General features: G+C 53.0%; 2 protein-coding genes across 3 annotated transcripts; both read right to left on the reverse strand.

Annotated features, from left to right (window-relative positions):
* Window positions 1–2010: 2010 nt before the first annotated feature.
* On the reverse strand, window positions 2011–6403 carry CHMP6 (charged multivesicular body protein 6). Its single transcript, XM_063175763.1, has 8 exons — window positions 6320–6403; window positions 5875–5984; window positions 5200–5287; window positions 4095–4181; window positions 3942–4007; window positions 3773–3853; window positions 3486–3540; window positions 2011–2325 (listed from the first exon to the last, which is right to left on the reverse strand). Exons 1-8 carry the CDS (start codon window positions 6380–6382, stop codon window positions 2273–2275), a joined length of 603 nt encoding a protein of 200 aa, XP_063031833.1. The 5' UTR covers window positions 6383–6403; the 3' UTR covers window positions 2011–2272.
* A 1251-nt stretch (window positions 6404–7654) lies between these two features.
* On the reverse strand, window positions 7655–109962 carry RPTOR (regulatory associated protein of MTOR complex 1). 2 transcript variants are annotated; one of them, XM_063176017.1, is made up of 36 exons: window positions 109735–109962; window positions 98735–98837; window positions 96675–96757; window positions 82514–82672; window positions 79459–79605; window positions 77149–77324; window positions 72796–72855; window positions 69882–69982; window positions 68846–68990; window positions 62131–62206; window positions 60392–60493; window positions 56768–56851; window positions 55751–55861; window positions 53765–53839; window positions 53270–53335; window positions 52517–52708; window positions 50936–51076; window positions 49548–49665; window positions 49112–49252; window positions 48098–48256; window positions 42444–42562; window positions 42081–42149; window positions 38607–38710; window positions 37652–37826; window positions 36764–36874; window positions 31803–31908; window positions 29769–29883; window positions 29233–29357; window positions 28061–28165; window positions 25963–26010; window positions 17432–17538; window positions 14668–14795; window positions 13936–14022; window positions 11899–12015; window positions 11555–11684; window positions 7655–10353 (listed from the first exon to the last, which is right to left on the reverse strand). In XM_063176017.1, the coding sequence occupies exons 1-36, from the start codon at window positions 109894–109896 to the stop codon at window positions 10285–10287; spliced, it is 4116 nt and encodes a 1371-aa protein (XP_063032087.1). In that variant the 5' UTR covers window positions 109897–109962; the 3' UTR covers window positions 7655–10284. The 2 variants fall into 2 exon arrangements, with proteins under 2 accessions (XP_063032087.1, XP_063032088.1); XM_063176018.1 differs by lacking the exon at window positions 42081–42149 and having other exon boundaries at window positions 109735–109961.
* Between the last annotated feature and the right edge of the window lie 6253 nt (window positions 109963–116215).

The following is a 116215-nucleotide window of genomic DNA, read 5'->3' on the forward strand; positions in this document are numbered from 1 at the left end:
AGGGCTGTGCCAGGACTGTCCCAGCACTGTCACCTCCCGGGGCCATCCAGGCAAACAGGGCCAAGCAGGGCCAAACAAACAGGGCCAAGCAGGGCTGTTTGTGTCACACACGGAGCCTGCTCCGAAATCCCCTGCCCACATCTCTCCCAGGAGCAGGGAGGAGCGAGGCAGCTCCTGCTCATCCACGACACTCCCTGTGCAAACACGAGGCTGCAGAGGAGTCACTGGAGCCACTGGAGCCAGTTTATTGTCACAGCACAGCCCAGAGGTCACAGCCCATCCTGGCCCCTCCTCCGGGAGACCCAGGAGCTGTGGGGATAGCATTGGCACAGGGAGCTGTGGCCAATCTGCTCCAAACCCTCCTGCTGGATCCGTAAATGGCCTCTCCACTGTGGCAACGAGCAATGGAGGGAGCTGCATTAACCCCTTCAGCACCAGCCCTGCTCCCTCCTCATACCCAGGAGGAGTGCAGTGCAGCCACCAGGACCTGGCCTGGCCTTGGCACAGCATCTCTGGGAGGGCTGGATCCTCTCTCTGCTGCTGCCAGGACATTCACCAGAGACAAACCCAGAGCAGGGGGATGCAGCACACCCTCCTCAGGCCTCTCCCGTGGCCGTGCCAACCCCAGGGAACAGGGACTCCCCAAAGCACCAGCAGTGGAAGTAATGATCCCTGCAGGTGGAGCAGGGCCACCTTGGACAGCCCAGCACCCGCTGAAGGAGCCCTGGAGGAGGAGAATTGCTCCTGGCAGCAGGGCTCTGGTGAAGCCAAGGCTCTCTCTGCTGGGAACGGGCTGCGTTGCAGCTCAGCCGGGACTGAGCAGAGAATGAACAGAATGACCTGTCCTGTCCTGTCCTGGCAGGGCTGGCTGTCCCCACAGGGCTGGGCTGAGCAGGGACACGGCCCTGGGATCATCCAGTGCAGCTCCAGAGGCTCTGCCAGCACCGTGCTGGTGTCAAACACAGGGCCAGGGACTGGGGGCTGCTATGGAGCATTACTGAGGACACAGCGGTGGGAATGGGGTGGCTCCAAGGCACTCACTGCCTTGGGGACACACGAGGAGGATGAGGATGCCCTGGCCAGTCTGTGGAACACAACAGAGAGGACATGGAGAGCACAGCTCCACCCAGAGCTGCTGCTGGCCCAGCACCACGGGCAGCACCCCAGTCCCTGGGGTCACTTCTCGTCTAGCACCAGATCCCACAACCCCCATAACAGCCCCACAGAGTCTCCAAGGACCCTCCAGTCATTCTGCTGTCACAGAAACGCAGATGAAGGGCTGTGGCTTCAAGAACATCATAAATAAAGATCTGCAGTGTCCTGAAGAGCATCTGCAAGCTGGCAGGTGAGCTCGTTCCCAGAGCAGCCAGATCTGCCAGCACCTGGCTGCCAGCAGCGTTCCAGAGCCTTCAGCATCCCCCGAGTCCTCAGCGGGTTGGGGCTCCCTGCAGGGCTCCCAGGGCACTCTGCAGTGGTGATTCCTGCAGCTTCAGCGTCCACAGCAGCACAAGGAAACGCGTCCAGTCCCCGAGGAAACATCAGCAGGAGCAGCAGAGTCTGTGCATCCATCACCCATCCTGAGGAATCCTGGCTCCTGATGGCTCCTGGCACTGGCAGGAGCTCCAGGCTGGCACTGGGGGAGATTTCTGCCACCCAGGGCTGCCCAGCTCCGTGCCCAGGGCTGAGCCCTGCCCGGCCCCTCAGCTCCCAGCAGGTCACAGCTGCTGCAGCAGGAGCAGGGCCGAGCACCCAGGCTGGGCCCACAGCAAAGCCCAGCCTGGGGCTGGTGCTGTGAGAGCCAGGGGGGTCCAGGGGCAGCAGGACAGGGCCAGGGCCAGCCCTGCACAGATGGACACAGGACAGAGCAGGGACACAGGGACACGGACACCAGAGTGCTCCACAGGCTGGTGCTCACCCAGCCCATGGTCACTCTCATTTCCTGGGGTCTGGCCAGAGCAAAGGCAGACTGACCACCAGAATCAAACCTACAGAGAAAAATTTGGCTTTGGATGATTTGGAGTTGCTGTTTAATCCCGAGACAGCGCAGCTGAGTGAGTCTGGAGTTTAAGTTACAAAAAAAGAAAGCACTAGAAAATAATCTTGATACAAGAGCGGTAATCAGCTGAGGTTCCCCACCCCGCGCAGGGAATCCTGCTCCACAATCCACCCAGCACAGCTGGGAAGCTGCCAAGGCATTGCCTGCTCCCAGCACGCTCTGGGAGGGCAAACTGTCCAGGGGGAGAGTCTGGAGGGGGACCCCCAGCACTGGGAGTTAAGATGCTGCCACCAGCTCTGCCTTTGGCCTGTTCTTGATGGGTGACACTTCTGTGGAAGGAAAAGAAACTCGTTACAGAAGCAGGGAATGCAGATACCCTGCAGCCATCTCCTGAGGGGGATCCAGGGCTCAGAGTCCCCTGTGCACAGCACCTGGACTGAGAGAAATTGGTTATAAATAATCCCACATTCCCACGTGCAAATGCCCCTTTTTCACAGCACTGAAGAATTACAGCCTCTCAGAGCATGTCCAGCCCAGGGACAGACCCTGGGCAGGAGGAGGAGCAGGAGCAGGGCCAGCCCTGCCCTCACCCCTGGGCTGTTTTGTTTGGCCTCAGTGCTGACACCTGAGCCCTGTTTAGGAGAAAACAAGCTCCAAGGAAACCACCCCATTCCCCTCATGCCAGATTGCTCCTGGGCAGATTCCACAGAGGGAAATGGCTCCTTCCAGCTCCTCTTTGCACCAGCAGGGAGGTCCAGCTCCTGTGAGCGACAGCCCAGGGCTCTGCTGTCCCAGGAGAAGTCTTCACTGAGTATGAGCTCCTCAGCACAGACACCTGATGAATCCCAGTGGGCTCCTTCCCCGCCAGGCAGGGCCACCAGGGCCTGTTTGGTGACTTTCTCAGTGAGCTCTCCCATTTCCCAGCTTCATTCCCACACAAATCCATCCACTGAGGCTTCGGATCGCTCAGGAACACTCAGGGACCATCAGCTGTGAGCTCTGTCAATCCTGGAACTGTGGGACCCCAGTGATCCTCATCCAGCTGCTTCCACAGCACTGGGAAGGGAGGTGGGAAGAGCTCCGAGTCCTGCCAGGCCTCAGGGAAATGCAGGGTTGTGCAGGGTGACTCCAGCATGCACAAATACCCCGAGCTGCAGGATGGGCCTGGCCCAGGGCTGTGGGAGGAAGCCTTGGCTGGCTCAGGGAAGGAAGGACTCCTGATGGAGCTCCTGATGGAATGAGGTGTCTCAGGGCAGGAGGGGCCCCAGAGCCGGTGCAGGATGTGACAGGGACAGCAGTGCCACCCAGGGAGCTGCCCAAGGCAATGCCAGATGCTGATGGGACAGCGAGTGCAGCCTGGGGTGCTCCTGCAGCGAGGGCTCAGCTGGGCCTGTCCCACCCCAGGAGCTGCTGTCCCCTCCCTTTCCCAACACACTGACACTGCAGGGACAGCAGCACCAGAAGCCACAGCTGTGCAAGGAGAACATACCTGGGATCTTCTCTGAGAGTGGCTCTGAAGGAACTTCTGGGAGCTCCAACTGTTCCTGTGAGGACATTACAGACAACGTGTCACACATGTCACAGCTGTGGGCAAGCATGGGGGGACAATGTCCCACATTCCCCCCAGACTAACCTCTGAGAGTAGCAAAAAGGGGGCACAATGGCCCCAGACATTTCCCCCAGATCAGCTCTGAGAGTAGCAAAAAGGAACTTTAACTGCTGCTAAAAACAGCTTCCTGAAAATGGGGATTTTAACCACAGAAACATCAACCCCACCTGAGTAATGGCATTTAATTCTTCTAGAATGGCATCTTCATCCTCCTCAGTCAGGCTGCCAGCCAGGAGCTCGTCTATTTGCTGTGGGGACAGGGAAGGACATCAATCCCAGCCTGGTGGGGCAGAGCCCAGCCCAGCAGCTCTGAGCTCCCAGGGCCCCTGCACTCACCCTCTGGTACTCCACAGCATCCTGGGTCTCTCCTATTATCCTCTCCACCTCCTCTATGGACATCACCTGGAGGGCAGAGCCAGAATGCAGGTGAGGGAGGGCCCAGCAGGGAGGCAGCCCCAGCCAGCCCCCCTGAAGTGCCCCAGCCTGTACCTGGTGCATTTTGTTCAGACACTCGTTGCCTATCTTCAGGCCCTCGATGACCTTCATCTCAATCTGGGTGAATTCAATGTCCTGGACCTGCAGTGGGGAGGAGAAAGGGAAGAGGAGCCTGTCACACCTTGGCATGGCATGGCATGGCATGGCATGGCGTGGCACAGGCTGCCCTGGGAGCCCTGCAGGGATTAACAGATATGGTTTGGTGGTGTTCACAGGGGTCTGAGGGTGAGGGAGGAGATGAGGATCTGACTCCATGTTTCAGAAGGCTTGATTTATTATTCCATGATATATTAAAATTATACTAAAGGAATAGAAGAAAGGGTTTCATCAGAAGGCTGGCTAAGAATAGAAAAAGAAGGAATGATAACAAAGGCTTGTGGCTTGGCTGTCTGTCCAAGCCAGCTGACTGTGATTGGCCATTAATTAGAGACAACCTCATGAGACCAATCCCAGATGCACCTGTTGCATCCCACAGCAGCAGACAATCAATGTTTACATTTTGTTCCTGAGCCCTCTCAGCTCCTCGGGAGGAAACATCCCAAGGAAAGGATTTTCCATAAAAGATGCCTGTGACAGACATGGGGACGTGGCAGCTGGGGACAGAGGTGGCCCTGGCAGAGCTCAGGGGGCTCTTCCCACCTAAATGATGCCACGGGTGCCATTCTTGGGCACACACGGGCTGCCAGGAGGAACCAGGGGAGCCCTTCCAGCGCTGTCAGCAGCACCAGCAGCAGGAAACATCCACACCAGCAGGTCCAACAGCCCTTGAGGTGATTTCGCTGGATTTTCCAGCTGCCAGCCCCAGCTGAGACCTCCCCAAACCCAAACACATGCAGCTCTGAAATGACAGGGCTGACACGAGGCAGGAAGGCCCAGTGCAGCCATCCCCCTGTGAGTAACGTTTCAGCAATCTCCAGACCTCGCATTTAGCAGGGCACCTGCAGTTTTAAACACACCACTCTGTGTCTGCAGGGAAAATCGTGGCTCACGCACAATTCTGGAGACATTTGCCCTTGGACAGAGGCTGGACCTCTGCCAGCTGCAATGGAGTGGAATTCCAGGGGATCCCCACCCCAGGAGAGCCCCAGGGCTGGCTCACCATCCGCTCCAGGTTGCTGATCTGGTTCTCTGTTTTGTCCAGCAGCTGCTCCTGGTACCGTTTCTTCTTCAGCAGGAGCATGGCCTTCCTGAGGGACACAGAGGGAGGGGACACACAGAGGGGTGAAGCAGCTGGAGCCCAAAGGAGCCCACCACAGCCACGAATCTCGTTCTGGCCTTCTGCTAAAAGGGGACAACTTGTGTGCAGCTCGGCGGGGCAGCCTGCAGCGGCTCCTGTGAGCAGCAAGGAGGAGCAAACTGGGTATGGGGAATAAATCCTGCCCTGGGAGGATGGGCAGGCCCTGGCACAGGGGCACAGAGCAGCTCCTGCATCCCTGGCAGTGCCCAAGGCCAGGCTGGATGAGGATGGGAACACCCTGGGACAGGGGAAGGTGTCCCTGCCATGGCAGGGTGGCACTGGGTGGGGTTTAATGTCCCTGCCATGGCAGGGTGGCACTGGGTGGGCATTGGGGTCCCTCCCAACCCAAACCCTTCCACATCCCAATTCCCCCAGCGCAGCGGGAATGGGAATGAAAATATCGGGAATGGGAATTAATGAAAATATCAGGAATGGGAATCAATGAAAATATCGGGCACGGGGATAAATGTCCCCTCCCGGTGTCACCCACCCCGGCGGTGGCACTGTCCCCCTGGCCCCGCTGTCCCTGTCCCTCACTCTTTCTTGCCGTCCCGGAGCAGCTGCCGGGCCAGCGCCCGCTCCCGCTCCAGCCCCAGGCTCAGCCGCTTCTGGTACTGCCGGAGCTTGTCCCGCTGCTGCTTCAGTTGCTGCGGGACAGACGGACAGGGGGACGGACAGAGAGATGGACATGGGGACGGACAAGGGACGGACAGGGGTCACAGCTCAGCCCTGACAGCTCCACGCCCCCTCCAGCAGCGCCGCTCCCCTGCCCGGTCTGTCCCCACCGGGTCAGTGACAGCACCGGGGGTCGCTCAGCCCCAGCCGGTCCATCCCTCCGCATACCGGCCCGGCCCGCTCCGTCCCGCTCTCCCCTCGTTCCCCAGCCCGGCCCGGTTTGCCCCGCTCTCCCCCCATCCCCCGGTTTGTCCCGCTCTCCCCAGCCCGGCCCGGCCCGGTCCGTCCCGGTCCACCCCCCCCTCACCAGCACGGCCCGGTCCTGCTCCGTGACGCGGCTCCGCCGTTTCCGCCCGAACAGGTTCCCCATGGCCGCTCCTGCCCGGCCCGGCCCGGCCCGGCCCGCCCCCGACGGCGGCCGCGAGGGGCCCGGCCCCGCACAACGCGCAGCGAGAGCGGCAGCGGCGGGAGCGAACCGCTGGGGGGCGCGCTGGGGACGGGAATACCGGGAATGGGAAATGTTCAAATAATACCGGGAATGGGGGTAAAAATATTGGGAACGGGAATTAATTAAAATAATACAGGGAATGGGAATTGTTAAAATAATATCGGGAATGGGGGTAAAAATATCGGGAATGGGAATTATTAAAATAATACCGGGAATGGGAATTATTAAAATAATATCGGGAATGGGGGTAAAAATATCGGGAATGGGAATTAATTAAAATAATACCGGGAATGGGAATTGTTAAAATAATATCGGGAATGGGGGTAAAAATATCGGGAATGGGAATTAATTAAAATAATACCGGGAATGGGAATTGTTAAAATAATATCGGGAATGGGGGTAAAAATATCGGGAATGGGAATTAATTAAAGTAATACCGGGAATGGGAATTGTTAAAATAATATCGGGAATGGGGGTAAAAATATCGGGAATGGGAATTATTAAAATAATACCGGGAATGGGAATGATTAAAATAATATAGGGAATGGGAATTAAAATATCGGGAATGGGAATTAATTAAAATAATACCAGGAATGGGAATTGTTAAAATAATAACAGGAATGGGAATTGTTAAAATAATATCGGGAATGGGAATTAATTACAATAATATCGGGAATGGGGATAAAAATACCGGGAATGAGGATAATAATAATAATAATAATAATAATAATAATAATAATAATAATAATAATAATAATAATAATAATAATAATAATATCAGGAATGAGGATAATAATACAGGGAGTGGGATGGAAGGCTGTAGGGATGGGATTACAGGGACAACACTGATTCATTCCCAAGTGATGGAATTGTTTGGGGCAGAAGAGACCCCGAGCCCATTGAGCCCATGGTGTCCCTGGCAGTGCCAGGATCCACAGATCCCTCGGGTTGCAGCCAGTGCCCAGAGCTGCATTGGCACCCTGGCACTGCCATTCCTGCTGCTGCACCAGGCTGGCACACACAGCTGCATTGGCACCCTGGCACTGCCATTCCTGCTGCTGCACCAGGCTGGCACACACATCTGTCACCAACACCCCCCTGGCACCAGCCAGACCCTGAGCCCTGCACCCAAAATCCCACCTGGCTCCTCCCGGGCCTCCCCCGGCCCCACAGAAGGATCCTCACACCAGCAAGTGTTTCTGCATTTATTTTTTATTAACCATTTATTTGTCTGTAATTGTTTTTACTCTCACATTACAATCGTGTGGGGGTTTTTATATATTTTTTTTTAAACTTTATTTTTGTAAAATAAATAGAGATAAGTGAACTTTTAAGGTAGGACGCTCTCCAGCCCCTTGGTTAAACTCTGTGATCCCATGATTGAATCTCTGCATCAGACCTGTGGAAGCACAGCCCACACACGCTCAGGTAAAAGCCCAAAAATTCCTTAAAATTCCCCATCCTGGGCGCGGGGCTGCACCAGAGCCAGGCAGGAGCAGCAGCTCCCACTGCCAGGAATGTCCTGTTCCTTTCACAAACACACTGATACGAGTTAAAAATCCATTTTTTCTGAAGCTGTGAGTGTTAAGGGTTAGGTGAGATCCCAAACTCTGCTCCCACCCCCGCGGGCAGCCCGGGACGAGGCACAGCTCTGTTAGACCATAATTAACTCTGGGTAACTTACAGGGGGGGGGGTTTAGGTAGTTTTGGGGTTTAAAGCCTTTGATTGGTTATCCTGGGATGTGACCCCTGGCGGGGATGGTGCTCAGGGCACCCAACCTATGCTTGGGGACCTCTCCAGGCAGAGCCCCCTGGGCCTGGGGGCACACAGGGACACACAGGGACACACAGGGCACACAGGGACACGGTGCCAGGGCCAGCAGCGGCACGGGGGGCACGGGGCAGGCATGGCCAGCACAGGGGCACAGGGCTCCGAGCCCTTCTCTCAATGCATTCCCCCTGCACAGGGACAAAGGGCTCTGAGCCTTCCTTCACTGCATTCCCCCTGCACAGGGACAAAGGGCTCTGAGCCTTCCTTCACTGCATTCCCTCTGCACAGCTGGCAGTTCACAAAGTTCTGAGCCTTCCATCACTGCATTCCCTCTGCACAGCTGGCAGAGAGTTCTGAGCCTTCCATCACTGCATTCCCTCTGCACAGCTGGCAGAGTTCTGAGCCCTTCCATCACTGCATTCCCCCTGCACAGCTGGCAGAGTTCTGAGCCTTCCTTCACTGCATTCCCCCTGCACAGCTGGCAGTTCAGAAGGTTTTGAGCCCTTCCTTTCACTGCATCCTCTCAGTTCACTGACAGAAGGTTCTGAGCCTTCCCTCACTGCATTTCTCCTGCACAGCTGGCAGTTTGCTGGCAGTTCAGAGGGGTTCTGAGCCTTTCCTTCACTGCATTCCCTCAGTTCACTCACAGAAAATTCTGAGCCCTTCCCTCACTGCATCCTCCCCTCTGCACACCTGGCAGCAAGTTCTGGGCCTTCCCTCATTGTGTCCCCCTCAGTTCACTCACAGGAGGTTGTGAGCCTTCTCTCACTGCGTTCCCCCTGCACACCTGGCAGTTCAGAGGAGTTCTGAGCCCTTCCCTCACTGCATCCCCTCAGTTCACTGACAGAGGGGTTCTGAGCCCTTCCCTGACCCGGCTGGATCCTGCAGCTCCCGTGGCACTGCTGGGGGAACACTGGCAATTCCCTCAGTGAGTTCTGCCCCTCCGCAAGGAAACCTGTCCCCTGGCTGTGCTCTGCCTTCCCACACCACGCCCAGCCCCAGAAGGGATCCCAGGGCACAAAACATTCATTATTCACACGTGGAAGGTGCAGAGATGGAGCAGGCCTTGCCTGGACAGCTGGGACGGGGGAGCTCGGAGCTGCCTTCCTCCTCCTCCTCCTCCTCCTCACCATTCTCCACGCTCAGGTGCTCCCATTCCTGTTCCCACAGGGCCAGGTGAGCCCCAGCCATGGTGTGCAGCTCCAGGTGCCCAGTCCTGGCCTCTCCTGGTGCCCACAGCCCCGGGTAGCACACAGAGCCCAGGATGGGCACGGTGGCTGTGCACGTGGCACAGGGACAGTGGCAGCAGTGCCCCAGGTGCCCCCAGCTCCCCACGGGCACCCTGGGCCTGGTGGAAGCTGGTGACACCACTGATGTGCTCCAGGCTCGTTGGGACGTTGGAGATCTTCGCTCCCTTTCTGCCCTCCTCTTCCTCACATGCAGCTTTAGGGTGTGGGACATCCAGCCCTGCTCCAGCCACCTCCCTGAGCCCCCTCCTGCAGGACCCCTGCCTGCCCAGGCCACCAGGCCCCCTCTGTCCTTGCATTCTGTGAGAGCAGGGGCAGGCAGGGAGGAGGAGGAGGAGGCTCATGCTGCCCTGCCTCCCTGGCAGCTCATCCCACGCTGGGGTGGCTGCCCTGGCCCAGCAGTGGGTTTGGCACAGGGCTGGCAGCAGCTGGAGGGTCCTGTGGAGCTGCAGTGAGTCCTGAAAGTCCTTGAAGAACCCACACTGCAGCCAGACAAGGAACAGAGACTAAAACGAGACCCTTCTCAAGGCCATTGCCTCATCCGAGTCCTCTGGAGCTCAGGAGCCGTGTTCTGACAGAGCAGCCAACCTCTGGAAACAAAAATAAATGTTCCTTTTCTGTAGCTTTGAGAGGATATAGCTGGGAAACAAAACAAAACAAAACCAGGAGATTGTCTCTTCCCCTTGTCAAACCCATCAGTAGCTAAGTCAGAAGAACAAATGTTCAAGTTATGGGGTGCAGCAGCAGCCAACACGAAACATTCAAGTCGATGATTTCTCTATGTACAGGAGCCCCCCCTGAGGCCGTCATCTGATCCTCTTCTCCACCGAGTACACCGAGATGTAGAAGTCATTGCTGCCGACGGCCAGGTGGGGCTGCGGGAGAGACGGACAGACGGACACGGTCAGCTGGGACAGAGGGACAGAGGGACATGGTCACCGCTGGGACAGAGGGACAGACGGACACGGTCAGCTGGGACAGACGGACACGGTCACGGCCAGCCCAGAGGGACAGACAGACATGGTCACCGCTGGGACAGACGGACACGGTCAGCTGGGACAGAGGGACAGAGGGACACGGTCACCGCTGGGACAGAGGGACAGACAGACATGGTGACACCCTGCCCAGAGGGACAGACGAAGAGCCCACAGTGACCTGCCCAGGACATCCATCCTGTGCTGGGTGCCACATCCCCTCCCTGGGTGTGCTGGGGCACCTGCAGGGATGGGCACTCCAACCTCCCTGGGCAGTGCCAACGATGCCAACCCTCCCTGGGCAGTGCCAATGATCCCCTTTCCATGGGCAGTGCCGATGATGCCAACCCTCCCTGGGCAGTTCCTTGAGCCCCTTTCCATGGGGAAATCGCTCCTGGTGCCCACCCTGAGCTGCCCTGGCCCAGCCTGAGCTGCTCCCTCTGCTCCTGTCCCTGTTCCATGGGAGTGCAGCCCAGCCTGGGGCTGTCCCCTCCTGTCAGGAGCTGTGCAGAGCCACAAGGTCCCCCCGAGCCTCCTTTGCTCCAGGCTGAGCCCCTGCCCAGCTCCCTCAGCCCCTCCTGTGCTCCATTCCCTCCCCAGCTCCCCCCTGTGACCCACTCCAAGGTCCAGGTGTGAGCAGTGCCAGGCACAGGTGACAGTGACCCGGCTGCTCCACAGCTCTGCAGGAGTTATGGGCCCATTTCAGCCACAGGGAGAAATTATGGGCACTGTTAGTTGCCAACTGCCAACATAATTTCTCTAAATGATTGCAAATGTGCTCGTTAGGAGCCGTGGCTGGGCTGAAAATGAGAATTTCCTGCAGTGAGGGGACCTGGCCCCTCCGGACAGGGCTTTGCTTTGCTTGTTTAAAGAGCAAACTGCTCTTCCCTTTACATATTAAATATTTGTGAGCTGATCTGCGCGTTTCTAAAATAACTCTTGTTATTTAAATGGATTTTTTCCCCATCCATTCGTTGTTTTCTCAGGTTTTCCAGCTCCCTCACCCCGGAGCTGCTGGAACCTGCAGGGCTGGGTTGGGACAGCTCCCCTCACCCCAGGAGGGTCCCTGTGCCACCCCCCCATGGCAGCAGCAGGTACAGACCCAGTGAGGGTGGAAGGCCAGGCAGCTGATGGCTCCCACTCTCTGGCCCATGAAGCCATCGTAGTACTTGATGTTGTTGATGAGCTCCCCGTTGCCGTTGTAGATGGCAGTGAACTGGTTCATGGAGCCACTGGAAGGGAAGGACACAACTGGAGTCACTGGGAGTGCTGGGAGGGGACAGAACTGCTGCTGCAGAACGGCTGAGCTGCGGGCCAGGCCATGTCCCCAGGTGGGACAGCACTGACTGCTGGCCAGAACCACAGCGGGCAGGAAAACACAGCTCCCTCCCTGTGACCACCCTGCATCACCCCGGGCTCCCTCAGGGCTCCCCGAGCTGCACTCACCAAGCAAACAGGTTGGCCTGGGGGTGGATGTCCAGAGCCGTGAGCCCCTTGACAATCTGCAGCACCTTCATGGACTCGGGCATGCGGGGGTCGAAGAAACGCACGTCCCCGTTGACACTGCAACACACACAGAGCCGGGCTGGGACACGGGAACAGAGCCACCAGAGACCCCAGAGCCAGGCTGGGACACGGGAACAGAGCCACCAGAGACCCCCAGAGCCACCAGAGCCAGGCTGGGACACAGCAACAGAGCCACCAGAGCCACCAGAGACCCCAGAGCCAGGCTGGGACACAGCAACAGAGCCACCAGAGCCACCAGAGATCCCAGAGCCAGGCTGGGACACAGCAACAGAGCCACCAGAGCCACCAGAGATCCCAGAGCCAGGCTGGGACACAGCAACAGAGCCACCAGAGCCAGGCTGGGACACAGCAACAGAGCCACCAGAGCCACCAGAGACCCCAGAGCCAGGCTGGACAGGGCCACAGAGACCCCAGAGCCCCAGGGCATGCAGCTGTGGGACTGGCCATGGGCCAAACCCTCCACGGGGCACTGGGACAGGGAACAGACAGGGCTGGGTTCCACCAGGGCAGGATCTGATCCCACCCACAGCACGTTCTGTGCGGAGGGAACAGCTGGGAGTGACCCCAAACTGCTGATCCCACACTGCCGATCCCAAACTGATGGTCCCAAACTGCTTATCAATCATTGCTGATCACACAGTGCTGATCTACACTGCTGATCCCAAATTCCTGATCCCTCACTGCTCATCCCACACTGATCCCTCATTGCTGACCCCACACTGATCCCTCACTGCCTCTCTCAGTCCCAGCCCATTGCTGAGTGTGCCCTCCCTGCCCTGGCACACCCAGCACACCCAGCCCCCAGTTCCCACTGCTTTGCCCAGCAGGAAATTGCCTTGGGAAGCTGCAGGCAGAGGGGATGTGCTGGTGCCACCCTTCACCCCAGAAGTGTCTGGACACCAGGATCTCACCAGGTCCTGCCATTTTTCCCTGGGATTTTGCTGCCAGCTGAAGCAGGGGGAACTGGGAGCAGGCTCAGCCCCACAGCCTGAGCTCCTGTGACCTTCTGGAGCCCAGCATTCCCTCCCAGCCCTGCAGCCCCAGGAGCAGCTCCCAGGCTGGAAGGGCTCTGGGGAGAGGGCACTGCCAGCCCTGGGCACAGGGACTGACCCTGGAGCTGCTGCAGGAGCTTATGGAGAGCAAGATTAAAAACTCCAATATGGGAGCTTGACAAATCTGGCAGCTGCATCACATAATCCCCTGTTTGAAAATCTTAATACATTTTTGCTGGCCCATCCCCCTGCCTCAGGAATGTTCTGAAGCCCAGAAAATTATGTTTTGTTTCCATTTTCTAATCAAGAGAAACAGGCTCTTTGTGTGCAAACGGTGGCTTTGTGACAATAAATTCTGTTCTGCTGCTCCTTAATGGCCAAATCAGTACCTGCTGCTCTGGCTGCAGTATTTACCAGGCAGCAGGGATGGATTTAGGGAATTGCACAGGAATCCTGCCCAGGAATGTGCCTGCCTCATGCACCATTCACCTTGTTCTCTCCCAGATGTCCCCACGGAGGTGCTGGCAGTGAAGCCCCCTCACCACAAGATATTCACACCCAGCTCCTGCTCCCTCCCTTCCCCATCACACCCCCGGTGATTCCAGCTCCTGTTCACCCCCAAACCCCCCCAGCAGAGCCCCACATCCCTCCTGCCTCCCTCCACCCAGTCTGGAGCAGGAGGTGATCACTGCAGCATGAGTCAGACCCCAGAGCTTCACCCTGCCAGCTGCTGGGCACCAGGGCCAGAACTGAGGGGAAAACCAAAGTGTGAGTGTGGGAAAGAGCCCAGGAGAAACCAAACTGTGAATGTGGCAAAGCAACCCCAGGAGAAAACCAAAAAACCAAACTGTATGGCAAAGAGCCCCAGGAGAAAACCAAACTGCGAGAGTGGCAAAGAGCCCCAGGAGAAAACCAAAAACCCAAAGTGTGAGTGTGCAAAGAGCCCCAGGAGAGCTCCCTGTACCTGACACTCATGATGTTGCCCTCGGGGTGCTTCTGCAGGTAAGCCTTCACCACCCAGGCTGTGTGCTCACGGTACGTCATGACACGGCTGGGGACAAAGGGACACGTGAGAGGGGAGAGGGGAAAAAGGGGGAATGGAAAAAGGGAAAGGAAAAGGGGGAAGGGGAAAAAGGGAAAGGGGAAAGGAAAAAGGGGGAAAGGAAAAAGGGGGAAAGGAAAAAGGGGGAAAGGGAAAGGGAAAGGGAAAGGAAAAGGAAAAGGAAAAGGAAAAGGAAAAGGAAAAGGAAAAGGAAAAGGAAAAGGAAAAGGAAAAGGAAAAGGAAAAGGAAAAGGAAAAGGAAAAGGAAAAGGAAAAGGAAAAGGAAAAGGAAAAGGAAAAGGAAAAGGGGAAAGGAAAAAGGGGAAAGGAAAAAGGGGAAAGGAAATTTCAAGGAAATTTCAAGGAAAGGAAAGGAAACTTCAAGGAAAGGAAATTTCAAGTAAATTTCAAGGAAAGGAAATTTCAAGGAAAGGAAATTTCAAGGAAATTTCAAGGAAAGGAAACTTCAAGGAAAGGAAATTTCAAGTAAATTTCAAGGAAAGGAAATTTCAAGGAAAGGAAACTTCAAGGAAAGGAAACTTCAAGGAAAGGAAACTTCAAGGAAAGGAAACTTCAAGGAAAGGAAAGGAAATTTCAAGGAAAGCAGAGGAGGCAGGGAGGCCCCGGGCCCGGGCAGGAAGGGGTTACCGGTACCATTCGCTCAGGGCCATCCTCCTGTCGAACACTCGGATGGAGCCGTCGCCCAGCCCGGCCACGATCAGCGAGCGGTGCGAGTCACAGGACAGGCTGGTGACACAGCTGTCAGCGCCCGTGGGGATGTCCTGCCACAGACAGACACACAGACACACCACGGTGTCGGTCACACAGCCGGACATGGGGATGCCAGGGACAGACAAACGGCAAAGCGGCTCTGGGAACTCTCAGGGAGCTGCAAGGATGGGATCACTCGTTAAGTGCAAACAATCTGCTGGGGTGATTCTCTGCTTTGTCTCTCCGTTCTTCTCAAGGACGGTGTGTGAGGAAGGTGGCTCTGTTACTAATCAAACAGAATGTGCGGTGTGACTCTATATAAACCACGCAGTTCTCTTGAATAAAGCCTTTGCACTTTCTACAATCCTGCCTCCTGTGCCATTCTCAGCGCAGGAGGGACTTGGGCACACTGAGCTTAGGTGACAGCAGCCAATGCTCATTGATGGACACTCTTTTATAAAGGATTCAAAGTTCTGGTGCTTGGACCCTTGGTTGCTTGGGTTCCTAACACAGCCCGGCTCACTGGCTGGGGGATGTCTGCCTGCAGGATGGAATGGAATTTCTGGTTTAAGTTCCAATCTGACCCATCATTGTCTCACCTGGGGACTCGTCTACTTCCATTTTTTACCAAACCAGGCTGGGAGCTGGGGTTTGCCATGGCCAATTGTATCTGTTCTGCTGTAGCTGTGACACACAGCTTCACTCAGCCCCTGAACCAAGGTCCTGCCCCATCCTCCTCCTCCTCAGCCTCACACCGAGCAGGGTGGGGCAGCTCTGGTGCCCCAAAGGGACACTGTGGCCCCTGGCACAGCCCCAGAGCAATCCAGGCAGTGCTGTGCCTCCTGTCCCTGCTGTGACACGTGTGACAGGGACCCCCAGAGCATCTCACCAGAGACCTGTGCTGGGAAAGGGACCTGGCAAAGGCAGCTGGAGCTGCAGGGACAGCTCTGCAGGGAGCACCCACACTGCCACTCCCCCCCTTTTCACTTCTGGAGGCCAAAGAATTGCTCAGAATAATCCCTGTGCCTGTTGAGAGGGAAAACACTTTGTTAAAACCAGCAAAAAATGCTGAGCAGCACTGCAAAAGCAGGAATGACAAGGATGGAATGGGCTGCGTTGGGAGGGACAGGTTGGGAGGGACCTTAGAGCCCTTCAGCACTGCAAAAGCAGGAACGAACCATGGAATGGGCTGGGTTGGGAGGAACCCTAAAGCCCCTGTCACCCCAGCCCTGCCAGGGCGCAGCTTCCTCAGCCCAGGCTGCTCCAGAAGCTGCAGGAGCTCATCCCAACCTCACTCCTGGTTCCACCTTTGTGCAGGTTCAGCCCCGGGGCCGCTTCTCCATCCCGGGAGAGGCACCGGGGCCGGGGCTGCTGCAGCCTCTGCGCACCCCCAGCTCCCCCTTTGAAGCAGCAGAAGTGCAAATGAAGCACTTGTTCCTCCAGAGGTGTGGGTTTGTGTAGTTCAAAGAGGGAGGCGCCTTTATCTGCCTCGATTATCGCTGCTCTTTGTGCTGATTCGCACTTTCCCAGGCACTGAGTCAGGAAGTTCCAATCACTCCAATTTCAACACCCGATCTTTGCAATTAAAAAAAGAAACAACGTGTTTTTTTAGATACTTTCGGCGCAATCATTAATCATCATCATTTAAAAGATTTTCGCCTCCTGGATTTTGCCGCTCCCTAATTTGCATAGAGAAAAATAATATGTGAAAGTAATTAAGATGAACAGAGGCTTAATTATCCTGCATCGCAGGGTCAAAGTGTCGCAATTAATGTTCATCCAAGGGTAATTAATTTCGAGAAGCTTTGAAAACTCCACTTCCCTTTCATTGCAGCATGGTGCCTCCGTTCTCACCGACCACCTGCTTCTCCTCGGGATTTCTGAGAAACTCCCACGTGTGGTGGCTGCCAGGGGCTCTGCAGGGCCTTTCCCTGTTCTGTGGCACAGGGGGTGTGTGTGTGTGTGTGCCTTCACAGAGTGCTACACTACTGCAGTTACCTGTTCTGTGAAATCCAACTGCATCCCAGAGCCCGCTTCTGCATCCCAGAGGCTGATTCTGCATCCCAGAGCCTCATTTCACATCCCAGAGGCTGGTTCTGCATCTCAGTGCCCTCCTCTGCATCCCAGAGGCTGATTCTGCATCCCAGAGGCTGCATTCACATCTCAGTGCCCTTCTCTGCATCCCAGAGCCTGATTCTGCTCCCAAATCCCTCCTCTGCATCCCAGTGCCCTTCTTTGCATCCCAGAGCCTGATTTCACATCCCAAAGCCTGATTCTGCATCTCAGTGCCTTCCTCTGCATCCCAGAGCCTGCTTCTGCATCCCAGAGGCTGGTTCTGCATCCCAGTGCCCTCCTCTCTATCCCAGCGCCTGCCTTCACATCCCAGAGCCCTTCTGTGCATCCCAGAGGCTGATTCTGCATCCCAGAGCCCTTCCCTGCATCCCAGAGCCTCCCTTCACATCCCAGGGCCCTCCTGTGCATTGCAGAGCTTTCCCCAGGCACTGCTGCCCACCCAGAAGAGCAGAGCAGCTTGCAGGAGAGCCCTGACACAGTCCCTAAGCATCTGTGGGGTTTTATTGACCTGGGAACGGGACCTGGGGCAGGGAGGCAGGGAGGCAGGGAGGCAGGGGCTGCAGGAGCTCCTCACAGAGCACTCCCAGCAGCTCGTGGCTGGGAGGGGCTGCACAAGCAGGCAGGTGTGCGTTACCTGGACTTTCATCTCGCGGTCCGTGTCCCAGATGCGGATGATCCTCACGTCCCCAGAGGTCATCAGCAGCCCGGTCTCCTGCTCCCAGTCCACCACCATCCCTGCTCCTGGCACACAGCAAGGCAGGGGCACTCAGTGCAGGGCACCAGGGTGCGCCGGGCACTGCCAGCGCCAGAGGAATGCACAATTACACACACACACCTCACACACATACATACACACCTCACACAGAATTACACACACACAGACACACACAGAATTACACACACACCTCTCACATACACACAGAGACACACAGATACAGAATTACACACATACACATACAGAATTACACACACACACCTCTCACAGAGAATCACACACACACCTCACACACACACACACATACACACCTCACACAGAATTACACACACACAGACACACACAGAATTACACACACACACCTCTCACACACACACAGAGACACACAGATACAGATTCACACACACACACATACAGAATTACACACACACACAGACACAGAATTACACACACACCACAAAGACACAGAGACAGACACACAGAGACACACACAGCCCACACAAAGAATTACACACACACACAGAGAATTACACACACACCCCACACAGAATTACACACACACACCCCCCACACAGCTCCAGCTGAGACTCAAACAGCTGCTCCTGTGTCACAGACATCTTTTTATGAAAATCCTTTCCTTAGGATTTTTTTCCTCCTGAGAAGCTGAGAGGCCTCGGGAACAAAATGTTCAGCACCAGGTCCCATCCACACTGCGTTAGAAACGCAAACAAAACCCCGGGAGCACCACAGGAGGGAACCAGAGAAGAACTCCAGGACTGGTGTCTGTGTCCAGCCCCTGTGAGGCAGAATTCCTGCCTCACACAACAGCATCATCCCAGCCTCATACAGAATCATTCCTGTCCCTCAGAGCACCATTCCTTCTTCTCAGAGCAGCATTCCTGCTTCTCAAAGCAGGAATTTCTGTCTCCTAGAGGAGCATCCCAGCTTCTCAGAGCAGAATTCCAGCTTAGAGCATCATCCCAGTGTCTCAGAACAGCATCCCTGCCCCTCAGAGCAGCCTCCCAGAGCAGCATCCCAGCCCCTCAGACCAGAATTCCTGCCTCTAAGAATCATCCCAGTCTCTCAGAGCATCATCCCTGCCTCTCAGAGCAGAATTCCTGCCTCAGAGCAGCATTCCTGCCCCTCAGAACATCATTCCTGCCCCTGAGCATCATCCCTGCCTCTCAGAGCATCACCCCAGGCTCCCAGAGCAGCATCCCAGCCTCCCCTCGATGCCAGCCCTGGTCTGTGGTGCTGAGCAGTGTTTCATAAGCACCCAGAGCTGGAGGCAGAGCCCTCTGCAATGCAGGGCTGCAGCTCCTGCCCCAGCACCCTCAGTGCCTCCATCCCTGGGTCTCACCCCACAATGAGCTGTTCCACGAGGCACAAACGTGCTTTGTCTGGGTCTGCTGCAGGAACCATCCCCACAGGACACCAGGCTGCCCCAAGGGGCTCCTTTGTCACCACGGGGACACCACCAGTGTACCAGGACATCCAGAGCACAAAGGGAACTGCAGCTCATCCTCTGAACACGCAGTTCTGCTCCAGGTGATGCAATGACCTCGTTCTGCAGCTCCACAGAAACACTGCCCCTGTCTCCTCCCTGAACACCACATCTGGGTGGATTCCTGCTCCTGCCCCATCCAGGGGGTCACTGATGGGTGCTGGCAGGAGGTTATTTACAGACATGAATGAGATGGGGCTGCTGAGGAACCTGCCTTGAGCTGTTTTATTTTCCAGCATCAGTCTCATTACATGATTATGACAATGGGAAGATGCCAGCAGCTCACAATCTAGGCAAAAAACTTAATGTTACAACTCACTTGATAAGCTTCTTGCCCAATCACACACAGCAAAAGCACATTGACAGCAGTTCTATCCAACCACTATAAGCACAGGTACCTTTGGTTAAACAATGCTTGCTTATTTCAAATACAATACCTGCTTGTGAGCCTTAAAACACAACGCACAGAGCCCCATTATCAAGCTTCAACCTTCCTAATATCTTGCTAGATAAACCTTCTGCAGCTTAGAGAGCTATTCAGACAAGCGTTAACACACAGGCCATTGTTCCGTTTGCCTTTGCTTTTTCTACAGTTTAAATAATTTTTCTGCTGACCAGTCTCATGGCTGCTGCTTAGCTCTAACCACAGGTCTGCTGTATCTGAGGGCCTGCTTTCTGCAGCTTTCCCAAAACCCTCTGATTTTGTGGAGTCCCACAAGTGATGTTCACTGGGAGCCCCTCACCTCACTGCAGGGATGTGGGCTGACCTGGGAGCCTGGGCCTCCATCCCAGCCCCAGGGATTGTTCTGGGAGCCTGGGCCTCTATCCCAGCCCCAGGGACTGTTCTGGGAGCCTGGACCTCTATCCCAGCCCCAGGGACTGTTCTGGGAGCCTGGGCCTCTATCCCAGCCCCAGGGATTGTGCTGGCAGCCTGGACCTCTATCCCAGCCCCAGGGATTGTTCTGGCAGCCTGGACCTCTATCCCAGCCCCAGGGATTGTGCTGGGAGCCTGCACCTCTATCCCAGCCCCAGGGACTGTTCTGGGAGCCTGGACCTCTATCCCAGCCCCAGGGACTGTTCTGGGAGCCTGGGCCTCTATCCCAGCCCCATGGATTGTTCTGGCAGCCTGGACCTCTATCCCAGCCCCAGGGACTGTTCTGGGAGCCTGGACCTCTATCCCAGCCCCAGGGACTGTTCTGGGAGCCTGGGCCTCTATCCCAGCCCCAGGGATTGTGCTGGCAGCCTGGACCTCTATCCCAGCCCCAGGGATTGTTCTGGCAGCCTGGACCTCTATCCCAGCCCCAGGGATTGTGCTGGGAGCCTGCACCTCTATCCCAGCCCCAGGGACTGTTCTGGGAGCCTGGACCTCTATCCCAGCCCCAGGGACTGTTCTGGGAGCCTGGGCCTCTATCCCAGCCCCATGGATTGTTCTGGCAGCCTGGACCTCTATCCCAGCCCCAGGGACTGTTCTGGGACCCTGGGCCTCCATCCCAGCCCCAGGGATTGTGCTGGCAGCCTGGGCCTCTATCCCAGCCCCAGGGACTGTTCTGGGAGCCTGGGCCTCCATCCCAGCCCCAGGGATTGTGCTGGCAGCTGGCAGGGCTGCAGAGGCAGCAGAACAGGCAGGCAGTGCTGGGGATGATGAACACCCTGAAGGGTTTGCATTTGTCACCTGCTCAGGGCCCATGTGACAGCAGAAACGTGGAGCTGAGATGGATCTGGCCATGCCCATCCCTGGGGAGCTGTGGAGCTCCCAGGAACATTTCCCAGCTTGAGGAAAAGGTTTCCTTGTGAGCAGCACCAGGTCCTGCCCAGCTGCGCTGCCAGGGGCTGCTCTGGGCAGGGGCACAGGGAAGGGGAGCAGAGTTGGCATTTTTGGGGACAGAATTACCATTTTTGGGGGCAGAGCTGCCATCTCTGGTGCCTCTCTCGCTGTGCCTGTCAGGATTTGTCCCTGAGGATACCCAGCAAGGAAGGACACACAGATGGGCAGGGAAGGTCTCACTGAGGGAAGAGGCTCCACAGGGATTACACCAAGGTTGCCATGAGAGACAAGCAGATGGAAAGGACAAGGCTGGAATAAAAGGAGGGAGATGATTGTGGAATCCTGGAATGGTTTGGGCTGGAAGGGGCCTTCACAACCACCTCAATCCACCTCATACCATGGCACCACTTCCCCAGGGTGCTCCAGCCTGGCCAGGGACACTTCAGGGATGGAGCTGCCTATGGTGTGCCTGGAGACCCTGCATTTCCTGCCTTCCTTATTAAAACTTAAACAGTTCAGCTCAGTTTGTGGCCCCTGGAAGAGGCAGGAGCAGGATTTGGATCACCCAAAGCAAGGATGGAGGTGGTGGGTGCTGGCCTGGCCTGGGGGCTCTGCTCCTGGTGCTCCCCAGTGTGCCCTGGCCAAAATGGGATGAACTGGGAGTGCTGAAGCACAACTCCAGGCTGTGTGAGGAGCAGAAAAGCCCTCGCACAGAAATGTCAGTCACTTGGAAGTGTGTGAGGGGAAGGAAAGCTTCCTCTGACTGTGAAATGTTCCATCCAGAGCTGGCACTCACAGTATGGAGTGGGACAGAAATAGCTGAACTATTTCTATGTACAAGCATGGCAGAGATGATCCAGGATTGGCTCATGTTTCCATGCTCAATTCAGAGCACTTTGGGATGAGGAGGGAACGTGGGACTGAATACTAATGATCATTTCCTTTTTAATTAACAGAGGTCCTACTCCAGGATGCTACAACTGAGCCTGCAGCCCACCCACAGGGCTCTGGCTGCTGGGCTTGGCACCTGAGCTGCTCCTCACTGAGATCCTCCTGTATCACTGAACACCTGAGCTGCTGCTCACTGAGATGCTCCTGTATCCCTGAACACCTGAGCTGCTGCTCACTGAGATCCTCCTGCACCTGAACACCTGAGCTGCTGCTCACTGAGCTCCTCCTGTATCCCTGAACACCTGAGCTGCTCCTCCCCAGCTCCTCCTGCACCTGCCCAGCCCCAGATCTGGCTCTGCCTGCCCTGCCACTGTCCCAGCTGCTGAGAGCAGCACACAGGGCAGAGCTGGCACAGGGCAGAGCTGGCACAGCCCCTGGCACGGGACAGTGCTGCTGGAATGCTGCTGCTCCCAGCCCTGCACTGCTGCAATGCATCAGCAGCTCAGAGCACAGCTTTCCCCTAAGGGATATTTTGTTCTTAGATAATGAGCAGCAAATCCTCCACAGCTCAGGGAAAGGAGTTTTTAAATGGCTGTGGTGGAAGTGTTGGTGTTTTTTGGTTTGGGTTTTTGTTTGTTTGTTTGTTTTTGAGCCTTTTAAAGGCAGTTTTGTATGGCTGAGTTTATCCACACCAGCAGTTGCTCCTGCAGGTAGAACTGCCCTTGGCTGTAAATGCAGGTAGAACTGCCCTTGGCTGTACATGCAGGTAGAACTGCCCTTGGCTGTAAATGCAGGTAGAACTGCCCTTGGCTGTACATGCAGGTAGAACTGCCCTTGGCTGTAAATGCAGGTAGAACTGCCCTTGGCTGTAAATGCAGGTAGAACTGCCCTTGGCTGTACATGCAGGTAGAACTGCCCTTGGCTGTAAATGCAGGTAGAACTGCCCTTGGCTGTAAATGCAGGTAGAACTGCCCTTGGCTGTAAATGCAGGTAGAACTGCCCTTGGCTGTAAATGCAGGTAGAACTGCCCTTGGCTGTACATGCAGGTAGAACTGCCCTTGGCTGCAAATGCAGGTAGAACTGCCCTTGGCTGCTCCCTCAGCACTGTCCCTGAGCCAGAGATGTTTGCCTGGATGGGACAATTCCATGGATACCCTCCAGTACCGTGTGGCGAGAGCAGCTGCATTCCCAACATCTGCACTGCCCTGGATGCCAGGGAGCGTGGCCAGGCTGCCCTTGGCATTTCAGAGGAGTCAGGAATATCCATGGAACACCACACAAAGCATCCCGGGCTCCGAGTGATCACTTTTAATCACGGCCCCTCCTGGCTGAGCAGTGAAGCACATCCCTGCTTCAATTTCCAGGAAGCAGTGGGAGGCTTGGATGACCTCACTCCTCATTAATTTCTACAACATCCTCTCAAAAAGTGTCCCCCTCCTCCTGCCAAGGCTCTGCAGCGAGGGACAGCAGGAGCTGGGATGCTGGGAATTCAATTAAGAGAACACAAACCCCTGGAGCTGCCATTTCTCCAGGGAATTTATTGCCATCAAACAATCCGACCAGAGCTGTGCCAGCCCTCCCTGCTGATGGGGGCTCCTGCTGCTCTCTCTGCCCCCTGCTCTCAGGATGAGCCTGAGCCTGATGCCTTGACCAGCTCCTGCAGCAGGCTGCAGCTGTCCCCCTGTCCTTCCTGTCCCCCTGTCCCTCATCCAGCCCGGCCTGGGGCACTTCCAGGGCTGGGGCAGGACCCAAGCATTGCTGATGCTGCCAGGAGAGCACCAATTCCACACATTTTTATTACTTTGCTGCCAAGAGAGCACCAATTCCACACATTTTCACAGCTCTCCAGAGGGAAGGGGGAATGCTGGGGCTGCCCTTGTCACCAGGAGGGCAGAGGCAGCTGCAGAAGGGTTTCATGGCCCTGCCCTGCCCTGAGCAGGGGCTGCCCTGGCCCTGCAGCAGCTGCATGGATTGCTCTGGAATTCCCTGAACCTGCTCCTGCCCAGGGATTCCTGAACCTGCTCCTGCCCAGGGATTCCTGAACCTGCTCCTGCCCAGGGATTCCTGAACCTGCCCAGGGATTCCCTGAACCTGCTCCTGCCCAGGGATTCCTGAACCTGCCCAGGGATTCCCTGAACCTGCTCCTGCCCAGGGATTCCTGAACCTGCCCAGGGATTCCTGAACCTGAACCTGCCCAGGGATTCCTGAACCTGCCCAGGGATTCCTGAACCTGCTCCTGCTCTGGAATTCCCTGCTCCTGCTCCTGCCCAGGGATTCCTGAACCTGAACCTGCCCAGGGATTCCTGAACCTGCTCCTGCCCAGGGATTCCCTGAACCTGCTCCTGCCCAGGGATTCCTGAACCTGCTCCTGCTCTGGAATTCCCTGCTCCTGCTCCTGCCCAGGGATTCCCTGCAGCCAAGCCCTGCTAATTTTAGCCTTGCCTGGGCGATTCCAGCGCCAGGCACAGCAGCAGCAGCAGCCACACATCAGCTCTGCCCAGCTCTGCCCCAGCTCCCAGAGCACAGGGATGTGCTGAAGTGCACTGAGGAGCTCTGAATCAGCCCCTGGCAGGGGCCTGGCTGATGAATCAGTGCAGACACAGCCAGCCCTGATCAGTCAGCAAAGATCAATCATTGATGAGCATCCTGAGGTGACACCCCCGGCACCAGGGATGCCCTGACACATCCACCATCTGCTGCCCACCCCCGTGGGACCCAGCCAGCAGCCAGAGCCTCACAGAGCCTGCAGATCCTGTGGGACAAGGCTGGGGGCTCCCCCACCTTCCCTCCGTGCAGCAGAGTGGGGTTTGTGACATTTGTCACAGTCCCAGAATCCCAGAAGGATTGGGGCTGGGCACAGGACCTTCACGAATAAACCCCAGCACCTCCTTTACACAGGACCTTCACAAATAAACCCCAGCCAGCCTTTCCACAGGACCTTCACGGATAAACCCCAGCATCTCCTTTCCACAGGACCCTCACAAATAAACCCCAGCACCTCCTTTCCATGGGATCCTCACAAATAAACCCCAGCATCTCCTTTCCACAGGACCCTCACAAATAAACCCCAGCATCTCCTTTCCATGGGATCCTCACAAATAAACCCCAGCCAGCCTTTCCACAGGACCCTCACAAATAAACCCCAGCCAGCCTTTCCACAGGACCTTCACGGATAAACCCCAGCACCTCCTTTCCACAGGACCTTCACGAATAAACCCCAGCACCTCCTTTCCACAGGACCTTCACAAATAAACCCCAGCACCTCCTTTCCACAGGACCTTCACGGATAAACCCCAGCATCTCCTTTCCACAGGACCCTCACAAATAAACCCCAGCACCTCCTTTCCATGGGATCCTCACAAATAAACCCCAGCATCTCCTTTCCACAGGACCCTCACAAATAAACCCCAGCATCTCCTTTCCATGGGATCCTCACAAATAAACCCCAGCCAGCCTTTCCACAGGACCCTCACAAATAAACCCCAGCCAGCCTTTCCACAGGACCTTCACGGATAAACCCCAGCACCTCCTTTCCACAGGACCTTCACGAATAAACCCCAGCACCTCCTTTCCACAGGACCTTCACAAATAAACCCCAGCACCTCCTTTCCACAGGACCTTCACGGATAAACCCCAGCACCTCCTTTCCACAGGACCTTCACAAATAAACCCCAGCACCTCCTTTCCACAGGACCTTCACAAATAAACCCCAGCACCTCCTTTCCACAGGACCTTCACGGATAAACCCCAGCACCTCCTTTCCACAGGACCTTCACAAATAAACCCCAGCACCTCCTTTCCACAGGACCTTCACGGATAAACCCCAGCCAGCCTTTCCACAGGACCTTCACAAATAAACCCCAGCACCTCCTTTCCACAGGACCTTCACAAATAAACCCCAGCACCTCCTTTCCACAGGACCTTCACGGATAAACCCCAGCCAGCCCCACAGCAGCTCCATTTGGAGCCTCCCTCCCAGACCCTTCTGCCCAGGGATGCTTTGGATGTCCCTGGAGAACAGAGATTCCCACATCCCCCCCACCTCCTGTGGCTGAGGGGGCTCAGAGAGGCTGACAGGACTCTGAGGAAGGTTCCCCTGCCCCAGCAGGGCTGTGCCTGCCCTGGGAGCACAGATCCTGCATCCCCATGGGCACAGGCACAGGGCGGGGCAAGACACAGGTGGCACCAAAGCCACAGGAACCCAGAGACCCCTCAAAGCACAGCAAATCCCACCCAGCTACCCCAGAGAGCTCTGTCCACCCCATGAGCACAGGGAACAGCAGCACTCACCTCCCTGCTTGCTTCTGTCCAGGTAGATGGACACCCTGCGGGCCAGACCTGTGGAGACAGACAGACAGACAGACAGACAGACAGACAGGGTCAGGGGCGCTGCTCAGGGCCAGCCAGAGCAGAGCCCAGCCCCAAACAGGGACCAGAAACAGCAGCTCCAATGGAGGAACGTGAAAGAGAAGCAGCAGCAGCAGCCAGAGCAGCCCATGGCTCCCTCCCTCCCTGCAGCACAGCAATTTTGGGAGGGCAGCAGAGGCACACAGCAAGGAGCCCTGCAGGGCCTGGGGCTGCTCCCAGCAGGGCCAGGACAGACAGACAGACAGACAGGGAGATCCTGGGAGCTCGGGGCTGCTGGATGGCTCAGGGTTTGTGTGCCCAGAGCTGGGAGGGCAGCAGGGAAGCAGCTGTGCCAGCCCAGCTCTGCCCTCCCAGAGGAGATGGATATGCCAGTTCTGTGCCTGCCTGTGCCAGTTCTGTGCCTGGATGTGCCAGTTCTGTGCCTGCCTGTGCCAGCTCTGTGCCAGTTCTGTGCCTGGATGTGCCAGTTCTGTGCCTGCCCTGGGCTGCTGCCCCTCCCAGAAGATGAATTCAGGTTTTACACATTCCCCTCTCCTTCTCTGAGAGTGGAAATGGCCCCAAAGTCCAGTTCTGGCTGTTCCAAAGTGCAGCTCAGAGGTGAGTGTGACATTGTGGCACAGGGGAGAAGCTGGGAGAGGAGGGAGGAAATCAATAGTGGAGCAAACAAACTCCAGTGAAACTCCTGAGCTGTGCAGCTCCAAAATGCATCCTGAGTTCTGTGAGGCAGAGCTGGACCAGCTGTGGGCTTGGCACAGATGACTCTGAGGGCTCTCATCCATCTCCACAGGGACCTGCTCCACTTTGGCTCTTTTGAAGTGGCTGCATTTATTTCTCTCTCCACAAACAGATCTGTCCTGCTCTGCTGCCCAATGTGCTGGGAAGGTGCAAGGCAAAGAAAACAGGCCCCAGACTGCTTCAGTCCACAAAGGAAAGAAAAGCCAAGGGGAAAAACCCAATCCTAAAGAGAAGAGATTGAAAAGTTTCCCCAGCCCTGTTCTGGCAGATGGAAGCAGGCAGCTCCCAGAGCTCTCTCAGCAGAGAAATGCACTGAAGAGCTGGAAGGGCTGGGTCAGGCTCCTGGCATGAACACATCAGCTCAGAAATGAGAACTGTCAGCGTTTAAGGTCAGGATGAATGATGGTGGTCATCCCATGTGACCTCCTGCACAGCATGGGCCTCCTCAGCACCTCCTCATCAATCCCTGATTGAGCCACAGCACAGCCAGGGAAAGCTGCAGCCTTGATTAGAAATGCTCAAGTGACAGAGAATTGCAGCATTAGCACCTGGTGGGGTCTGGGAAGGAGGAACACCCGCTCCTGGAATGCTGCAAAACCTCCTTTAATGTCCTAAAACCTCCTTTAATATCCCAGAACCTCCTTTAATATCCTAAACCTCCCTTAATATCCCAGAACCTCCTTTAACATCCTAAACCTCCTTTAATATCCCAAAACCTCCTTTAATATCCTAAACCTCCCTTAATATCCCAAAACCTCCTTTAATATCCTAAACCTCCCTTAATATCCCAAAACCTCCTTTAATATCCTAAACCTCCCTTAATATCCCAGAACCTCCTTTAATATCCCAGAACCTCCTTTAACATCCTAAACCTCCCTTAATATCCCAAAACATCCTTTAACATCCTAAAACCTCCTTTAACATCCTAGAACCTCCTTTAATATCCTAAAACCTCCTGAAATGTCCTAAAACAGATTTCAGGGTTACACCAACTGTTTTTCTGGCTTCATCCCACGTGTGGCTGGATGCCAGTGCTCCTTTTTACACCCTTTTGTGCCCAGCTTTCCTGGCACTCCAAGCAGGCCAATGTCTCACTGTGCTGTCCTTCTGCACGTGCCAGATTTAGAGCACACGTCCCTCTGCCCCCTCCTGACCCACAATAACCAGGGGAGAACAGGAGCCAGAATGGGAGCTGGGGCTAAAGGAGGTCACAGGTGCCACCCACGAAGCTGCACCGAGGATGATTTTCAGCTTTTCCCCCCACAGAAAGCTCAGTGGCACCCACCTCGTGTGGTTGGCAGCATGTCTGACAGCCCCTGCCAGGCTGTCACCATCTCTGGGTTCTTCTCCAGGTCTGCAAAGTTCTTCCACACCCTGATGGCACCATCGTCTGGGGGAGCACAGGGAAAGAACACAAAGCAAAGTCACTGCTGGTGCTGCAGCCCCTTGTGCTCCAGGAAGGAGAGCAGAAGCAGAGCTGAAGTCACACAGACCCCAAAGCCCAGAGTGTCACTTGAACACTTTCTGTTGGGGTTGTTTTCCCTCTCTAATTTACATCCACAGAACCTCAGGCTTTGTTCTGCTGGAGCTGTTCTGGAAGAGCTTTTCTCCTCCCTTGAACAACACCTGACATTCAGAGTCCCTCCATTTCCTTGACATTCATTTTCTGCAGGATTCATCTCTGGATTGGTGCCGAGGGCCACACAAGTACCCACTCAACACAGAACAGCCCCACAGAGGCAGCAGCATCAAGGCCCAGCCCATCAGCAGCAAATCTTTCAAGAACATTGTGTATTTTTTTCAATTTGCTCCCCATCTGTGAAACTTTTGTGCTAAGAATCAATAAATTGAAAGAAATATGTCCTGAAAGCTCTCTCAGCTCCCCTTCCCCCTCCCTTAATTCCACCCAACCTGTGCAGCTGAGCAGGAGGAGCTGCTGAAAACACTCTGAGTGCCAGGTTGGAATGGTTCCTTGGGAGAGGAGCAGATCTGACTCACAGCTCTGCAGAGCCTCTGGCCAACATCTCCTCCTGCAGCCCCTGCCCAGGTGAGACAGGGACTGGAGGGAGACCCAGAACCACCCGGGGGCTTTGGTGCTGAGGCTGAGCCCTGCCTGCTCAAGGAACAGAACCGCAGCTCCTGTGCTTTGCTGCTGCATTTTCAGCTCTAGGCAGCAGCTTTATCCAGTGAAATCACCTTCATCCAGCTGAAATTACCTTTATCCAGCTGAAACCACCTTTCCCCAGCTGAAACCACCTTTCCCCAGGTGTGCCACAGCAGGGGTGAGCACAGCCTTGCAGTGACAGGCAAGAGACTCAGGTGGGAATGGCTTCAGCAAGTGTTGGACTGGTCAGTCCTTGGAAACTCTGCTTGAGAGGTTTTCAGCACTGCCAGGAAGATCCTGCAGTGTCCCCAGCCCCCCGTGGGACACCGTGTGCTGTACAGAGTGTCCCTCACCTGTGGCAGTGAGCAGCAGGGAGCAGTCCTGCCCGTTCAGGTACTCCATGGCCGTGATCCGCGTGTACCGGGGGTTCCCGTTGTGGAAGTAATCCAGCTTCTCCCCTTTCTCCCAGTCCCAGAAGCTGTGGGAGGAACAAACACTAAGCTTCCAGTTCTCTGTGCCAGCTGTAGAGATGCACTCCTTACCCAGTCTGGGATGTCTCCTTTGCAGTTTGGCATGGTTGGATTAATAACACATCACAGAATCATGGAATGGTTTGGATTGGAATGACCTCAAAGCCCACCCAGTGTCACCCCTGCCATGGCAGGGACACCCCAACTGTCCCAGGGTGTCCAATCCCCAGTGTCCAGCCTGGCCTTGGGCACTGCCAGGGATCCAGGGGCAGCTCTGGGCACCTGTGCCAGGGCCTGCCCACCCTGCCAGGGCAGGATCTCAACACCTCCAGCTGCTGAGAGAGCCAGGACAGGGGCACAGCTGTCCCTGCTGTGACTCCCAGCCCTCAGAGCTGCTGTCCCACGTCCCCAGCCCTCACCAGATGCTGTCCTTGTCAGCCACGGCGATGCAGGGGGTGAAGGGGTGGAATTTCACCACGGAGGGCACGCCTGGGTTCCTGTTGAGGAAGATCTGATCGTCCAGCCGGGAGATGCCTGAGGGACAGCAGCAGCTCAGCTCACACCAGGAATGCTCTGCAGAGCCCCAGCTCCCAGTGCCACCAGGAACTCACCCCAGTTCCCACCAGGAACCCTCCCCAGCCCTCCCAGGGGTTCCTCAGACCCCAAATTGTCTCAGCCCTTGAGGCATAAACCAAGAACTGTGGTGACAGACCCTTCATCCTTCAAAGAGGGTTTGTCACACGCTGCAAGCAAAGAGAAAAGCCCAGCCACACCCAGGGAAATGCCAGTTTGTGTGCAGGGAAAAACCAACACCATTTACCTAAAATACAAACTAAATGCCTTTTTTTTTTTTTTTTTTTTTTCAGTTTAAGATACAGCATTTCACTGTAGCTTGTGGATTATTTATTTAACCTTCCATTTGAGTCCCCTTAAATTTTAGGTTAATTTGCAAATGAAAAATGTATTTTCCATGGAGACCTTAAAATGATGGGTAAAGACTTTTCCTATCTTGTCTTCAGAGCAGTTTGCTATTCACGAACAGTGCAGGGACCCCAGCACTGCTGGGTTCTGGCACTCTCTGAATTCATCACACAAACCCCTAAACCCAGGAGACATCCATTCAACCCGAGTTTGTTTTAGAATGCATCCATTGAATCTAATTTTCATTAAAAGCTTGTGAGTCTATTTTAATTCTTTTTAATATTTCACGTTTTCATTATTTTTTTAATGAATAGTGGCATTTCAGGCACTCAGGTCAAGCAACCAAATATGAACACTGTCTAGAAAGAGATTTAACTTCTCCAGGCAAGCATGAAAAATCCCCTTCTTTGTATTCCATCAGATCTCCCAGGCCATCTCCTGGGCTCTGGGATCATTGCTGCATTTCTCTGGCTGATGATATTCTGCAGATTCCTGGTGTGAAGCTCCACACTGCACTCCCAGGAGCAGCCCCCAGTGACAGGGCTGAGCCCTGGGCCCTTTCCCCTGAGCACACTGGGGTTTGCAGCCCTGTGTGCCTCCAGGAGCATCCCTGGGAGGAGCAGCCCCCAGCCCTGCTCTGGGAATGCCCTGGGGAGGCACCAGGAGCTGCTGGAACTGAGGCTCCCCAGCCTCTGCTGCTCAGGGCAGGGGAAATCTGAGCAATGCAAATTCCTCAGGAAGCCTCATTAGGCTCCACTTTACTCGAATAAATTCCTGTGCTGAGAGGATTCCAGCCCAAAGCTGCCTCAGAGAGCCCCAGAGATTCAGCCCCAGGTTCCTGGGGAGCTCCTGCTGATGCAGCACAGACCTGGGGCACGTTGGGAGCAGCACACACACAAATACCCCAAATAAAATGGGGTGCAAGGGGCAAACCAGCACTCACAGAGCTCAGCAGAGCAGGGAAGGCGAGAGACATCCCTGAGGTGTCTCCTGACCATGTCTGTCCCACAAACCCTGAGCCTGCAGCTCTGGATTTCACCCTCCAGCATTGCACCCTCCATCCCCTTAAAAGCAGAGGCTGAGCTGGTGACCAAAGCCAGCAGCTGAGAGCAGAGAGGTGGGGCAGCAAATGGAAACATCTGCAGAGCAGGGAAACACCTGCAGAAGGTGGGAAACACCTACAGAAGGTGGGAAACACCTGCAGAAGGTGGGAAACACCTGCAGGAGCAGGGAACACCTGCAGGAGATGGGAACACCTGCAGCAGCAGCAGCTGGGAACACCTGCAGGAGGTGGGAAACACCTGCAGGAGGTGGGAAACACCTGCAGGAGCACCAGGGGAACACCTGCAGCAGGAGGAGCTGGGACACACCTGCAGGAGCAGAACACCTGCAGCAGCAGCAGGGAACACCTGCAGCAGGTAAGAAACACCTGCAGCAGCAGCATCTGCCTTGCTCTCACCAGCTGAGGGGCTGCAGGGGGCCATCCCCAATTGGGCCCAGGGCTGACTGGGGCTCCCAGCCCCAGCACTCACCCTTCTGGATGATCTTCTGCGCCTGTTTCCTGACGCGCGCGTTGCGCAGGAAGCGCCACTCCCGCTCCTTGCGGATCTGGCTCTCCAGGTCGTGCTCCTCGGGGATCTGCAGCACAGGGACACACACACACAGGAGCTGTGACCCTCCAGGAGCTGGCTGGGTGATGGCACCGTCCCTCCTGTCCCCTCTGAGCGCTGTGGGTCTGGTCTGGGTACAGCACAGATTCCTCTCCCCGCACTCCTCAGCATCACGCAGCAAGCCGAGATCAAAGAGGGAGCCCAGCCCTGTGCAGCCAGCTCAGAACACACTGAAATTTTTCTTTTCCTGCTAATCAAGGGCTGCTGGCCGAGCAGGGCATGGCCACACTCCCAAATCCCCGGGACGTTCAGGTTCCCACCACCATTTAGCAGGAACAGCCCTGTTCTGGTTCCCTGGTCTGAAAACGATGCCCCTGTGTCACCTGGCTTTGGTTATACACAAAACTCCCCCTGAAACTGGAGAGTGGCCCTGCAGTCACAGCCACCCTGAGCCATTTGATGATATTTATCCACACCCACAGCTCCAGGTTTCAGCACTCCATGGCTCCCCTACAAAACCTGTGCTCCAGGCACGGGGCCAGCCCCAGTGCAGCTCCCACCATGGCTATTCCCACCTTATTCAGGAATCAGCTCCTGAGATCTCACCCCAAACCATGGCAGGAGCTATGTATGAGGTGTTTTTCATACTTTAAAAATTATCCAAGATTCCCTTCTCCAGAACCATCCTTGGATCAATTAAGGAGCTGAGCCACAGGGTTCTGATCCAGCTTCCTTTGGTGCTGGCTGCTCCAAAGGAGTAACTCTTGGAGAAGGAAGACAAATTCCCCACAAAAAACCCTGTAAGAAAGTCCTTAAATCATCTGTCACTATTACAAACACTGCCTTCAAACAATGCTATCCTTTGGAAAACTACTGCTACTGAGTTGGACTTCTGCTTCTGTAAAATAAATAAAAAATAAGAAGCCCACCCTCCACTTTTCCTCCTGGCAAAGAAAAAAGCACTTCATTTCAGCACAACACCTATTAGACAAGCAATGACAAACGACCCCTAATGAAAAGCAATAAACAAACCTGAGCTAAAATACATCAAAGGAATTTGAGAGGGGAGAGATGACACCTACACCTTAATGAAAACCCAGCTTCTCTGGGAATAAATTAAAGCAAGCCCAAGAAAGAGCCTTGGCACAGCAGGGCAGGCTAAGAGCGGGCAGGTGAGGGCTGTCCTGGCCCCCACACCCACCCACCTGTATGGCTCTGGGGACAATCCTGCCAGGAGGGAGGGAGGATCCATGGGAACACCAAGGCCAGCTCTGGCCACGCTCCAGCCGCAGGATGGGGACCATGGCTGATCCTTCCCCCATGCAGGGAGCAGCTGCTGCACCCTCCCGGCAGAGGTTTCCCTCTCTGAGCTCGGTGGGAGCCAGGAGGGGAGCAGGGGGCCCTTGGCACGAGCCCCAGAGGTCAGTGCAGCTCTCCCTGGCCCCCATCCCTGCAGCAGGGCAGGATCCCCCTCCTCTCCCAGCACCCAGGGCCAAGGCAGAGTGCAGCAGCCCCGGCAGGACTGAGCAGGGAGGGCTGCTTATGTAATTCTCACCTTCCAGGATCCTTCCCAGCTCCTGCCTGCATGTTCTGCCAGCCCTGCAAACAACAGATGCTGGCTCTGCTCTCCCTGCCTCGGGACTTCCTGACAGCTGGCACCGAGGCTTTCCTGCACCCCGTGGCTCCCAGCACAGCCCTGAGCCACCAGGGGCTGCAGGAAGAGCAAAAGCTTCTGCAGAAACCAGAGCTGGGCAGGGACCTGCTCCTCCTGGCACAGGGAGCATTTCCAGTGCAGCTTTTCCTCCCTCCGTTCATTTGATTAGATAATCAATAAATCAAACCTGGAGTGATGGCTTGAAACAGGGCCCCTGATTTACACTGGAAATTAATCCCTCAGTCTTTCCAGTGAGAGCATTCTCAGGGCAAGGTCCATGAAGCAAAACTAAATTCATCAATTAAATATGACTAAAGATGCACTCACAGTCATTTTATGTTTATTCATTACAGGAACAGTTGTCTTGTCTTTCCCTGTTTATGAAGGCAGGCAGCAGCTCCAAAGGAACGGCTGGAATGAAGCATCAATGTCATTTCTCCATCAGCACTTGGTGCTCTTCTCTCTCTGCCTTTTTCCTGAGGCTGAAGCTCCCAAAAGGCAGCAGCCACCAGGCAGGACTGTTCCCTGTTGCTGCAGGAACAGGGACTCCATGGAAACTCAGGCACACCCGAGCTGTCACTCCTGACTTCCAGCCAAGAAACCCCAGGGAAAGTTCTCAGAGAGAAACTCTGCAGTGCCTGCACACAGAGCAGCCAGCCCAGCCCCAAAATCAGCCACAATCCCCTGTCAGGACAGGGAACACCTGCAGGAAACTCCCTCTCCTTGGCCTTCCAACACTGTAGAAGCAACAGGGAGATCAATGCTCTCCCTTGTGTCATTAGAAAACACAAATTTTGTGCTCTCCAAGCTTCACCCAGAACTCACCAGCTGGAATTCCCAGCTCAGGAGCTCCTCCAGAGCCAGGGCTGTGCCCTGCTCCCCTCCCTGGGACACACAGAGCAGAAATTCCCCTTCCCATGCCTCTCCTCTCCCTGGCTGCTGTGAATTAGTACAGGAATGCTCCACGTTCTTTATTGCCTCCCCCGAAGCAATTTAGTCTATTTAATGTGCAGGAAGCAGTAGTAAAGCCACTCCTCCACAGAGCTCCCCATGTCCCCACTGCCCCTGCCCGTGCCTGGCTGCCTAATCTGATTTATTCTATTAATAAAGACCCCCCTCTTCCCTGGGAAGAGGTTTCTTAGGGAGCAGACAAATGGTTTTAATAAGAACTAAGAGCTCAGACATCATCTTCCTCCTCCTGTGCCCTGGTCTGGGTTGAATCAAGGCTCTGAAGCTCATCTTGGGGAGAAGATGCCCTGGTGGAAGCTCGGCCAGGCAGCCCAGCCCCACGGCCCAGATGTGCCCTGAGGAATTACCGGGTGGCTCAGCAGAGAGAGAATTTCAGAATTTCACAGGGGAGAAGAAGCCCAGGTGGAAGCTTGGCCAGCTCAGCCCCACAGCCTAGATGTGCCCTGAGGAATTCCCGGGTGGTTTCAGCAGAGAGGGAATTTCAGAACTGGGAATTTCAGAATTCCCCAGCAGCTCAGGAAGTGTCAGGCAGCGCTTCCCTGGCGATTCCCTCTGGAAATCCAGAGCCTGCCCTGCTCTGACAGCCCTAAACCCGGGCAATTATCGCAGGCCAGCAGCTGAAGCTCTGCGGCGATGGCTCAGCCCCCCAGAGCAGGCAGCACTAAAACCATTTCCCCATTATCTCAGCAGCACTGCCGGGACACAAACACCCTGCGAGGGCACTGATGGAGCCTGGCACCGGCCCTGCCCACGGCAACCCCTCCATGCCAGAGATGCAGCGCCAAGCCCTGACACCTCTGGGCTCCCTGGGACTCCCAGAGCACCTGGAAGCTGCCTTTAATGAGGGAGATTTACTGCTCCTTCTGTTTCATACTTGAACCTGAAACCTGAGCTCTGGCTGAATGAGACATTCTGGGAATTTAGCAGCTAAAACATTCTGGGAATTTAACAGCTTCTCCTTCCAGTCACTGATATCTTTGCCCATCTCTTAAGAGCTCTGGTTTGAGTTTTTCCTGGAACAAGGTTTCAGTTTCTCTCTCACTTCACACAGAGAGAATTTAGTTACCCAAACAAATCACTTCTAAAGAGACCTGGATGTAAATTTGTCATTATCACCCTTATTCTTTGCTTTAACACAAATTCTTACATTATTTTAGACTTGAAACCCCAACAATAATGCACCCCAAGCCTCCCCAGGCACTCTGGGCATGCAGCCGTTCTCATTTTCTCCTGTGTGAGTTAAAGGTGTCAATGTTGGAGCAGAGCACAGCTCCCAAACCCCACCCGAGGGGGGCAGAGGGTCTGTCCTGCCCCAGGGCAGCCTCCCCACCACTGCTCTGCCTCTTCTACCACAGCCAGCTCAGAGAGAAAACAGCATCTCTCACTGTCCTGCCTCTCGCTGCCCTTCCTGGGAAATAGGGCCTTCATTATTCCATTTATTTACTTTAAAAACCAATTCATTTTAGCCATAATGCAATGTTCTATACGCAGAGAAGCACAGCATTTCAGATTAACAACTCTGCAGTGCAGCCATGCAAAGCTGGGGGTCTGACACAGAACCTCTCCTCATTCCTTTGGTTTTTGTGGGCTGTGCTCCATGGGGAGCTGAGTTTTCCCCCCCATGGGCTCTACCTGTCCCACCCTCAGCGACCCTTGTGCTCCCTCTTGAGAGGAATGGCATATTTGTCTTTACAAACATAGATAAAACCAGCACTGGGAGATAAAAGAAACAGTGGGAAGGATCCCACTGATTGATGAATGGAAAAAGGTATTTGCTTGTACAAATAAACTTTAGGGTTGCTGATAAATGAAATTAGGCATTGAAAGATGAAAGAAACAATGGGGAATAAAAAACCCTGAATTCCACAAGAATTAAAAATTAAAAGGGAAGGTTGTACATTAGAGGGGAATCTTTGGTGTGAGGTGTTTTGGGAAGTCTGAACCTCTCAAGCATCTCAGAAATGGGGAAAGAAAGAAGGGAAATGTGGTTGGGAAATTGGGCTAAAAAGGAGGCTGCGTGCTCCAAAAATTGGAGAGACCCCAGGGGAAAGGCCCCATGGCCTTTCCCTTTATTGGAATAAAGTCAAAGGACTCCTCTGTCTCCTTTTGGACATAAACCTCTGCTGTTTGTGGATTAACTTTCCTGACACTCTGCTCACTGTCACTGACAGGAGCAGCAGGATGGAAGGAGATCCACTCCTCTGCCTCCCCAGGAAGGGAAGGGAGGCAGGGCAGGGCTGGCAGGGCTCAGCAGGGTTACCTTCATCACGGGCTGGGCGAAGTACTTGGCGCTCCAGTCGCAGAACCCCGTCTGCACCGCGGCCGAGATGAAGCTCTTGTGTCCCACGGCATCATCAGCATCATCAGCTGTCTGTGGGGAGGGGACAGGGCTCAGCCCCTGCAGGGACACCCCAGGGACACCCCCTGCCCCAGACAGGCACCAAGCCCTCAAACACACTGCCCAGGACAGGGAACTGTGCACACCCAGCTCTGGGACTGGGGTTATGGTCACTCTGCACATCTGGTCAGGGTTATGGTCACTCCTTGCAAAGGTGCACGCTCCCTCAGCTGCAGGATCTGGGCTGGAGCAGCCCCATGGCACCTCAGGCAGGTCCCAGCAGCAGTTCTGTCCCAGGGACGGGGTGTGGGAAGCAGTGAGGATGACTCAGGATCCAGACACAGCTGGTGCCAAGGTGGATGAGTGTCTGTCTCACAGCACAGGACACCCCAAGGGAAAAGGGAAAAGCTGCTCCTCTCCCTCAGGTTTCAGCTTTCAGAAATACAATCCTGGTGCTGCCAAAGCCCAGAGAAGGAAGGTGTTGCTGCTGCTGGGGCTGGAGAGCCCTGAGGGCAGGGATCTGCCTCTGGGGTGTCACTCAGGCACACGAATGTTTACAGAGCACTAAGCCATGGACTCTGATTACACACACTGCTTAGTGGCAGAAGTGAATAATGCCCTATCAAAAGCTGTTAAACACAATTTATCCTGAAGAAAATAAATTAATCAATTTTTATTTGGCTGCTTAGAGGCAGCCAACCTGGATTAGCAGCAGCTGGAAGCAAACGAGGGATGCACAGAAATAAACCACAACAAGCAGAAAGTGGGACAAACCCCAGTGGGGAGAGGCTGTCAGAGCAGCCTCCTTACCTGCTCTGGGCCTTTGTCGAACATTTTCCTTGTCCTGGGGAACTGGTGGGAGTGGGGGGTGTATTGGACGCCCACGTTGGTGACGCTGGGGCGCTGCAGCTCCCGGCTCACCGCCGGCTTGGGCACCTCGTTGGTCAGGCTGGAGCTGCTGGTGCTCGTGGTGGGAGGGGACCCTCTGAGGACAGAGCAGGGACAGGCTTTGGGTATCGCTGCGCATGAGATTTGCTGTGCATTATGTCATTTTCACTTTGTTTCCTCCTCACAAGGTTTGTGTTTCGCTGCGGTGCCTCCTCTGCAGAAACATCACAGCTCCAAAGGCCAAACCCACCCCAAACCAAGAGAGAACTCTGTCTGTGCCAGCTGCACCCTGAGGGGATGAACCTCAATGTTCTGGGAATCTGTGATGCCTGACCTAAGTCACCCTGACCAGGGACTGAATTCAAAACCATTCGAAACCATTTGAATTTAAGCTGGGCCCTCTGTTGGCATCTCACTGGTGCACACTGGGTATGGAACCAGCAGATCTAACGTGTGCTGTTTTCTCTTGGAGAGGTGTTTTGGGCAATATTCCCATTCTCAGCCCCCACTTTGCCCCCAGCACTCTCTGTTTCCCTGCAGCTCAGGCAGGTGATTTGTCCATCAGTTAACCCCAGCTTTTATCAGCTCCAAGTGCAGCAGGCACAGCTCAGACGTCACTGGGAATTTGGGCACCACAGCTCAGGGAAGGTGAAAGCAGCCAAGCAGCAGCTCCTCCTTTCAGTTCAGCTGGTACCCAGTGGGCTTGTTACTCTTTGCCCTAAAGGAAAACAGGCAGAAACTCCCCCCTTTTCCCAGAGCTTTCCCTCCTGGACACCTCATTCCCAATTCCCAGTCCCGGGGCAGCTCCCGGGATGGGGCAGGGCAGGGAGCACCCAGCCCAGCCCCAGAAGGTGCTGGAAGGCCGGGCTGCACTTACCCCACTTGGTGGATGTGCATGCCCTTGTTGGTGGGGCTGGCAGGGGCCGACTGGGTCAGCGAGGAGGTGTCCAGGATGCGCTGGGGGCGAGCGTTCACCGTGGCCTGGGGAGAACACAGGGGGCCTGAGCAGCTGGCACGGCCCGGCACGGCCCTGGTACAGCCCTGGCACACCCAGGGCAGGGAGGGAGCTCCCTATGGCCGGGGGGCGGAACAAAGCCCCCAGGCTGCCCCCAGCACCAGCTGCTCCCACTGCTGGCTCGGGCAGGAGCATTAGCCCAGAGTGCCTCTGGCTGCAGCCAGGACCTGCCCTGCACCCCAAACACAGGGCAGGGGCACAGCCTGGGCCCCCTCAGTGCCCCCACAGCCACCAGGCTGGCCCTCACACCGTGACCATTAATCATAAAGCACGTTCTGAGCCTGGAGGAAAGGAGGCTCAGGGGGATCTGGCTCTGCACAATGCCCTGACAGGAGAGGGCAGCTGGGCTCTGCTCCCAGGGGACAACAGGGCAAGAGGAAACGGCCTCAAGTTGTGCTAGGGGAGGGTCAGGTTGGACATTGGGCAAGATTCCTTCCCTGGAAGGGCTCTCCAGCCCAGGGCAGTGCTGGAGTCCCCACCCCTGGAGGGATTTAACAGGGATGTGGCACTTGGGGACATGGTCATGGTGGCCCTGGCAGTGCTGAGGGAATGCTTGGACTGGATGGGCTCAGAGGGCTTTTCCAGCCTAAATGATTCTGTGATTCAGCCTCAAGCTTTCCATTAAAAACACCTGGACAGAGCAGCCTGGGCTGAAGCAAACCTTCCTCTTACTATTTTTTGATTTCAGCAAGTCTCTGGAGGCCCACACTGAGGCCTGGGCCCTTGCTGTTTGTTTCGGTGCTCACAAAAGCAGGGCTGGGCGTTTTCCAAGGCTCAGGCCGGGAAGGGGGGCTGCTCCATTCCCATGTGCACCATCACCACCAAAGGCAGGGCAGCACAGGCTGGGAGGGGCCCAGCAGTGCCTAATGAGGCCGGGGAACAGAGCAGCAGCAGCTCCTGCAGGAAGGCTGCACGCCCGGGCTGCCCACACACCGGCTGCTCACACCCAGCACAGCCCTGAGCCCTTCTGGAGGAACAGACCCACAGCCCTGTTTCCAGGAAAATCCTGAGCAGGACACGCTGCTCTCCTTTGAGAACTGCAATCACACAATCACAGAGCACTGGGCCCGGGAGGGACCTCTGCACATCACCCAGGTCACACCCCTGCCAGGGCAGGGCCAGCTGGAGCAGGTGACACAGCAAAGTGTCACTTTGGATGTCTGCAGAGGGGCTGGGATGGGACAGTCAGGAGAAACTCTGTCCTGGGAGGGTGGGCAGGCCCTGGCACAGGTGCCCAGAGCAGCTGGGGCTGCCCCTGGATCCCTGGCAGTGCCCAAGGCCAGGCTGGACAGGGCTGGGAGCACCCTGGGACAGCGGGGGTGTCCCTGCCCTAGGATGGGCTTTAAGGTCCCTTCCCACCAAACCATTCCATGGCTCTGCAATCTTCAGTCCCCCAGCACTCTCCAGATGTGGAACCCCACGAAGAGTTTGCCACTGAAGCCCCCAGCCCCAGCCAGGCCCCCCAGACCTGAGCTGGGCTCTGCTCAGCTCTGCCAATGGAAGAAAACCTGAGCTGGCCCAGCTCCAAAATAAAGCCCCTCCTTCCCTGAATTTTACAGTAATTAAACCAAAATATGAAACCCCTGGAACATTCAAGTGTTTTACATCACCTGAGGCAGTATTTTTGTTTAAGCAAGGAAAACAATTTTTGTTTGCATTCACTGGTAAAATTCAGCCCCTGAGTGGGCAGCAATGCACACACCGGGGAGGAGCAGTGCCCACGTCCAGAGCTCCCTTCCACATCCAGCAAGCTCCAGCAGCACGAAGGAGAGGTCTCAGGACACACTTAGCAAGGATTTAATTGTCACTGATTTGCAGCAGACACTGGCCAGCTCCTGCCTGAGCTCCCACAGAGCCTCGAGCTCTCGCGCTCCCGCAGCACTGCTCATGGCATGGCCAGAATGGGACTGGGAACAGCCAGGGCAGGGTCTGAGCCTCACAGCCCCCTGTGCTGAGCAGCTCACAGCCTGTTTGTTGTATTTGGGGGTTTCTTTTCATCACAAAGCCTCGTTAGAAGCTCCCACAGAGCCTCGAGCTCTCGAGGTCCCACGGCACTGCTCACTGCACAGAACAGCACCAGGAATGGCCAGGGCAGGGTCTGAGCCTCACAGCCCCCTGTGCTGTGGATGCCCACAGCTCACAGCATGTTTGCTGTGTTTGGGGGTCTGGTTCCATCACAAAGCCTCGTTAGAAGCCACCCAAGGCGGGTGGTGCTGGCCAAAGCAAAGCCCCCACATGCACAGCACGACCCAGGAGCGACGCTGTCCTTAGGGCACTTGGGGCTAAGGCAAAGGAGAACAAACACTTTTGTTCCCTGAAGCATCCCCAGATCCAGCCCTTGTCAGTGGGAATGCTTCCTGTTTTCCAAGGCTGCTGGAAGAGCTGTTGCCTTAGGAAGCAGGGGCAGAGCAGCTGGCCCAGCCGTGCAGGGTGAGATGCAGAGCCCCAGAGCTCTGGGTTTGGGTCAGCACAGCACAGCCAGGCCCTCCCGTGCCAGAGCCAGCACAGAACCCTCCCCAGGGATGTGACAGCACAATGGTCACAGCTCCTGCTGGCACAGCAGCGTGGACACCAGTGCTGACACTGACCCACCCCTCCACTGGCCAGGGAGCAACTCCTGAGAACGCATTTGGGTCAAGAAAAGCAGATCTGCTTCCTCTTTATGTCCCTTTTAACAGCAGGAGCAACATCTCATATTGCAGAGAGCCTTCCAAACACAGAACTTAAACAGTTTCATGCATCTAGAGCAGAGTGAGGGAAATTTTCCACCCTTTCCTTTCCTTCTTGCCCTCGTTTGGCACCTCCAGCCTGTCATTTGTTGTACCCCTGTCTCTCCAGGGAAGGGCTGAGCTTGCTGCCCCCACTGCCAAGAGAATCCTGTCCCAAACCCAGCCCTTACCACTCACTGGCACGAACAAACCAGAGTCCAAGTCAGTAACTACTGTCTCAAGAGATAAAGTGGTTTCCGAGCAGAGATCTCTGAGGCATTAGGATGGCAGTGCACAATGCTGGCATCTCTTACTGCAGCCCTGGGCTGAGGATCTGGGCTCATTCCCTGGAAAGGCCCAGTAAGAGAGCTCCCATTGCAATGGCTCATGGTCTGGATGCTTGAGAGGCCAGAAAGGGTCCTACAGAGCTTTCTGTGCCCAGCCAGGGGAGGCACAGGGTGAGAGGATGTCCTGGGGCGGCCTGGCCCGGGCAGGGAGCAGCTCTGCCCCAGGGTGGCACCTCCAGGGACATCTTGGCACCCCCAGGATGAGATGGGATGAGGATGGAGGTTTAGGCACCCAGCCTGGGCTGGGGTGAGGAGGGGCAGGGGTCTGCATGCTGACTCACATGTACTAGTTCACCTGGGTTGGAGAGCCGTTGTGGCTTCAGTCTGCAGGCCAGTCCCACTTGCATTATCTAAATCAGTTTGCAAAGGGATAATTTAATGAAGGATTCTTAAGGTTTATCCCAGGGACTGATCTAGACCTCATTTATACCCTAAAACAAGCCCGGGCCCTCCCCCATTTGTTCATTTTACCTGATCAGAGTTCAGAGCAGAGTTTATCAGGGTGAAGCAATAAAAGCTCCTTCTGTAAAAGGCAGAGCCCTCCAACAGACCCATCCAGGTCAGCCTGCCTAAGCCTTGCCTGAGCATGAGAAAATCCACATCCAAAGAGCCGGCAGGCACAGGTGAGCAGGGCAGGCACTCACCTTGTAGGCAATGCTGTTGAGAACCTTCATGGCCAGGTCGGACACGTCGGGATAGGGGTCAGCAGCCAAGTGAAGCAGCACTCTCCAAATTTGGGTATAAACACTGTTGAAACTCACACCTAGGAAAACAAAAACCACAACAAACCCCAAAGCCCTGCAGCACATGACAATCCATCAGCTCCAGTTCTTTGATCTGATGTGAGAAAATTCATTAGAACTCGGAACAACCTGATGGCATCTCGGGGAACATCAAGAGAGGAGCTCACAAACATCCCACATGGGCATTCTGCCTCCCTTTTGCCTGGCTGTGAACTCTGCAAGGGCTTGTGAAATCAAAGTGGGAGGAAGCAAAATAAATTAAAGACTCCCTAAATCATCTCCAGTCAAACTCCTGCTTTTCCAGGCTCCTGAAGCAAATCACCTGGAAAGGCCAAGTGGAAAATGTCTGAAATACTGAATGGGGTAAACCCACAGTTACTGCCCTATACTGTGGTGAGATTTTTATTGAATTCTCCGGGGGTTTGCACACTCTACAAGTTTAGTAAGTGTTTAAAGCAAAGCTTTAGGAGTGGAGCCCTCAGGAAGCAGCGAGTCCAGCTCAGTCTTTCCTACTGACATTTGTATCAATTCCTCCAATTTGTTATTTAATGAGCCCATCAGCTGTTCGGTATTTCGGCAGAAGGGACTGACAGATTCAAAGTACAAATCAAATTAATAAGCACTTGCAACAACTGACAAATTCCTGTGAACATTTTATTTTGCTGCTTTTGGGGGAGAATTTGTTGTTCTGCCTCCGACCCTGCCGGTGCCTGATCGTGCAACGCCCCGGCTGGGAGTGCAGCCATTTGGACAATGTTAAAGTGGTTGCACTAACAACAAAAAAGAGCTAAAATAGAGATTTCAGATGAGTCACAATCGGTGCTAAATGACAGATCAAGCTGTTACTGCTTTTCCTCTCGTGTTTCTGGAGGCATCTAAATATAAAGTTGGGAGGAGAGGGCCCCTTGGTCACCAGGCAGCTCCTCACCTGGCACAGCCACACCTGGTCCCTGCAGCAGCACAGCAGGCTGGGGCACAGCAGGTCTGAGCTCCAGGGGGCTGCAGGCTGCCCTTGGGCTGAAGGGGGAACCCTGCTCTGCCCCAGGTGCCCAGAGTGGGACAGACCACTGCAAAGGGCCAAGGCAGCCCCCAGACCCAGCTCCTCCCTCTCAGCCCCTGCAGAGGGGCTCTGTCCCACCCAAAGGATGCTCCAAGTGATGTCTGCTGACATTTGCACCTGGGAATCTCACAAGGGAGCACCTGGACCGTGCTGTTTGTGTGCTGGGGGTGACCATGCAGAGCCTGCAGCTGATCCCAACCTTCCCAGGGACAAACCAGAGAATCCTACAGAGCTTGGGCTGGGGGGGACCCCAAAGCCTGTTCCACACCTTCCACCATCCCAGGTTACTCCAGCCTAGCCTTGGGCACTGCCAGGGATCCAGGGGCACCCACAGCTTCTCTGTGGGAAGGATTTCTCCCCAATACCCCATGTAACCCTTCCCTCTGGCCATGGAAACCATTCCCCCTTTTCCTGGCACTCCAGGCCCTTGTAGAAATCCCCTCCCCGGCTCTCCTGGAGCCCCTTCAGGCACTGGCAAGGCTGTAAAACCTCTAACAATGTAAATTGTTATAAGGCTGTAAATTGTAAGGGCCATAAACATATATTTATGTAATATTGTATAATATTTATATAATACAGTAAAATTGCAAAGGCTGTAAATGTATAACAATGTTAAATCCTGGAAGCTTCTATTACCAAGCAAAGAAAAACTGGAGGGGGAAGGATGAAGCACAAGAAGGGAGAGAGGCAAAGTGCTACAAGGTGTGGGAGGAAGAAAGGCTCAGCTCGTGAAGCAGCAGCCAGGTAATGTCTGAGGTGTGCCCAGAGCTGTGCCCAGAGCTCTGCCTCCCACACTCCAGCCTCTTACATAAGGGCCACTGGGAAATCTGGATGCCTTCAATTCTTTAAAGCCCTTGAAAAGAGAGTAAAAGCAAAGGGAGAGGGGGAAGAGTGAGGGGGGCGCCCAGCTGATTTCCCAGGGGCCCTGGTAAGCACCTCGATCACAGAGCAAGAAACCCAGCGGCACTTTTTATACATCTGAGTGTCAGGGAAAAAGCAGACTTTCAGCAGAACTGTGCCAGTGCAATTCCCCCTTCACCTGGCAGCCTTTGAGGAGAACACAGGGAATTTCTCCAAAGGCACCCGGGGCTCAGGGCTGCTGCTCTTTCCTGCTGCCATCAGCCCACTGCCAGAGCAGGAGTGACACTTGTGACACTGCTCCCTGCCAGATCCTGAGCTCCAGTCCCTGGGAAAGGCAGCAGCAGGAGGAACAGCAGCTCCATCTCACCTCCAGGGCCCCAGTGCCCAAAGTGTCCCCGAGATGCAAACCAGGAGCTGAGCAGGGCTGGCACTGACGGAAGCAGACAGCTCTGTAATTAGTCACTGACTCCCAGCCAGCTCAGTGCACCTTGCAGGTGGACTCGTGTTTACAAAACCATCCTTCTCTGCTAAGAATGGCAAAAATAAACTGCCTGCCTTTCCCTGAGCTGGATTTTCCCTGCACACGTGGGGTCCAGCTCACCTGTGAGCCCTGAGGCCAGGCTGGGCTCCAGCAGCTCCAGGGAGAGCACAGTGCCTGCAAACCCCACCGCTTTACTGTGTCTTTATTTATTCCCTTTGCTTTGCCAGCCTGGGACAGAGCTTCTTTCCAAGCCCCTGTAAAAATCTCTGCAGCGGTTTGAAGCCCCACAGATGGGGCAGCAAAGCCAGACCAAGGCTGCTCCCTGCTCCCAGCTCAGCTCCTGGGCAGGGAGCAGAATGAAACCCTCACACAGCACACAGGTAATGCTGTGCAGGGAAATGCAGCTGAAATATTCCAGGCTGAACAGCCCTGAGGATGTGGGGAGCTGCTTCTCCTCAGTGCCAACCACAGGTGCTCAGTGTGCGTGCCATGAACCCCTCCTGCCAGGAGGGACCCCAGGTGAAGGGGACAGGAGCAGCTCCACAGGAGCCAGGAGCAGCTCAGCAGAAGGAATTCCCCAGGGCAGGCACCAGCAGCAGGGACACAGCCCCCTCTGAGCAGCCCCAAACTGAGCAGCAGTTCCCATTTTCAAACCCCACCCAAATGCCTGGGTTTTGCTGCTGTGCCTGTTCCCGCTGCACACGCTGCTGGCTGACCAGCTCCTCCTCATTAACACAGAGCAGGAGGCTCCCCTGCCCCAGTTCTCTCTGTTTCCTGCACCTCAGTGTCCACATCCCCCTCTGCCCTCCTCATCCTCGCTGCAGCCACCTCCGCCGTCTCTGAGGCACGCCCTGGCAAGTGGCAAACAGCTCTCCACCCCCAGCCTCTGCTGCTGGAGCCGACAACAATTCCCCAGCATTCCATGGCTCCCAGATTTACTTTCCTCTTTCTTTGATCACTCCTTAAGATAATCTTTCCAGCCAAGCTCTCTGTGGGACAAAGGCTTTCATGGAGCAGTTTGGATATGAATAATCAGCCCCGAGGTATGCAAACCCCCATCTTAATTCCATCCCTTTTTCTATCTTAAAGCTGAACATTTCCAGGACACCAAGATTAATGAGTGGCTGTATGGAAAAGCAGCAAGGCTCAGCTTCCCTTCCAAAATGATGTCTTTGTTGACTAACCACAAACTGCCTCTTGCCAGCTGGAAAAGTGGGCCAGAAATAAATGTCTCTCCTGGTGCTGGCCTGTCTGGCCAAGGAGCAGCTGCCAGAGAACACAGAGCTCGGCTCAGAGCCTGTGTGGTGGCATTTGGGGAGCCACAACGGGCACATTTGGCCCACAGCTAGCCAAGGAACTGCTTGTAAATTGGGACAAGGAGGAATGGAGAGGTTCTCCTCAAGTTTTTGGGAAGAAGTCCATTGTATGGTGCCTCAGTGCCAGTGAAGAGGCTGATCCAGAACAATCTCTCACATGCCAGGTTCCTAAAGCTGCCAGAGGAGGTTGTGGTTGCCCCTGGATCCCTGGAAGGGTCCAAGACCAGCCTGGACAGGGCTTGGGGCACAGTGGAAGGTGTCCCTGCCATGGCAGGGGTGGCACTGGGTGGGCTTTGGGGTCCCTCCCAACCCAAACCATTCTGGAATAACCTAAACCATCCTGGAATTCTGTGATCAGTGAATCAGCCTAGGACAGGAATGCAGAGCACAGAACACAAACTGGGGCTGAAAAATTCTCCTTTCCCTTTTGCACACCAGATTTCTGCTCCACTTGGAGTCTCCCCACGTGCCCCAAATACCTTTCCCATTGCTCTGGCCATCTCAGATGCCTTACTGCAGAGCCAGAGCCCCATTTTCCCTCTCAGAAGACAAGAGCAGAGCACTGCACTCCCTGGCAGAGGCATTTCTGCAGAGCCACAGCCCCATTTTCCCTCTCAGAGGGCAAGAGCAGAGCACAGCACTCCCTGGCAGAGGCATTTCTGCAGAGCCACAGCCCCATTTTCCCTCTCAGAAGACAAGAGCAGAGCACAGCACTCCCTGGCAGAGGCATTTCTGCAGAGCCAGAGCCCCATTTTCTCTCTCAGAAGACAAGAGCAGAGCACAGCACTCCCTCAGGCCCAGGTGTCTGCTCCCCTGCAGCAGCTCAAGGCACATTAAGGAGCAGGGCCAGCCCGGGCTGCAGAGCTGAGGGGGTGGCTGGGGCTGGTGGCACCTCTCCTGGGGGAGCAGGAGACAGGGCTGGAGGATGGTGATGCCTCAGAAGGAATGAGAAAAGCCTGGCTTGCAGCAGGCAAATGGGGAGGTAATGGGATTCTGTGAGAGTCATGAATTTTAAACACTTCTCCAAGCTCCAGCTGGGCCTGAGCTCTTTGATGGATCAGGAATGAGGGAGGCCTTGGAGAGCTGCTCTCTCTTTCCAAAGTTCCCCTCACCACCTCCAGCTCCCCTCCAGAGCCCTTTCCAGCTGTGCTGCACAGCTCTGGTGAGACACACACCAGCCATCACTGGAAATGGGAAAACTCCAGTCCTAGCTCAAGATGGAGAGAAATTTCCTAACATCCCTGCCATGCTTCAGAAGATCCAATGTCATTACTGATAATCAAAAGCAAATTAACTGATCAAGTTCCTAATGAACTCATGATTTTAAACTGCCACAGGGGCTCAGCAATTACAATCCCTGAATCTTTCAGCCGGGGAGGGCCAAATCACAATTAATTCTCCCAGAAAACAGAGCAGGGAAAATGTTTCTTTGGTCAAGGCAAAGGTGATTTCTCCCTGAGTTACTCTCTTTGCACTGATTTGTGAAATATGGGCCCATTTAGTGATTAGAGAGGGAACACAGAGCCTTCCCCCAGCATTTCCCTGTGCATGCTGCTTTCCCTGGAAGGAGGCCATTCCAAAAGCCAGGTCCTTCTGCATGGTGCCTGTGGTGCTGTGCCAGAATGGCTCAGACTGTTTGAAAAGCTACAGGTGCTTCAAAGCCAAGCTGTTGTGGCCCCCACATTTTTGGTGCCTGAATTCCCAACGGGATTTCACAGCAGCTCAGACCCGGAGCCAGCAGCTCCCAGTGCCACCCCTGTGCTGGGTGACCCGGGCACACAGGGCAGGGAGGGGAATGTCCTGGAGCCCCAGGGCAGGGCAGGGAGGTTTTGCTCACCGATGAGGGAGTTGAGGGACGAGTAGGAGCTGACTCTTCTCATCTTGTCGATGGTCTCGAAGGACAGGATGTACTCCTCGTTCTCAGGGCTGCCCAGCGTGCTGCTGGCACTGCTGCTCGTGCTCAGGTTCCCAGGGGAAAAGGCCACGGAGCTCCCAGCTGCCAGGACACAACAGCAGGTGCTGGAACCAGGACTGGCAGGAGAACCATTCTCACCCAGACAAAATAGCCCTTCCCTAAATCCTGCCACGCTCAGGGAAGGAGACCCCTCACCCAGGGGGCAAAGCCACAATTCCCCTTTTTCATACTGAAGGATTAAACACAGAACGGGCAAAAGATTGAGTTAAAAATCCACTTATGCCTGGAAGCCAGAAGGCACATTTTCAGTCCCCAAACACTCAGAAAATCAATGCTAAGGACCAGAAAATTGCAACTAATTATGAGGGAGCTCCTCATCCAGGTTGTGGGAGCTGGACAATTCGGGATGAAGCGCCAGCTGCAGCCTGGGCTGTGCACGGGGGCATGGGAGGTTCCCTGGCTGGCACAGGGGAGGTTCCCTGGCTGGCACAGGGGGCACAGGGGAGGTTCCCTGGCTGTGCACTGGGGCATAGGACGTTCCCTGGCTGGCACAGGGGGCAGGGGGAGTGCCCTGGCTGGGACAGGGGAGGTTCCCTGGCTGGCACAGGGGGCACAGGGGAGGTGCCCTGGCTGTGCACAGGGACATGGGACGTTCCCTGGCTGGCACAGGGGGCATAGGGAAGGTGCCCTGGCTGTGCACAGGGACATAGGACATTCCCTGGCTGTGCACAGGGAGCACAGGGGAGGTTCCCTGGCTGGCACAGGGACATGGGACGTTCCCTGGCTGGCCCAGGGGGCACAGGGGAGGTGCCCTGGCTGGCACAGGGACACAGGACATTCCCTGTCTGGCCCAGGGAGCACAGGGGAGGTGCCCTGTCTGGCACAGGGACACAGGACATTCCCTGGCTGGCACAGGGACACAGGGAGCTGCCTTACTCTCCTCGGTGAGGCTGAGGTTCTGCAGGCTCTTGTTGAGGCTCCTGGCGCTGGTGACGGCGCGGATGTTGCCGTAGGAGCTGACGGAGCGCAGCCGCGGCGTGCAGGGCCCGTCCCGCACCGGGGTCAGGCTCCCGCCCTCTGCAAGGCAAGGCAAGGGCAGCCTTGAGCAGCCTCTCTCTGAATGGGCAGGGGCTCCTGGTGAGCTGCAGCCAAGGCTGAGGTGGGGACTCAGTGCAGGATGGATTTCCCCAGTGTAACATCTCACAGGGCTCAACAGACACCAGGTGTCCCCTCCTTGTCCCCAGCATGGCACAACAGGGCTCTTTAATAAACCCCCACCCACAAGAAGCTCACTGTGTTGGGCAAACTCCTTAAATAATCCCCAAGTATTTCCAGGCCCTGGATCTCCTGGCCAGCCAAAGCCCAGCCCCACCTGGAGCAGCTGGAGAAGGGAGAGGGTAATTCTTCTCCTCCTCTATGAACTGCAAGGCCACGGTGCAGAAATTGCTCTCGTACTGAACCACCAGGTGACTCAGGGCCACCACCAGCTCCTGGGGAAAGAGCACAAGAAACATCTCATGAGAAACAAGGCACTGAGGGCAAACACTGACCAACACCGCTAGTGTGACTGGGTGGCCATCCAGGGGGGAAATTCTCCCTCAGTTCAAGGGCTGAGCTGCAGAAAGGCAGAGGGCTGTGTCTCACACCTGATTCCTCACAGCCTTTCCTGCCTGGCTCCCTCCCTTTGGAGCAACTGCCCTAGGGGAGCTGTCCCTGCCCAGGACAGCAGGGCTTGGCATGAGAGGAGCTTTAGGGTCCCTTCCAGCCCAAACCACCCTGGGGTTTGTGGCTGATTCTGACAGTCTGTCAGACTGATAAAATGCCACTGACCTGGCCCAGCCCACGGGGTGTGTGTGGCTCCCTCAGAGCCAGGGCTGTGCCAGGGCTGGGGGCACTGAGCCCCCATGGCACTGCCCAGCCCCTCCTGCCCAGCCCCTGGGAACAGCAGGCAGGAGACAGAGCTGCCTTTGGCTGCTGTCTCTGCTCAGGGACTGATCTCTCAAGGAGAGATTTATGAATCTCCCAGAGCATTCCGTGTGACACGCAGCTCCCTCCTGAATTAAACTGATTAAATGCTGGAACGAGACAACAGAAATGAATCTTTGCAATGCTGCTGACAACTGCCAGGGTGTTGATGTTCCACTAAAGTAAACACAAACATTAGGACACTTCAGAACAGCCCTCAAAAACAATCCAGAATGTCAAAAACCATTTAATGTACTATTGATGTACGATGGTGCCTCAGAAACTGTAGCTCTCCCAAAGCTGGGGAGGGTGGCAGCAGCTCTCTGGCCACAGAGAGCAGGCACAGACTTTCCCAGAAAAATCCTGGGAAGCTGGCTAAAAGCTGAGAGAAACTTAGAGGAAAAGAATTCAAACAATTATTATCTCTCTTTCTGCAACCACTGTTTATAGATATGGTTCTCTAGAGTGTGTTATTGATAGCCACCTATAGTGTGTGAAAAATTTTCACTTTGAGACCAACCAGGTCTTAGTTCCACCACTGTTTCTAGAAGAACCGTAGATTGCTAACAATAAAGTGTCTTTCATGCCTTCTGGACGATGGAGTCAATAATTATTACCTGGCTGGGGGTTTGCTACCACAGGAGAGCCACTGTGAGGGGTTTCAAGGCAGGGAGGCTTTTCCCTGGCCAGAGCTCCCTCATTCCCTGCACAGGCCGTGCCTCAGGGAGCAGGGGCAGCCCCAGAGCACAATCCCAGCACAGTTCCCAGCTGAAGGAGAGCTGTGGATCCCCTCACCTTGCGCACCATGGGGCTGCCATCGTTGATGAGCTGGGCCAGCATCATGGCCACGTTGTGGTCGATGGTGGTCGAGTGGTCCGTGCGCTCTGCCGAGTTCCCCACGAAGGTGCCCAGGGCAAAAACTGCAGCACAGCGAACCTGGGGGCACAAAGAACAGCCCTGCCTGTCCCCTCTGGGCCTCAGTTATCCCCACACACAGCAGCACTGCAAACCTGAGCTGCTGGGTCTGTGCTCAAACCTGAGCTGCTGGGTCAGGGCTGCAAACCTGAGTTTCATAAAACACGTTTTATGAAAAATCTTTTCTTTAAGATTTCTTCTCGTGAGAAGCTGAGAGGCCTCAGGAGCAAAATGTAAACATTGATTATCTGCTGCTGTGGAATGCGACAGATGCATCTGTGATTGGTCTCATGTGGTTGTTTCTAATTAATGGCCAATAACAGTCAGCTGTCCGTACTGTCTCGGTCAGTCCCAAGCCTTTGTTATTCATTCCTTTTCTACTCTCAGCCAGCCTTCTTGATTAAATCCTTTCTGCTATTCTTTTAGTATAGTTTGAATATAATATATAACACAAAATAATAAATCAAGCCTTCTGAAACATGGAGTCAGATCCTCATCTCTTCCCTTGTCCTGGGACCCCTGTGAACACCGTCACACCTGAGCTGCTGGGTCAGGGGAGGCCCTGGGGAGCAGCAGCCCCAGCAGCCTCAGCAAACTCAGTTTTAAGCATCCACAGATGCAGGATATGGTTAACTTCCCAGAATACTCAGTGACCTTCCCATGGGTGGCTCTTCCACTTGGTGCTGCCTTGAATATTAATTAACAGGAATTAGGTACACACAGCCCCTGTTGGGATGTGGATCTTTTACAGGAGTGCTGACTACAGTCTTCAGTTATGGGCTTAGATGATGGAAAAATGGAGAAAAATCAGGGAGAGTTTTGGAAAGCCACCTCACCTGTGCAGAAACAGTGCTCTGAAAGTGGGGAGGACGGGGCCAGGGACAAGAAGAGGAGGAGGATGACAGAGCTGGATGTGGAGGGGATCTCATCCCCAATCCCTGCACGTTACCAGAGCTGTCTGTCTCAGCTCCCTTCTCCCAGGGTGTGCTGGGTGTGCTGGGCTCTGTCAGTCACTGCCAGGCCCTGCACAATCCCTCCTCTCCTGGGAGTGCCACAGAGGTAAACCACAGCCAATTAAAGATGCATTTCCACAATGAGCAGGGGAGAATAGTTTTCTTACTTGGACAAAAAGACCAGAGGGATTTTTGCAAAACTCCCAGTGAGTTCTGGGACCACATTTTTAACAGCTTCTGATGCAAGGAAGCAAACACCATGGCACTGCAGTGCCCAGGTCCCGGGGGTTTGGGGCTCTGTGAACTCCCTCCACAGTTCCTTGGGAGCTCCTTTCCTAGGGTGATAAATTTTGATTTTTGGGCTTGTTTGATTTGCATCACCTTGCAGAAACAGCAGCAAGCTCCTTCTCTGAACCAGACACACAAACCCAAAGCTCAGAGCGCCCTGCTCTGCAGAACTCCAGCCCTGCCAGCTCCAGTGGGGCTCACAGGAGAGCTGGAGCTTTACCTCTGGGATTGGGTCCGACAGGAGGCTGTAGAGCTTCTCATGGGCGCTGTCTCTCACTCCACACCACCTGGCTGAGTCGAAGTTCTGCCAGATCCTGCCCAGACAAATGGCCACCCACTGCCTGAGGAGCGGGTGGGGATCGTTCAGCTGCTCCAGGCAGATCGCTATCAGGTTCCCCTGCAGGCACGCCTCCTGCAACACAAACCGAGCCTTTTGTTTGGGATGACAGCTTCCCACCCCGTCCCCGCACAACGAGACTGTTTCTGAAGGAGTCAGGAAGCCAAGAGAAAATAATCGTTGAGTGGTTCCAGACTGATTTTGTTACAGACACCAGCAGCACGAAGGGAAAGGCAGCTAGAGCTGGTTAGATAGCTGAGCATTAAAATGCTTTCTGCAATGCATAAAGCTTGGTTTTTCCTCTTTGGAAACGTTCCTTGCACCTGTGAGAGCCCCGGGGTTTATGGCTCAATGCACAGAGCATTCCCAGCCATCAGGACAGCACCAGAACCCTTCCTGTGCCAGTGGCTGTGCAGGGACCCTGTCCTTGTCCCCCACTGCCAGGTGCTGGGTACAGAATGCCTGTCACATCTCCAGGCCAATTCTTCTCTTCATCCACACAGAAATAACAAAAACCAACGTCCCAGTTCTGTTTCCAAGCTCAGGTTTAGTGCAAGCCAGGACAGCTGCACAAATCCAGGCACGAGGCACAGAGAGGTGGCAGAGGATGATGAGGGGAAGGGCTCTGGGACTCACCTGCCCTGTGTTGTAGTTGTTGACAATCACAGCCAGGATGAACGCTGTCATGGTCCTGTGCTCAGCCTGAAAACAGCACAGAGTGAGCTGAGCTGGGGGCAGAACAGCCACAGTCCACCCTCCAACAGGGCATCAGCCCCAGAGCAGGTTGTGCCATGGGAAAGAATGAGAAAATCCCAGCTTTCCTTCCCATTTCTAGGCCCTGTTACACCCCAGCATGCTCCCAGCCAGCTCTGGGGAGACCCCAAACACCCTTATGGGAACCCAGCTGCTGCAGAGGGAATTGCCAGAGCTGTGGGGCAGTTCCCTGCTCCAGCAGGCACCTGGAGCCCCAGCTGCAACCCCCTGCTTTGAGAAGCCCAGAGCAGTTTGTACAGCCCAGCTCTGGGTGCCACTGCAGGGGAGGCAGCCCCACATGGCACCAGAACTGCAGAACACCAGCTAAAACAGGCAAGGAAATGCCAAAGAGCCTGAATAAATGTGACTTGTCCTTACTGGCATGTAGGGGTCTGCCAGGACTGAGAGGAAATACTTGTGCCCATTGTCCTTCACCAGGTCAGCCTGGCACGACTGAAAGAGAGACAAGGAAAGCACAGTGAGAACCACAACACACACATTCCTTCCTCCAATGACCCACAAACCTTCCATTTCTCATTTTTCTCCCACCTTGTTTCCATTTGAGAAGCCAGATGAAGCTCAAGCCCTTCCTGTGGGCTGCACCAGACAAGGGGCAGGGCAGGGAAGCCTCTGGCACTGCCAGAGTGCCACAGACAGCAGGAAATGGGAGCCCTGTGTGGGCAGGAGCCAGAGCAGCCACGTCTGGGGCACGCTGAACCTCCCCAGGAATTTGTGTGTCCCACCAGAGGCAGCGCAGCCCCTGGGGGCACAGGGGGAACTCATGGCTGGGCTGACACACCAGTTCAGGCTCCACTTCTGGGGTCACTCTGAGAGGATCCACGTGCAGAAAGTGAAAATGGAAAGGAGGAAACCCTGACTTGGCACAGCTCCCCGTGGCACGGGACAGGATCATGCATTTTTCATCAGGAGGAGAAGGGGAAGGAGGGAACTGATTGCTGAAAGGGGAGGGGGGTGGCAAGGCAGAGATGCAAGGGAATATTTTAGTGCTGAGGAGAGGGAAGCTGCTGGTTTGGCAGAGGCAGGAGCAGAGGGCCTGGACTGCTGCCAGGCTGCAGCTACAGGAGAGGCTTCCCCGAGCCCTGCTCAGCCCAGGCTGCTCTCAGAGCCTGCCAGGGTCAGCACCGTGTGCTCCTCACACAGAAACAGCTCCTGGGCAGGCAGAGGCTCAGCAGGAGTACGAAAACATGGGCTTGGATTATCACTACTGCTACCTCGAGGCTAGTTAGTAAGCTGAGAACTAGTAAGGTTAGGGGTGAAACTGCTGGCACTGTGGGGAACAAGGCTGCTGTGGGTGCAGAGATGAGCTGGATGGGAAGGTGGCCTGCAGTGAGCTTGGCTGTCAGGCATTCCCCCAGTGCTAATGGGAGAATGAGCAGGCTTGTTGTCTCCATTAGAATAAGGGCAGGCATTAGTGGGGTGGGGGTGCCTTCCCCCTGGACAGCAGCACAGGGAGCTGCCCAGGCCACCCTGCTGCCCTGGGGCTCAGGAGGGAGCAGGAACACACCTGAACCCCTCCATGCTGGCAACACAGGGCAGCCCAGCAGCACTGACACCTCCTCCTGCTCCTGCTGAGGGAATAAACAGCTCCTGTGGCAGTGGGAGCACAGCCTGACCCAGCCAGGCTCACAGCACATATTCTGCTTGCAGGGAGCTGCTGCCTGTGCCCCCCCAGCAGCATCCTCAGCACCTCCTCCTGCTCCCTCCCACTCCCACCATGTGCTGCTGGAATGGGGGAGTGAAACAGCACAAAGAAACCCAAACCCACCCGTTCAGAGTGGTGTTTTGGTGTGTTTTGCTGTAAAGCTCAGCCTACTAACAAGTGAGGCAGTGCCAGAGCATGGGAGGGAAGGTGTGAGGGGCAGGACAGCACATGGGAATCACACCTGAGCCCTGCACACACCTGGGGCTGAGGCACCACGAATGAGCTTTCCAGAAGAGCTCTGAGATGAATAGTTCTCATTTTCTTTGCTTTCCCAAATCCTCTTAGGATGTTAATGAAAATATTGTTATAAAACTAAACCTGACAATGCTGGATCAACAGCAGGAAAACCTTCACGAATTCAGTGCTGTGCTCCATACTGAAGTGCAGGAGAGACACAAAAATAACCCCCAAAGAGGAGAGATCCAACATCCACAGCAGTTCAGACATTCTACGTGGACTTCCAATTGTGCCTGAACGAACGTGAGCACCTCTCCTAACAATTGTACAGTGCTCCACTAATTGCACCCCCAAACCACTGAGTCAGAGACAGCACTCCACAAATTCACCTGCAGTCACTCACCAGCTGCACTGTTCATGTGCAAGCCCAGCAGCAGAGCTGTGCCTGGGGCAGGAATACTCACACTGTCCACTGCCAGGATCTTGGCCCAGATGAACACCAGGAGAGGCCTCAGCTCACGGGCTGAGCTCTGCAGCAGCTTCAGCACATAGGGGAAGATGCCAACAGAGAGGGCCTGGAGGGAGAGAGCAAATCCCTGTCAGTAAAACCCAAATCCCTCAGCAGGGCCCAGGGTGCAGCATTGTTACAGACACAGCTGAGAAACCTGCTAGGAAATAATTCCCCAAAAAGAGGGGATCCCCAGTGTTTGTCTGTTGTTATTTTCACCCTGAATGGCAGCAGGTACTTCCAGACTCGTTTGGTCCATGGAGACCCTGAGTTAACCCAGCCCAGCCTCCTCTCCTCACACCTGGGCTGTTTCGTGCTCCTCATCCTCACCTCCCTCAGCCCTGCTGCCTCTCCCAACTCAACACAGAGTTCAGGAATCCCAGCCTTCCCTCTGGGAATTACCAGGTCTCTCCAGGAGGAGGTAAAGCCCAGCACTACAAAGTGCCATCACTGAGCTGCTCCAGGACCAGCTGCTGCTTCATCTTCATCACTTTTATCATCAAACAGCTCCATTTACGAGAGTGCTTTAAACTGCTCCTGTTTAATTCTTATTTATGCTCCACACTGTGCTGCCACTTTGCAAACTGCAGAATGCAGCTGCTGCCTGCTCACAAGAGCTTGTAAAACCCAGACACCAAACAGATCAAGGAGGAGAAGAAAATGATGCAGCCAGTAAGCCGAAAGAACACATAATAAACGCATGTGCTTTTGTTGGCTATTTATTTTATATATTTCCTCCTGGTTTGTCCCTGACGTTATTTCCCACTCAGCTGCTCCCTGGGAGCTCCCCTGGCTGCACTGGGCAGGGTGTGATGAAGACGAGCCCGTGTGACACTGTGACACCTCTCCCTTTCCCAGCTCACTGTCAGGGCTGTGCTGTGCTGCCCAGCTCCCTGCCCTCAGGCAGCAGGCACCCATCACCCTGCAGGGCACAGGGAGGGAGGGATGGAGCCCACGGGCAGCCCCCACGCACCAGACTGACAGCCCAGGGCCCCAGGTCCAGGAACCTGCCCAGCAGATCCAGCGCTCGCAGCCGGTGCACCTGGCTCAGCAGCACCTGCAGGGACAGCAAGGGACAAGGGGTCACTGCTGGGGGGACAGCAAACAGGACAGCCCTACCAACATGATTGCATGGGAAAAGATTTTGGGAATATGAAACTGTGAGTGAGACTGAACTGAAAGCAAGCTTTGAGATCCCTCAGTTACTGAACAACTGGAAAGCAATGGTGTGGCCAGCTGAAGGTGATCCCCTTTTGATGGAACAACACCCTCTGCTTGCAGAGAGGCCCAAGGGTCAGAGCAGACCCTACAGCTTGGCAGAAGGGCCCAAAGAGGAGTTTTTAGGGTTTAAAATGTAACACAGTGTCGTAATGTAATGATTCTTATAGGCTGTGTGTAAATGCTATAGGATTTGTATTTTGTATTGGATTGGTTAGTGAGAATCAGAATATTCAGCACAGAAGATTTACTGTAACAGGAACCCCTCATTCTCTCTTTTACTCTTTCGTCTTCTCTCTTACTCCTTTACTCTTCCTCTCCTCCTTTTTACCACATTCTTGCCTTCTCTCTCTTTACCACTCTCTTTACTTCTCTTGGGCCTCTGACAGCCTGGCACCCTGCAATGCCCCTGTGCAGGGTCTCTGGCACCCTGCAATGCCCCTGTGCAGGATCTCTGACAGCCTGGCACCCTGCAATGCCCCTGTGCAGGGTCTCTGACAGCCTGGCACCCTGCAATGCCCCTGTGCAGGATCTCTGGCACCCTGCAATGCCCCTGTGCAGGGTCTCTGACAGCCTGGCACCCTGCAATGCCCCTGTGCAGGGTCTCTGACAGCCTGGCACCCTGCAATGCCCCTGTGCAGGATCTCTGGCACTCTGGCACCCAGCAATGTCCCTGGTGCAGCAATCCCTGAGGGTCCCAGCTGCCTTTCCCTGGTGGTTCCTGCAGCAGGAGCCAAGGGACAGCTCAGCCCAGGCTCCCTCTGCTCCCCAGGCTCAGGAGCACAGGGAGAGGCTTTGCTTTCCTTGGCAAATCAATAGCACAGACTTAAGAGGGAGCAAAAGGTCATGTTGGTCGTTAATAAAAATCTCATTAAAATGGAGTCTGACAACGCTAATGAGGTGGTGCTTTGCTGGCTTATACCTACCCTGGTGTGAAATATTAACAGATAGACTTGCAGTTCTTAATCTCCTTAACAGATGTAAGATATTGGAATGCAACGTTTAATCCTCAGTTTAAATTGAGGAACATCCTTCAGCATGGATCTCAGGGAAAGAGGCTCCTTGATTTACCTCCCCAATTCCATCCCCTCCTCAGTGTGTTTGCATGCTGCATATTGAAATGAGATTATTTTTCATGTTTAATACTGAAGAATAACTAAATTGCTTGGCTCACATCTCACACTCTGGGTGACTGGTACTGGGCACTGAGGTGGTGCAGGAAAAGTCCAGAAGGGAGCAGGGGGATGTGATAACTGCTGCTGTGGGCTCACTGAATATCAGAGCTCAGATCCCAGGACAGGTGACAGGAGAGAGGACTTTGGCCATCCTGCCCTGGCTGGCACCAGCCTATCCCATCAGGCAGCCCAGCAGTAACAGGGGCAGCACTGGGGATTGCAGCAGGAGCAGAGAGCAGGGGAGGCTGGGACAGGGCTGGGGCAGCAGCAGGAGCTGGCAGGGGGCACAGACATGGCACAGCTGGCACCCTGCAGCCTGCAGAGAAACTAAGGGACCCAAACTCTGTCAGGAAAGGGAACTGACTGCAAAGGATGCCTGGGGGAACCCCAGCTCCACACTCTGCCCTCTCAGCACATCCCCCCAGAGCACTCTGGGACTCACTGGGAAAGGCTCTGGTTTGCCACTGTCACCCCAAACAAAGCCCTGGCCTCGCAGGATTTCCCATTCCCAGCTCCCCAGTGGCTCTGCACAACACCCTGAGCCCAGGCTGAGACATTGCAGAGCCTGGGGGCAGCATGGGGGACATCTCTTTCATTCCATTATTCCTCCTGGTGGATGCTGGAGGTGCTGCTGTGCCACCCCCCACACCAGCCCTGCAGCACCAGGCAGAAATGGGGAGTTAATTCCACCCAACACCCAAATTAGGGACCAGCCAGGACACAGGGCCTCAGGGCCATGGCACAGGCTGTGTTTGAGCAGGCAGCTCCTCACAGAGGCAGGATGGAGTCAGGCCTGCAGTGTCTGTGCACAGGAGATGCCACAGAGTGAATCCCACAGGGATCAAAGCTGGCCAGGCTGTGTGTGCTGCTGCTGCTGCTCCCTCTCCCCGGGGTCTGAAACTCCCTCCCTTCCTGCCCTGGATCAGCTGGGTTTGGGTTCTCAGGATGCTCAGACCTGTTACCAGCCCATCTCATTGCGCTGCACAATTAACGTGCTATAATTATCACAACAATTACACTGTCCCGGCTCAGACTGCTCCAGGCAGGAACACAGGTTCCTTTGCCAGGTGACCTCTCAGTTCCACTGCAGTCACGCTCCTGCAGAGCCTGCTGGTGCCAAACAATCCCTTGGAAAGCAGCAAAGTTGGAGCTGGAGCACAATCCTGTCTGCCTCCATGGCAGTGACAGAGACAAACCACACATCTGCTTATCCACCTCATCTCCCAAGGCTTGGGAGACTCAGGAAATTAAAATCTGGTCCTGCAGAGATGGATGGTGCTGTCAGTCACAGGCCCAGCTGACAGGGAAGGGGACTGTCCTCCCAGATCCCTGGACAAGGAACATTCCTTTAAGAGAAAAGCTTTAAATTGTGCTGCCCACAGGTGCCTGGCTGGGATCTGTATTATTTCTGTCAGCACAAACTGCAGGGGAGGGGAGCCCAGAGCAGGCTGCAGATGACAGCTGCAATCCTGGCCCTGCCATGGAACGTCACCTCAAACACTGAGTTCTGCTTCCCCTGGATTTCCTCTCCTCCCAACACGAGAGCTCTGCCTCATCTGAGCAGTGTCCCCCACCCTGCAGCTGTGCAGAGCTGGGTGCTCCTGCAGCAGGGCTCCAGCCCCACAGCAAAGGGAGCTCCAGCCCCATAGCAGAGCTGGGTGCTCCTGCAGCAAGGCTCCAGCCCCACAGCAAAGGGAGCACTCCCCAGGCTGTACCAGAGGGATAAAAGACATTTCCAAACGATTTATGCTGCAGTAACTTCCACTTTCTGCGAATGGCAAGATAAAAGTCTCTGCCTGACAGAGCTGGGACACAGAGGAGGTGCCAGAGGAGGGACAAGGAAGATGTGCTGCTCTCAGAGAGGCAGCAGAGCCAGACATGGAGAGGCAGGGACACCCCTGGCATGGGCAGGGAGTGACAGGGACACCCTTGGGACAGGCAGGGACACCCCTGGCATGGACAGGAGGAGACAGGGACACCCCTGGCATGGACAGGAACACCCTTGGCATGGGCAGGGAGAGGCAGGGATCCCTCTGGCATGGGCAGGGAGTGACAGGGACACCCCTGGTACGGACAGGGAAAGGCAGGGACACCCGTGGCATGGGCAGGGACCCCCCTGGGACAGACAGGGAGAGGCAGGGACACTCCTGGCACAGACAGGACGCCCCTGCACAGACAGGGCCCCCCCCAGGCCCAGCACTGACCTGCAGCACGATGGGCAGCTGCTCCGGGGGGTTGCGGTTCTCCACGCCCATGGTCAGCCACACCTGGAATGCCGTGAGCTGCTCGGCGAAGAAGGGGCTGTGCTGGGGGAGCAGACAGGGACAGCAGCCTGGGTTAAACACCAGGGAGGGCAGGCAGGAGCTCTGACACCCCTGGCCCTCACTGTTTCCCAGGTTTGTGCTTCGGAGCTGACTCGTGTTTGCTCGGGCTTTCTAAAGGCGCAAAACCTCCCCAAAGACTGAGCAGACACACGTCCCTTAAATGTGGTGGGGAGAAGGAGGGAAGGGGAGAGAAAGGGGAAAAGTGAGCACAAAGGTCCTGGGGAAGCTGGCTGCTCTCCCCAGAGCAGCAGATGGAGCAGCAGAGGATTTATCTGCTCTGCAGAGGCCGTTTCACTCCTGCAGCAGCACTCAGAGCTGCCTCTGCCCCAGCCAGGGAGGCACAGCCCAGGTGCAATGAGAACAAATTCCTCATCCATCCATCCATCCATCCATCCATCCATCCATCCATCCATCCATCCATCCATCCATCCATCCATCCATCCATCCATCCATCCATCCATCCATCCATCCATCCATCCATCCATCCATCCATCCATCCATCCATCCCCCTGAGGATGTGCTGCAAACCCGGGGTGACAATGCACTGACCAAAGCACTCAGCAGGAACCCACAGAGAAACAGGACTCAGTGGGGAAGGAGGGAGAGAAACCCAGCCCAGACCCATCCCTATGGGAGCACTGGGAGCCCCCAGCCCCTTCCCCACCAGGTTATTGTGTTTGCCAGCTCTGAGCAGGCAGGAACAGCCTGGAATGGCCAGGAGAGGTTTGAGATGTGCTGCTGATGCACCCCAGCCCCGAGGCTGTGCCAGGCCAGGCTGCACTGGCAGCCCCCAGCAGGTCCCTGTGCCTCCCCCAGCTGCTGCCCAGCCCTGCCAGTGGCCACAGTGACCACGGGCACTGTCCCTGCCCTGCTCCTGGCCAGCACCACGCGGGCTGGACCTGGCTGCTCTCTGAGGCTGAGCCTGCCTCCACTCCAGCCCAAATCCACACCAAACCCCATTTGTCAGGCCCGAAAAGCAGCCTGGAAATTGCTCCCAGCCCACCCTGAATCGATGTCCAGCTGAGAATGGCCACTCTTGTCCGTGACCTCCTGCCTGATCCCAGCCAGTCTCTGCCTCTTCCCACCCCAGAACACTCAGAAATCTCCTGAATTGACAGAGAATGCCCAGCTGAGGGTTAACACTAATAAAAAAGGCCTCCAATGGCATTGTTAGAGACTGAAAGTAAAAATGAACGTAAGCCAGGAGAGGAAAAATAGTATTTTCTACGTTGTAAAGCAGAGCACAGAGTGAGGAAGGAAGGGTGGGAGGATAAAGGCCTCAGGGCATCCTCATCAGCCCCCAGCCTGGCAGGAGCCCACAGTTCTCCTGCTGCAATTACAGCCAGAAAACCTGGGGAAGTTTGGGAATATAAATAAACTGCAAAAATGCTGCTGAAAATTAGAGAGACATCAGGGTGGAGCAGGGACCTGAGCTTGTACAGCAATTATTACTTGAAGTTTCACTTCATGGAATGTCAAAGGAATATCAGGAAAAATCCATTCTGAATAAAGGAATTTAAACTAAATAGAATATTAAAAATTTTTGTTTTCTGAGATTAAATAAAGCAGAAAAACCCCCAGTGACTCCTGTTAACAACCCTGGGACAGTGCCCACTCACCCTGAAGGCAGTTCCCTCCTCGATGATGGTGGGCAGCTGGGAGAGGCAAATGTCCACAGCAAGGTCCCAGGCTTGCCTGCAGGGAGAGAGGGAATCACAGGTTATCCTCAGGAACAGCAAGGGAAACTGGAATTGTGACCATCCAGGAAAGTGGGCAGTGTTATCTGGCTCAGGAGTGCTCAATATTCCCTGTTTCCAGGGAGAAATGGGAAAAGCACCTGAAGGAGTTTCTGCAGCACTGGAGAGTGTCAGCCCACAGGGCCTTTGAGGTGTTTTACTATGCAGGAGAATGGTTCAGGGAGCAGAGACAACTGCTCTGATTTTGGCTGCCCACAGATGGATGCTGAGGGTCACTCCCTGCAGCAGCACACACAGAAGATGCTGAGCTCCTCACAGTGATTTTAGCTAAGCAGCACTAATACTGCTACAGAAGTGCCCAAAGCAGCCCTGTGAGGTCAGATCTCAAAGGCTTTAAGTGTTATCAGAAAGAACAAACAAAAAATTTGAAAAGAGATTGGAGTAGATTAAAATGAAATCTCTTTTTGATGCTTCTAAAATCAGGCTGCTGGAAAGAGCCACAGAGCCAACACCACCCAAACCATCCAAAGCTCTGCCAACCTTCCCAAACAAAAACCACAACGCGAAACCTCAACCCTCCTGCTCTCCACAAGCAAGGGCTGTTGATTAATGGCAGCTGTGGAAGAGGCTCTGCTCAAGCCAAATGCTTCAAATGCTTCTCCAGCCACTCCAGAGCAGCCCTGAAATGATTCCCCAACCCTTCCAAACCACCCAAAGCGCTGCTCCTGTTCTGTCTGTGCAAAACACAAATCCTCCCAGCCCATGGGACATCAGCAACCAAAGTAAAACTTCTCTGCTTCCAACCAGTGCAACAGCTGCTCCCTCCTCAGAGCCCCAGGGTTACACACAGGTTACTCACTGTGCTGGCTGCACAGACAATGGCATTAAACTCCTGTTACAATAATTGCAGGATTCAAAGCAAGCCACAAACGAATGGGAAAGGGATAAACCCTGGAGGGTGGGGAGAGCTCTGGCACAGGGCTGGGGACAGGGATGGCTGGGAGGAGGAGGAGGATGAGGAGCAGTGTTTGGCAGCTTTAATATCCCGGAGGGAACAGGAAAGGCGGGCACACCGTGGACGTGCTGCCCAAATCCCATCACACAAACAAGAGATAAATTTGGGAGCACAGGGAGCCAGGATGGGAGGAGCTGCATCCCAGCCGTGATTTATGAAAGGCAGAGATCAGAGCACCCCCTCAGCAGAGATGCTGCCTGCAAAGCGCTCTGCAAGATTTGTTCTCACTGCATTTGGGACACATCTTTCTTTGCTCCCTCCTCACTGCTCTCCCCAGTAACTCCAGGCCCTCCACCCTGACAGTGACACACTGATGGATCCATGGGGTGACAACCCTGTAAACACCCAGGCCTTCCACTGAGTTATGCTATCAAAGAAGGTGTTAAAGAGGATTATTTTTAATATCACCTTGCAGTAATTGCACAAAGTTGAAAGCTCTCCTTAGCAGGAAGACTGACTCAGTTAAAAAAAGGGATTTTGCTTATCCCAAAGCCAAGGCAGCACCACGGCAGGAATGGTGTGTGGAGGGACCCCACCTCAGCCCAGCACCCTTTCACTGCACCAGGACTGTCTGAATGTTCAATAATTTAACACAAACTCATCAGCTGCCTCCTTGTTTCCCAGAAGTGCTGCAAAGTTTGGACTTAAGCAAAGAACAGAAGGCAGAGTCCCAGCCCTGCTCAGGCACTGTTCACTGCCCAAACCCACCCTGAGCCAGGCAGTGGGACCCCAGGAACAGAGAGAGCACAAACCCAGCCCTGCTCAGGGACTGCTCACTGCCCAAACCCAGTGCCATTTCTGAGAGCAGAGTCCCAGCCCAGTCAGAGCTGTCTGCCTGCACCCACGGGTACCCATTAGCTGGCAGCTCCTGGGGGCTGATTTTCTTACACTCAAATTTTTGGGCTGACTCAATATCTAATGCTTTTAACTCCGCTCTTTTTTTAATAATGTATTCTTGACGTCTTTTAACGCTCTCTTTTCCCCTGGGAGCGGTGGGTATTACCTGGCACCACCCAGGTACCAGGAACAGGAGGTTCCCTGCCTGGAGGAGCAGCTGGAGGGAGGCTGAAGCCACCCCTCAGCCCTGGGGCAGCTCCTCCTTCTGAGCCCCATTTCTGGAGCCATTAAATATTTCCCAGCCCACTGGGTCTGTTGGGCAAGACATTCCCCATCAGTTCTGGAGCCCAGTGCCAGCCATGCCCTGTGTGACACCCCGCAGGTGCCAGCCCAGTGCCACCCATGCCCTGTGACACAGCCCAGCTCACCTGTGTGGCAGCCACCCTGTCACCTCCCTAAGCTGCTTTAGGGCACAGCTGGAAGCTGCTCAGACACAGCTATTTTTATAAACTGGTTATTGCTGTGAATATCTGGCACAATCTGAAATCCTTTTCTTCCCCCAGCACATCCCCCTGCTCCAGCCACCACTTAGGGCACAGGCTTTGCTATTTCTGTGCCACAGCAAAGTGTCCTAGTCTGATAATGGGGCTTGGAGATGGTAAGACTAACACAGAGACACAAAAAATATCAGGTTGCAGTGTAATCTGAACTAATCTAATCCTTCAGCAGCTCCAAATGCCTCTCCCAACAATCACCTTCCTCCTGCAGAGCCCTGAGTGCTCGGGTGCAGCTCCAGCTCCTCATTTCCCTGAGGGATGGCTGGGCAGCCCTGATCCATCCTGCTCCACCTGCAATTGCCTTGCTGCATTATGGTTTTGTTTCCAGCCCCAATCTCCAGCTCCCTGGATTTGCAGTACATTATGGCTCCTTTCAACCCAAATTTCATGGCCTGCAAACACACCACGGTGTTTCTGTTAGGGATGGGTTGTAGCTCTTCCAAAGCATAATTAAGGCACTTGGGGTTTAATATATGACCTGTGTTAGGAAATATTTCCAAACACATTATTAGGTCTTTTCAGAGGCCGTGAATAAAAGCAGCTGGCAGCAGCAGTAATGCACAAAGCCTCATCCATCACAGCACAGATCAAGGTGCTGCCAGAGCTCTGTGCTCAGGCACCACAGACAGAGCCACTCTCGGCTGCACAGCACAGCCAATCAATGGATATTAATATTCATGTTAATATTAATCCTGCATTAGGGCCCTGCAGTGAGGGCAGCACACAGACACAGCCCCAGGGGAAGGGGCTGAGAGGCACAACTCAAGCCAAGAAAAGCAGGAAAACCAGAAATAACAGGTCAGATTGTGTCCAAGGGGCACAGCCACAGAGATCAGCTCTCCTGACCCAAAGCCCACTGCCCTGCTTGGTGAAGGGAGGAGTCAGACAGCTCCTGGGTCAAATACCCCCTCAAAAAAGGGAAATTCTCACTTCTCCTCAAGTTCCAGCTCAAAAAGATACTGTGGATACAAATGAATTGGCCAGAACCAACTTGAAGGGTTGAGTTTTGAAAAGGCAGAGCAGCTCCCAGCAGCTGTGTCACAGCTGTGCCAGATGCCAGCTCAGAGCCAGCCCAGCTCACCTGGGGAACCCTGCACAGCAGAGATGGGCTAAGCAAAGGAGACAGAGCACAAAGGTTGATTTGGTGCCAGAAGGGGCATTGCAATCATCCAGGAGGTGAAAATTGAAGCTCAAGGGTGGGACAGTTTGCAGGCTGCTCCCACCACGTGCAGACTTTATCACAGCAGCCAGACTTGCTCCCCAGAATAATGCCTAGGGATTGAAAATCTGGGAAAAGTCTGGATAAAACACCCATCAGAAAACTCTGCTGGATCTGAGCCACAGACCTTGGTTGCACAGGAGCCCCACAATGCCTGGGCTGGAGTTTCATCCTTTCCAGCACCTGTGGCCAACTCCCCTGCCCTCCTCCATCACCCAGCTCATCCCATCTGTAAAATGGGTCTGCAGCTTTCAGATCAGGCATCCATTACAAATTCCTGAGTGAAAGGTGATAGACAAGTAATTATTTTTAGAAAATATTTCAAGGAGCCCTAAATTAGTTTCTAAATCTGTCCTTACTAAAAGTTCCTAATAACCAGTGAGCCACCTCGGCCAAAGTGGAATTTTCCTCTTTGCTGGATTTGCTGCAAACTGCACGTTTTTTGGAGGGCACTGAATAAAGTGTGCCAGTTCCCTGCTCCCTTGCTCTCTACCTCACCAATGTTCAGGATTCACGTGGAAAAGAGCTCTTTGTGTCCTGTTCTTATGGAATTTCTTCTGGTAAATCCTAAAAAGCAGCAGCAGAGGTGATGTGCTCTGAGGGGCTTCACAAAGGTGTCCCCAGCACCATCCTGCAGCTTCCCAAAGGAATTTCCACCACCACTCTGCTCCAGAATCACACTATGAGCCAAGAAAATGTGTTTGCAGACCACACTGTGCTGCCATGTGAGTCTGAGAGAGATGAAAGTGGGATCCAGGAGCTCCCAGTTTCATTCCTGTGGTTCATGGATGGCAACACCAACTCCAAGTCAAGCCATATTCCCACAGGAAACCAGAAACACAAGCTTTTAATAGGCTGGCAATAAGAATGAATTATGTCCCTATAAGGAACAGAAAATATAGATTTTTAATATGCTGGCAAAAAAGCAAGCCATAAATAACTCCAGAAATTTACTGGTTTAATTTTGAAACTCCTGCAGCAGCGAGTCCTACCCTGCTGCACTTGCAGAGTGCAGCTGATGGCTGGAGCCCTGCCACGTCCAGCAGCAGCTCAGGGTCCCCAGGGTGGCTTTTCCTGCCCTGTCCCCACTGTCCCAGCCCTGGTGACACTGGGAGAACAGCCCATCCCAGTCATGAGTGCCCAAAGCAGTTTTGCTCAGGAGCTGCTGACCCAAAGCACTCAGGGTTCATTGTCTGCACGTCCCAGCACTCAGAATGTTCAGTTCCTGGCAGCTCCAGGCAAAGGCTCCCCAGCTTCCTCCAGGATTTTAATATTTAAAGCAGCTCTGTGGGACCTGCAAATGCCTCCTCAGTGTTTGCTGCACCTGCACAGGCTCCTGGGGCTCCCTGCTGCCAGCCTGGCCCCATTCCCTGCAGGAGCCATGGAATGTTTGGGTTGGAAGGGACCTGAAGGCTCAGCTGCCACTGTCCCCAGCTGCCCTGAGGATCTGAGCTCCTCAGAGCTGCTGTCAGTGCTGCACTCATTCATCACCACTCTCTGTGCTCACCTTCCTGCACGTTTGTATGGAGCAAACCCCTTAAAAAGCTCCTGGAAGTGCTGAGCCCCCTCAGTGCCTTTACCCGTCACTTTGGCAAGGAGCCCCCCAGTGCCACTGCCCCCCTCTGCACCTGGTGCTGCTCTATTCATTACAGTGAGCAAGAAAATAAAAGCCAGAATTTTGGTTATTACTGTTGCTATTATTATTATTTTTACTATAATTGTTGTGGGACATTGGTTTGACATGCAGAACTGCATTTAAGAGCTTTCTGATAACTGTACCACCTCCATTTCCATTAATCACCTTAAAAGCAACAGTAAAAGCAGAGGAACTCCACAGCAGGAATTTCTCCTACTGCAGCAACAAAAGCTAAGGATCCTGCCCACCCCACACAATCCCTGGGGAGAACAAAGGCAGAGGATGAGCCATTTCTGTGGGGTTTGAGTGAGAGCTGCCAGGGCTGGGGGGCAGCTCCTGCAGCACAGAGTTACAGGAACATTGTGCAGAATTACAGCATCCCAGGGCAGGAGCAGCTTCAGCTGCCAAGGCTGTCCCACCCTGATCCACTCACTGACCTGGCACATCCACATTTTCTGTGGATTTTGCCCAGGATTTTTCTCCTGGGAAGCTGAGAAGCTGCAGAGGAAAATGAAAACAATTCTTATCTCCTTTGCTTCTCCTGTGTTTTGCTGGTCTGGAATGTGTTTGGAGACTGCTTACCCACAGGTGATTGTTTCATTGGATTCTGCTGTGAGTTGTTGTCACTCTTTGGCCAATCAGGGCCAAGCTGTGTCAGGACTCTGGAGAGACTCATGAGTTTTCATTATTATCTTTTTAGCCTTCTGTCTGTATCCTTTCTGTATTCTTTAGTAAAGTTCATTTTATTTTATTTATTATTTTATGATACTATATTAAAGAATAGTATTCTTTAACGTAATATAGTATATTATATTAAAGAATAGTATTCTTTAATATAGTATAGTATCATAAAATAATATGATTCTTTAAATAGTATCATTCTATATATAGTATATATATGTTATTCTTTAATATAATATAACATAATAAAATATGATTCTTTAATATAATATAGTATCATCATATATACAGTATATATATAGTATTCTTTAATATAATATAGTACCATGATATATATAGTGTATATATATATTATTCTTTAATATAATATAGTATCATTATATATATAGTGTGTGTGGATATATATATATGTATGTATATATATATATATGTATGGTATTCTTTAATATAATATAGTATAATAAAATAACAAATGAGCCTTCTGAGCACATGGAGTCAGAGTCACCATTCCTTCCTTGCTCAGGGTGGAACCCAAACACAATCCTGCCCCAGGGAAGCCCTGCACAGACCCAGGTGGAACCTTGGCACGGTCTGGGCAGGAGGGGACCCCGGAGTGCCACCACCCACCGTGGGCAGGACACCCACCAGCACCCCAGGGTGCTCCTGCAGGCCCATGGGAGCCCAGCACTCACCACATGGCGTGCATGTAGGTGGGGGGCAGCCTGGGGCTGCTCACGGGGGTGCAGTTGTAGGACCTCATGATCCTCTCTGCCAGCAGAAAGTTCCGGAACAAGCTGGCCACCAGCAGGTCCTGCCGGAAGAGCTTCTGGAAGAGATCTGAGAGAGGTGGCAGGGTCAGCACAGGCACCTCGCAGCACCTCAGGTGTGATGTAAAAAGGGTTCAGGACATCAAACCACGATAACATTTTGCTCCAGTAAGGAGGAACCCCCAGCAGCTCTGCAGGGATGAGATGACAACCAGGAAAGGGAAATTGTGCCTGCAGAGCTCCCTCAGACACCATACATCCATCCTCCACTAACTCAGTCAAACACTTCCTACCATGGGCTCCTTTTGCCTTTTCTGGATCAAATTCCCATTTTGGTGTCTCATCTCAGCTCATCCTGACTAAGTTTTTGGAAAATTACTGAGGGCGAACAGGACCTCTGTGTACTGTTTAATCAAGAACTATCCATCTGTTAACTGGCAGTGTGATGTGCTCATGAGAAGCCAAAATGAATCCTAAAAGATAGCAAATGTGCTCTCTTCTACAGGGCAGAGAAGAATTGATGCTGTGTGAGCATTAGGAAGAGCAGGGTTGGAGAAGTGTTTACAAATTTGGCTGCTTGTGCTCCAGAAGTACCAATTCAGAGCACAACAGGGGTGGAGAAATGAGGGATGAAGTTACTCATGGGAAACAAAACTGCCTTACCAGCAAAGAGGGGGAAAAAAGCCTTTATTCATGCTATTAACCAAGGCTGGAAGAAAACAGATTGCTCTGTACAGATTCAGTAAGAAAGAGAATTATTCAAGCTACAACAATTGTGTTAGCACAGAAAAACCCTTTCTGCGTTCTAATCATCAGGTCTCTGCAATGCTCTGGTAAAAAGAGCAAATAAAAAACAAACTAGCTTTCAGCTCCATCCTGATCTGCTCTTCCAGTTTAATTTTCTGCTCATTTCAGCCCCTCATGGATGCGACTCCTCATCCCCCTCCCTGGCCAGCCTCACCTCGGGGCAGCACGTTCCAGGCAATGGTGTCAGTGATGGCTGTGAAGATCCAGTTCAGCTCCCCCAGGGGGGTTCTCCTGTCGTTCAGCCTCCCAGGAATCCTAAAGTGGGGAACAAAACCCTTCATGAGACCCCTGTGACTGTGCCTTTCTCCTCATGAGGAGGTACCAGCAACAGGATGAGGAAGTTTCAAAAACATGCAGCAACCTGCAGAGACATCTGTGGATTTATTCCTAATTTAACCCAATTGCCTTTCTGTGACAGCTTTTAAATATCAGAAGTATCAGCACCAACACAGGAAGCCTTTCTATGGCCACTCACTCCTCTGACACATGCAGCAGCACCATCCCCATGTACAAACACAGTTCTAAACCAGCCAGAAATTACCATCTTACAAAAAATTCCTGTCTGTGTGGGTAGCAGAGGAGCAGCACAGATCTGTGTGCAGTGTTTGCTGATGGAGCCCCTGCAGCGAGCACGGGGAACACGAGGCCACAGAGGCTCTGCTGAGGATTCCCTGTCAATATTTGCATTGCAGAACAGCCTCTGCAGCAGATCCAGGGGGGAGAATCCCTGCTCAGCCTCCCTGGATCCAAGGGGATCCCTGCTGAGCCCCCCTGGGATCCCTGGGACACAGAAACCACCCCTGGGGGACAGAAACCCCCTCTGACACCTTCCACTGAGATCTCCACAAGGGGCTGGAACTGCCAAAGCCAGGTGGCAAAGGCAAACCATGAATTATCACCTTCCACTATAAATAATAAACAGACATTAAAACACGAGCAATTTCCAGCCCCTGACATTTGATAATGCTTCAAGTGGAAGCAAACATTAATTTCAGTCTCACGTTTGTTATTTGTGGTGACTTTTATGGATGGGGTGCTGGTGCACCACAGCCTGGAGCAGGCTCAGCCACAGCAGGACCTTCCCCGTGTGGTGACATCCCCAGGGGCCCTTTGTCACCAGCCCCAGCACAAGGGACCCAGCTCCTCTGCAGGGACAGGGACCTGAGCTGGGGCCCAGCACAGCCACAGACTCTCCTGAGCAGCCCCATAGCAGAAGGTTTCCTGGCAGAAACCTTTACTGAAAGAGGATTTAAGCTCCAAGTGCTCTGTGAGGCCGAGTCAGAGCTGCCTCAGACCTCCAGTGACCTCACCACGTCTCTGATTAGCAGTTGTAAATTCATTAACACACCCCAGCCATTGTTTGCTTTCCCCTTCTCGAGGATTTTTGTTCAGAATTCCCTCCTTCTGCACAATGGACCCAAGCTGAAAATGCCAGGAGTGCCACAGACCATTCCCGGTGCCCTGAGAGGGGATTTGGGGAGAGGGAGCCCAGTGCAGCAACAGAGATTAAAGCATCCTTGTACATCCCAATCCCTGGCATCCAGCTTTGGATTCCCATTACCAGGGATTTATTCCCATAACCATTCCTTAGGTTTTTCCCAAGCTTTCTGACAGCAGCACAAAGCCCAGCTCACTCAGCAGCCACACCTCCAGCACAGATGATCTAAGGCCTTGGGATCAAAGAGAAAAGTGCCCCCAAGGCAGGAGGAACATGGACAGAGATGCTGCCAACAAAAGTCTCATCAGGTGGCAGCCAGAAGTTCCCAAATTCCCAACACTCCACCAAAATTCCTTTGTATTCTGCTGTCTGGCTCCAGCAAAGATTTTTATTTCTAAGCTGAGGCATTGTTTGGCTTCATCTCAGAAGATGTGTGATGGAAATGCACATCAGGACCCACCCCACGTTCCCTCATCAGGACATGGGCTGAGCCTGGATAATTGGAAATTGGAGCCCTTCAGAGAAGGTGCAGCTTCATTTAGCCTCAAAGTCTGCAGCTTAATTGCAATATCAACTCCTTCCCCAGCTTTAAAGACAACTGAATTATAAATTACAATATACACATAGGCAATCCAGGAATTATTCCAGCTCTGTCTCCAGACTGCAATAAAAATCTGTGTTTTCCATAACTGATACAAGAAGCAGAGGAAGATGATGAGGTTTAAATATTTGATATCCACAGGAAGCTGCTGCTGGCACACACATGAGCTGTGGCACAGACAGACAGAGAGCCTGAACAAAAACCCATTTCTGCCAGGAAACCTTTATTGAAAGAGGATTTAAGCTGCAAGTGCTCTGTGAGGCTGAGTCAGAGCTGCCTCAGCCCTCCAGTGACCTCACCACGTCTCTGATTAGAGACTCTTGTAGCAATTGTAAATTCATTAACTTGCCACAGCCATTGTTTATGCAGTGGCCTGAGGTGGCCTGAGCCTCCTCCTCACCCCCAAAGCTGTGCACCTCTCTGGCACTCAGCCCCAGGGAGGTTTCATTCCTGCTTTCCATCTCCTCGAGGCCACGAGAAACCCAAAACCCAGCACATTTTCCCCAGAGCTTTCAGAGGCAGCAACACCCAAGAATGGTGAATCCTCTCCCTGAAAACCTCTCTGACACCTCCTCTGAGAGACAGGGCTTGTCTCTGCTCTGTCAGTTGTAAAGTGTATTTTTATTTTGGTCCAGTGAGTGTCCCTGAAATGCAGCTTTATACAGATTATCACTCACTCTCCCCAGCTGAGAGGAGATATTCAATTTTTCCCATATAAAATTAACACAATTAAAACCCTCAACCCTGCTGATGAACCTGGCTAACCCAGCACACCTCTGTGAAGGGCTGGCAGCACTGAGAGGCTTTTTGAACCCCAGCTGATGGCAAACATGCCAAAATGGCTGAGGGAATGGGAGCTGCTGTGATCTCACCCCATTACTGCTCAGGACCCTTGGCAGCTCCATTCCCCCTCACTGAGCACCTGGGAGCTCTGGGATCACCTTTCTGCTCAGAATTTACACTTACACCCAGATTTCTGCTCTCCTGACCCCTCCTAGGACACAGCAGTACAGTTAAAGCTTGACTTACTTCTCTATTAAATCCAGCGTGACTCCTGGCACCAGCCTGACACTCTTCTGCATGCAGAACCTGGGGAGAGACAGTAAAACACAGCTCACTAATTGAGTGCTTAATGACCGGGCTCTGTGGGGAGGAGGCAGGAGGAGGGCTCTTCACTGCCCTGCTCCTGCCTTTAAAATGCTCTTTGGGCAGGGAACTTCAGCAGGGTGTGATCAGAGCCAAGCCAGGCGCTCAGTTTGTCACCCATTTGTCACCCTGGTGCTTCTGGGGCCGTTTCCATCGCCAGGTGTCACAGCTGGGCCACTGCAGCTGTCAGGGTGACAAGTGTTCCAGCACACCAGGGAGGGGGAAAAGGGCTCATAGCATCCAGCACAGCCCCTGGGAGAGCAGGACAGAGCAGGGAGGTCGTGGTTGTGCTGCTGGAATAGTCCTTAGCCTTGCCTGGCCTTCCCTGGATTAGGGCAAGGCGGGCAGAGGCGAGAGGAACACGCCAGGTTCAGACACCTCTGTTATTTCATTAAAAAACCTGCTGACTCCATTTCCTCAGCCTTACAAGTCCCACTACTCCAGGAACAGCAGCCCTGGAAATGCAGCCCTGTCAGCAGTGCCTGGAAAATCCCCAGACTGCTCGAGCAGAGTGTGTGGGCAGGGGGGAGCTGCCTCCTCCTGCAGCCCCTCTGGGAGCACAGGGCAGCACTGGGAACGCAGCTCCAGGATGGAAATCCTGCAATTCCAGCTTGGAATGGCTTCCCTGACAGCTCCAGGATGGAATTCCTGCAATTCCAGCTTGGAATGGCTTCCCGACAGCTCCAGGATGGAATTCCTGCAATTCCAGCTTGGAATGGCTTCCCTGACAGCTCCAGGATGGAATTCCTGCAATTCCAGCTTGGAATGGCTTCCCTGACAGCTCCAGGATGGAAACCCTGCAATTCCAGCTTGGAATGGCTTCCCTGACAGCTCCAGGATGGAATTCCTGCAATTCCAGCTTGGAATGGCTTCCCTGACAGCTCCAGGATGGAATTCCTGCAATTCCAGCTTGGAATGGCTGCCCCTGACAGCTCCAGGATGGAAACCCTGCAATTCCAGCTTGGAATGGCTGCCCCTGACAGCTCCAGGATGGAAATCCTGCAATTCCAGCTTGGAATGGCTGCCCCTGACAGCTCCACATCCCCAGCCCAGTGCCCCAGCCCCTCAGGAACCCCCTCACTGCTCTTTGAGGAGGAATTTGCCCCTCTGTGCATCTCATTTCCCCCTCTCTGGGACACCAAGGGCTCAGCTGCCCAGCAGTCCCATCTCCCCCATCTCACCAGAGCCACATTATCCATATCCAAAGGGTTTCTCCCCAGATGAAGGGGAGAACAATTACTTATTAAAAACAGGACATGCAGAGCTCATTTCTGAGATCCTGAGCACCTCTCCAGTTCCCCTGCCTGAGGAGCATCCACTGCAGCCCAGGACTGGGACAGGCTCTGGAAGCTCGTGGTCCCCAGGCTGCTCTCCTGATGTGTGTGTCATCCAGCACAAAGAAAAGCCATAAAGATCCCAGGAACCTGCAGTGGGATCCCTGTGCAATCTGCTGAAATATAAAACTCTTATGACAGTGCATTACAGAGCCATGCAGGGAAATTCCCTCCCAAACAGCCCCAGGCAGACTCAGGCTGGCAGAGCCAGGTCTCTGGATGAGGCTGGAGAGTTTAATCCTTCTGGGGGTGCCTGGAAGGAACAGGAGAGCAGCACAGCTCTGCAGGGTGACATCTGCTGCCCCCAAAGCAGGGTGGTGGCCCTGGAGTGCCCCAGGCCAGCTTGGGGCAGCCTGGGACAGTGGAAGGTGCTGATAGTCCCAGATTAGAGAAGATAAACCTCAAACTCCAGGTTAGACAGACTTGGACACCCTGGGACAGTGGGAAGTGTCTCTGTCCATGGCAGGGGGTGGCACTGGATGGGCTTTCAGGTCCCTCCCAGCCCAAACCCAGAAATGCAGGAAACAGTGCTCAGTATCATGCGAATGGTTTGAAACCCAGTGTAGTTTGTCTAAACCAAATGTGGGACACAGGATTGGCTGAGCTGACCCCAAAATCTCAAGCAGAAATGCACAATGAATGCATTAGGGAAAACTCCACAAAACACCTTAAACAGGGCAGCAGCAGGCACAGCTCTGGTCCCATTCCCTTCCCATGCTGGCTGTGCCTTCTGCAGGACACAGTGCCCATCTCCACCTCCCCGTGGCTCTGCTCTTTGGGGCTTTTCCAGCCCTTTGCAGGACCCCACTCCTCAGTATGGACAGGATCTCACAGCCCCCAGGCCCTGAGGGCACTGAGTGTGTGGCTCAGCTCGCTGTCACCTTCCAGGAGCGCTGGCACATGAGTCAGCCCTGAGCTGTGCCTGCAGGGGAGCTGCACAGCCAGATCCCTCAGGATTAACAATCCCTGCAGTGAAGCAGAGCTCCACAGCTGCTCAGCAGCCCTGCCCGCCTCAGGATTAACAATCCCTGCAGCTTAGCCCCCAGCCTGCCTCGCCCACAGCTTTATATAGCTGCAGATCTGCGTGCACCACGTCAGCAGCCACCACACACACAAGGACAGCGAGCATCCACACGGGCAGGGCACCCTCCAGGCTCCTGGAACTGCAGCTGGCACCAGTGCAGCTCCCGGCCCCACATCCCAGGGCCTGGCTGGCCTGTGCTCCTCCTCCCAGCAGCAGATTCACTTCCCTGGAATCACACAGGAGTGGCTGCAGCTGCAGCCCCAGCTGATGAGGGATTTTGTCCTTCAGTGACTTTGCTACAGAGAACAACATGGGATGGATAAACGTTTATCCGAGCTTCCACTTGCCCATAAATTCCCTGTGTGAAACCTCATTAGAGGGCCAGTCTGGAGCTGCACAAATGTTGCATCTCAAAGGCAGTTCCACAGGGTTCTGGGTCAGCTTCAGGACAAGGGCTGAGATGAAGGAAAAGGGAAGTTTTAATGGCAAAGGTCTCTGTGTTGATTTTTGGTTAACCACAGCTTGGCTCAAACCCTCAGACTGCAGCAGAGGGTCTGTTTTTGCATTTGCTGTGTTTAACATCAGTAAAAACCAATGATCCACAGCAGCACTTATTATTTACAGGATTGCATGGATAAAACCACACCTGCAACAATGCCAATCACCTGGGAGCACAAAGGAGCATAACCTTCATCAGAGAACAAAATTCCTGAGAGTGCAGTGAACACCACACTACCACTGCATTGGAAATGGGAGGAAATTCCTCACTACCCAGGAGCTCCCTTGGCACCTTCCAGCTGAGGCTGAGGTGTTTAAACCCTTCCCTGAGCAGTTTTACAAACACCTTTCCTGTCAAACAGCTCAGAGGGTCTCCCATGCAGGTGTGGCCTGTGCAGAACCTGCCTTGCTCAGCCCCTCAGCCACGTTCCCATGGAGATGAGGAACAGGAAATTCCTGAGCAGATCACAGCATCCCAAAAAAACCTTTCTCAGCATATCTAACAAACAAAACCCACCAGAAAACCTCTCCTACAGCACTTCACACACCCAAACCTGAGCCTGGCCACAGGAACTCGCTCGGTTTGCTGCTGCTGGGAAACAGAATTGTGATTAATTACAAATATCCCCAAAGGGCAGTGAGTAACTCTTGGAGCTGTGGTGACAGTTCCTCACCACCACCTGCAGTGTCTGTGGGCTTCTGCCTGTTCAAACCTCATCCAGCAAATGCCCTGATGTTTTTCCAGTCTGGACCAGGCACAAACTTGAGAGGAGCAGCTGGAAGGGCCTTTGGGAATGGAGCCTCTGGGAATGGAGCCTCTGAGCTCAGGTCCCTGGTGCTGGGTGAGCTCTGCTCTCGGAAAGCTCCTGCCCTCTGGAGCAGCCTTTTCTACCTTCCTGCCTAATTAACTTGGGCTGTCATTCCAGAACATCTTTCCCTGGTTTATCACTCCCTTCCTCTCACTCCAGCACTGTTTAGAGCTACTGCATTATTTACAGCAACTGCAATATTTGGAATGTGATTTGTGCAAAGGACACTTTGCAGAGAGCTGTATTGCACTGTGTACCATCCCTGCTCTCTGAGGAAGCAGATATTTAATTCCCAGATCAGTAACCCCCTTAATCTGAGCAAACCTAGATATTGAGCTGGAAACTAAAACACAATAAGTAGAAGATAACAATATTTTCACCTTTCTAGCTCTCATTAATAAGCCTCTGTCCCCAGTGCCCTGTTCAAACCCTGCTGTTCAATATTGCAGGGTTGCTCTGGGTCAGGAGCAGCTTTTGTACCCCAGGCAGGGGCAGGGGGAGCTTTTAGGAGCAGATTTTGTGTTCCCCAAGCCCAGGCAGGGGACAGGGGGCTCGGGGGGTCCCCACTCACCAGCGCAGAGCAATCTTGATGGGGGTGGTGAGGCAGGAGGTGAACAGGTCTGCAGGCAGGTCTGGGATCATGGGCAGCAGCTCGTTGGCCTCACAGGCTGCCAGCTGGATGCAGTTCTTCATGGAGGGGGGCAGAGGCATCTGGGCAAGGGGGTGGTTGGGGTTGATGGCAGCCACCTGTGGAGAACAAGGCAATTCCCCAGGGAGAGTCAGGGAGGGATGCCAGTGTGGCTGCACCAGCACAGCTTTAACTCATATCCCATTAACAGCATTCAAAGTCCAAAGTCAGTCCAGAAATACCCCATAGATCAAACCTCAGTCTATAAAAATGCCCTACAGACCAACATTCCCATTCTCCAAAAGCACAGGGATTCTCCTGTTTAAGATTTTGACTAAGATCTTTGAGACTAATAATTATTATTGAGACTAATAATTATTGTTGAGACTAATAATTCAGGGTGAGAAAACATCAATAATCTTCCCAGCACCTTTGTGAACCAGGTAAACAAAGTGAATTTCAGCCACCAAAGTTTCTTTCCAACATTTTGCATTTCTTTCATTAGGGCAAGACATGGAATCAGGAGGTGAGAATCCCTCTGGCAGATTAAAGGAAGAGCAAACTCCTCTGATCTGCTTGCAGGGAAATGGGGAACAATTATCCTGATCACTCTGGCAGCCCCTCTGGAGCATGAGTTGCAGCTTTGCTTCACTCTTCATGAATCTGAACAATTGGATAATTTATAATTTTCCAAATGAATTCCCCTGCACGCTCTCGTGCTGCTGTGAGCAGGGCTCTGCTCCCTGTTCCCCACGAGCAGCAGCCTCAGCCAGGCACCAGGAGTTAATGAAAGCTAAGGACAGAATGAAAAGCAGACACATAACCCTGGAAGTATTTACATCACCAGATTAACTGGCAGTGTTAACCTGTGCTGCAGCACTAAAGCAGCTGCCCCACGGAGCCTCACAGCATGATAAATCCCAGGGAAGATGGAATGGAATGTTTGTTGGAACAAAGGCTTTGTCACTCGTGCTCATCCTCCTACCCTGGCTGGATTTGCAGAGGTTTCCCTGCACAAACTCCACCTGAGCCCTGGATCTGCCTCTCAGAGGGGTCCCTGGGGCCGCTGCCCCCTCAGCAGCCTCCAAGTCCTCTGGAGCTCAGCACCGGCCAAGGGCAAAAGGAATTTGGTGAAGACAGCAGGGAAAGGGAGGGTGAAGTCAGACCTGCTCAGCCTGCTGGGGAACAGAATGAGAAACCAACCCCACAGTGCTGGAGAGAGCTTTGTATCCACAAAGGAGAAAGGCCCCAAAATATCCCAGTGGAGCCCCAGGCTGATGGGGAAACCTGGGGAAGGACATTCAGACCCCCTTCTCTGACTCCTGCTCCAATTCTATTGATCCTGTCTGGCAGCTCCACGTTCTTCCCAAGCCACAGACCACGGGAAGCTTCCCATTGTTACAAAATATGGAATTATTTTATGGAGAGAAGGAATAATTAAATTATCTGTATATCCCAGACTATCAGGCTGTGTTCTTCAGTACATTGGAATTTCCACCTGCCAAAAAGCCCCCACTAAAGCATCTCCAAAATCTGGAATTCCAAAGGAAAGGGCTGACAGGCAGGGACACCTAACATCTGTTTGGAGGTTATTTGTGACACTCAGTTGCCTGATTAATTAATATTCCTTCCTTGAAGCTTTGGGGTTTCTAATCCAGTGTCCTAGAAGTGTGAGAAGTGAATCTTTACAAATGGGAGCTTCAGGCAGCAGGGGGGAGGCTGCACAGAACATTCCAACTTCTTCCCTTTCACTTTGCATTTCAGATTTGCTTCAATAAATTTATTACTAATTCCATTTGCAACCAAAGACAGCTTTTCATTGGGAACACATTCCACACTCTGCAGAACTGGAACCACCAGGACAATCCCAGTGTGGATCAAGTTTTTGTTCTTCCACATTTTTGCATTCACTTCAACAGCACAAAACCACAACTGCATCAAAATACAGCCCCAGATCCCAGAGTTTTGCAACCAAAAAAATTATGTCTTGTTCACCTCGGCATTCATCTCAGCAGAAAAGACCATTAGGGCCCAAATTGATTCTATTAACATTAACATTTAATTAGTGCTTGTATTAAAAATCATTCCAAGTTTAATGGGATAGCAAACTGAACCAGAAAGATCAGAGTGGCAAAGCTATTTGCAAATTAATTTGCCTTCCAACAGGGTTTTAAACACATTTTTCAGTGTACACAGCAAAGCAAGCTTGAACTCCATTTGTGCTCAGTGAAGGGCAGCAGGCTGAGCTCTCACCTCCAGCTCCTGCTCTCTCTGTAGTGCAAACTGCTTGAAGGACTTGACAATGAGGCCGGCGTTGGAGCAGTCGTAGACGAAGATGGAAGGGCTCCCCATCCAGGTCTGCAGGTCGTAGATGGACAGGGGGATGTACTGGGTGTAGTTCTGCAGGGGGAGAGGAGAGGAAAGCACCACTGCAGTCACCAGGGAAGGAGCAGGGCCTGCACTGGGTCCACAAAACCCAACACTGGGCCCACAAAACCCAACTCTGAAAGTCCTAAATAAATCCTAGATTGGAATTATTGATGAATACAAACCTCAGTCAGGATCTGCCAATAGTGAGGATGTGAGCCCAAGTCAACACAAGCAACAAGCAGCTTTAATTGTGGCATTATTTGAAACAACCAACTCTTACAAAAAAAGAAAAAAAAAAAGCCCAAAACTTTGCCAAGAGTTTTCAGTATCAGATATTTAGAGCTCTGATATGTGCTAACAACTCCAAACAGCATTTAATAGTCCAATTTTATCCCAAATTTCTGCAACACTGATAAAGGATGCAAACCAGCTGTCTTTAATTTAACATCAAACATCTTAAACTGAAAACCCCATCAATAAATCAGGATGGCTAATTAAGCCCCTGCAGCCCATCAGCACTACCCCGCCTGAGCCTAACGAGATGCTTCATAATTTTATTACAGCTTTAGCTTCTGTGCAACTTTCCAAATTATCCATTAAAATTAAAACCAACAAAGCTGCCTTCAACAGAGTGAGGTGCCCACAGTTCCCTTTCTGGAAATAAGGAGGATCTTGTTCCTTGTCTTCCATCTTAATGAACGCCCCCAAATAACTGGAGGCAAGAGGATAAAAATCAGCCACTTAAAACCAGTTCTGAGGAGCCAATCCTGGACCAAGTGAGCTGAAAATATAAACCACAGATTCCTGCCTGCAAAGAGTTAGCACCAAACAGCCAGTGGCTGCCAGCAGGATCCTTTTCAGCTGCAGGCAGAGAGTAACCTGGTGTTCCTCCAAGCCTGAGCTCAGCCCAAAATCCTCAGGAAAAGCTGTGATGTTCCTATTAACATCAGCAGGATGATGGATGGGATCATAACTCTCATTTAAATTCAAGAGACTTAAAATAGCTGTAATAAAACCGGTAAACTTTTTACAAAAATCAAATTTTCAAGGGCACGTATCAGCGTCGGTAAAGACAGGAGGTACCATAAACCATGTGTTATGCAAGGCAGGGAGGGGAAAGGCATTTCCAAATCCCAGCTTTGCCCATATATAACAGTTTGGGTTGGTTCATTAACATGAATAGGGAAATTTGTTGATAAAAGCAGAAGTTTTAGGGAGCTGGAGCTCTGCAAATCACTGTGGGGTGGGATGAGGAATGAACTATCTGTCCTCAGCACAGCCTTTCTTAAGGTCACCCCTCACGTGCAGCACACGCCAAGCCCAGGAAGTTCCACATAAAAACCTGCTCTGACACATCCCATCAAGGACATTTTATGGGCAGGCATTGTTTTACCTTTACATTTCCAAGGCATCTTGCTCCAGCTATGATCAGATTATAGCTCTGATTAATACTGTGGTATTTCCAAGCAGAAGAATTTTATGTTCCAACTCCACTGTGGGGGTCACATAAACCATCCAATTTGCTAATGATATGTAAATGAGGCCATTTGAAGCAAGAAGGGGTGTTAAAGCAGAGTGGAAGGGTGATGCTTTGGTGCTGCTGCCACCCTGGGCTGGACACAGAGTTTGTTCCCTAGAGGAGAAGTCCCTGCTCCAGCACGGCTCCACCATCCCTCTGTGCCCCTTCCCAAAACCACAGCTCAGCTGAAAACTGCTGATGAACAGATTCTATCCCCAGTTGTTTAGTGAACAATCAGAGATATTGAAAATGTGCAGAGAAGCTCCTCAAAATGTCAGAATAAACATGTCTGAAGTAGGGGCAGGTTGATTTTTCTCCTTTTGAAGCCATGTTGAGATTTGCACAGGAGACAGCAACTAAACTAGAACATTAGTCCTTACTGATACAACAACACCTGCAAAACCAAGAAATCTGCCCCATAAGAATCTGTGAAGAAAATATGTAAACACATCTAGAAAGAGAAAATTTTATAGACATGTACAATAGCCCTTACCAACCAATAAACTGAGTCTCACTGTACTGCTCACCAATGAAGTTTAACAGGGTACCTTCTCAAATTTCCTATAAATTCATTACAGCTTTAGCTTCTGTGCAACTTTCCAAATGATCCATTAAAATGAAAACCAAGGGAGCTGCCTTCAACAGAGTGAAGTGCCCACAGCTCCTCTTTCTGGAAATAAGAAAGGAATCATCTTATTTACAGATGGAACCATTGTTCCACGTGTTGCTCCATCTTAACGAACACTCCCAAATAACTTATAAATATAAACAACGTAAATACAGAATGGGCTTTTCCTTCATGAAGAAGCTGAGTCCTGTCTGGTTATTGTACAAGTGAGGGTGGGCAGGCCCTGGCACAGGTACCCAGATCTGCTGTGGCTGCCCCTGGATCCCTGGCAGTGCCCAGGTGCAGGTTGGGCATTGTGGCTTGGACACCCTGGGACACTGGGAGGTGGCACTGGGCAGACTTTAGGCTCCCCCCATGCCACAGCAGTGCGGGTGCAGGAGTCCCAGGCAGCTGTGCCCTGTGCAGTCTGCAGGGCTGGCACACCCACCTTGTTGAAGACCCCGATGTCCCCGTGCAGGCCGCAGGGCTGGCACACCCACCTTGTTGAAGACCCAGATGTCCCCGTGCAGGCCGCAGGGCTGGCACATCCACCTTGTTGAAGCCCCACATGTCCCTGTGCAGGCCGCAGGGCTGGCACACCCACCTTGTTGAAGACCCAGATGTCCCTGTGCAGGCCGCAGGGCTGGCACACCCACCTTGTTGAAGCCCCAGATGTCCCCGTGCAGGCCGCAGGGCTGGCACACCCACCTTGTTGAAGACCCAGATGTCCCCGTGCAGGCCGCAGGGCTGGCACACCCACCTTGTTGAAGACCCCGATGTCCCCGTGCAGGCCGCAGGGCTGGCACACCCACCTTGTTGAAGACCCAGATCTCGCCGTTGACGGTGGGCCGGGGCACGCCGTGCCCGTTGTAGTGGAACAGCACGCGCTCCTCCTTGGCGTTGCGCCGCAGCGACGTGCACAGCTTCTTCACCTCGTCCACCGTGGGGTCCAGGCTCTGCTTGTACCTGGCCTGGGACAGCAGGGACACGGTCACTGCTCACAGCCCCTGCCAACGGGGCCTCAGCTTTGAGCTGTTGTATTCCCACAGCCTGCACTGCATTGGTAAATAACTCTGAATTTCACATGAAGTGTCAGCAGTTCTCCTCACAGCTCAGTCACTCAAACCAATCCTTTTCCAGCCCCAGAACCAAGGACACCACTGCAGCTTCGGTACAAAAAGTGTAAACAACAAAAAGGCCCAAAATGCCCCAAAAAGTGCAAACAACAGAGAATTGAGGAGAGCAAACTGAGAGGACAGGACTGCAAAACCTGGAGCTGTAATGGGACAATGCACCCCAATATGGAAATGGAGCAAAACTTATAAAAATGTGAAAACTTCCGACCCGTCATCCATCTTGGGTGTAGCCTTGGCTGGGCTCTTGTGCTGCCCAAGGTGGATCCTTTGAGGCATTTCAATAAATCCCTGCTTTATTCTTTAACTCTGTCCAGCCTCTGCTGCAGGTACCCCACACTGCCAATGTTGTGTGTTTCCTTTCCCAAAGCAGTGTGGATAGGAACTGGCTGCTTTGGGAAAGCAAACACAGAACTTTCACAGTGGGGCTGGATAAACAAAGTGTGTCTGCTGCTGTGGGACCCACACACACCAACAGCACGGGCTGGAGGGAGCTCAGCACAGCTCCCAGTCCCACCCAGCCCACTCACTTTTCAATTATTAACATTCAGAAAGCTGTAGGAAGGGGAAATCTGCATTAGCCACTCTCACAAGTAACCCCTGACCTAATCCTCCAATTCAGACCCTCTCTACACCTCCAACTGAACAAATTCCCTCTTGGAGAGAGAAAATTGTATAGGTTGGCACCATTCTTGAGACAAAAGGACACAAAAGGCCCAGGAATTTGACATTTCACACAGCCAGGTAAGAAGGGAGAAAAGTGATGGAGAGCCCTTGGAAACTGCCCTTTGCCTTGGGAAAAACTGCTGTATTCCCCCAGCTGTGCCTGTGGACACCCTGCTACTGCTCCTGTGAGCACTGAACTCAGGGCACTTTGGAGGATGGAGGGAAAATCAAACTGGCAAAAACCCCAATGCTTCAAACCCCTCTTAGCTTGGCTCAGTTCAAGACACCCAGGTAGGAGCTGGTTTGTCACGCTCAAAAGAGCATTTTTTTGAAGTAAGGCCAAATAATAACAGAAAGTCTTTCAACTGTCCTTTGAAAGACAAAAACCTGGTTCTTTCTGTCTTCTTTCAGTCTCTGCAGAGACTGAAACCCCAGAACCACAATAAAAACCTTCAATCTGATGTAGTGAAATAAAGACCCAAGTTTAAGAGCAGGACAAACACACCTCTCCAAGAGCTGCCATTGGGAGCCTGTTTATAAACCAAAACTGCAGAAATCTGGGCTTTTTAGGTTTTTCTCTGCAACAGCCAAAGATGAGAAAATGTTAAAATGTCACAGGAAAAGAGGATGAAGGACTTGAATTGTTTATCTGAGAAGCCTGAAGAGCAGATACAGCGCTGCTCAATTAACAGTCAGAGTCTCCAGGCAGCAGGGGAGAGGGAACAATGAATGGCAGCATTTAATGATGGCAACACCCAAGAAAAGCAAGCAAAAGGAGGAAAAATATGAAGCAAGAAGCAGTGATGTGACACCCTCATCCTTTCTGGGAACCTCAGCACTCAGGAAAGCCCAGAGGCTGCATTAATCTTCCCACCTCCTCCTCTCTGCACTCAGAGCAGTGATGGAGACACTGATTTGCAAAAATGTGCCCCTTAAATCCCAGCCTGGCTGCTGGCAGCTTCAGCAGGCACCCAAAGCACAGTGCTGGGGAATTTCAGCTTTTTCCCCTCAGGAGAACAGGCTCATTCCATCCCTCCTCACGTCCCTGGAGCATCAATATTAAACACAGCTCGCAGTTAATGGAGGTGGATTCAGACTCCAAAACTAAAGTCTGTAGATCTCAATTTCCACACTGCAAACAGATCGTTTGGGCCTGGAGAAACACGAGGAGGAGGGAATGGAAAGGAGGGAGGGAGCTGTGAATAAGCACAGTCTGAGCCCTGGTGCCAGCTCAGGACTCAGGTGGGAGTTTTAGCCACGACAAGAACCAGGTATGTGAGTAACACACCAGCCCAGGTGCTGCCTTTTTTGGCTTTTTCTTTCCCCCATCATTATTCCTCTTCCTTCCGTGTCAAGGTGCTGATTCCTTCCCCTCCAGCTCCCAGCAGGAGCTTTCCAGCACTAATGAGGGCAAAAGGTAACAGAGCCCAAAGCTCTGTGGGGCTTCACCCCAGCAGCTCCTGCAGGTGCCACAGCCCAGACTTGGGGCTGTTCTCCCCTCTTTTCGTGATCCAACGCCCTGAACAGCAGGCTGCCCTCGTGCCACCCTCAGGTGCTGCTGACAGGTATTTGCTGCAGCTTGGCAAGGAGCTCCCTGGTGCCATTACAGACAGGACACTGCCCTCCTCACCCTCACCTGGAGCAGCAGAGCTGTCCAGAGCACCCTGGTGGGGATGGCAGCTGCTCCTCTGTGGGACTGTGAGCTCCTCATCACCTCCTGCCCCACTGGAGAGCTCGTGTCCAAGGCAATAACCTGGTGGCCTGATCAGGAGATTCTCATTATTCTGCTCACACAGCAAAGTCAAAAGTTCTGCTTGTGTATTGTCACATTTCTGTGAAACATTCTGGTTTATCCAGCCTTGTCCCTGTTAACTTGAGACAGTTAGAATGCCAGTTTTTAAAACATTTCACCTCTCAGTGTTGGAACTTCAGGACTGATAAAACACTGTACTGATTTGCAGGAAATGGGAGGAGTTTCAACAGAAAGGAGTTCTGGCACCCAAAGCAGGAAAAGAAACCAGTCTGGGGGTTTCTTTTCCTGCTTTGGGTGCCAAAACTCCCAAGTGGTTTTCCTGTGGACATTTCCCATGTGTAATGCTGAAATGGGAAGGGAGATGGTGACACTCTGAAGCATGGTGTCAATCATGCCCTGACATCCCCACAGAATGACCTCCCAAATTACTGCCTGTTTGTTTCACAAGGGATTTACCTCTTTCAAAGGGAAAACAAACCTGCCAGGTGTTACTGCCTAGCAGGGCACAGCAGTGACCTCTCCAACACAGAGGGGAAAATCCCCTTCAGTGGATCCATCAGCTCCACTGGAATGTCAGGATGCACTGGCTGCTGAAATTCCCACAGCCCTCTGCATTTTGAGCTTAAATTACTGGCTCTGCTTTGGACACTTCACCCAGTGACAGGTTTGCCTTTAATTTTCAATGGACAAGACACCGAGGAGGAGCCCCAGGCAGAGCCCCCTTTCCTGAGAGCCAGGGCTGCAGCAGCCCCGTGGCTGTGCCAAAGGGCTTGGCTGTCACCTGAGCCACCAGAAGTGGCTCCTCAGCACCTGTCCAGCCCAGCTCTGCTCACCCTGCCAGCTGCTGAGGCCAGGGACAGCTCAGGATCAGGGCCCTGAGGAGGAACGGATGCAGAGTGCCAGAGGTGACACAACAGGGGACTGAAGCTGCTGATGTTGCTCAAGTCTCAGTGGCAGTGGAAAGTTCTGGCAGCCAGGCCAGGTTCCATCACCTCTGGCACTGCCCAGCCCAGCAGGCACTGCTGGAGCCCCACAGCTCTGTCAGCAGGGAGATGGACACTTTCCCCTTAAGAAAACATCAGGATAAACCTATTTTCTCATCAAAGCTATAAAATTCAAGTTTCCCCTTTCATTCTGCAGCCCAAGAGCTCAGTCTTTGTTGCAGAAGGACTCAGACCACAGCCTGTGTGTGATCCCACGCCAAAACCCCAACCCTGGCCCAGCAGACACAAAGCGTATGAAAAATGCATGACAAATGTCTCTGCTGGCATCCAGAGCCTCTGCTCTTCACAAGCTCTAACATCATCCATCCTCTTCTCATTCAGCAGAACAAATCCTGAAGTCACTCCCCTTTTATCCCCAAGATACCTTACTGAATGTGTTCCAAATTTATCCACAGAAGCAACTACTCCAACATTCAGTATTTTATACTGGAACTGCCTTTTACACCTCCTTGCAGAAGAAGGATGCTCCTACCCAGAATCCATAATGAGATATAAAAGCTTTATTTGGCTGGAGATGGAGTTTTTTTTAAACAGCTTCTGGGTGACAAAGAATCCCAAATGCAAGTGGCACACACAAGGCACTGCATGTGGTGAGTGAAAGAAATAAAGCAGAGGCAGTTCAGCTGCAGGGTTTGAGGTTCCAATGCTCCTCCTGAACTGCTGCTCTGGGGGGTCTGTAGGGTCCCCTCCAAGGCAATTCCATGATTCCACACCTGCAGGACATGGACAACCCTGGGATGGAAGGTTTCCTTTCCTGCTGGGTGGGATTTCCTGGAGGAACCAGTCCTACCCAGTCATCCCAGTGCAGAACCATCACCTGCACACTGGGCTGCCAGCAAAGCCTCCCCAAGGTGGATCCCACACTCTGAGATGCAGCTTTCCCTCATCCTCAGCAGTGCTTCCTCCTAATCCAGATCCCCAGGAGCAGCCCAGGGTGCAGCTGCCTCTTGGAGCAGATCTGCAGCCCAGTTTCCAAAAGCAGAGAGAACATTAAACCTGTGACTCTGCCATGCACACAGCCAGCCTACTCCACATGATTTAATTAAAAGGAATCAAAGCAAGCTAATTATTCCAAGAGAGGGGTTTTGGAACAATGCCCAACTTGGAAAAACTCCACTATAGGAAGCCTCCCAAAGAAGTAAGAGACTGAAACCCAAGAGGAATGGCACCAGCAGCTTCCAGGGCAAGGTGGGCAGGTTGCACACAGCTCTCCTGGCTGAGTTACAAACCCATCCCTGCTGCTCAGGGCTCCATCCTGGATCAGCATCCCTGCTCTTCCCTGGGAATTCAGCCACACTAAGGCAAATATCTCACTCTAAGACAAAGGATAAAACACCCCAGACAGAGATGCTTGAAGACCTGTTAAAGATGAACACTAAAAATCCTGGATTAAGTTTTCTTTTAAGTGAAGAGCATAAAATTGAATTAATTCATACTCCACTTTCCATGAGGCAGCTGCCAGTTTGATGCAACGTGTTCCTGAGAGTGTCTGGAACAAAGTGGGGCTCAGACACATAAAACAGGCACATATATGTCAGAAATTCACAGCCAGGATGAACATGTGGTGAACAGAGCAGAGCAGCACCATTATATTTTACTTTTGAAATCTCCTGGACACATTGGAGCATCTAAGCAGCGAACAGGAACACGACAAAAAAAGAAAAAAAGGAAAATTCAAGATAGACCAGACAATTTCAGCAAGCTGAGAAGCCCAGAGCTGGTGCAGCCATCCCCAAACACTGCGGGTGACACAGTGAGACCCCCCAGATCCAACACCCCCATCCCATCTCCAGGAACCAAAAAGTATAAACTGAGTTATCTCAATTATTGAATTACTGAGCATCTCCTGGAGATGGTAAAATCCCTCTGAAAGCACCTGGGTACCAGGAAAGGGGAAAGCAGGAAGAATGACATCAGTGTCCAAAGGAATCCAGAGGAAATCCAGGCTGAGCTCTGAGCTGGGCACGTTGGTGGAATAATAATAAATAAACAGAGCCATGAACAAACACTTTGGGGAAGAGCCCATTCAGCATCCCTAATGAGAAGCCAGACTTTCCAAATCAAACTCTTATCTTGTAGAGTCTCCTGAAGAAATCAAAGAGCACAGAGATGAGAGGAAGCATCTTTTTGATATAAACCCATTTGGATTCCCAGAGGATATTTAACAAGATCTCAACACAGATTTGGAGGAAAGTCCATATATAAAGCCTTGCTGATAAAACAGGCAGGTGGGGGAGAATCCCTAATTTTGTCCGTGGAGGGAAGGCTCTGGGAAGCTCCAAGATGTGTTTGTAAGCTGACTCATGCAGCACAGCCCAGCCATGCCTGGCAGCAGCAGTGCCTGCTACGGACAGGGCTCAGCAGGGCTGTGCAGGAGGATCTGCACTCACCCATTTCCCTTCCCACTCCATTACTCCAGGCTTTGTCTCCATGTGCTGCCAGGCTGGCCTGCTGCCAGGCCTGCTGAGGGGGAAGCTGCTCTAGTGAAAAACTACAGGCTCCACTCCCAAACAAAAATACTCTGTTCTTTGGTTCATCCAGAACGGTGATTAACAACGCAGCCCTGCACCTCCCCCTGATCTCACTTCAGTACTGACTGAAGCACAGCTCTTCTGCATCAAAGCAAGGCTTGGGATCCTGCATTTACACTGGCTTTGGAGACACAGCAGAGGACAGATGAATTTACAGCTGCTCACGAACACTTTTGGGTTTGCAGTTCCACAATAAACATCCCAGGGTGGGACCTAGGGCAGGATCCCAGGGCAGGACCCAGCAGTGCCAGGGCAGGATCCCAACAGTACCAGGGCAGGATCCCAGCCCAGGATCTCAGGGCAGCATCCCAGCAGTGCCAGAGCAGGATCCCAGCCCAGGATCCCAGGGCAGGACCCAACAGTGCCAGGGCAGAATTCCAGCCCAGGATCTCAGGGCAGGACCCAGCAGTGCCAGGGCAGGATCCCAACAGTACCAGGGCAGGACCCAACAGTACCAGGGCAGCATCCCAGCAGTGCCAGGGCAGGATCCCAGCCCAGGACCCAGCAGGATCCCAGGGCAGCCTGCAGAGCCCATGGGGCAGACACACCCCGAGCCTGTTGTGTGATAAGCTCAGAGATAACTCAGCCCTGTAAGAAGTGACTGCAGCTCATCCCTGCTGCCCATCAATCACAAACCCAATCACCTCAAGCCCACGCTGATATGGCCACAATAACTCCTGGGTTGGACACATCATGCAAATGCAAATTATTCTGAACCATATCCACTGACTCCAAGCTTCTTAATTTTATATTAAAAAAAAAAAAAAAACAAAAAAAAAACACCACCTCCTTCAAGGTGTTTTAATTTTAGGCTGTGGGCACATAAAATTACCCTGATGCAAATTCATGAGGATTAGGCCAAGATAATAAAAACTGCATATTTAAGTACAAGGGAGTGTGCTGGAAATCCCAAATTGACGTTACAGGCAGCAGCTTAACCTGGTTAACACAGGCCAGGAGAAAACATTACTGATAAAATTATTAGTCATTGCTAACTTGAAAAATATTCATTACGGTGAGAACAAACTATAACTTTGAGATGCTTTAATTAAATACTAAACTAAGGCAAAGGGAGACTCCTGCCAGTCTGAGGCAATCCTCTGCAGATATCTGGGTGCATTTCAAGCCCCTCTCCATCTCCCCTGTGCTGACTCCCTCTGGAGCTGCTGGTGCCAGCACAGGAAGGTGGCAGGAGCCAGCTCTGAGCCTGGCACGTCCCCTCCTGTGCCTGCAGCCAGCAGTGGGGACTTTACCTTCCCTCTGCAGTCTCTGACCTTGCTTTCAAGTCCAATGTGAAATGAATTCCAAAGTACCTAATCCTCACTGTGCAGCTCAGGATCCAATAACACTTCCAAAAAAAACGCCTCGGAGCAGTTTGTTCATGAGAACTGATGTTGACAGGGAAGACAAAAATCAGGACAACCAACCTTGACTTGCTGCTACAATACATCCACAAGACAGGTGTGTTCCTCAGCAGTTACAAGCTGCTTCACACTGCAGGTTTGTGCCAAAGTTCACAGAAATTCCACCCACCAGCCTTCCTGTGTTTGGTACAAATCCTTCCCTCTCTGCTCAAAAACTATTCTGAGAGGGCTGTGTAAATAATTGCTTGCTTTTAAACAGAGGGGATGGTAAAAGAACTCAAATTTGCTTCTCATATGGCAGATCTGCACCCTCAGCCTGGTGACAGCTCGATGGGTCACATCACAGGGTGCCCTAACTGGATTTTAGGAACACCCCAGGCCACATCTTTCAAACCTGCTTAGTCAAACAACCTAACTCCTAAGCAGCAGTGTCAGCTCCATTCCTTCTCTAGAACCTCAGTTTTATGAACTCTTTAAAGGCTCTGCACCTTCCTGGTTGTTAAACAGAAACCTGGACCTTACTGGGAGCCCAGTTCAGGCTGCAGCAGTACAAACTGGTAACCAGTTTGGTTCTGGACCAGTACAAACCGGTAAATTCTCACACTGGCTGTCCTTACACCCTGGCCTGACTGCATTGTGTTCCAGGGAGGAGCTGCAAGGCTGGAGCCCTGCAGGGCAAGAACTTCATCTTCTCAATCCTAAATAATTGTTTAGTAATTTCAGTGCTCCTCTGATTGCAAAGTAATTGCTTAATGAAGCAATTTTCTGATTAAAAACACCTTAATGAGTCAGGAGAAGGCAAGCCAATCATTCCAAGGCTTATGCCTTGTTAATCTCCACAGGAAAGGAGTTCAAACCAAAGCACTCAGGATTTCCTCATTCTGCCTTAGAGAGGAGCAGCAATATAAATAAAAATGTGAATAATTTCCTCTTTATCTCTGAGTTTTGCACAGAACTGGTGGTGTTTGTTAGCAGGGAGCTCCCAGCGCCTGTGCCAGTGTCCAGCCCTGCATCCTGCCCAGGGGATCCAGGTGCATTTACTGGGCACAGAGCCCCAGGGTGCTGCCAGGGGATCTGCAGGGGGCTCCTCCCTGGCCCCCATCCCTGGCATTCTGCACTCCCCCCAGCACAAAGCCAAGGTGCTTTTAAATAGGTCACCCAGAGCTGGGTGGTAATTACAGAAACACGTTAATCAGCTTTGCCAGGCAGAGCTGCTTTGCTCTCCAAGAGCCTTTTCCTGTCAGCTCTTTCTTCCCATCTCTGACAAGCTGACATCAATGGCCACAGAAAGCACCCTCAAAAGCACAAACCTTCCTCCCTGGCAATTCTGGCCCCATTCTGATAGCAGAGCACAAACCAAAACAGACCTGAAGGACGAAACGTGGGAAATGAAGTTATTGCCAGAAGTGTGGAGGGGAAGGCAAGGGCCTTGAGAGGAGTTCAGATGCTGGGTGATCTCCTCCTTCCAGCACATGCTGCCCACAGAGCTCCAGCCTGCAGCAGGTGCAGAGACCCACAGGATTTCAGACTTCCCCACTCAAGTGACTTTGCAAGTTTGCTGACTTGGCTGCAGAGTGGCTGCAGTGCACGGCCAGCTCAGCTCCCAGAACAGCCCAGTGCCACTGCCTGCTCTCTGCAGCTTCGGGACACACTCCCCACAGCACTCCCTGCCTCCAACTACTTCTTTCCTTTTTGTGACTCATTTTTCCAGGAGAATCTCTGAAAAATCAGTATTAAGTACACCACTGCTGCAAATTCACAGTTTCCACTTTCAGTGGTGTGTTAAAGATTTATCAGTTTGGGGGTTTTTTTCTCACTATCAAAAGCATTCAAACATGAGCTGTAGCCAGAGCTGCAGCAGGGAGCTCCTCCCTGGCACAGCCAATTCCCAAATCCTCACTTATCCCTGCTCCAGGGGCCCTGCCAGGTACAGCTGCTCCCAGAGCAGGCAGGAGGAGCCCCAGGTGAGGACTCATTCCTCCTCATTTTCCCCATATTCCCAAGGCATTAAAGAGTGGGTTCATCCCTTGGAACCTGAAATCTGTGCTTCCCTGGCCCAGTGCTTCCAGAGGGGTTTTCAGTGAGGCAGTGACACTCTGACCACGACAGGTTTTCAGACAGAAGGACAGCAATAATTGGGTTTCACAATTAGACAATTAGACTTGTTGACTCCACTTCTGTGGCAGACTATTTTTTTTTCCCTGAATAAAAGCCCTGCTGGTTTATGCTGAAGACAGTTGATCTTTAACAAGACAGCAAAGGATTGATACAGCAGAATTTTGCAGAGCCTGATATAGCTGCCAAATTCAAGAGGCTGTTGGGAAATAAAAACCAACAAATATAGTCCTCTAAGGAAAACCTGGGTTTGTTAAACAAGGTCACACTGTCTTTTTGGTTTTTTCCTTCCTATTCATTTTCTTCTTGCATGTTCCTACATCTGCAGATATCTCCTACTGGAGACCAAGCACCAGTTTTTCCATGCTCCCCTTTGGAAATCTACAGTATTTCTTCTGCATGAGCAATTAGTATTTGCTGTTGTTTTAAAAGAAAAACTCCACAGAAATAAAGGAAAAGTATGACTCACTGAGAGACCAATAATTAGGTCATGTGTTCAATTAGTTTTCATGCTTAAGTAGTTACTCTTTAGGAAATGCTCCCCCTTTGATGTGCAGCAGCAACTTCCCAATTAATTAGGCAGAAAAAAGCAATGAAGGAATGAAACCTCAGACACCGAATCAAAGCCCAGAGATCTCTAATGAGGGGAACAACAGCATCAACAACAGACAACATGCACTAAAAGGTAGAGCCTTTCAATGATCCACTTCAAGTATCTCAGCTGTACTTCCTTTGAAATGAAAACTGTTGGGAAGCAGACTAGAAGAGAGGGAGAAGCAGCCTGTTTGATCAGAAAATCACTGTTTCCTTGAAGGCCTGCCACAAAAGAGATAATTTATCCATATTGTGGGAGATGTGCCTTCAGAGACCATCACTCCCTGGTGCAGACAGGAGGCAGCACACAACGGGTGAGACTGGATCAGACAGCAATGGGAAAGCCCTTTCCTCACAAGCTGCCCAAGGAGCCACGTTCCAGCTGCAGGCATTCCCAAACACCAGCTCTTGCTTTCAACCACCCTTCCCAAAGGCTTCCTAAAAGTTTATTTAATCTTGTCTTCTAGATTTCCCCAGTCCCTTCCCCATGCAGGATTTCCATCCCCCTTCATGGCTCAGAGATCTCCCTCACCCCAGGGATGCCCATTCAGGTATAATCCATTCAGCTCTAATGAAATCAGCTCCTTCCAGGAGAGAATTAACACAGCCCCAACGACTCTCTTAGAGAAAAAGGAGGAAATTGAGAGAAGAAAAAGGGAGGCAGAACCATAGCACTCGAATTAAAAAATCAATACTGTAATTGACTTTGTTTTATGCAGGCAAGCGGGTGTGAGGGGGATGTGGAGGCTCAGTCCCTTGGCCTCACTGGTGTGGGTTGGTGCAGAGGGAGTGCTGATGGCATATCACTGCTTTGGGGGCAATCCTACAGAGCTACAGACCCCTCACAGTCCATTCAGCTGCTTCTCAGAGGATGCAAAATCCCTCATTGCACAGGAGAGGTGCCCTGCAGCTGGAAGGTCTCTGTACAGAAGATCCCAGTGCAGCAGCTCAGCTGGAGCCATGCAGGAGCTGTGTCTGCATCCTCACCTCTCCTAGGAATGTTAGGAACTGCAGATTTGGGCCTGGCTGGCAGCACTGGGAGAGCTCAACAGAGATTAAAGGCGAAAAGCACCTGGTGCAGGAGTGCCACTGGGATCTGTGCACCACTGAAATCCCAACAGAAGCAGCAAAATGATGGAGTGAAGGAGGAAAAACTCCTTTGAGTGCTCTGGTCAGTTTGGAGTTAAAGGGAGAACCTGGCCAAAAGCCAGACCCAACGAAGAGGGAAAAAAATCTATAATTTCATGCAAATTTAATAAGCATATGGTCCAGACTACTTCATAGCAGGTCCTGAATTATGTAAACTGTGCCTCATCCAAGCCCAGCCTTTGGCTGCATGCACACCCACAGGGATGGAGGCACAGGGCCCTGGGCTGGCTGGGCAGGAGATGGGCAGCAGGGGAACAGGGGAGCAGAGCCAGGCAGCAAATCCATGCCTGGCTCAGGGATCAGGGCACACAGGGGCTTCACACACAGCCTGGAGGGTGCAGGAACTCAGTGCCCCAGCCAGCAGAACCCCTTGGTGCTCCCCAGCCAGACTGGGCTTGCAGAGCAGTAATTCCTGCTCATAAAAATCCCCACCAGCTCCTGCATGCCATAAACCATCCCGCTGCAGCAGCACTGGCAGCTCACAGCCCTGCTTGCAAAGGCTCTTGACTCTTGAGATAAAGCAAGTCCCTGCTTTGCAGTGGCACAAGGTGCAGTGCTGCCAAGAAATCTGAATTTACACCCCAACAACAGGGAAATATTTGCTGGTCCCTGCCAGCACAGCAAAGCTGGGCCCTGGCCGGGCCCCTGCTACAGAGCTGCACCTCACACAGGCAGGGCTCTGCAGAGGGTCAGCAACTGAGAAATCCAATTTCAACATGATTACCTAAATACTTTAAATACCCCTGCCTAACACAGGGGTTCTGCAGGGACACTGAATGGGGCCAGCACCAGATAAATCCCATTTCAAAATGATCAATTCCTTACCTAAATATTTTAAATACAGGGTACACCTCACACAGGCAGGGTTCTGCAGGGGCACTGAAGGGGGTCAGCAGCTGAGAAATCCCACTCCAACATGATCAATTCCTTATTTAAATATTTTAAATACAGAGCTACACCTCCCACAGGGCTACTGAATGGGGTCAGCACCAGATAAACCCCATTCCAACATGATCAATTCCTTACCTGAATACTTCAAGCACAGAGCATGTGAGCAGCATCCCACAGAAACTCCATTTATTTTATTCTGGGCAATTCTGTCTCGTCTCCTGGTGCTGCCAGCCGCAGCCCCAGCTCCTGCAGCCCTTCCCTCCCCAGTGCCTGCAGGTCCCAGGGAAGGTTTCCCCTCTCCCAGGCATTACCGGCCCTGTGCTCTTCACTTTCACTCCCTTCTCTCCTTCCATCCTCAGCTGCTTAAGCAGCCCCTTTGATCCCTGTAATTGAGCCTCTTTCCAGATTACCCTCAGCTTTAACCCTTCCCGGCCCAGTAGAGCTTAAGCCCCAAGCCCAAGGGGGTGTTAGTGTAGAGCTGTCTCGGTTTTCCTTCCACTTTTTCACCAGCACCTCAATTAAATCTGCACTGAATTGCAAGAACTCTGTGCTTGTTCAGGGAAGCCTTTATCAAGACAGATCGAGCCCACGGCTCTGTCATCTCCTACCCTCTCCCCCAGTACAATCTTCATTTGAGAACTGCATGAAATGAGTGAATATTGCTTAACTGCAGGATTTTGCAGAGGAAACAACAGCTGAAGTGGTTTCTACTCCCGCAGCACACAAATTTATGTAGCTACACAACAATAAAGCAAAGTCTTAAATTTAATCAGAACAAATACTTCAAGCAATGGCAAGCTGATAAATTATTTAGAAAGGGGCTCAATAAGACCTGGAAGGAACTATCCATCAGCTGTGCAGCCTGGGAGCTTCCAGAAACAAGGAATTTTCATGTTTTACCCCTTGTGCAGATTTCTTACAGAAAAGCTGTTTGCACTGAGCAAAAGGGGGATGTTTGAACAGAAGGACTGGCTGGCAGCAGTGCCACAGGACTGGTCACACAGTGGTCACCACTGCCACCATCCATGCCAGCAATCAGCACCCCTTGTGCATTCCCAACAAGGAGCTGATGGCAGCAGCTCCAGCTGGGAATGGCAGCTGTTTCAGAAGATTGTTATGATTTGCTCTTTTCTCCAGACTGCCTGGTTTCCCCCAAACTGTCTTCCTTCCATCCACTCCTCAACCATTCCAAGCCCCCAAGAAACAGACCAAAGTGGATGTATTAGTATTTATATGAAAGCTCTAGGAAATTCAATAATGCTGCTATTGTTTTATTGCAGATGGCACACCAACTTCTCTTTATTACTGCAGAAAGCTCCAGAGCCCTGTGGAGTGCAATAAAGCAGGACGTGTTTGGCTTTGCAATGTGTCAGGGCTGTGCCTTCCTGCAGGAACCAGGAACCAGCCCAGCTCTGGGATTGCCTCCACCAGGCCCACGCAGGGAGCCTGCTGCTCCTGAGCTGGCCTCCTCCCCAGCCAGAACACAGAACACACGGCTTGTTTTCACCTCTGCTCCAACATGCTTTTCCTCCTCTTTGATTCCAGGCGCTTTCTGAATTTTCTGCTAAATTCTCGGGCCGTTGGGATTTGAAAATTGTCAACGTGCCACGAGGAAAAACACAAAAAGGAAATTCTCTTGTCTTAGCTGCACACGAATACCTGCCATAAAAGCTCCAAGACACGAATACCCTTGGAAACCCTTGGAAACAAACCCCCAGGCTGGGTGGAGGAGAGGCCCCAGGCAGGGCAGCCCCAGGAGCAGCCCACACTCACCCTGGGCTGCCAGTTCTCGTATTGCTTCTGCAGGTTGGCCCCGATGGTCTCCAGAGCTTTCTGAGGCCCCATGGACAGAGGATCTGGGAACAGAACACACAGCAGCAGCTTCAGCCCAGTGCAGCACTCAGGGATGTTTCCATGCAGGTTCCTTTCATCATCAAACTCACTAACACCTTGTTCCTCCTGGAATTTACTCCCAAAAACTGTCCCCAAATTCCTCAGTCCAACAAAAATCCAGCTCCATTACAGACTGTCAGATGTGGAAGATTTCTCTCACTGAGGTGCTGAACACAATTTTGTTTTGAAAGACAGGAGAGGCACTGCATTTGTTTCTTTTAATAATGAAATAAGGTTTCTATTGTAAATAATGACAAGAGCTCAAATTGGTTAAATATTTGATGACAAACATTTTCTGTTGATGAATGCAAAATCCTGCTTCATTTACTTCCTTTGCTTCCTTTGCAGAGATTGTGTGCCATTTGTAATATTTAAGAAGTTAATTTTATTGCTAGATAATTACCACAATCCATACATAGCAATACAATTCCAGGCCATGTGCTTTATTCAAACACCATGGACATGTAATTAAACAATTAACAAGTTTTCTTTTTTAAAAAAAACCCTACAAGCTAATATTTTCCCATTTAATACCAATTATTTTAAAAGCACTAAACCAGATCAGTGAAGGGTTTTTTTCCCAGTTTTTGCAAACATACTTTTGTTAGAAACAAAACGCAATAGAGCAGGATGAAGGCAGGATTTTGAGTTATTTTTCTTTACTGAATAAAAGCTGCACGTGGAAGGAGCAGCAGGAGCTGCCCGTGGCTCTGCTCAGAGGCCATTTGTCACCAGGGGTGACCCCAGCTCAGGTGTGAACAGCAGCAACTGCACCCCAGAGAGCTCCCCAGCCCCTGCACATGTGGCACAGACATTTCTGCACCCAGAGAGTTCCCTGCACATGTGGCACAGACACCTCTGCATCCCCGTGCTCCTCAGACCGATGGCACAAAAACATCAGATATTTCCCCAATTACCTTTTTCAGAGATTTCAAGTTGGCTGCAAGTGGAAGGAGCACTTGTGTGCATAAACAAACTGAAAATTTAATTACAAAACTGCGTTCAAAATTCTCTTTGCTAATGATAGGCACTAATGACTTTATTTAAATGCCTCTGCAATGCTCCTCTGCTCATGTATCAACGAGACATCAGGGCTGTGCTCTGCTCTCAGGCACCTGCTTGTGCCTGCTCAGGGCTTCCAGCAGCATTTCAGGTTAAAAACCTGAGGTGCTGTGATTCACAAGGCAGGTAAGAAAGGTTAGAAAACCTGCTGGAAGTTTGTAAAGAGGTTCTGTTTGTGCAGTGATCACTTTGCCCCTGGGGCTGTCAGAGCCCTGGATGTGCTGGAGGCTGAGCATTCCCAACTCCTACAGAAAACCCAAGCCTGAGAAAGCTTCTGTACACAAGATATTTCCTTCTAATATTGCTTCAGAATTGTCTCATCTTGATAATTAGACTTTTTTCTCCAAAACCAAGGGAACTTTTATTTTCTTCACAAAAAACCCCAGGAATTGAGTGCAATGCTGCATGAAAGCAGCAAACCCAGGTGTTGAACTGCTGGCAAAACATCCTTGGGAACAATTCCAGGTCTCCTGAATGATTCCAATTAAAACAGGCCCAGAGCAGCTACCTCAAGGTGTTTCACAGAGCTCACTGCTCTGCTGGCTGAGGCAGGGAAGGGGCACTGAAAGCTCTGCAGATCCCAGCACTCTGAAGGTCTCTGCTCAGAGATTTCCTTCAGGTCTTTATAAATCTAAAACAATTACAAGCAAGCAAAGCAGCTCATTAACAGCTGTTTTTCTCCATGGCATCTCATTTCAGAGCACAGCAGGAGAGATGACCCACGGCAGCAGGTGGAGCTGGACTCTTCATTAACCCAGAGGAAAATCACATGGCACATTTCCCTCTGCTCAGCCCAGTTTCAAGGCCTGGCAGTGCACGGTTTTGGGCTGGATTCTGTGTCTGGGGGAGCAGGGGAGCCCGGGGCTCTGGGCACTCACCAATCCAGCACTCCAGGCGGGCACAGGGAGTTGTTTTCACCACGTCTGGGGGGTCCACGCCCACGTTGAGGCACAAAACTAAGGCAACACTGACAGTCTTCATCTGCAAAGATAAGAGCACACACAGCCTTAGAGCAGAACAGCAGCCCTGGGCTCCAAACTTCACCCTCCCACAACTTCTGCAGGGCTTCAGCCAACCTCTCCCACCTGCTCCTGCACATGGACTATTTAAAGCAAGGCCTGACTGGTGAAATTTTTCATTTTTTTATTAGAACAGTACTTAGTCTCCATGTTACTATTTTTGTTGTTATTTCCAGAGCCCATTCTTCTCTTTCTGAGCGTGGAAATGGATCCCAGTGAACTTCTGCTACTCATCTTAAATTAGCCATTGTCCAGCTGAAACACATTATTAAAACATGAGGCAGTGCTATTCAGGGCCCCTGACCAATATTATAATGCAATGTGTGATCTCTAATATTGAAACTAAAAGAATTACAATGGAAAAACCCCAAGTGACAAACAAAACCGTGAAAAAAATTAAACAAACAAACCAAAACAAATGTATTTAGTGCATGTTTTAGTTTGTTTTCTTCACGTGTTGGGTTTTCTTGGAGAGCCCTGTAAGGAGGAGTCCTGGCTCCAGCTGCTGCTCCACGTGGGCTTATCCCATCCAGGCACCCCAAATGTACCAACCCAAACCCACCCAGCCCCAGCTGGGACCCAAAACCTGCATTAAACCAATGACAAACCACCTTGGCCAGCTGAAAATACTGGAAACTATCACTCCACATCTTTATGGGTTTTTCCTAGACTCCCTCATGCCAACACCCAAACCAGAGGAGGAAAGCAGAAGCAGTGCTGAGGCTCTCAGTGATTCCAGGCATTCAGGGCTTGCCTGCAGCAAGGCCACCCACATCCCCACCTCCCCAGGGTGCTCCGTGCAATCCTCAACAGCAGGGGAAAAGAAAGCCCAAATTTCACACTTAGGGAAAACCCTAGAGCCACATAAATGTGTAATTTATCCAGAAACTGGAGCAGCCAGACACCATTCACAGGCTCTAGACCAGGACAGAAATCCTGCAGTGTTTCCTCACTCCCATGGCCATGATGGGAACATGGAATAAAAAAGCAGCAAGAACTGTGGTTTGTGGCCTCATCCCAAGCCCTGCTCTGGCTAACAAACCCTGCAGTCCTGTAGGAGCTCCTCGTGCCAGGAATCACTCAGCACTCTGCAGCAAGGGCTGGAAACAGGAGTTCCCTGAGCAGGATGTGCCCATGGATGGCATGGAAGCCTAAAGGTGCAGTTCAGCACTCAGGACATGGAAACAGGAGCCTGGGCAGGAATTCCCTCATCAGGATGTGCCCACGGATGGGTGGATGCCCAGAGCTGCAGTTCAACACTCAGGACATGTCCCTTAGAGCACTTTGTCACCATTAGGGACACCCCAGAAAAAGCAGAGCCAGGAGCAGCTGCAAGGTGCAGCCCAGCCCTGCAGACCTTGACTGCCCTGAGCAGCTCAGAGTGCCCTGGAGCACCCAAAACCACCCAAAACCATCCCCCAAACTCTCTGGGCACTGCACAGCCCCTGCCCTGCCCTGGGGACACCTCCCCAGACAGCCCAGGCACTGGCAGCCCCCAGGGAAGGCAGGGAGCTGCAGGGTGGCAGGGCATGAGCACTGCCAGGCCATCCACGCTGCCACACACACGCTCAGCACCCCGGGGAAACACAGAAAACTACACACACAATGACTTATTAGACCTGGAAACACATAAATCACTCCTGCAAGAGAAAGTATCCTGCCAAGCAATCTTCTCCATCTCATTTATTTATTGTTTCCCATTTGCACTCTAATACTGACTTATTTTTCAGTATTTTGCTGGTAACGTCTGATCGGTGGCTGATCCTGAACAGGCTGGCATTTATTTTCCATTCCCAGGTTCAGGCTTTTAAATAAGTGTTTCTCCTGGAAAACTGACAGCAAAGCCAGGAGAGGAACAGGAACAAATGGGGTGATTTCCCCTCTGCCCTGAAGGATGGAGAGCCTTGCACTGCTCACCGTGGGCTGTGCTGGCAGGAGCTCACCTGAGAGCACAGCCCATCCCTCTGCCTCTCACAGGGAGCATTTTATCCTCAATATCCCATCCAGCCCTGCCCTCTGGCAGCGGGAGGCCATTCCCTCTGTCCTGGCACTCCATCGCTTGGAAATTGTGCCTCTCTGCATTTCTTATCATCTCCTTCAGGCCCTGCAGGGCCACAGTGAGGTCACCCTAAAGCTTCTCCTGTGCAGGTGAGCAATGCCAGCTGTGCCAGCTGTGCCAGCCTCTCCTCCCAGCAGAGCTGCTCCATCCCTGGCACCATCCTGGAGCCTCCCCTGGGCTCTGCAGCAGCTCCAGCTCTGCAGGTGGGGTCTCACCTGAGGGGCACAGGGGACAATCCCTGTCCTGCTGCCCACGCTGGGCTCAGCCCAGGCTCAGCAGGGGTTTGGGGGGGACAATGCAGGTGACTGATCAAAAAAAATCCAATAAAGCTTTCCCCATTTCCGAACTCTTTTGGAACACACCAGACACTTCACTGCATATTTAAAGGTTCCTAATGCAAGCAGCAGCACGAGGACATTCTCATCTGTCATTAAGACAGTGGAAATTTTCTTTCCCCCGTTTCAGGAGTACATCCATCAGAATACATTTCCATGGATTTTTGTTGGAATTAAAAAATGAAGCAGGGGAACATTTGGTGAGTTTGTAAGAAAACCAATATCCAAAATGCCTTGTCAGCAAAGGCTCAAGCTCAAACCACAGCAGCTCTTACTGAGGGCTCTGCACTTTGGAGTGTCATTTGTATGTTAAAAAATGGGCTACAACTCCCCAGCTTGTACTGCATCCCATTTGCAGTGATTTAATAACGCTGGGTCACAACCTGCAATCCTGAAATGGCCAAATCCACTCGGGCAAAATGCTCTTCCTGAGGAGTGATGGCAGAGAATTCATCCCAATCCATCAGAAATGGGATGGGGGAGCAGAGGGAGTTCTGTGTCTGCTCAGGGAGAAGCTGCTTATTAAAGCATTTGACACTAAAATTTACATCTTATGCTAAAGACCTTCTAAAATATTCCTAATTCACCTCTTATTTCATTTAGAGGCCAAACAGATCTGCAGGTGATACAGTGCAATATCTGCAGGTATTTTCAGCTGGGAAAAAACCATTATGTTCAGAGTTTGATTGAAAACGTGCAGGTTTATCATCCCAGGGAGCCCACCTGATGCACTGGAGCATCCCTGGGGTGGCTCCAGGCCAGGCTGGAACCAAGGCACACATTGATTTCAGCCTGGGTGAGACCAGGTCTGCAACTCAGAGCCACAGAACTGCTTCATATCCTAGTTCAAGTAATACCAAGAAGTCAGTGCATTTATGAGAAACTCTGCATTTTGTGGCACATCTCAGACTGGACGTTTTAGACCCCATTAATATTTGATTTTCACACTGCAATTTGCAAGCTGAAAACTTTCTGCTTAAACATTACCCAGATGAACACTCAAGTGTTAGAAACCTGCCTGGGTTTATGCCAGTGAGTTCAAATTGCTTCTGGGAGTTAATACAAACACAAGATTAAGTCAGCATTAAACTGAAATATATGAGGCTAAGTTATTTTACAGAGTTGAGGATGAACTTATCAGCCTTAAACACAGGTCCTGAGACAAATTTCCAAATTCCAAATCCTGGTGTGAGTCTCATTTGAAAACCCTCCCTGGCCAGGAGGATGTTTCCTGCTTGTGCAGGAAATTCATCCCCTCCTTGAAGCCTTTTTTTCACATTTTTCTCTACCCACATTTAGAGATTTAACACAAATCTCTTCTGCACCAGCGAGGCGTTCCTCAGGTAAATCCTGACTGTGGGCTCCTTTGGAGAGCTGCCATGAAATGTTCCATCAAGGAGGTCTCCAGAGAGAGCAGAACAGCAACATTTAACAGGAGGAAACATTGTTCTCCCTTGGGTTCAGTTCACTCTGCAACACCAGAGGTTCCTGTTTGTTCTTTGCCAAACTTCCCCTTTTTTGGGCTCCCAGCTGAGAGGCGACAAGTGGTGACATCTGTCCTGCATCATCCCCAGGGCTCTGGCACCACCTTCCACTGAGGGACAGTGGAAATCAGCCTGAAATCAGAAAGGGCTGAGGGGTCTGAAATCAGCCTGAAATCAGAAAGGGCTGAGGGTTCTGAAATCAGCCTGAAATCAGAAAGGGCTGAGGGTGCTGAAATCAGTCTGAAATCAGAAAGAGCTGAGGGTTCTGAAATCAGCCTGAAATCAGAAAGGGCTGAGAGTTCTGAAATCAGTCTGAAATCAGAAAAGGCTGAAGGTATTGAAGGCAAGCCAAGCCTTGCAGTCCCTCACAGCTGCACAGAACCAGTGCCAGGCTCCTGAAGGAATGGTTCCCTCCCTATCCCACCTGGACAGGACTTTCCCCCAGCCAGGGGAACAAAGCTCCCTGCTGCCCCTTCAGCTCCTGCACCACTTGCAAGGTAAAGCACCTTAAAAGAAGAGCTTTCAGGTTCAAGGAATTTTTTTTTTAATGTAAAGTTTTAGATAAATAAATTGTTAAGGAAAAAAAAATAATCTCCGTGTGCTTGTCCACAGCAAGAGAAGCAGCAGAATGCAAAGAACTCCTTCAAGTTGGCATCAATAATTCAAGAGCTCTGCAGGTTGTCTCCAGCCATGTGCAGCCCAGCGTGGGTTCCTGGTGTGCCAGCCTGCTCCACATTCCTCGATCACCTCCTCCTGAGGGCTGGTTTCCTCCTCTCACCTGGGAACTCAGCACTGCCACTCTGAACTCTCTTCGGGGCTCTGTTGTGCCCAGCGAAGGCAGCTCCTGCCCACAGCTGCACTCCTCACTGGCAGCACAAAGCTCACTCTGAGCTGCTGCAGCCCTGAGTGCCCTGAAGCACCTCCCAGGCTCGTGGCTGAGTCCTGCTGGCACTCACTGCCCAGGTACCCACGGGCACTCCCCAGTGCAGCTCCTCTGTGCGACAGCAGTGGCATCCAGGGCCCCCAGAGCTCCAAGGTTCCCCACTGTGGTTACTCAGAGCTCCCAGGTTCCCCACTGTGCTCCAGGTTAAATCTCCAGACTGCAGCAGGCTGGTCCTGGCTGTCACAGCACAGCAGCAAACGCTGCTTTCCAACCACTCTGGCATGCTTAGAGCCAAAGTGGGCTTTCCTTCCCTGCCAATCACTTCTTAAAGACAATAAAAACAATAGAAAGCATACACTTTGCTCCCATGATCTTTGCTTTCTCCACGCCACCTGCAAAGAACCGACAAGAGGCGTGTCCCAGGTGTCACTCCCCATCCATCTGTGACAGGGTTTGCTCCTGATCTGTGCTCTGCATTCCTGCAGGCTTCTCCTCCTGGCTGCATGGCATTCCCACTCCTGGCTGCCACTGCCTTTAGGAGGTGCCTGTCTGCCCAGGCACAGCTGATGCTGCTCCAGATCTTCCCTGCAATGTTCATTCCAACCACTCCTGGATGGCCCCTCAGATCTCCCACAGCCACTCCCTGGTCAGGAGCAGTCCCTGAGGCACAGCCCAGAGCTCACATGCAAACACCTTCCTGCACCAGGAACCTCCCCAGCTGCCAGGAGAGCAGCAGCAGCACCAGGAGCAGCCCAGCAGCTCCCCTGCAGGGTCAGGCTGGGCTGAAGGGCACAGAGCATGGCACAGAACGCTGGCCCTGCCCCTCTATCCCTCTGAGCTCCCATTCCAGCTCCTTCCTGTGGCTCTGCATGGACAGGAGGGCACAGAGCTGGCTGCAACCTGAGCTCCTGCTGCAGGAAACCCAGCCCAGAGCTCCATCCACAGCTGCAGAGTGCTGGCCTGACCCACCCCTGGCACTGCCCCTGCTCTGCCCTCTGCACAGCACTGCACTAATTACACTCATTACCCTCTGCTCCATCCCTGCCCAGCAAGAGCAGGAGGTCACCCTGTGCCAGTTGAGCAAGGACGGGTCAATAAATGCAAACACTGATAAAAGCACTGGTGAGGGTGCTGCTGGCACAGCCTGTGGCACGAGGAGAGCAGAAGGAACGCCTCAGACCCCACTAATACAAACCTGGCACTGCAGGATGCCCCCAGCACAAACCTGGCACTGCAGGGTGCCCCCAACACAAACCTGGCACTGCGGGATGCCCCCAACACAAACCTGGCACTGAGTAACTCATCAGCCAATCCACTGAAAGAGGCCAGAGACGAGCAGAGGAACAAGACAAACACCAAAGGGACCAAGGGGCTGATCAGATCTGGCAGGGGCAGCAAAGCTGCAGCCCCAGAGGGATCAGTGACCCCTCTGGCCACCAGCCCTGGGGCTGGCACCTCCCTGGTATCCTGAGCAGGTAAACTCTGCTCCCCTGAATCAAGCACATCTGTATGCAGTCCTGCTTAAATCTGCATTTCCAGAGAAACCTAATTGTGGATTCCTCTTCTCATAAAAACAGGATTTAATTCTCACTCAGCAAGTTATGAGGCAGCAGGAAAAAAAATGTTGAGGTGAGACTATTACAATCAGCTTTGTTGCTCTCTGCTTATCTTAGAAATCAATATAAATACAGCAAATCTTAATTTAAATATTCTCAATTTAATAGGAACTTGTCAGTAAAACCTGGTGTACTTGGAGTCTTTTTCTTTAAATCAACTTATATGCTTTGGTTGCTACAGAGGCTGGGAGATTTAATTCAATACACAAAGCATAATTCCAACCCTCTTGTGTTAAAAATATTCTTTAAATAAATAATAGATCAAAGCAGTGTCACTTTGATGGCATATGCAGTCCAGAGAAGGGGGAGAGGAAGGATTAAATGTTTTCAGAGCAGCCCTCCTGGAGGAAGGGGCGGGGGACACCAGTGAATTCTCACTTATTTTCTCTACATTTACCACTCATTACTCTGCTGATTTGATTCTCCCTTTCTCAGAGCTCTGCCTTCTAAAGAACCTTCAACTCCACATAAACTCTGGGGTTTGTAGAGCAACAAAGCAAGATGAAAAGAGGAGTCATTGCACTCCCAAATCTGTGAATCACTTCCTCAAACTGTAGTAGAGCTCTGCTCACTCCCCATGACTCCTCCATGAGTAAGGCAAAGTCTGCTTGGGGCTTCCATGATTCACTGGGGAAATGGGAATTCATGGGGGAAAACGGGAATTCACAGGGTGGAATGGGAAATCACAGGGGGAAATGGGAATTCACAGGGTGGAATGGGAAATCACAGGGGGAAATGGGAATTCACAGGGGGGAAATGGGAATTGACAGAGGGGAAATGGAAATTGACAGGGGGGAAATGGGAATTCATGGGGGAAAACGGGAATTCACAGGGTGGAATGGGAATTCACAGGGGAAATGGGAATTGACAGAGGGAAATGGGAATTGACAGGGGGGAAATGGGAATTCACAGGGGGAAATGGGAATTCACAGGGGGGAAATGGGAATTCACAGGGGGAAAAGGGAATTCACAGAGGGGAAATGGGAATTCACAGGGGGAAAAGGGAATTCACAGAGGGAAAAGGGAATTCACAGAGGGAAAAGGGAAGTCACAGGGGAAATGGGAATTCACAGGGGGAAATGGGAATTCACAGGGGGGAAATGGGAATTCACAGGGGGGAAATGGGAATTCACAGGGGGGAAATGGGAATTGACAGAGGGAAATGGGAATTGACAGGGGGGAAATGGGAATTCACAGGGGGGAAATGGGAGTTCACAGGGGGGAAATGGGAGTTCACAGGGGGGAAATGGGAATTCACAGGGGGAAATGGGAATTCACAGGGGGGAAATGGGAGTTCACAGGGGGAAATGGGAATTCACAGGGGGAAATGGGAATTCACAGGGGGGAAATGGGAATTCACAGGGGGAAATGGGAATTCACAGGGGGGAAATGGGAATTCACAGGGGGGAAATGGGAATTCACAGGGGGGAAATGGGAATTCACAGGGGGAAATGGGAATTGACAGAGGGAAATGGGAATTGACAGAGGGGAAATGGGAATTGACAGGGGGGAAATGGGAATTCACAGGGGGGAAATGGGAATTCACAGGGGGGAAATGGGAGTTCACAGGGGGGAAATGGGAGTTCACAGGGGGGAAATGGGAATTCACAGGGGGGAAATGGGAGTTCACAGGGGGGAAATGGGAATTCACAGGGGGAAATGCCACAGCTTTACCTGCCCTGGGAGTGCAGAGCCTTGCCTGGGCTCACCTTTGAGCACCTCTTCAGGCTGGGGTGTTTAATGGCAGAGAATGGCCCCAGGCTGGGCTGTGAGGAGCTCATGGATGACACTGAAGGTTCTGGAATGTTCCCCACACTCAGCCCACAGGCAGAGGCACATCCCCTGCAGCAGCCCAGAGAGAGGAGCACACCTCAGCTCCATCAGCCCTGCCTTGTGGGAAAGGCAGCCAAGAGACAAAAGGAGCTGCAGGAACTGGGGATGGGGACAGAGGCTCCCCCTGGGCCTGCAGGGAAGGAAGGGGCTGAGCCATGGGCTGGGCTGGAAGGACACAGGGACACCAGGGGCTGTGGGCACTGACAGGGCTGCAGGGCACTGGGGACAGTGCTGCAAGGAGAGAGAATAAACTTCCTGAAGACAGCTAAAACTGGAAGTAAATAATTTGTGATGCCAGAGAGCAAAACAAAGCAGCTCAGGAACAAAAAGAGGGAAATCTACAGCCCATCAGCTTCACCCTGACGGCACAGGCTGCCGTCACAGCTCACAGGAAAACCCCACAACCCCAAGCTCCTGGGGTTTCTGCAGGTGCTCCATTCCCTGGACAAACCTGAACCATGGGAAAACAGCAGCAGGAGTGGCTGCCCTCCCTCCACCTCCTGCTCACACGAGGTCAGACCTGACCAGACTCCGTGAACTGTTTGCAGGGTTAGCCAAACTCCAGCTCACTGGGTGCAAATATTCACCCCAGCCATCCCCCCTGCAGCACTGCAAACCCCATCCTCAGCCCCTTCCCTCCCCAGCTGAGGCTCTGCCCTTGTTACCTCACACTCAGCACTCAGGAGACAGCCAGGGACAGCTGCAAAGGGGAACAAAATACAAGAATGACAAACAGCTGCTGAGATCTAAAACTAATGAGGTTGAGCGTTCTCAAATCAGCTGCTCTTGCTCTCTCAGGTGTCTTTACCTGCTTTTGGTATCTTCCTAGGCACCTGTTCTTAAACAAAAAGTAATTAAACATAGCAGCAAGTTTGTCCAAAGGGTCCAGACATAAACCATGCCTGAGCTGCACCGCTGCCCTGGTGTGAAGTCATTTGGTGTACTGGTGTTTGAAGTTATCTCCAGCTGGCAGAGAAAGCAGAAGGACTAAACTGAAAATTTGAGATTTGCTTCTATTTTCTTCTTCCACAAGAGTCAGATTCAGCTTCTTGGAGAGTGAGCAGGGCCCAGCCCCACTGAGCTCATCCCCAGAGAGCAGCAGCAGCAACAGCCACGAGGTTCATGGCACAGAGAGTCCCAGAGCAGGGAACTGCAGCTCCACGGAGCCAGGCAGCAGGAGCTGGGCTGGGATGGCCACTGATGGCAGCAGGCACCTGAAACATTTCACAGCAGCCACAGAGAAGCCCTGAGCACCCCCTGATCCGTGCTGCTGCTGCTGCTGCACAACCTATTGATCAGCACAAGCAGGGCAAAGTCATTCCTGAATTAGAAACAGGCAACTCTGCAGATCAGGGATGGAGGAACAGCAAGGCTCCCAGGAAGGACCTAAAATAGCCCAGCAAGCTCATCACACCTCCACAGTCTAGTGGAGAAAGTCTCCTGTGTGCCAGAAGCCTTTGGAGCAGAGCACCAGCGTGGTGTCTGTGCTGCCTTCACATCACACCCCAAGGCTCAGCTCCAGCAGTGAGCTGCCAAGTCCCACCTTCAGATCATGGTTCAGAACTTCTGAGCAATGCAATTCCACTCTGGGAACACTGAGACTCAGGCACAGCCCGGGCACAGAAATTACAGCTTGCATTTCAATGAGTTCTTCCATCCTTTACAAGAGGAGCATGAACATGACAGAAATCTGGTCACCAGAAAAACCCAGAAACACCTACAAACACAAAGTTATGGGTGCAAGAACTGGGAGAGCCGGCAAGGCTGGAACCTAAGCAGCTCCCAAGGGCAGAATGAGTGCAGATGATGTCCAGGACATTTCTTAGGCACTTGCTTTCCTCTTTACTGAGCCATTGAAGGTGTCCCACAGAGGCAGCAGAGGATCCCAGACTCCCAGCTGGGACACGTCTGTGTCACCTCCAGTGCTGTCAGTGACACACAACAGGTCCCCAGACACCCCAGGAGCTCCTGTAACACACCAGAGTTCCATCAGAAAACCATGTCCTATAACACACCAGAGCTCCATCAGAAAACCATGTCCTGCCTCCAAAATCCCACAGCCTGTCAGTGCACAGGAGCTCCTGTAACACACCAGAGCTCCATCAGAAAACCACGTCCTGCCTCCAAAACCTCACAACATCTCACAGCCTGTCAGTGCTCAGGACAGCCTCAGTGTCCCCTGCACCCAGCACTGCTGGCACAGCAAACCCACGCAGCTCCAGTGCAGCTGCACCCCTAGACTGCTGCAATTCCTGCACCTGCTGCTCCTGCTGAGCTTGGGCACTCCACAGCCCTGCCCAGAACACACCAAGCTGCATTTAAAGAGCCCAAGTGATGGAGCTGCTCCATGAGCCAGTGCCGTGAGCATCGCACCAGTGCCTCTGGGGCAGCTGCAGCTTTGCTGCCCTAACCCCTCACCAGGACACAAACCATGGGATCCACAGCCAGCGTTCCACCTGGCCACAGCTCAGCACCCCTCACCAGGACACCACAAACCAGCTCAGCACCCCTCACCACTGAGACACAAACCACATTATCCACAGCCAGCGTTTCACCTGGCTACAGCTCAGCACCCCCTGAGCTCCGACTCCTGCTCCACCTGTCCCCCGAGTGCTCCTGTGCAAACCCCACGGTGCCCTGGAGCATTACCCGGTCCTTCATTCTCCAGCTCTGTGCCAAAGACTTGGAGCCCTCGATCTTCTCGCAGTGCCTTTTCTTCATGAAGGCCAGGGGCAAGTTCCAGTCCGTCAAGTCGGACTCATCCTCCTCCCCGAGCCCCAGGAGAGGGGACTGCAGCATCTCAGACTCCATGGGCGGCGGAGCTCCGGGCACCGGCTGGGCAGCGCTGTCCAGCCCGGCACCCAGCGGGGCCGGGGGTCCCTCCGGCCGGAGGGGCACGACGGGCCAAGGGCGGCGGGGGCGGCGTTCCCCGGTGCGCGGGCAAGGACGGAGCCGGGGCACGCGGCGCCTTCACCTGGCGCGGGCAGCGGCCCCGGCCGGGCTCGGCGGCGCGGCCCGGGGAGCACCGAGGGACCGGCGAGGGCCCGGGCCCGGGGCCTCCCTCGCACCTCTACCCCCGCGGGCCCCGCGCTCCCTGCGGCGGGCACGGCGCCCGGCCCATCGCGGCTCCCTGGCACACCGGCGGGCCGAGGGCGGCTCGGCGAGCAGCGCTCCGGGGGCGGGCGGCGGCGGACGGGACGCGCGTCCCGGGGCGCCGGCGAGCGCGGCTGGGCTCAGCACCGCGGCACGGGGGCGGCCATCTTGCCCGGCCCACAATGCCCCGCGGTACGGGCCGCCTCGCGGGACACGCCGCGCCGCGCGCTCCGCCGCCGGGACCGCGCGTTGCCATGGGGACGGCGCGCTGCCGTGGGGAAGCCCAGAATGCCCAAATCCCTGAGGATGGAAAAGGCCTCGCAGCCCATGGGGCCGTGCCCCATCCCCACCCTGACCCCAGCGCAGAGCTCTGAGCGCCACAGCCAGGAATTCCTTGGATGCTCCAGGATGGGGGCTCCAACCCTCCCTGGGCAGCCCCTGCTGAGGCCTGACCGCCCTTTCATGGGGAAATTCCTGCTGGTGTCCCTCTGCGGCAGCCCCTGCCGAGATCTGGTCACCCTTTCCACGGGGAAATGGCTCCTGGTGTCCCTCTGTGGCACCACTGTCCCTGTCCCGTTCCCGTCCCGGTCCCTGGAGCAGCCCCCCGTGCCTGCAGAGCTGAGATTTGAGATTTGCCTCAAATTCAGCTGAAAACCAACACCTGGTGCTGAGCTGCTGCTCCAAACACACCCAGGCACAGCTGCCACCCCAGCCTGGCCTTTCCTGGAGTTCCCTTTTATTGTGTGTGCGTTTATTCTGGGATAAAACAGCCCAGGAGAGGGGTGGGACTGGGCACAGCCCCCAGCAGATGTGCCTGATGCATTTGTGTCCTTCCACGCACCAGGAAAGGCAGGTGAAGGATTTCAGGCACAGATCCTCCTTGCTGTGGCACTGAAGGTTAATGGAAATCAAACATTGCTGCTGAGGAGGTTCCTCAGTGTTTACTCCCGGCAGCAGTCGAGCCCCTCCACATTCACATTTGGAATACTTGAACGTGTGGAAATCATTTCGAAGCAGAAAGGAAAGGATACGTGTGTAATTTGATTTACAGGACCATTAATTTCCATAAATACTCTCGGTGTGTTTACACTCGTGGAGTGTTTCCAAGGCAAGGACCTTTCTCTGCAAGAGGCTGGGAGATGGGCAGGGGATGTTTCTGGGGTGCCAGGGTTTGCTTTTGCTCCTTGCCTTTCCTGATTCAGTGCCTCACGGTGCCCTGTGCTGATGGCTGCTGATGGCTGCATGATTGTGATCAGAACGAGCTGCAGAAAACGCTTATGTCCGTGTTTCTGCTGGCCCTTAATGAATTCCTCAACAGCAGCCGCACAAAACCATAGAATTACTGAATTCTTTGGGTGGAAAGGGACCTTAAAGATCTTTATTTCCAACCCCCTGCCATGACCTCCTGCCCCACAGAATAACAGATTAAATCCCCCCTTGTTCCCAGGGAATCCCAGGAGTGGGAGCACCGTGCCAGGTAAGGCTCAGTGAGTGATGCCCCAAACCCAAAACACAGGATTATCTCCCACAACCACGTTTGGACACATTCTCCCACCTGTCACTCTCTTTAATGAAAAATCCTCTCCTATCTCAGGCTCTGTCAGTGTCCTTTGTTTTGCCTCATTCAGCCAGCTAATTCTAATTCCAGTTTTGGGCAGGAAGAAACGCAGATATGGAAAGGAGAATGTTGCTCATAAATATCACCAGAGATCCTATCTTTCGATTTCATTACTCAACGCACAGGTCACCCAGTGAGTCAGATGGATGCAAAGCTCCGTTCTGGGAGCCAAAAGGCCACTGGGCCACCTTGCCAGGGGCAGGTGTTGGTGTGCTCCTGCCTTCCCCGGGGCACCCCTCCATGGTCAGGGCTGGTTTTGGGGCATTTTGGGCCATTTAGGGGCCAACAACGAGGCTTGTTCCAACATTTCAGTGCAGGGGCAGCCTTGCAGCCTGAAGACAGCGGGTAAAATATTGCTCAGGATTCGATCTGTGTTGAACCGAGGCTGATTTCAGCTCTACCATTTGTGCATGTGCAGCCCAGGCTGCCTCCCCGCTCCTGCAGGTGTGAGCCGGGATGGGGCTGTACCTGCTCCCACAGGTGCTGCTGGAGCCCCAAACCTGCAAGGGGGAATTTGTGCTGTACCTGCCCCCCACAGGTGCCCCCAGAGCTGCCGGGGGGGGGTTTGGTTCTGGGGAGGGGTCTGATGCTGTACCTGCCCCCCAGAGGTGCCCTGCTGTGGTTTTTCAGCACAGGCCCCGGGGCAGGGATGGGAAACTGAGGCTTTCCCTGCCCAGACAGAACCACAGAATCTCCTGGGACGGAAAAGCTATCAAACACCATCAATTCCAAACACTCCCCAGCACTGACCATGTCCCCAGGTGCCTTAAATCCCTCCAAGGATGAGGATTCCACCCTGGGCAGCTGTGCCAGGGCTGGACAACCCCTTTGGAGTAAGAAATGTCCCCAATATCCAACTGAACCTCCCCTGGCACAGCCCGAGGCCATTTCCTGACCCTTCCAGCTGCCCCCTCTGCCAGGGAGTTTTAGGGAGTGAGGAGGTGCCCCCCGAGCCCCTTCCCATTCCAGGCGTTCTGCAGTGCCCCAGCCCCTGGTGTGATGCCTCAAAAATACGGGGGGCATTATAAAAAGGGTGCAAAGTGGCGTTTTAGTCAGCAGCACCTGCTGGGAATGTGACAGGGATTCATGCTCTCCTCTCACGCTGAAAAGGCCACGATAAATACCGGGTCAGAAATCTCCCCGTGCTCTCTCAGTGGAACAAGCATTTTGGCACCAGGGTAAATTTTTCACCCAGGAAGAAAAGAGGGGGAGAAAGGGAAGGTGATGCAGCTTTTGGAAGCAGAAAACTGGGGAGTTTTAATCCGCTGGCTTTGCTTCCCCTGAGCTACAACCGGGCGAGTTTCCGGATGAATCAGAGGCTGGAGAGTTGGGTTAATGAGAGCATTTGACATCCTCGGGCTCCAGGTAGCACGCAGCCTGGAAGTCATTTAGAGCGTGAAGCCGGCGCCGCGCTTGACCGCAAGGGCGGTTTCAGAGTAAAGATTTCTGCGTTCCCGGCGGGCAGGGAGACTCGGGTGACCCCTGCACCCCGACAGCGATCGGCTGCTCGATGATTTCCTCCCCGACACCCAGCGGGCTGCGCTCGATACCGGGGATGCGATGGATCCGCGCGTTGGCAGGAGCTGTTAATGGAGTTCCGCAGCCCCATCCATCTCCGAGCGCTCATCCCTCATCGTTACCCGCCTTTGTCCGGGCAGTCTGCGGGGTGACCGGGCTGTGCGTGTTTAACAGCACAGATCGATGGCACCTCGGCTGATATTCTCTGCTTTCCTCATTAGGAGTGCAGAAATGCTTCCTTAAACACCGTGTAAATCGGTATCGGCTCTGACAGAGCCGGGGAGCTCCTCCTGGGCCCGGCAAAAGCCTTCAGCCCCAAATTCCTGCCTTCTTTTTGCTGCAGGACCTGATGTTTCCCTTTGTTCGATAAGAAATAATTCAGTGTTTTACAGGGATTTCTCATCCTGCCTTCACTTGGGGCTTGGGAATCTGCACAGCAGCCAAAGTGTGCCCAGCTTCTCTCAGAGCCCGGAGCAGCTCCTGGGCCTTTCCAGTCACCCCCAGTCTCTCTGCAGCCGCTGGAGCCTCGACCTTGCACAGGAATCGATGCTCCCAGCCCTAATGCAGCCTCTCTGCAGAGACTCAGCAGCCTGAGAGCCTTTCCCCACTAAAAGCTGCCCTCGAGCTCGGGTCAGCAAGCCCAGGGAATCCCTGCTGCCTTGGAGTGGTTTTCTCCATCCTGGCTTTAAAACCTTCTGTGTTTTAACCCCAAACCCTGTGCCATGAATTGGCTCTGGCACATCAGATCCCCCTCCCAGCACCCAGGATCTGAGCTCTGGGCAGCCGTGCCCCTCCAAACCTCCCTGTCCCTGCTCCAGCTGCTCCCTGTTTGGGGGCAGAGCCAGCTCAGATCCCTGATCCCTGATCCCTGTCCCTGTCCCTGTGCTTGCACTCCCACCTGTCCAACCCAGGCTGGGATCTGTGTGCCCCATCTGCACCTGGAACTCATTCCAGGCTTGTCCTGCTGCACATCCATCCATCATCCATCCATCCATCATCCATCCACCCATCATCCATTCATCCATCCATCCGTTCATCCATCCATCATCCATCCATCCATGGATTCCATCTGTCCATCCATCCATCCATCATCCATCCATCCATCCATCCATCCATCCATCCATCCATCCATCCATCCATCCATCCATCCATCCATCCATCATCCATCCCCCATTCATCCATCCATCCATCCATCCATCCATCCATCCATCCATCCATCCATCCATCCATCATCCATCCCCCATCCATCCATCATCCATCCATCATCCATCCATCCATCCATCCATCCATCCATCCATCCATCCATCCATCCATCACCTATCCATCCATCATCCATCCATCCATCCATCCATCCATCCATCCATCATCCATCCATCCATCCATCCATGGATTCCATCTGTCCATCCATCCATCCATCCATCCATCCATCCATCCATCCATCCCCCATTCATCCATCCATCCATCCATCCATCCATCCATCCATCCATCCATCCATCATCCATCCCCCATCCATCCATCATCCATCCATCCATGGATTCCATCCATCCATCCCCCATCCATCCATCCATCCATCCATCCATCCATCCATCCATCCATCCATGGATTCCATCCATCCATCCCCCATCCATCCATCCATCCATCCATCCATCCATCCATCCATCCATCCATCCATCCATCCATCATCCATCCATCCATCCATCCATCCATCCATCCATCCATCATCCATCCATCCATCCATCCATCCATCCATCCATCCATCCATCCATCCATCCATCCATCCATCCATCCCATCCATCCATCCATCCATCCATCCATCCATCCATCCATCCATCCATCATCCATCCATCCATCCATCCATCCATCCATCCATCCATCCATCCATCCATCATCCATCCATCCATCCATCCATCCATCCATCCATCCAATTTAGTTTTTATTTCTCAATATCCTGCTCTGATTTGATTGGTAACAAACTAATTTCCCTGCTTGCCCCTGGTGGTGATTGCTGAGGGGTTTCTCCCTGCCCTCATCTTCCCTATGAGCCTTTTGTTCTATTTTCTCTCCCCCTCAGCTGAGGACAGATCTCTGGGGACACCAAATCTGCAGCCCGGGTCACCCAGCACTGCACAGTAACAGAACACAACACAGGGAGTGGGAGAAAGGGAGCAAGAGACTGCAAAATAATAAATAATCATGGAAAAAACTAGGGCACAGCAGTGTCACCAGCTTTTGATGTTTCCTTCTCATCCTGCCCTGCCTCCTCTCCCACGAAAAGGGAACACTGCAAGGTGGGAAGGAGCTCCCGAGCAACAGGGACACAGAGCTGTGTCTGTTCAGAGGCGCCAGAAGGATTACAGATAAATATTGAAGCTATCAAAGAAGCTTAAGGGATTTGGGAACCCACTCCCCATTATTATCCTCACTGGGGGAGGGGAAGCGATCTCTGCAGCCCTGCAGCAAACGCCAGAACCGTGCTAAATTCTGAAAGCCCCTGCCCTGGCCGTGAATTCCCCCTGGTTCGCTGGGCTGGGGGAGAAATGATGGGTGTGGGGTTTGTAGGACACGGGGGCACCGTTTGTCACTGGAGCTCGGTGACACCTCAGAGCATCCCTGGGCAGCGCCAGGGCAGCAGGGCCGGTGCCACAGCCCAGCCGGGCAGCGCTGGGAGCGCTGGGCTGGCATCCATCCATCCATCCATCCCACCTCGCCTCTCTCGCTGCGGGGAAATCCAGGCAGCGCTGAAAAACGAGCGGAGCGATGGGCCGGGAGGGAGAGCTGGCGGCTGCCGTGACGCGCGTGTGTGCAGACAGGGGGGAATTCCTGCACAAATCAGTGCCGGGGCGGCTGCGGGCAGCGGGCAGCGGGCAGCGGGGAGCGGCTCCTTCTCCATTCAGCTCCGCT

This window comes from Melospiza melodia, chromosome 24 (assembly GCF_035770615.1).
Source record: "Melospiza melodia melodia isolate bMelMel2 chromosome 24, bMelMel2.pri, whole genome shotgun sequence".
Taxonomy (NCBI): Eukaryota; Metazoa; Chordata; class Aves; order Passeriformes; family Passerellidae; genus Melospiza; species Melospiza melodia.

Bases quoted from the DNA above. Each gene is read 5' to 3' on its own strand.
- RPTOR (XM_063176017.1), bottom strand. From the start codon at position 109,896: ATGGAGTCTGAGATGCTGCAGTCCCCTCTCCTGGGGCTCGGGGAGGAG. The intron at 68,991-69,881 runs GTGAGGCTGGCC...CACCTCTCTCAG, and splicing joins CTGGAACGTGCTGCCCCGAG to ATCTCTTCCAGAAGCTCTTC. The intron at 62,207-68,845 runs GTGAGTGCTGGG...CTCTCCCTGCAG, and splicing joins ACCTACATGCACGCCATGTG to GCAAGCCTGGGACCTTGCTG.
- CHMP6 (XM_063175763.1), bottom strand. From the start codon at position 6,382: ATGGGGAACCTGTTCGGGCGGAAACGGCGGAGCCGCGTCACGGAGCAG. The intron at 4,182-5,199 runs GTGAGCCAGCCC...TCCCCACTGCAG, and splicing joins TCAGCAACCTGGAGCGGATG to GTCCAGGACATTGAATTCAC. The intron at 4,008-4,094 runs GTACAGGCTGGG...TCTGCCCTCCAG, and splicing joins GTCTGAACAAAATGCACCAG to GTGATGTCCATAGAGGAGGT.